The sequence below is a fragment of the Astatotilapia calliptera genome, chromosome 9, assembly GCF_964374335.1.
Source record: "Astatotilapia calliptera chromosome 9, fAstCal68.1, whole genome shotgun sequence".
In the NCBI taxonomy this organism is placed as follows: domain Eukaryota; kingdom Metazoa; phylum Chordata; class Actinopteri; order Cichliformes; family Cichlidae; genus Astatotilapia; species Astatotilapia calliptera.
Genome location: NC_137430.1, coordinates 4,772,016 through 4,916,194, shown reverse-complemented (window position 1 = coordinate 4,916,194; position 144,179 = coordinate 4,772,016). Strand labels below are relative to the sequence as shown.

Here is a 144,179-nt window from a genome sequence, read left to right as displayed (position 1 = left end):
TGGGCTGGATGTTTTTGTCACCGATGTGTTTGCTGCAGTAGGAGCGGAAGATGGCCAGCTTTTCCTTATAATCCGCTGAAAGTTGCTGCGCTACCGTAGTGCTGGTCCGGATGGAAAAATGGCACCGTTTCATAAAACGAAAGCACCAAGACGGACCTCCTTGGAAATGTTCAATGTTCATCTCTTCAGCTAGTGAAACTGCTTTTAGCCGAATGGTGACCATCGAAACGCTTCTCCCGCTCGTTCTTTGCTCGATGATCCACCGCTCGAGTCTTTCCTCCAACTCGGGCCACCTCGCCCGCGTCCGCGGAAACTCAGCTGCGTTTTCTTGACCTGCCGGAGTTTGTTTTCTAGCTTCCTCCATTTGCGAACCATCAATTCGTTAATCTTAAATTCTCTCGCCGCTGCTCGATTTCCATGTTCCTCCGCATAGCTGATGGCCTTCAGTTTAAACTGTGCTTCATAAGCGTGTCTCTTTGCCATTTTCAGGGTTGTTAAAACAACGATGTTCCACATAATGCACATACCTGTTCTTTTATACAGGTATGTGCGATTGTCCGGTATATACGATCAACGCCCACACTTCACCCTTTAGCGTTCTCATGGTATTCTCTACTACGTCCTCCTTACAACACACAGGGCGCACTGCGCTATAGGGCGCGCCGTACTTTTTGAAGAAAATCTAAGACTTTTAAGTGCGCCTTATGGTCGTGAAAATACGGTATGTGTTTCCTGCTTTACTTTGAAAGTCTGTCTTATCTCAGTGTGTTCAGTTTACGCTTCCTTGTCTCGTCAGTTCTGATTTGCCCCAGCTGTGTTTCCCTCCTGTGGTCCATTCCCTGATTGCTCCCTCTATGTATTTAAGCCTTGTGTTTCAGTTTGTCATCTCCCCCCCGCCCCGGTTGTAAATAGTTTGTTGTTTTGATGTAAATAGCTGTCGATACTTTCGTTTTGGGATATGTTTTTTGGAAAACCGTAGTGGTTGTTTTGTTTTTTTTTCCCTTATTTTTATTTTTCCTGTGTTGCATGCCGGTTGCCTAGGCCGGGGTGTAACAATAGGTAACTTCACATCTGAGCAGACAAGTATCACATGTGGAGTTCCCCAAGGTTCCATCTTGGGACCCCTTCTGTTTAACATTTACATGCTCCCACTGGCACAGATTATAAAGAACAACAAAATAAACTATCACAGCTATGCAGATGACACACAGATATATATCACAATGTCACCAGGAGACCAAGGCCCTGTACAGGCTCTTGGTAAATGCAGTGAGGAAATTAATGACTGGTTGTGCCACAATTTTCTCCAGCTAAACAAAAGCAATTCATCAACAACAAATCATGCTTTTTATTGTTTTTGTTTTTTAATGTCTCTGTAAAGCACTTTGAATCACCTTGTTGTTGAATTGTGCTATATAAATAAACTTGCCTTGCCTTTGTGCGGAATCTGTTTACATGCTCTCATTTGCACTTTTAGCTGTTTGGCGGTTGTTGAAATAGTTCCATAAGATTTAACCTGAGATTCTGGGGTTTCTTTCAAATGCATTTACATTTAAAGATCGATTCAGGATTTAATTAATCGATATTGCTTTATTCAAACTAAAATTGATTTGAATTGGAGAAATCAATTTTTTAAACTCACTCCTACCTGTAAAGCACAGTGGCTTTAAAGTAATGGCATTCTTTTAGTTGCATTGTTTTTTTTTGTTTTTGTTTTTTTTTAATATGCGACACCCATTTTATTGCTGTTGTTGCCATGTATTCTTTTGTTTGGGGCGGGGGATGTTGGTTAAAATATAGATTTGAACTTTGATGGGGAAAGCCTGCACCAATTGCGTTTGAATAGAAATTTTGTAATTCAACATATTTTCATTTTTTTCATACTCAGAGTGGAACAAGCATCCAGGAACATGCCATCAGCTCCACTATGCAACCCTATCTACCTGTTGGAACAAAGAGGAGTTCTAGACAAGCAGGCAAGTCAACCAGTTTACTTGGAGCTTTTTGATGAGCTTTTCAAGGCTCACTTTATATTTGGAAATGTTTATAATCAAACGCTCCACAACATGTATGTCTTCATACAAGCAGCTGTCTGCAACACAGATGTTGGCTCCACGTATTGCAGAGATACGAGCTAGGCTACTCAAGTAAGCAGTGAATGAATCAGCCTGGACTGGGCAACAAGTTTGACCATCAATCCAATCACTTTCTTACAGTGGAATATTTTTTGTTTTTACTCTGATAATGTTTTGATATTTTTCTATATCACTCAGTATATTTTGATATTATGGGGAGGATTTGTTTTGTTTGTCAGAGGCATTTTGTCAGTACCAACATGCATCTCTTAGAGAAACGGTTAATGTTCCAATAATTTCACCATGACATCTAAAAATATTGTCTTTGTTTTTCTCTTTGTAAGCACACGAAAATGCAGAGAGAAGCCTTTAAATCATTTCATTATAGTCATTATAGTCAGGAAAGCTTTGAGCCATCTGCTTCTTGCCTCCTCCACCCTCGGCCACAGACGTTTGCGGGCTTCTCTGTCTTCCTTGCAGTCTTCTCTAAACCAAATCTTCATCTCCTTGCAGAACGTCACCTCCTTGGACATCTTCCACATTAGGTCTCAAACAGTTCTCATGGGAAACTTTGTGACGATCAGCCTAGGTTTGTCGCCGACTCGTCCCTTCTGACCCAGCCAATGCACTATATCCACGGTGTTGCATAGCTGCTCGGCATTCGCAGGAACTGTCTTGGTCAGAATTCTGATTATTTCTTCTCTTGTGTTCTCCCCCTCCTTTTTGGAAACGCCAGTTAGCAGCAAAGACCATCTCCGCTTATATCTTGCGTGCTCCAGACACATTTCTCGTAGAGCCTCGTTCTCTTTTTTCAGCGTAGCCATCTGCATTTTAATACGTTTCACATCTTCCACCACAGATTTAACAGCTTCCATATTATCATCGACGGACTCCTTTACTTTTCTTACAGCATCTGTGTTTTCTTGCAGTTAGAATTTATAACTCTTTAAATGTTCATTTGGGTGTCGAATTTACATACCAGTTTTTGGATAGCATTGAGGAGAACTGTGTTTGAAACTTTGTTTTGCTTCTGCGATTCGTTAGCCTTCGTTTTTTTTAGGATTTGGACTTTTAGCCGGTGTGTGGTGACGATCAACTTGCGGTCTGTCTTGTGATAAGTCGTGCTGCTGCTCCATCCATTCAATATCTTCTTCGTCGCACGCCTGGCGAAGAGCCGCTAGGTGGTAGCCATGATCTTTGTTAATGTTGGCCATTTCGACGCTTCGGAGAAGGTGGCCGAGAATGACGGAGAGAAACACAGGGAGGAGGTTTTTGAGTTCTAGAGATCAAGTATAACTAGTCTGCCTCTAATTCCGGTTTACTTGACTGTGGTCTAGACATAAAAGAGGTTCTTTTTAGGATAAGCCTCGGAGCCCACTCAAGTTGAACCGCTCATTCCGCCATCTTCCCAGAATCCCCTCTCCTGCTCTGAGCTGCCTCACCTAAGACCAATTCATCACCAGCTGCTGCCAATCATCCGCCATCTTCTGCTGCCAATCATCCGCCATCTTAGGCTGGACAATTTAATGGTGTGGCTGAGCGACAGACAGCGCTGGAGTATTGGGACTAAGCCTGGTAGTGTTTACAAGCCATTCGCGTTGCAAAGTGTTGTCAGCTCTATCAAGTGATTTACCGTTTGCTGTCTGTGTGCGACTAGGAATTGGGACAGAGGAGATTCACGAGCATGAGAAGACACTTGGAGGAGGAACAGATACTCACTACCACGCACAGTCTGAGCATGGGAAGGAGGACATGACTAACCACTATTTGCACATTTGAACTATTGTCAACCCTTGTTTCACTGTAAATAAACACACTGCTTCCATTCAGAGCTCCGCGCCTGACACCTCCATCATTACCATAGCTTCTAAAATTGATCACAAACACTATGTGCATAATATTTAGACATTAATTCCGTCTCTAGGAGATCTTACTACCGGCATTCTTTAATCTGTAGCATTATTTGTATAATGCTACAGATTAAAGACTGGTAAGAAAGCTGTGGGCTAATCAATAATGACAGCACTGTTTAGTTGGAGTATTACTTGCCACTTTCATCTCTTTCCTGCACTCTTGCCTCATATATGATCAATTCTTGCTGATCGGGTTTTCGTACTATTCATTCATGTTTGAATCAAAACGATTAGCTGCAAATGGAAAGTCTCAGTGTATATCCTAAGGAGAAAAGGCAATGGAAATAGTTACCTCCATTCTATAGTGTGGCTCAGACATACAGAGAATACAGTCGGCAGGCACTGTGGCCTCGGTTTTATTTTTCTGTAAATTCTTCAGCGTCATTCTCTCCTGGTCTTTATTCCCTTTTCTTTTTTTGATGTATGTCTGCATTCACTGTATTAATATTTGTGGCATATGTGTCTATATTGACTTTAAACAGATGACTCTAGTGGTTGTGGATAAAAGTCAAAAACAGTAATAAAATACAATGCACTGTATGCTTTGCCAGCATGTTCTTATTCCCATATGTTAAAATACTGAATAAAAGATGGTTGTAGCTTTGAAAAGCACAGCCTGCATTAATTCTGGATTCGTTCTACTGGCCTGCAGGGAGTGTGGGTGGGGGGTCCTGTACTTAGCATCCAGCTGTGTAGCAGTCTATGTGCCTACTCCTTGCTCTATGACCTCAGTAAACACTTTCCTGATGAGTTTATAGTCTCTAGTTTCAAGTCTTATCCAATACAACACAACACCTATTTTGTAAATTATGGTGCCCATTCACCAAAAAGGAGGGTAAAGCAAGCTTTGCTTTATGGAAGGCCTACACGGTGATTGATAAATTGCTACTATGTAGACATCTGCTTTAAAAGCACTGAGATGGTAACAACAACAACTGCAACAAAAAAGGAACCTCCTTAACCAACGGGTGAGTTGATCGTGACTATGGCCACCATTTAAGCTCAGGTTTGAACTGTTTCCAGTGAACTTGGCTCTTTTTTGTAAGAAACTGGTTACTTTTACATTCATAATAATAGAACAAATTTTTAGACTGCTTGTATCCACACACCATTGTTTATATAACACAGATGTGTTCATTCAGCTCAGCTGGCTCAGCAGTGTTACTCCAACAATGCATTAAATGATGCAGAGCTGGAGTCATAGTTTCTCTACACTGAGTTACAGAGAATGTCTTCACTGCTTCCTCCTCACTAAACATTAATAACAATGGAGACAACAAAAAAAAACATGTACACATAAATCTTAAATAAAGACCAAGAATTATAATGCTGAGCATAAAGATTGTGGTAAAAGCTGACTTTGTAGTGCTAGAGCGTGTGCCAGGAGAGTCCTGTTATTTAATTTTGTATCACATCTGGGGAGATAAGCAGTGAGGCAACACTAAAGAGAATCTTCTATTAAAGTCAAGTTTTTTCCCCCTTTCAACCTATTTCATTTATAAGCAGTTTTCTTGTATGTAACATTAGTTTGTTACAAACTATAATGTAGTTTGTAGCAAATGTGTTTGAGGTGTTCTTATTTTTGTCATTTTGTAAAGTAAAATGCAACCGTTAGGCTATTAACAAACTAAGCCACAGTTGTATGATCACGTTGACACAACAACTAAACTTCTTTTGTTTGCTTTGAGGGGAGATGATGAATGTCTCTGGCAACTTCTGTAGTCTCATTTATCCACATGTCAGTAAACAACATCTATGGGAACAGCTGCTTAATAGCCAACATATTTATATTGTAGAGCAAAATATGAAACCGTCTAGCGCTTGGTCGAAAAACTCACTGACTTCTAGATGGAGGAAACAGACTGAAGTTGTCACTTCAGAGATGTAGCACTCATCCTAAGCAAGAATAGAAAGAAAACATTTTTGTCATCAATCTAGCACAGTGTAACACATCAGAAGAAAATCAGTTATTTTGCTTTTCCTGATGATGGACAGCTATTAGGGTCCATGAGTCAGTGACAATATGGTTTGTTTTGGTAGATTCATTATTGATTTTTGGGTTGTGCGAGTCCTTTAGTACTTTTTCTTTTTAGTGTAGTATTATTTTCCTGTGTCTCTGTAGGTTCTTAGTCATCCAGGTCATTGTAGTCTAAGGAGCTTTGAAAGAAAGCGACTGGACTTCTTTATGTTTTGTTAAGATGTTTCACCTCTCATCTAAGAAGCTTCTTCAGGTCCTAGAAGCTGAGGCTTTATTTGCTTTACTTCCTAATTAGTTGCAGCTGTGTGCGTTAGACCTCCCAGCGTATATGTATCTTGTCTTTCAATTCAATTCAGTTTTATTTATACAGCACCAAATCACAGCAACAGTCGCCTCAAGGCACTTTATATTTTAAGGTACACCCTACAATAATACATACAGAGAAAAACCCAACAATCATATGACCCCCTATGAGTAAACACTTTGGCGACAGTGGGAAGGAAAAACTCCCTTTTAACAGGAAGAAACCTCCGACAGAACCAGCCTCAGGGAGGGGCGGGGCCATCTGCCATGACCAGTTGGGGAGAGAGAAAGAAGACAGGACAAAAGACATGCAATTTAAATTTCACCTCCCACTTGTCAAACGGTCTCTGACCTCCTATGTATGAACACTGTTTCAGTTAAAACAATCCTCAAACTTAAACAATGTTAAATTGGGGCTTCTCTCACGAGATGGTTACAATTAAGAAGAATTCCTATCAAAATGATAACAAAACCAGTGTAGGTCACTGTAGAAGAATTTTCAATAAGTGTGACCTCCACAGTTATTACAGCTCACTAGAGCTCCCCAGATAATACTGGTCATATGAATGTAAGGTTTTAGGTGAGTATACGAGTTTGTGTCTGAGAAACCAAGAAGGTAGCAATGATGAGGACTGGAAGTAAAGTTTATAAGGTGCTCAGTGAAGATAAAACCAAGAAGAGGATACTGGGTTTGATTCTATGAGCTCACTGTGTCAGTGTGGGTTTTCTCCCCTTGTTCAAAGTTGGGGTGTGAGGAGTACTGAAAACTGCCTGTTGGCCTAAATATGCAACTGGTTATCTGTCGTAATGCAGTAAACCTGGTTCCCTAACCTGGTACAGGTACCTGAGTGAGGAGGCTTATGTGGATGCATTAACCACCTGAGGCTGCAATTAAAGATTTATTAAACATTAATAATTAAGTCATTAGGTAGCTGGCAGGTTGTAGATAAAACAAATGTTCATTTAGCGATTCACTGAGCTGGTGTCTCAAAGCCCCAGTATTACTATGGGGCGAGATTGGTAGCATGAACATTTTCTGTTTATGAGTGAACTGTGGCTTTAATGATAATTACAGCAAATGTTGAGGACTTTTGGATTTAGAATCATACGTCAAGCTGTGAGAAGTAGTTTGTAGAGCATGCCCTGTGCAGATCACATATATACAGGCTACATTTTCTGCTGAAGTAATTAAGCTGGAAACACGTAGGTCTCATAGCGCTGCAATGAGTCTGTGAGGAACTGATGTGTGGTGGAGCATAAATGGTGGTTTTTACATGGTGCACGGTGTCCACTGCAAGAAATCAAGCCGATTAATTGAATTAGAAAGATACCTGCTAATTAGTGCAAAGTAAACAGACTAATAAAATACTAGAATTTTCCTCCCCAAGCTGAAGCACAAAATTATTCACTCCATTTCACAGACATATCATTACATTTCTGAGTTAACTTCAGTAACCACTGTGTCCAAACAGTCAATGAGCTGATTCCTACAAGACTGCTCAAACAAATCCTACCATTAATTAATGCAGTCTTAAGCACTATACAAATACAGGCCATTTACCATTTATATATAATCAATGTATCTCTATTAATGGCATAGCACAGACCTTCAAGGTGGCACTAATTAAATCATTACTTAAAGAGCCATTGTTTGGCCCAGCTTTCTTAGCTAATTATAGGCCAATGTCCAAACACCCATTTTTCTAAAAAAAAATCTTCAAAGAGTAGTTGACTGGCTGATAATCTGGAGATGATTCGGAACTCACAGCACAGAAACAGTATTAGTATTAGACCTAAAGGCCTGGATGACCTCTAATTTCTTTCTAATAAACTGAGATAAAACAGAGGTTATTGTACTCAGTTCCAAAAATACTTTCATTCAATAATTCAATGCACATATTTAACAAGTATGCAGGGATAGTTTCTTGCATGTGAATAATACCTATAAAACGAAAAACAATCCCGTCTCAGAGTTACGTTTTTTTCTCTTAGAAGTCCATTTATTTTGAGCCATTGGACATGTAAAGTTGTGTCTCATGTCAAGCTCCACATCAAGTACTTCCACATCATGTTTGTTTCATAATGAATGGTTTGAAATCCATATTCAAAATGACTTCAATTTTCAAACATCTGGGTTTATTTTTAAATGTCAACTCAGTCTGCCTGCTGCGAAAACTACATGCTCTCCACTGTAACTAAAACATTTTGGCTTGCACACCGGGGAGGGTAATCCATTGAAATCTCTTTATTCTTCCTGAAGATGACATTTGTCAAAGTAGAATGTCACAGGGCAGCGGTAGAGAGACTAACACTGAATGTAATGAATCTTTCCCAGACATGGCTCCAAGGATGGCCCTGAGTTAAGAATATTTCGTGTTAATTAAAATGTTAATTAGACTACCCTTGTAACAAGAACTAGAGTTGCTGTGCTTTTTTTCCCACTACACTTCATCTGACCTACCTTGGACATCACGAATGTCAAGAAACAGCAGGGAGGAAGCTTTGAAGTCTCCTCATATCCAAGATTTGACACATGTCAGGAATGTGAGTTTAAAGCTCATTTTAATTAAGAAAAGCTGGTTCATAGGAAGATTTTCTTCATCGTCTATATACTGAAGGAGGGCTTTAGAAAGCTTATCACAGAACTGTGTATTTGAGCCCAAATTTTTAAAAAGTATCATCATTTTCCATTTTATCATAAAAAAGTTGCATTCAGTTATGATAAATGGCCTGTCACACATCATCTCACACACTCTTCTTGATATTTTCCTTGTTTCCATGCTTTGCTTGACATGTTTCCCATTTTATTTTGACATATTCAGCTCCCTTGTCTTTCCAGTTGTCACATCATGCCCTTGTGTGTTTCCCTCCGCTGTGACTGCCTGCAACACCCTGATTTGTGTCACCTGTGTCTTATTATCCGCCTCCCTCCAGTGTATTTAGTCTGTGTCTGCCCTTCACTCTTTGCCAGTTTCTGTATTGAAGGCATTTTAGGCTTTTCCTTGTAACATGTTTCATGGGACACCTGCTTCTTTGCTTGACTGTTATATTTTGCCTCAATTAGCTTATAGTGTGCTGCCTTAGCAATAGTGCTAACCACCATGCCACTATGATGTCTAGTGGAGTCAGGTTAAATTCCCATAGTTGTGAATGTGAGCGTGAATGGTTGTTTGTCTCTCTTACCCCATCTTCCCATGTCCCTCCTTTGGAGTTTAGTCTGTTACTGTTGCTATTTTTACCATTTCTTCTTGGAGCAACTGTAACTCACATAATATTCTGATTCTGATTGTTTCAGGATGAGCTGCCATTATCCAATGACACATCTGCTTACCTGCATCTTTTGCTCATTTCTCCTCCTCTTCTTTTTTCTTTTTTCTAAACTGAGGACCTGATGGCTTTGAACTTTTCTTGTCCATCTTCCATTGGTTTTAATTTTGCACTCCAGTATGAACACAAATCCCCCAACTCGAGGATCACCACAACTTAACCTACTAGACCTACACCTTAGTTCACAGATTCACTTTGTCTAAGGTGTATTTCTGAGATTTCACACAACCCAGGATTCAAATCATGAATACATAATGGGCTTGGATTTACAACATTATAAATGAAATGTGCTCTATTTGGAAGCAGGCCCCTCCCCTTTCGACGGCTTGTGTGAGACTTTAAATCATCAAACTGTAAATTTTAAATTGTTATTGATCCTTTACCCCGAGTCCTAAAGTGTCTATTTATTTTCTTACTCTTCTTATAAATATTGTTTGTTTACTTGCACTGCTGTAACTGGAGCCTCGTCGTCTCGTCTCTATATGCTGGACTGTAACGGAAATGACAATAACGTTTACTTTGACTTCAGCAGCGAGCAGGCGCACCGAGGGCTCTCGTGCTCACTTTTCATGTACAGAATTTCGAAAAAACATTGGTGCAAATTATAAGTCTGTATCATGATGTCTGGTGTTTTTGTGTTTGTTGGTTTGTTTTTATTTTGTTTTATTTTGTGAGTTGATTATTAGATGCTGCTCCAGCCAGCCAGAGAATCCCCCGCCGCCCCGCCCTCTCCTCTCTGCGCCGCAAGCAGCAGGCGCACCTCGCAAACGGAGGGCGCCCTTACTCCCAGCAAATGGGCGATAGAAAACCGATCGGTGCCTGTACCATTCCCAGTATGCGCTGGCTGAAAAAAAAAAAAAATCTACCAATGCTAAAATGCTAAAATAAACAATTTTCCACAAAGTGCAGACAATTTTTTTTGTTTCCTTGCCAGCTTTAGTCAGGCATTGGAAAATCAATAATTGTTTTTTTTTGCCGATGCCTGTGATGCCGCCCCCCACCACGATGCCGCCCCGGGCAACCGCCCGTGTCGCCTGTATCTAAAACCGCTACTGCCAACAGTCAATTCACACACGGGCCTGACACATAGCTACAAAGAAGCCTTTACTTGATTAGCAACAGTTCCCACTGCAATGCATGACTTGACCTATTGGGATTACATTTGAATGGACAGGGTAGTGTGTAAGTTTGAACATCCTGGGTAAACGATAGCCCTACTTTTGCACAGTGTAGTGGAAAAGCTCCCAAAATTTTGAGATACACTTATCAGAGGATGTGAAAATGCACAGTGTTTTCCATATTTCCAAAGCCCTCTCATTTTTGAAGTTGATTCTCGTATAAAACATTTTTACTACATTTACTTAACTAAATTACAATTTTTAATTTTGCTAAATGTGCTGCTACTCTGTCTGTCTATCTATGAGAACCACCCAAATTCTTCTTGACACAGACTCCTGAAGTAATGGAGGAATGGAAATATTCCTTTGAGGTTTTTGTCCATATTTAAATCATACCATCCTGTACTTGCTGCAGATTTGTCAGCCGCCCATTCCTGCTGCAAAAAGTGACATTTATAAGTCATTTTTGGACTTCCAATTTTGGTCCACTGAATGGGCTGTTTTGTAAAGCCAGGCTTTTTTTTTGGTCATCTGCTGAACGTCTAGTGTTGGTGGATTTCGACCTTTTTAATATTTCAACACATTCTAATAAATTACATTTTTAAACAGGTTACAAACAAATGAGTTGATTAACTAAAATAAATAAAGCAGTCAAAAATGAACAGGAAAATGTAAAATACCCCCCCCCCCCCCCCCCCCTTGTAAGCCGCCCTTACAAGACTCCTAAACGCCTGCTGGTCAACATCACATGTAGCCGATGATTGGACAAAAGGCACCATTATCAAACTTCCAAAAAAAGGTGATTTGGGTGACTGTAACAACTGGCGGGGCATCACGTTGCTGTCGGTACCCGGGAAAGTGTTTTGCCTCGCTCTTTTGAATCGGCTACGACACGCAGTGAACGAACGATTGCGAGAAGAGCAGGCTGGGTTTCGGAGTGGCCGGTCATGCGTCGAGCAAATCTTCACCCTCCGCATGATCATTGAACAAACATTGGAATACCAAAAGAAGATTTCTATTAATTTCATTGACTTCGAGAAGGCTTTTGACAGCGTCCACCGGCCGACTCTATGGGCTATCCTACGCCACTATGGAGTCCCTCAGCAGTTTGTAGATGCCTTTCGTTGTCTCTACTCCAACTCCCGTTGCTGCGTCCGGACGGATGACGGCTGCACAGCCTTCTTCAAGATCAATACTGGCGTCCGACAAGGATGCGTGCTATCCCCTTTCCTCTTCCTGTTGGTAATTGACTTCATCATGCGACGATCAGTTGACCAAGCTGGCATCGGTGTGCCCTGGCACGAAGCGCGTAATCTCACTGACTTGGACTTCGCAGATGACATCGCCCTGCTGGGCTCGACTCAGGAAGACCTCCAAAAGTTGACCGTGGCCCTGCAGAGGGAGGCAACGAAAGTTGGATTAAGAATCAGCGCCAAAAAAACCAAGGTACTCCGAGTTGGCTATGCACGTGCCCGCATTCCTGTCATGATCAACCAACAACGTGCTGAAGAGGTGGAGAATTTTACATATCTTGGCAGCATCATTTCGAATGACGGGGTCTCTGATCGGGATGTCGACGCCAGAGTAGGGAAGGCAGTTGGTGTCCTGCGACGTCTCCAACCTATTTGGAACTCGACTTCCCTGAATGTAAGGGTCGAGATCAGACTACTGAACTCTATCGTCTTCCCTACTGCACTTTACGCTAGTGAAACCTGGCGCTCAACAAGTGCAACTATTCAACACCTGAACGTGCTTCAACAACGTGGCTTGCGGCGAATCCTGAGAATTTCCTACCGGGACCGAATAACAAATGAGGAGGTCCTACGAAGAGCAGGCACCCGCCCATTAGCCGATGTTGTTGCAGAAAGACGCTTTCGCTTTGCGGGACATATTTTACGCCTACCGCCTCATCGCCCAGCTAAGATTGCCATGACATGGCATCCACGAACTGGCAAGCGAAAGCAAGGCCAACCAAAGACCACATGGCGTCGAACATTTATGGACGATCTGAGAACTGTCGACGAAGCTGAAGCAGTCGCTGCTGACCGACATCGATGGAGATCACTAGCTGCCCGATGCGCCGCTCGGCGTAGGAGGAACTAAGTACTAAGTAAGTACCCCCCCCCCCCCCCCAAAAAAAATATCCACTGTACTAAGTAAATAAATTGCCCTGCACATAGTAAAGATAAATACACAATCCATATTTATATGTATCATATTGATCACAATAGTGTTCATATAAAAAAAACATTACATGTATTAATCATGTAAATTTCCTGGACTTGTCCAAAAAAATACCCAGTCCAGATTTGAAATGTTGAACACCTCCAAGGTCACAGCTGGACGTCCAAATTGTGGATCTGATTTGGACGTTGTATAGATGCCCAGAATTGGTCATGGAACTGTACATCTGTACGTCTATCCAACATCCAATGTTTAGTGGGTTCATGATGTGAATCTCCTGTTCCACCACAGAGTGAGTCTATTGGATTTAAATTTGGTGATTCTGGAGGTCATGTAAGTTCAGTGAAAATATTTTCTTGTTAAAAAAAGCAGATGATATGAATTTTGTGACATGGTGGGTTAGCCTGCAGGAAAGAGCTATCACAAGATGGGCCCAGCGTGATCATAAAAGGATTGACATCCATTCAGATAGGCAGCCGTTTTGAAACAACACAGTGGGGTAACACAGGTGGTATTGTTGAAAGATCACTGTATAGCGTGCCATCAACACCGAAATCAAAAACCATTGATAGAAGCCAGGATGGATCCATGCTTTCATGTTGCTGAAATTCTGAGAACACCATATGTTACAGCCCTGGGCCTTGGAGGGAGTGAGACGGCCTTTTTTGGTTCATGCAAATCCAAGTGTGCTATGACTCGTGGATGACTGGTTACTTGGAGACCTGTGCCGGCCCTCTTCTATGCAGATTGCAGTGTGCCAGACCACGCAGGAGATCACATGACACTAAAGAGAAAATGACTGGCTGACTGTGTGCACCTGTGGGTATAAAAGGCTGAAGATCCTTCACACTATGGGGACTGCTGCTTAGAAGTGAACATGCAGTGTCCTTCTCATCTGCCCCGCTTTTAAACTTTGTTTGCCAAACCTGTTCGCAGTGTTGCATTTTGTGTTAAACTCGGTATACTGCCAAACTTAGTTTTATTAGAGCTTTGTGCCGCCAGCTTGCCTTAGTCAACCCTTAGCTTTTACTCTTGACTGTTTTTTCTTTATGTATTAATTGTTTGCCCAGTGGTCTGTTGAACAGCCCTGTCGGTTTTCTGTTTAAAGTTTGAAATAAAACCTTTCATTTTACTCAGTTTTCGCGTGGGGGCTTGTGTATGTTACTCCCCTCCTGTCGCCTAGCAGAAGGGGTCGTAACACCATTTAAATGTCACAGCAGAAATCAGGTCTTATCATATTAGGAACCTTCTACTCATTTTCCAACTGTGGCAAGCTGCTACTAATTTTAGCGTTAGTTTCTTGTTTTAACTCATAGCGTTGGCACCTGGCATGGTCTGCTGTGTTACAACCAAGGTAATGGCAGCATGTCGACCCTTGAACACCCTCCAGATCACCAGTCTCTGCCGAACTTTAGTGCCAGTATCAGACGTGCTATTGCCATTTGATTGTGTGATTAGATATTTGAAACATGTATGAACATGAGGACAACCAGAATAGACGAGCTTTATTTAGTACTAAATGCCTGTAGTTTCGATTCTCCAACTATAATTAGAATGTGAGTTCTGGAGTTATTCTGTTTGAAAGCAAAGAGGCAGAATACACAACAGAAAAACACTATTTTTATTATTTGAATGAATAAGCACTCAACTCACGATAGGATCAGGCTTTATTATATTTCTGTGTTAGATGGAGATGTTGGAAACCAAGATGCGATACCAACACAGTAAGTCATAGTTAGACACTCACGTACTCACACAGAGATGAATATAAATACTTAATTGTCTGGATCTGATGAAACTATTACTCACATCACTGTAATCAGTTCATTACAGTCATGATCAGATTGTTAAGCTGTGTCAAAAATGATGATCTCAAACCTAAAGTCAACTGTGAGGTAGACTGGTGCACACTATAACTCAGCTTCTAGACAGGGAAAGAAACATATTACTGTCCTTTTCAGCCAGACCTATTCAGCCTGTCCTCCATCCTGCCATATGACATCCATTACAATACTACTCAATGACATTCACAAAGTGGCAATAAAAGATTCTCCCAATGTCAGCCCTTCTATCGTTGCAATGAAGTGAATGATTAAAAGGCATAAAGACCGGGAGCAATAGGCCGTGCTTGAGGTGACGGGCGGCCTGAAAGTGAGGGGGAGTTCTTCAAGTAGCCATTTGTTGCCGGGCCACAAAATGACGGTGCCAATTATATTTCATCAGCCTGTGTGTAAAGCAGTGGCTTGGCAAAGCGCAGAAGAAAAACGAACCCTGCTCCTATCGCTTTAATTAAGTGTTACAAACAAATCACAAGATCTGGAATGGCTCTCACATGCGATATGAGCTTCATCTGTAAAAAGCTGCTTCTCATCTCTGCTCACTTTATAGAAATGACATGCTTCTCATTTCCACTTAGAAAATCTTCCACTCTTCTGTCTTTTTCAATTTAGTATGTTTACAAGGAATTTAACATCTCATAAATGCTTAAAAACTGCAAGCTGATATTTTGTGAATTGAAGCCTGAAGGCCTCCATTAGCTTTAAAAAAGTTAGGCTACTGTGCAACCGTTTCATAAAGCAAATATTTTAGATGATTAATTATATTTTTAAAGGTAAGTTTTTGGTTGTTAATGAGAGAATCGTAATTTTAGCCAATCCAAAAACAGTTATGCGCGTTTGGGATCTTTGTCCTGTTGGAACATTCAACCGAGTCCCATTTTCAACCATCTAGCTGTTGATTTGAGGTCATGTTGAAGAATTTGGAGGTAGTCCTCCTTCTTCATTATTTCATTCACGTTGTCTAATGTATCAAAATCACGGGCAACAAAACAGCCCCATGTGTGATGGTTAGTATAGTGATCTCAAGCCTCTGTGGCTCCTGGTTGTTCCTGAACATTTAAAAACATTTCTAATTTTAAGCCCACAGTTCTCCTTAAAGCTTCGCCCCATTGTTTTGAGAACTGTTCATTGCAACAAGTGCGGTCAAAGCAATCCTTTTTATTCTACTTAAAAGAAAAGAACAGTTATAAAAAGATCACTAATAAGTTGTAAATAGGAATTGTTCTTAAAAAGTTAAAAGGCACTATAAAATCCTCAGCACCATTTATGAAAATATTTGAGTGTATGTATATATTTTTGTCTGTAAGTATAGTTTTGATGCTGTGTGGATGATAGAATATCAAAAATAAATAAAAACATACTGATGCATGTAAACTTCAAACAAAAACCTATAAATCTTTTGTTGTTGTTCTGTCCTGTCTGGCACTTTTCTCTCACATATGAAGCTCTGATCTGTCACAGATGCTTTATTTGTATTGTCTGGATGTAAATCTCATAAAATATCTTGCAGACAGTTAAAATAACATGAAAATGATACAAGGTGAGCAAACCTGCAATAAACCCTTCCTGACCTAAAAGATGACATTTTATCAATACACATTTTAAACAGGCATAAACATCCACGTCTGCCTTTTATACAAAATTAATCAAAGCACAATACTTCTATGGTGAATTTTAGGAACAAACTGAAACCCAGAACAGGTGTTGTTTTTTGAGTTCATGGGCATATAGTCCATGTTCTCCCTGCTCTTGTTCAAAGTTTGTTTTATTTGCTGAAATTATTTGCTGTTAATTTCAGCCGAAACTCTGGAGGTCAAGGGATGGTATTAGGGACAGCCTTAGTCTCTAGGGATGCTTTTTATTTCCACTTGAGAGACTTAAATAGGTCACTTCTGAGGGTGTTTGTTTGTTAATCTGTAACACTTCATAAGAAACTGCCCCACACTTGTTTTTTTCCTTTCTCCTAAACTTTCATGAAGTTCTCCAGCTGACTTGTCAGTAAAAGGTTCAGGGTCTGTGATGTAAGCAGTTCAGGTCGATACCTTTCATCTCTCATTATATGGATATTCTGGCAAATGATGGCAGCCACTCAAGTAAACAGTAAAAAATACCTCAGGAGTGTGAGTTAAATGTCATGTTTGCTGTAACAGTTTCCTTTAGGAATTTGTTTTTTGAGTATTAGCTTTTTTCCCCCATGCTTTCATTTTTTGTTATTAAGTTAAGATTATTTGATTTGCAGTGAATGTTTGCCTGTCTTCTCTGCTGGTTTGTTAATTCAGGGTGAAGATAGTTCAATCAGTATTGAGTAACTCCAATAAGCTGTTCTGTAAGTGAACACTGAGTTGCCCAAGTTACAGCTGAACCTATTTGCTGGATGAGAAAGCACTTCTCCACCACTAGGAATGTATTTTCATATTGTAACTTCCATTTGTTAGGGGAAGTTCTTGAAAATTGTTTTATATGGAAGAAAATAAAATGAGCCTTATGAGACTGCAAAAAAAAGGACCTTAAACATGCCAATGCCTTCTGTTTTTTATCATCTCTTACTGGCACTGCACTAATTCTATTAGAACTATTTCTACCCACAACTTAATAATCACATGCATCTAGGAAGTCCTGCCAAACACTAGCAATAACAACACTAGCAATAACAAGGGCTCATTGAGACGGACTGAAGATATTCTACTGAGGATATAGATTATTAGGAGCTGGTGGGCATGTGTGTTGTGTTCTTGGGTTTTGTTTCCCCTTTTCGGCACAGGTGATGGCACACCTGCGGCGCATCAGACGTCATCAGAGGGAGCATTTAAAGAGCTGTGCGACAGACGTCTGGTGTCGGAGTATTGTCGCTTCCACAAGTGGTAACGTGATTTGCAGAACGAGTCTCCAGATTAACGCTACTGAACTCTATGTTCAAGATCCGTCTCCCTGCCTGTTTTTCCTCTGCACTAACCTCACCGCCTGCTCGCCTGCAATTCTCGGATCGGTGACGGAGATTTACCTCGCGCCTGCATGTGACCACTGCCGACACCGGTATTTTCTGTGTTTCAAGTAAGCTCTCCAACTCTTCCCATTTACCTAAATGTAACTCTCGACTTTCGGTGCTATCCCCTACCTCTGTTTGTCCCTCATCCTCAGGTCGCTCCGGTGCGCCACCTATCCTCCCGCATACCTCGGCTCTGTTCCATCCCCTCGGCTCCATCTCCTCACACGTTTATCCAATCACTGTACATAGCCTCGTTCCTTGTAAATATCCCCTATCACTGTAAATAAAACGGCATTCACCGCAATCCCGAGCCCGTGTGTGTTTCTGTTACTAAATCCACCTGTTAGAGACACCTAACAGCGTATAGTATTTACATTTTAGGGACTTAGCATGATTAGCATGACAGACAAACCAACACTGGCTCTGCTTTAACTGCTCTGAGATCAGTCATGAACTCTGTCTTGAAACAGAACTAGCATTAGCAAATCAATTTTTGGATTTTCTTCTGTGATTTATCATTGCAACTGATACGTTGTCTCTTACTGACCAACTCCACCAACATGTGATGTAGAGAAGGTGGGGTGAAAATGTTTTTAAGCCTCTCAGGCTCAAAATTAAGTTTTTGTTGCTAATGCACAAAAGAATACCTGCAGTGGTACTTCTGAGTAAAAAAAAACTCTTAAAATATGTATGTGGGGTTGCAAATCTGCAACGCCTGCCTTGAGAGGGCTAATTAAACCTTCGTTAGCAAGGAAACCATTCATGATGAAGCAGAGATAAGCACTCAAGTCAAATAGACAACAAGTTTAAAGTCAGTCCAGTAGAACAAGCGCAGGTTCAGCCAAAACTTTCAGGTTAGCAAATCACCTGGTGGACCAAATGTACGAACACATGGCCTTTGAAGAGATTTGACTTGAAGTAAATATTTAGTGCACAACTCATAATATTTTACAATTGTTCTTCAGGATCATTGCGTGCCTTTCTGTAAAAGTCACTGGTGGCTTAAGGTAGTGCAAAGCGCACATGCAAAAATCTTGGCTGAGTTTTCTTTCTGGGTTCAGATGGCAGTAGCTTGTGAACGCTTCATGCTATGCACCGAATATCCCCGTAAAGTGCAGCTTCTCTGCTTTTCGAAGCAGTTTGCATTTTCTCTCTAACATGAATGATGATGGTGTTACAGTCGTTTAAAGAGCTCCTGTAAAGACGAGCCCACCATCAATAAAGGGCTAATAGAGAGAGAGAGAGAGTGGATAATGATTCTCTGTTAAGGTGTTCCCACATGTCAAGGTCTTTCTTTTCAGTGTGAGAACAGAGATGTCAGAGAATTTGTTTGAGTTAACCTTTTGGTTCATTTGTGAGACGGTCTGTTTTACAAGTTGATTTGCTGATATCAAAACAGATTTTAGATGCTGTCTGACATAACCACACAACCAGTATTTTTAATTGACTTATGAGTCATCTACATCACAAGGACCCATCACTGATAAAGGCAAAAGCAGTGCCGCAAACTAAAAAGGTGAAGTTTTAAAATAACAAGCTTCACCTGCCTCTGCAAATTAGTTCACGATGCTGTGAATCTCATCATAGCTTGATATTATAGTTTCAGTGCACCTGTGCTGGAGTCACCTCTACTGATGGCCTCTGACAGATGCCAGTGGCTGTTCCACATCTGCATGTATCAGGTTTCTTTTTCAAATAACTTATTTATTAAAAAAAAAAAAAAAAGATAATTTCATGCTGGCACTAGAATAATGATGTTAGGAATTAGTTAAAGATCTACCTTATAATACTGCATCATTAAGGCAGAAGAGATATTATAATATCCAATAGGTCTGAATAGGAAATTGAATTTCCCTAACCAGTGGCGATCTGTAGCCTTAAATGCTCGCATATTTTTAGCTGTATCTTCCCAGGATGTGAGGAGGTTCATTTCTCATACATCTTAAATAAACTTTGAAGCAAGGCGCTCAAAGCAGAAGCCATTTCCAGCCTAAAAGAAAAGCCTTTATTTCTGTTTTTTTGTGTTTGTTGCTGCTGAATCCCAGCAGAAATATGCTTTTCATTTTAAATTTATGAAGCTGCAACCTAAGCAGAGCAGTGGAAAAACACTCTGACCCTTTTTGACCTACAATTACACTGAAAAACAAGCTTTTTCTTCAAAACAGTTTTCCCCAAACTGGAGTCTTGTTTCTCAGCGCTGTATTCTGTTGGTATTCTGCAGCTGCAGAAATTGTCAAGAGTATAATTTATTCCTCCTGTTTTCTAAAATATCAATGATTGTGTCATTTCACTGAAGTGCCATTGAAGTAACCAGTACATGTGTCATTAGAACCTGTTTTGTGCACTAAAAAAATTCACTCAGGTAATTAGAAGACTCCCTGTTTTGAATGGTGGAGCTCACACAGTATTCAAAGGTCCAAAGAGGTTTTTATAATTTTTTTATTGACATTACTCATCAAAATATCTTATCCCAATTATCTTTTAATTCCCGATGTAATTAAGTCTAATCAGCATGTTAGTGTGTATCACTGTTGAACAAGTTTGTTTGTTTGCTGCAGCCTGGTGTGGTGATGGCATACACATACAGGAAGAAGACACCCCACAGTCCGGTTAAACCCTCAACACACCCTTTGTTCTTCTTATTCCTGTGACATGTTCACGATACAGGTGTAAATAAAGTTGTGGTTAATGTAAGTGATGTACAAAAACTTTAAAACTTTGATCAAATTTGACATTATTTCACAATAATGTTATTTGATTGAATAATGTCTATTTAATTCATTTAAACTGTTAAATTCTAGTTTTATGCTGTAAATATTTATCTAAAAGTATATAACCACTACTAATATTACAAACCTTTAAAACCCAGTTGACAGCTTTAGTAGCTGTCATTTTACAGACGGTAAATTTTGTGCATATTTTAAAATTGTTGATCAAAAATGGTAAAATTACATAAAAGTGATCATAAAATTGATATCTTATATGGCTTATTCTTAAGGTATTCATACATTTAATGCATTTGCACAATAAATATTTGATCCCTGTGAAATTACAAGCTTACATCATTAAAATTACAATCAATATCACTTAACGTCATTTTCTGGAAAGAAAATATTAGCTTACAATATAAAAGACCATGAGGTGAGTTGTTGTGTTTAAGCACCGTATACATAAAACTGAGTGGCCAATCCCAGTTTGAACCAGGACAAAGAATGATGGACAGACCTTATAAGGCCAACCAGTATTAATGTTTACTTCCAGATAATCACAGTGGAGGTGGGAAAATTCAGAAAGAACAATACCTCATTTCGAGGAAGAACAAGGGCCAATCACAGTCAACATCAGGCACAACAGGGCGCATTGCATTTCCAAGGCAAGTATACAAAACTCAAGCTCAGTAGCATTAGTCTGATAATAAAAGGCATGCTGTTTGTTCTAGCTTGGCACTAAATCTCTGTGATCAATCACACTGCACAGTGCTTGTTATCTGCAGTAAGTTTTAACTATTAAGTTTTAGGACAAGGGTGGCTGTGGCTCAGATCGTAGAGCAGATCAGCTACTGATCGGAAGGTTGGTGGTTTGATTCCTGCTCCCCCAGTCTGCATGCCAAATGTCCTTGGGCAAGATACTTACCCCAAATTGCCCTCCAATGCGTTCATCGGAGTGTGAATGTGTGTGAATGTTTATTAATTGCACCTGAGTTTAGAAGTGCTTGTATGAGTGTGAATGGGTGAATGAGGATGAATGAATAGAGCGCTTTGAGTACTCCACTCCGGGAAAGTAGAAAAGCGCTATATAAGAATCAGTCCATTTACCATTCTCTCATGATGATAACCATCGAGTCAACTGTCCACTTTTGACCACTCTGGATTTTACCTGTGGTTACCCCTCAGCCTCCTAGTAGATGCACCTATGGCATCAGTTTCAAAATTCGACATTGTTCTCATGTTATCGCAAAACGTGACCTTGAGGTCGAGATCACTGAGATTTGAACTCATCCAAGATTTAGTACTTACAGCTGTAGTATCAATGTAAAACTGCTTTGTTCTTGTGTCACATTCATAAACGTGGGTGTCCATGTCGCCCACTCAACCAGCTGTACCTCATCCATCTTTTAAGGCTGCGGGTAAAAACAGTTTACCTTTCCTCTGTCACAAAGTGTTGTTTTAATATAAGTCAAACAAATGAAAACAGCCTGTGAAAAATAGTTGGAAATATTAAAGAAGGAAGATTTGAGGCCAGATTTACTTATGTCTAATACAAAAACAGTGGATTTGTGACAGAGGCATTTGTCATATGTTGTGACTAAAAGTATTTTTGTAATGTCGCATATGGATTTTTCAGTTTAACTTCCAGGAGAAAAATATTTAAATGAGTCACACATACAGTCCATGGAGCATAATTTACTGCAAATTCCACAAACTAACGTAAAAAGTGCGTATTGTTTTCAGGAGGGGAAGATGTTTTCAGAACGAGTGTGTAATCAGCACTTTCTGTCGATGTGCAAAGCTGGTATTGCACTTTGGTTATAAAACTCTTCAATCTGCACTCGTGGTCCTGATTAATACTGTTTTCATGAAACATACAGACGTGAATTGAAATGTGCTTATTTTTCTCACAGCCAGCGATCTCTCTCTGTTGAATCTGGAATTAATGGTGTTACTTTGCATCATTCAGGCATTAATCTAACAATGTTCCATTAAAACATAATGTTATAAAGTCCAATGTTATACATTTTTCCCCTCACTGCACTGCTACATGTGTCCTTGGGCAAGACACTTCAGCCGTTGCCTACTGGTGGTGGCGCCAGTGTCTGGCAGCCTCGCCGCTGTCAGTGCGCCCCAGGGTGGCTGTGGCTACAATGTAGCTGCCATCACCAGTGTGTGAATGGGTGGATGACTGAATGTGTAAAGAACTTTGGGGTCCTTAGGGACTAGTAAAGCACTATACAAATACAGGCCATTTACCATATTAAGGATTTCCCTCTTTATGTGTTCCTGTTATGAAGGTAGTTAGATGACACAGAGGTAGTGAGTGAGACTAGAAACACGACAGGGGTGCAGTGAAGCTGTGAGGCAGTTAGCTTTCTTGGTGACATGGCCCATTAAAGGAACCTGGTAAAGTAAGTTCATTTAAACTATACTATTATTATTATTATTAGTATTATTATTACAAAGGGTAACAATATGACAGACATTTACATATTATCCTATAAGAATGAAACCAACTCAGGATTAAATGTGTTATTTTTTCAAATGTTATGTTTCCTACCAGAGTGATTAAATTGACTGGATGTTTGGTAACTGCAAAACCCTTTGTCACAAAATTCAGTTTTTTCTTCAGAAAAAAAAATCTTGTTTTTAAGTCTCTTATCACTTTTCCCCCTTTAGCATGCATCTTGGCTCACAGACCATCGGGTACAAGAGGTAAATTACTTCTAGCCCCCGGCAGGGTTTTAAGTTACATTTTTATATTAGACTATTTTTCCTGTGACTGTTTATCATTATAAGCACTCGTCTGTATAACAATCTAATTAGCCGGCAGACCAGAATATTTTATCTTTGCTCATTGTTCTGTTGTGTCTGTTTCTGTGCAATAAACACATTCATTTTCTCTGCCAGTTTTTAGACTGTCAGATTTGGATCAATTAATCACAACACAATGATAAGAAAAAGGAATAAATGTAGGCACAAATAATTACAAGATTATCTTTAATGACAGTGCTGTTGGTTTGGTATAAACTATAAGGTAGGTATGTTATATATTCTAATATAGTTGTACACGGGCAGTGGTTTCTTATACATTTATAATATAGTTCCTCTTAGCCTGGAATAATAAGCTTTATCAACAAAAATCAATAATAATTTAATGCACTAAGTTTGTAAGTGTTTTGATGAATAGCCACACCAAAAGCCAGACATTACAGATTAACTGTGTTAAGTGTACTTACAAACGAAATGATTTTAATTTAAGCAGGTGTGTTCATGTGTGAATCTCTGAGAAACTACCCAAACAACAGCTGATTTAAGAAACACCATGCACAGCCAATTACAATTTTATTCTGTTGCCCTGTTTGTGCAGTCAATCACATTATCTGTGCAGACTCAGAGACAATAAGCTGCTTCACAGCAGTAAAGGCCAGGCCAGCTAGCTGAAGATCCAACTGTGCTACCGTCATTATGAGCTGACAATGCTTCAGAGGCGGATTAAACTACTGAGAGGTGAGGCTTACTGGTAGATACGAGGGAACTGAATGTGTCATAAGCTCAATAATGCACTGTTCACTAAATAAGGCTATTGTCTGCTTTAAGTGATTATCTTATAAAATAAATACCAAATTATCTAAGAGGCCAGGGTCAGGCTTGATCTAGAGAGAGGGGTTCTCTCCTGAATCAAATCTGAGAGATTTCCACATTTTAAATGCTCGGGATGGTGAGATTTGAGAAACCTTTTGTCGCGCCAGCAAAGAGGGCAGGACAAAAAAGGCTGACAGTGTCCGTTTATTGACTTATTGGTATCACTGCACCATTGTTCCAATGCCCAAAGCTCTGACTATAATTACAATTTCCATAAGGTTTAATATAAATGAACATGAACTGTCCATTTCTGTTTAAGACACTTTTACTCATATTGTGTTACCGGTATTAAATGGTACAACAGCAAGTGAAGACCAAATATAAAATCATAATTCAAACCTAAGTATGTATATCTGCACATTTTCATCTCAACAAGAGATCAGATTAATAGTTTTATATAACTCTTATATAAAATATAATTACTTTTTTTAAGACATTTTGGAAAAAACAATGAAGAGTTCCCTTAAAATCTACATTTCTTATTGATAGTCATGGTAGAAAAACAACAAAACCCTCTTATGTATGCATACTGCAGTCGGAGGAGTCTTTCAGAAGTTCTGACACTATTTCCAGTGAACTGATTGGTTATACATGGTGGCTTTTACCTCTTCTCTCAAACATAGCCTGCTCTGGAGCATGCTATGCATGCAGCTCACAATAAGTTACTATGGAGATGCAACCCAGTAAGAAGTGAACAAACTTCATACCTTTGAAAACCCAGGGTTACCTTGCTAAGCCTTCTTTGTACAACCGGTCTTTGTTTGCCACAGTCTTTGTTATTGTGGTGGTTTGCTGTTGTAATTCTCAGTTTGGGGTATTGTTGTTCTGCTCCACTGTGTTTTGATTTTCCATGTCTTTCCTCTGGTCTCTGTTGCCTGAGTTTGGTCTCGATCCCCTTTCAGGTTACATCATCTTTTTTTTTAATGTTAATTTCACAGTTTTTTAGATTTCCTTAGTAGTCGGTGTTTGTCCTCTCAGCCTTTGCCCGTCTGTTTTGCTCCCTCTCATTTCAGAATATTTGCTGTTACGTCTTTCTGCTTTGGAGTTTTGTATATATGGTGGCCATAAATGGGCCAATGGTGATTTTTCGTTTTATGGGCCGATGATTTTTTATTTTTGTTTTTTACATTCTCTCTTGTTTTTTCATCGCCCAATTTGCGCCAGAAAGAGGAAACCAGCGGACAAGCAACAGCAGCACGTTTAAGCTTGATCAGCTGTTGTTAGAATTTATTTAATATTACTTTCTAGTATCAGCTGATGTTTGCTGGAGCCACAGCTGTAAAAGCTGCTGGTCATGATGTCGGTTTGGATATCCAGGGAGCAGTGTTTGTCAAGTTACTTGAAAAAAGTAATCAGAAACTAATTACTAATTACTTCCCCCGCCCCCCCCAAAAGTAATCCTGTCACCTTACTGATTACCTATTTTCAAAAGTAATTACCTAAATAGGTAATAAAGCGATAGATCTTTCAGCCCAATGCTACTTTTTCTGCATAATCATATAAAATGTAATCAAATTAAAAAGTCTCTTTTTAAAACTTGCTTTATTAGTCTTTTATCTTTTAACTTTATGCATCAAGCAAAAGTTAAATTATATTTAACATTCTCTGACTGGAAGAAATTTGTTTAACATTTAAACCTATTTTCTGCACATTCCAGCACATAAAATAAAATAGTTTTTTGTGTTTACACTCACTCTTTCAAATAGATGCACATAAAGCACAGTACAAAATATACAAAATCAAAGACTCAGCAGTCCTGTTGCTCTATTCTCACCTGTATAGCAGGAGTGGGGCAGGTGGAGGTTTGCCCTGGTGCAGGTGTGTCGCAGCGGTCAGTGGAAGAATCCGGGAGTTTCTCTGAGTTTCACATTCCAGCGGCAGCGTATTTGGTGCTTGCTCAGAAGTTTAGGGGTTTTTTTTCGCTGTAAAAAGAAGTTTCGTTCCCACGCAGTGAGCAGCAGACACTAATGTTTTTGTCACTTTTTACAGAATCAAACTCAAAGTAAGGTCAGTACTTCCACGTTTTAAACGCTGCACGCTCATACTCTTTCCCGTACTCGATATATGATCCAAAAAATAATCATATTACGTGTTACTGCCCATCTCTGCTGGTGAGAGGGAAACATGAAGATGAAACCAGGAGATGTCCTTACTGAATCATCAGAGCTGAACAGGTGATGGAGAAACAGGTTTACCTTTTAGGTGACATGGATGAGTTGAAGGGAAGTTATGAACTGTTTCTGAGAGACAAATAACACCAGGATCCTTTTTTAGGCAGCTGACAGCTGGTAACTGTGCAGGGGCGGGTCTAGCAAAGTTTAAATAATTATCTGAATCGTACAACCAAAGTAGTCATGTGATGTCAAATGTATAGAAAATCTATTATTGTACACAGTAAAAAAATTTCAGGGTCCCATTGTAATTTCTTCAGAAGTAAGTATTGTATATGATGCCAGTATTTTCCCACATTTTCTAAATACTGTACCAGTATGGTGTAAAATGCCATCAAAAAGTCATTTAAGTTTTATTCTGTCTATGAAGTTTATGAAAATATCACTAAATCTGTCATTTATTATTTTTAATATTCAGTAATGATCATGTCTAACCTCTAGTCTTCTCTGTCTTAATGTCAGTTTTCCACCATGTGTTGTAGATAGTTCAGGAGGTTAAATCAACCAAGCAGTCTTTGGTTTCTGCTAAGTACTGTTTAGAATACCAGCATAGGGAGGATGATGTAGGTTGAAGTTTATTAGACTGATACAAATATACCAACAAGACGGTGTGCATCACTGTCACAACAGTGTTTGCTTTCATTCAAAGGCCGAGTTGAGAGTTGAGGCTCAGGGTTTTTATCGTTAACTCTGTTTCCCTGGGCCTTTTCCTGTGTTTTTGTGTGTCTTATTTTGAAAGAAATATTTACGTGTTACCATAGTGACCAGAGAGCATTAAGGGGCAGAGAGGAGGATGTTACTCTCAATGTTGTTGGCTCATTTTAGGAGGACGCTGCTCATAAAGTTACATAGTTACACAGTGAATTCAAGTTTATTATTATATCTACAAAATACCACAGTTTTTGTCTCGGTCGTATCATTTTATTTTTTTGTATTTATCTGCGACACCTTAAAGGCCGGTCCATGAAAAGGTTGTCTGGTATTAAACCGATCTGTGGCGCAAAAAGGGTTGGGGACCGCTCACCCAATCTGTATCAGGTTTACAAATGCATGACAAATGGACTGATTCTCATAAAGAACGTTTCTACTCTCCCAGAGCAGTACAATATATACAACGTGAATCACTCAGACATTTATAATAACCTTTTTTCCCTATACTTCATACCTAACATTTACACTCTTGAGGGTAGTATCTTGCCCAAGGATATATGCAGGATATTTGAACCAACCAAACATCCGATCAGCTCAAGGAAGAGTCTTCCATAGCATAACAATTGGTTTTGGAACAATAATACTGCATCACGTCTGTGTGATGTAGACAAAGCTTTATACCATAACTTATTCTCTCTTTCTCTTACACACACACACACACACACACACACACACACACACACACACACACACACACACACACACACACACACACACACACCTTTCAACGGCTGTGATTTATCATGAACTGAAACTAATTTGTTTGTTTACACATAAGGAAAATGCTTGGTACAATAGTAGCTGTCTGTCCATACTTCCATAGTTTAATGAGGCAAGCTTCATATTCTGTCAGCACATATTCAACATAGCACTCCCCTGGCTCTGTTTTCATAATCAACACACCCACTCACCCACTGGAGAATAATTCCATAACTGTCTTCAAAACCCTTCTTTCTGTCTCTCATGTTGGGTTAAACTCATAGCTTTTTATTTTCACTCTCTAAGGTGACACTGCCTTTGTTGTTGTATTTAGTCATTGACAGCCATTCTAAGCCTGACATAGTATATTTTTGGCCGATATGCCAGTATGATTTTCTTCCAAAGCCTCTGGGGTTGGTAAATCCCTCGGCATCGAGGGATCCTTCGTATTGACGGCTCTGCACAAAAAACATCTCCATTCCTTTTGGCCCCTCGTCGAACAGAAAAATCAAGTGGGGTCAGAAAGTCATGCGGTACATTACAGTGACGGATTCCTGAAAGCCCAATAAAGACCCTTACATCAATGTCAGTTTCAATTGATTACTTTTAATGAGTCCAAATAAATAATGCAAGACTATTCGTCCACACTCTCTCTCTCACAGACACACACACACACACACACACACACACTGACAGGTAACAGAAACTTTCGTAAAGTTTAATGCCCTTCAATTACTTTGAGTTTGTTAAAATGTCTTTGAGTAGAACTGATCTCATTAAAATATCAGAGGACCTTTTATCTTAAGGCAGGATTTGTGAAAGCATGTAGGAGATCTGTATTCCTTTTTGATATATCAAAATAAGACCAAACAGCAAAACCTTTTCATGGATTGCTGCGAGCTGAGAAACCGCTCTCATTCCCAATGCATAACATACCGACAATTTGTCACTTCCCGAGGCGTCTCATAGTAACGTGAAAGGTAACCTACCGAGTCCCTATGATACACGCTGGATTGTAGATAGAATCCAATAGAATGATGCTCCCGGTGGTAACACACATTCCAGCCATGTATGCCAGCCCTAACCTTAACCCTAAGCCTGACCATAACCGTATCCCTGACCTTAACCACAACCTTAATTGTATTAGATAGTGTTTTCCAAAGCGATTCATGATGAGAAACTAAAATAAATGTAGATGTCTAGATTCATTCCAAACGGTTCTCATGCTTCCAAACATGTAAGATACAGATGGGTTGTGTGGCGTGTTTCTCCGTATTGGATGTTTGGTAATAATTTTGGAGAAACACTGTCTTTCATTCTGCTTTATGTCTGTCAGTTTAACATTTTCCCTTGAACATCTCTCTATTTGCAGAGTCCCTAAATACTGCTGCTCAACTTCTTTATGTTTCTTGGGTTCTGGTATTGATTTGCAGTTTTATGTTCATCAAAGTGGTTATTACTATCTAACTAGTAATAACTGGTAACACTTTTACTATAAATTTCCTTATGCGGACATAATGAGTAAATTACTCAATACTTACACATTTATACTCATGCTCACCAGAGGAATCTTATTAACTTGAGACCATGCTACAAGGAAGAATAACACTGGTTCTTTGTTCAGAGTCTTCAAGGCTTTAGTGTCGTGACTATTGATCAAAAGAATATTGATTACTGTCTCTCAGGCCACCTTCAAATTCGGTACTGAGATTGTTATACTGGAGAGGGCATGAAAGAAATGTAATGAATTAGCAAAGCATGTGACTATTTCTGGAAGACTTCAATAGCAGATGGCATACTTTTCCAAATACACCCTGATCTTGATCATTATCTAACTAAGAAGTTTTAGTGAACAAAACCTTGGGGAGACCATGAGCACTTTACCTTTTTACTTGAGAGACCTGCCACAAAATTGGTTCTGAAGGTATCGAACTGTAGCACTAATTTTTAAAATATGACAAACAGTTGGGAAGTCGTTTGCTGTAAAGTGTAATGTATACTGTAAGCATTTACAACAGATGGAAAAAAATTACAATATTATATTTTTAGGAATATGAAGCTCTCTACAAAGTTCTCAAGAATGGGACAGCATGCTTTGTTTCCTTTTTTCTATTTTCTCCAACCTTTACACAATTCCATCCACGCAGTGTTCGTGGTTATTGAGGTGTGAGGAAGTTCCCGACAGCACATTGCCAAACACCACACAGTGCCACCAGTGGGGTACTTCACACTGAAGCTGGAATCAGAGCCGCTCTCATTCTCAGCACGGACCTTGTCTCTACAATGTATACGTGTATATTTTATGAGCATATGAAAATGTCTTTCTAACAGTATTATTTTTTCCTCCATGGAAACACATAAAAGGATGAACAGATCTTACCCATCTGTGATTCATCGTCTGCAGCAACACAACATATTTGAATATGCAAGGTGCAGAGAGGGCAATAATTTCCACGTACAATAATTCCCCCTACTTCTTTATGCAGCAGTACAAACAGTGTCCTGATTCGAGTGCCAGAGGCCGGTCGGTGGTTTGCTCTTTCTTTGCCTCCACATAAATAACTGTCATTGCTTGCTGAAATAACTAACACGGGCTGAGGGTTAATTTCATATTGCTGCTCATGTGTCTCTCTTGCTTTTGCTCTCTTTTGCTACTTTGCCTGTTTTGCATTCTGAATTCACTGATTAAGTAAACCTGATTAGCTGAGCTGCTGCTGCCAAATTCACTCCGCAGTTCGAAAGAGGATCTCGCTCTCTTAATTTGCTAGTGCTCTTTCTTACCTTTCAAACAGACAAGTGGATGATGAGATTTGACGGCTCATTTTTACCAGCTGGGATGTTGTTTTCTGTTACTAAGTTTTGCACTGATGAAGGCTGCCAAAAGCAAGCGACCAAATTGCAAACTGCCTAAATACTTGTTACTCTTTTTACCACCAGCATCACAGTGCCTCGATTACGACTTGTTAAAAAATTGTGTTCGAATCTTTATGTCCCTCAGTGTTCTTCATGTTGAAGAACTTTAGATTTAAGCACAGTGGTACCATTATTAATACCGCGACTCTATAAGGGCTTTGACAAAGAAGCAGAGCATCAACAACATCAACATTTCATTCCACTATAACAGCTATTTAAGTTTTTAAGTAAACTTTCAGTCTATAGATGACAACCCCCCCCTTTTATTCATTTTTGTAAGCAGAATATATCAGCACAATGACCTTTATCATTTCTGAATGATATATCATAATAGATCAAAACCTTTAATCCCTTCTTATATACTTGGATCAGCCACTTTTTTTATGATTATGAAGTAATTCAGTCAAGACTGTCAGTCTGCCCCAGGGCAGCTGTAGCTACAACTGTAGCTTGCCTCCACCAGTGTGTGAATGTGTGTGTGAATGGGTGGATGACTGGGTGTGTAAAGCGCTTTGGGGTCCCTAGGCGGGACTAGTAAAAGCGCTATACAAATACAGGCCATTTACCATTTAATTCAAAAATGATGCCAATCGCAAACATTTGTTTCTTTTTCTGTTTAGCTTTTTTCACATTTTTCAGTCTCTTGATGGTATATAAAGCAAGATTCTACGGTGCTATCAAACAAAAAGCTATTAATAATTCCAACATTTATTCCAAGTTGGAAACTGGGCCAGTGTTTAGCACTGTCAGCGCTCTCTAGCTCACTCACTAAAAAGCTCAGTATTTTAGCAACCAAACAGATGGGATTCCTCAGTGTTTGAATTTCATCTGTGAAAATGGTTTATTTAAATATTATTCTGGTATTGTCATTATAATACAAACTGTTGCAATGTTGCAGTACAGAAGCCTCACACAATAGCAAAGAAAAGAGAATTATAATTCATCAGAAGTTTTGACAGCTCAACAAACAGACAGGACCGCATTGAAATGAAATACATTAGAAGAAACAAATACATCTAGAGTGGGTGAAGAGTTGGCATATAAAACAGAACAAAAATGGCTGTGTGATGTTTCTGAAATAACATCCCTGGGTGTAGGAACTGCTGCTGTTACCATCACAGTGAACTGTTCTCCTCTTTGGTAATAGAGACCTTGCTGCTTGTAAGCAATTCAGCCTCTCCCAACACTCATACCAAGTATTAGTTATTATTTTTTTAACCACACCAATCAATCATTGCTCCCATCTCTCTTTCTTTGTTATTCAGTATGTTGCAAGGACCCACGATGAAGTGAGTCCCCTAGATTAAGATGAAGGCTTTATAAAGGAGATGTTTCTAATATATATAGATAGATAGATACTTTTTTTTTTGTCAAATACATTTTACCCATTTTCATTTTGAAGAGATGAAAACCCACTTTGGACTTGTTTACACTTGAATATGAGTACATGACACCATTGTTACAAGTACAGAACATCACTGGCCTCTGCCTTTTTAAATGGATTTAAAAAATGTTCTCATGCTGATTATTTCATTTACAAGTTGTACAATTCTGCATCTTTTTACATGAGGTTGGACACACCGTCCACTCTCTGGCACACATTCAAATCTCGTTCTCAATACACTGGAAAAGATTGTTTTCTCCTTGTAAACTAAATCATGTTACATAGCTTTTCAAAACAATCCGTCGAGTGGCATATATGTGACAGCGATGTTAGATTAACTGTCTAAATGTGCATTGAAGCTATTTGAAACTTGAGGCATTAGACAGGGTCGCCCTCCATCGCCCGCACATCTTGTACCCAGCCTTGATGCTTCTGATCAGAAGATGTCTCTGCTCTTATCCCAAAGCACGACACATTCTGTCAGCCTTTGAAGCTCCGAGCTGGATCAACAAGTTTTCACACAACTGTTATTGGAAATGCATCTATACAAGGGAGAATTTGATTTAGCTTTGACTGCAAAGCAGAATGAAAGCTCAAAGTGAAGTGAACATTTACCTTTTTTGGGACATACACAGTAATCATTTCAAAATGCTGTATGCGTGTGATCAAAACGCCCTGAGATCAGGTCCATAATAATTGAAAACCCTGCCTGATTTAAACATCTCTGATCTCTCATTCAACATCATCTTCTCAGTAATGTCCAGACAGCTTCCAGCATAGCTGCTATTTTTAGATCACTCCCTGGAAGTTTTTTCTTTTACCACATGACGTGTACATCCTGTGATTTCACCGTGGACCTCAAACTTGCACGGTGACCAAACAGCAACTTGACTCGGCCGTCGCTGGTGATGGGATCTGGGTTTCCAGCTGTGATCCAATAGTTTGAAGGCAGCAGATCAGATGAGGTGGGAAATAAGAAGCATGCTCATCATTTTTTTTTTGACATTCATGAGGTTGTGCACCATGACATGCTGTGTGTCTGGTCCTGCATTGGTGCGAGGTGCCTCAGGGAAATGCTATTGCTTTCCAGTTTTTCACCCACATCAACACAATCTTTGCTTTTTACGTGCATTATCTGCCTCCCTGTAACTTTTTCCTGAAACTGAAAATCCGATTTTAATAAAACTGAAGGACATCAGCACATATTGCAGAGGCAAGCCAGGGATAAATGTACAAGGTGATCTAAAAATACCACCTGTGCACAAGAAGATGATCTTGAACAAGAGGTTGGCCAATTTTAAATGATATGGCCAAGAGTTGATTTTTTTAGGGGGTGTGGGGTGGATTCCCAGAATTTTTTGATCACTCCTTATATACTATGCATGAAAGCCAGCTTACACCATATAATAAATTATGACTTCTATTATCATGCTTTATCTTTGACCACCTTAAAAGTTGGGCTAAGCAAGAAGAAAGATGGGAAATAAAGCACTGATCTCGTTGCAGGGTGATTGGTGCTCTCTGGCACTGAATTTTATGGTCGATAACATTCATTTACAGTATCCTTCTTGAGACATCTGTCAGCTATTCGCTTAATCATAAATATTTCACTTTAAATTGGAACATTGGTGCACAATGTCCTTTCAGCTCAAAAGTTAACAAGGAAAGAATCCGTTTTTCTTTTGGAGGTTATCCTCAGTCATGCTAATGATCTAAGCTATGTGTACTATGAAACCCCACCACGCCTTTGCCTCTGTTTGTGTCAGATTGTCAAAGCGGTATATTTTTAATAAATGCTATGCATGAATAAAAAACTCTGTGATATATCATCTGAAGATAAAGCTAAAAATATATTAATGTGAAATTAAGAGAGAAAAAATAAACGTATTTCACATAATGAGTATACTCTCTGTGTCACTGGATCTCATGTCACCACCCTGCCACTCAGACTTGTACCTGTATGTGTGTCACTGTATGCATTAGGAATCATAACCAATAAATGCTAGCTATCCTCATCATCCAAAGTGGGCAAATCCTCATTCATCCTCTGTAATTATAGCAGGGAGGTGCACAGCATCTGAAGCATGTCATTTAGCAAAGGTCCAGTTCAGTTAACATCAATCATCCAATGGTCACATATTACAATTTTGAATGACTCGTAACTTGTGACATCCTTTTTTATTCCTACCAAGGATGCGATACAAATTAAAATGACATAGGGACATTTTTTTCACATCAAAGTTAGCACATTAAAATAAAGCTAAATTCAAAATATCGTAACACTGAACTCCAAATGTTTGACTCATGTAGGTCAACTAATGTGTTATCCTCTCTTCTAAGCCTTCAGACCGATAAGCATGCATATCCCCGGATGGATCACTAACAAGATGTTAAATTATGCACAATGGAAAGCTGGGTGGCTGATACAGCTGAAAGAAAAATTGGAAAATTTAACCTTTCGTTAACCTGTTGGTTAATGGTAACAGTCTAAATTAACACATACTTGAATATAAATTATCTCTTCGAGAGGGCTAAGAGTGCCTATTCACATTGAAGTTCCATGGTCAATATGGTGAGTGGTAGCTATGTATACAGCACATACAGTAATTCTAGGTGCTTCAAATAAAACAGATATAGATACAGATCTAGAATTATATATATTACACAAATATAGACTCTCCTTTTTTTGTTCGCTTTTGAGCAATGAACGCATGAACTGGAACAGCGAAACCATAAGAAAGTCATTCTTCCATGAGATTTATCCAACAAGATACAGAGTCCAGTTGTCACATAGGAGCGTTGCACCTCAGGTGGTGTCAGGATGACGTCTGTACAAAAGGTAATCCGACAGCTTTAAATGTGACTGGTGTTTACATTGGCTAATAACAATGTGCTGGGTGCAAGAGCAGTAGTGGCTAGGACACGAGGGGGGGGGGGGGCAACTGTGCTGTCCGCAATATGGTGGAGAGATGTGTGTGGGGTAAGGGGGGGGGGGGCGGGGAGAGGGGCAGGGAGTAAAACAGGCATTTTTTTTCTCATTCGCTTTGAGAGCAAACAGAAAAAGAGAGAGTGAGTGAGAGAGAGAGAGAGAGACCTGGGTGCAAACCATGTCAGTTCCTCAAATTATAACAAGGCATTCCTCACCAAACCACACGCCACGAGGAGGACAGCCAGTCCATAGCTGGATGATATTCTTGTACCTGTAAAGATAAGAAACAGAAGCACAAAAACACTGTTACTATTCTATTTTCTTCCCCGTGACCAAAACTCTCTACAGGAACACAAATCCTTTCCTATGAGCTTGTTTAAGGCCTACAGCACATATGAAAAAATGACTTTTCATGTTTGGAAATACAAGAACTGGAGCATTAAAAAAAGGCTCTTAGTGAGAAAGAGTTTGTCCATAAACATGTAATAACAAATCAAATTAAATAATCACCATGTTCTTTCTCTTAAAGTTGAATCTGACATCAATGAAGCTCACGTATACTGTCAAGTATGGTGGTTCTTTCCTTGAGCTAAATACTTTTTGTTTTTACCATATCACACCATTCACTCTGTGAAGGTTTTCAGTCATCCAGGTCATCGTAGTCTAAGGAGCTTGGAAAGAAAAGCATCTGGACTTCTTTAAGTTTACTTGAAGACGTTTCATCTGAGAAGCTTCTTCAGTTCTAAGAGCAGCGAGTGGTGGAGAGTCCAAGAATTTAAGCCCTAGGGGAGTGTCCCCACAAGAGGGTCATGGACCCCTTATTGATTGTCTACCTAATCACAGGAGCCAAGGTGTGAAAATGGGTGTGGGTCACAATCAGCCAAGGTTTTGGGTGAATCCATTGTGAAGCCTGGCCCCACCCTACCATGTGACTTCTTGAGGTCAAATGGCCCAGGATGTGAGTGGGCATTAAGGCATCTTGGAAGGATCTCAGAACTGGATTATAGATGGTAGACAGTTGGTGTTGTAAGCCACCGCCTCTGTTCAAAGATGGTCGTTCAGAGTGGACATAGATGGCTTCTTTCACTCCTCTTTCAAACCATCTGTCTTCTCTCCACCAGTTGCTCTTAGAACTGAAGCTTTTCAGATGAAACATCTTCAAGAAATTTAAAGAAGTCCAGTCACCTTTCTTTCCAAGCTCCTTAGACATATCACAGATCTATTTTTTTTTTTTTAATTTGAGGTATTTCTCAATACAAGAAGAAAAAAATGCTGTAGTTTTACTTTAAGGCTCCTAATTATAATATTTGGTGCCTGACTTGGATAAGATAATGCTAAACCTTAGCTTAAGGTGAGGATTAAAGTTTTTTCAAATCTCTACAGTAAATGGTAAATGGCCTGTATTTATATAGCGCTTTTCTAGTCCCTAAGGACCCCAAAGTGCTGAGCCACCGGGCCCTCTGACCACCACCAGTAGGCAACGGGTGAAGTGTCTTGCCCAAGGACACAACGACCGAGACTGTCCAAGCCAGGGCTCGAACCGGCAACCTTCCGATTACAAGGCGAACTCCCAACTCTTGAGCCACGATCGCCCTGTATCAACAATGCAGTAATGCAGTAATTACAGTATCAACTTGGTAACTAAGAAAAATAGTTGTAAAGTGAAGTCGTAAAATTAGTTACTGTTGCAAATCTGCACATACATGTTTAGTAAATGCGGGCTGATGTCCTGTCATTAGTGTGTGCCATTAAGCTGAGGCGCACTTGGGTATATATAGTGTGTGACTATAGCTGCCGACATATAAGTCTAACACCGTTAGGCATTTGAAAAAGAAAAACAACACGATCTCTGCAGCAACAGCAGGTGCTTGTGGGTTGAAGGTGGTAAATGAAAGTGCTACTTCAAGACACTTTTTAGAAGAAAGATTCTGATTATTGCAAATACTCTCAGAAGCAATTTAACTTCTGATCTTTTTTTTCTATTTCAATGAAATCCTCGTGTTAGCTTTACTCAAGAACTATGACACTGTGTCATCCTGCTAGCTCTTTCTGTTTATTATTTTGTGCGAGTGTGTTCAAAATGAATGATATATATATACACAACTGGTTTATTTTGCTCGACATGTGGTTTCTTGTTGTTTTACACCCACATCTGTATTTCAGGTTCTGTCCAACATATGGTCTAGATGGAGTAGAGTCTAAATGTAGCCCATACAGCTCCTGCTACGTACAGTATATAGACAGTTGAGTAGGTTTTAGGAGCGATCGTGGCTCAAGAGTTGGGCGTTCATCTTGTAATCGGAAGGTTGCCGGTTCGAGCCCCGGCTCCGACAGTCTCGGTCGTTGTGTCCTTGGGCGAGACATTTCACCCGTTGCCTACTGGTGGTGGTCAGAGGGCCCGGTGGCGCCAGTGTCCGGCAGCCTCGCCTCTGTCAGTGCGCCCCAGGGCGACTGTGGCTACATGTAGCTTGCCATCACGTGTGTGTGAATGGGTGAATGGGTGGATGATTGTGTATAGTGTAAAGCGCTTTGGGGTCCTTAGGACCAAGTAAAGCGCTATACAAATACAGACCATTTACCGTTTTAAAAGCTTTTATGTTTTTATTTAGTCAAGCTAAAAAGACATTTAAAAAAAAAAATCTGCCAGAAAATTCAACATTAATGAATCAATGGTACGGAAGCAAGAAGAATGAGTTGGGGAAAGTTTGACATATCTGATCGCTTAATGTGCCTTATATTCAGGCACCTTATAATACGGTAGCTTCTATCTTCCTTTAGCATGTCCAGATGTCCAACTTTTTGTGTGATGGTAGCATCTTTCCCTTTTGGGTGCTACCGCAGGTGCCTTTGACCGTGTAAAACATTTGTCGACATTGTTGTGTTTGTTGGGGAGAAAACTTGCAGACATAAAGTACAGCACTTCAGAGTCACACTGCTAGCGATCGAAGATTTATGTAAATGTGACAAGCTGAAGGCATTCTGTTCTGTACGGGAGACACAGCACGGAGGAGAGTGACTGACAATGGTCTACAGCCGATCAGGAGGCAGAACACAATGCCCTGTAAAAAAACAAACAAACAAACACAAAAAAGCAAAATTGCACAAAAAAAATTTGTGAAACAGTGAGGCCGCGAAAGGTGAACCACGTTACAGCGAGGGACCACTGTACTTGAAATATGAGATTGACAAAAATGAAGCAAAATTGTAGAGATTCAGCTTGTAATGGTTGAAGGAAAAGAAAGTGTCTGCTGCACAGGCTGAGGGTTTCAAATACTCCACACACCTAATCCCAGAAAACCTGTTTCTAAACATGTGAATTTTAGAAAGAAATTCAAACGACCAAAAATAGACTTGAAATTGTCTACAAAGAAACACAAAGTGCTGTGATTAAACCAGGAGAGGCAGACAACTACAAAGAAAGTTAAAATGACCAGAAAGAGACCAAAACCAAACACTAAAAGGCAGAAAAAAGAAAAAAAATGCAAATTAGCCCAAAAAGCGATTGGAAAGAGTCAGAAAAAAGGTGTCACTGAGTCTAAACATGACCAAAAAGAGAAGAAAGTAGACCAGAGACAGAAATGTGTTAAAAGAAATGCAAATGAAACACATAAACAGAGAGACAAAGAGAAGAGAGAGACATATAAACTGACTGCAAAGAGATGCAAACCAAGTCGTCTTATGTGCCTTTACCTATATAAACAGGGGGAATGTTAATCTATGTGTGATTGATGTTATAAATACATTCATTTAATTCTAGCACCTTTACTGAAATCCTGGAAAACTGTAAATAAAGGCTTTTGGACTGCTCTGAAAACATTTTGCATGGGCAGTTAGCATTGCCTAAGACCTGACAAGCTGCTATCACCACTGCGGGCAACTCTGACTGTTTACTGAGCATCTGACATGACTAACAACTGCAAACTAGAACACAACCTCCTCAGCCTACAGTGTGATCCGCTTGCGTCTTGGAAACATTGAGCCAGAACTGATAAGAGCAAAGTAACAAATGACAGCTGTACAATCGGCCCAGCAGATGTCTGTGGACGTAATACTAGGACACTTTTAGTGTTGAATTCTTAGATAGGGAAAGAAATACCATGAAATAAAGCAGGATTTCAGTAATATTCATTAAAAAAAATCACATTATTCAGTAAACTATATTAACATTTACTAGATTCCTGTGTCATACTGGAATCATTCTTAGAACTGGTACAGTTCTAAGAAGAAACTGTACCAGGGGAGCCCACTGTTCCTCGCAGCTCTGGATTGTCAAGGCTGCTGAGGGTTAGGGGACGTAAGGAAGGGATGGTGGTGCAGAGATGGAGGGCTTTGACCCTTTATTCCTCCCCACCACATCTCATTTGGCTCGAGGTGATCTAGAGAACAGGAGTGCCACAGAGGAGCAGCAATCACTCTAGGCCAAAACATCCTTCACACAGAGAATAATTAATCAGCTTCCAGCTAGAAGCCGCAGAAAAGCACAGATGCAGTGATACAGGACAAAAAAATCTGCATATCTACTGAACTATTTTACAATAATCTACTCTGTATATAAAAGTACGCAGCTTTAACTGTGATTTCACTGTTGCAAACTGTTAATTACCTCAGGATGGAGGATGTGCCTTTGACTTCATTTTCTATTTTTCATCATTCTTTGTCAATAAAAGTAAAACCATGAAAGATTGTTTTTCTCAGGGCTTTGAGTTGCCATGCTGCACCACTGTGTTCATCCTACATCTACTGTTTTGCCAAAGTTTTCAAACTGCTCTAGTTTTTTCTGTTCTTGACTCTGTATGATGTCACTAAGAAACCGCCATCATTACATGGACCTCTCATGGACACTCAGCTCTGACTGCGATCACAAAAGCTCCGTCTGAAAGCTGGCTTAAAGGCAAGGGAAGGTAGATTGTTTCAAATACAGGATGAGAGGCTGTGCCAAGATCCTGTGTAAGAAAGAAAATATTTTAAACTATGAATGATGCAGTAGTGATGCTCTAGTAGAATCCAATAATTAGTAAACTATTCTGAGCGTGTCATGTCTGAAAAGGGCTGCAGACAGCACCTGTGTTCTGCTGTGGAAGAAAGACATCCTCATTAAAAATCTCGCTGTAGCTCTAACACTTCCCTCTTAAGTACCACAAAACACTGACTATCTAGCAGAGTGTGTTGTCATGTTTTAGTTGCATGTATCTTTTAACTCCTAATTTCAGCAGGGCAACTAAGGGTCTGAAACAAAGTCACTTGATATCTACCCCTTTAGAACTCTTTATAATGACTGTTAACAGGAGTTTAGCTTAAGCAGAGTTCAGCTAACAGGAAGGTTTAACTGACAGGTGAGATGCAATTCTCCATTTCACAGTGCAGTATTTATGGCTCAATGAGTGCAAAATAATAACACTTGAAGTTTGCAAAGCAAAAGTAGTTTTATAGGAGAAGTTGAGTGTTTTTCAGATGAAAATGGAGCAACAGTTGATTAAAAAACACTTGCCATCTGTCCAGAATAAAAATATTGTGCTTTGGGATTATGTTTCAATTCATAGAGTAGGGAAAATTGCACAACCTAAACTGAACAAAACTGAAAAACTCTGAGGATATCTAACATAGCTCATGTGTGCAATACAGCATTTATTTGTAACTCACAACCTGCGTTATATACACAACCTAAAGGAAAGGAAAAGTAGCAATAATAGAATTCAAAAGATTCAAATCCAAAGTAGTTGTTGGCCGAACTCCCTATTGAAGACCCAAGAAGCATTGATAAAAGACAGCCTGCTATTTTTACAACCAAATACAGCAGCAGTATAATGCAGTGAGGCAGGGCTGCTTGATTAGGTCATGATGACCTCCTTCTGGATATAACCCAACAATGATGGGTCACTGCACACCACCCTGCACAGCTGCGTAGGATCATTTCTTTAGTGTTAGTTGTGACGTCTTCCAGATGCACTTCAAAATCTGCTGAACTGACTCTGAATTATTACGCTCTAGTCCCCCCAGAATCTGGTGATCAAGCCACGTACAAAACAGCACAGAGATTGTTATTCATACATTATTGATTTGCTGTTGTGCTGCTTTCCATTGTTTCGTGTGGGATTTCCAAAGCCATTTTTCAGTTTGCTTATCTGAGAGAACACAAACAATAAGGGAAGGCACATGTACCATAGATATGATTCTATCAGGTAAAAGAAAAGATCAGCCACACTATCAGCACTGCACCATGTTCATATGAAATCTCTGAAGCAACATCTTGTAGTCATCATAGTCCTTCATAAGTTATAAAGACTGCCAGTTGTGTCCAGTAAATCGGAGGTTTGCCCAAAAGTTAATTTCATTTTTTTTTCTTTTACATGGAAACCACAATACAAGAAGAAGAAAAACAAAAACCTTTTTTTTTTATCTGCTGGTCAATTTGGAGAGTCTGGCAAAAAGAAAAAACTAGCAAAATACATATTTAGGGCTTAGTTTAATTAGACAGTTCACATGTATATTTACCGATTGAGTCCATGTTCTCCCTGTGTTTGTGTCCATTCTCTACCCATGCTCCAGTATATGTGCACAAAATCAAAGTAAGTGTTAAATTAAGCTTAAATTATGTTTTATTTTACTTGGAGGATGTTCATTCATTTATTTATTTATTGTAAGTAAGATTTAAATACTGTAGCAAAAGATGACGGTACTCCTAGTTGGCTGTGTCTAAAATTTAGAGCTAAATGGACTGATTCTTATATAGCGCTTTTCTACTCTCCCAGAGTACTCAAAGCGCTCTATACAACATGCCTCATTCACCCATTCACTTCTAAACACAAGTGCAAACTAATCTACATTCACCCACAGCCACACTCCGATGAACGCATCGGAGGGCAGTTTTGGGGTTAGTATCTTGCCCAAGGACACTTGACATGCAGATTGGGGAAGTCTAGGATCAAACCACCAACCCTCCGATCAGTAGCTGATCTGCTCTACCACCTGAGCCACAGCCACCACAGCCACAGCTAGTAAAAGTAAAATAGGAAACTTATAACTTATAACTTATAACACCATGAGACCGGACAGTGTGCGCACCACGGATGACGTCAGTGCGCACACTGTGTCTGAGGAGGATGTGCGGAGGTGCTTCAGGAAGGTGAACGCACGCAAAGCTACTGGTCCGGACGGGATTCCCGGCCGCGTCCTCAAGTCATGCGCGGCTCAGCTGGCTGGAGTGTTCACGCACATCTTCAACCTTTCCCTCTCTCTGTCTGTAGTCCCAGCCTGCTTCAAAATGGCCACCGTCATCCCTGTACCCAAATCCTCCACCATCTCCTCATTGAACGACTGGCGACCTGTAGCCCTGACCCCCATCGTAAGCAAATGCTTCGAGAAGCTGGTCAGGGACTTCATCTGCTCTGCACTACCCGACTCACTGGACCCTCTACAGTTCGCATACCGCCACAACAGGTCCACTGATGATGCCATAGCCCTGACACTACACACTGCCCTGTCACACCTGGAGAAGAGAGACACGTATGTGAGGATGCTGTTTGTAGATTACAGCTCAGCATTCAATACCATCGTTCCCTCGAAGCTGGACAGGAAACTGCAGGATCTAGGACTGAGCAGCTCCCTCTGCAGCTGGATCCTTAGCTTCCTGTCTGACAGACGCCAGGTGGTCAGACTGGGCAGCATCACCTCATCCCCCATCACACTGAACACTGGTGCTCCACAGGGGTGTGTACTGAGCCCTCTCCTGTACTCACTCTACACCTACGACTGCACGGCCACTAACAACTCCAACATCATTGTGAAGTTTGCGGACGACACTACAGTGGTGGGTCTTATCACTAACGGTGATGAGACGGCTTACAGGGAGGAGGTCAGCGCCCTGACCCACTGGTGTCAAGACAACCATCTCACCCTCAACATCGCAAAGACAAAGGAGTTGATAGTGGACTTCCGGAGGTGCAGAGAAGTACACACCCCCATCACCATCAAGGGCGCTGCTGTGGAGAGAGTGAGCAGCTTCCGGTTCCTTGGCGTACACCTGGCTGAGGATCTTACGTGGTCAGTACACACAAACAAAACAGTGAAGAAGGCGCAGCAGCGCCTCTTCTTTCTCAGGAGACTGAAAAGATTCGGCATGAGCCCCCGCATCCTCAGGACCTTCTATCACTGTGCCATTGAGAGCATCCTCACTGGATGCATCACCACCTGGTATGGCAACAGCACCGCCTACAACTGCAAAGCTCTCCAGCGAGTAGTGCGGTGCTCTGAACGGATAATTGGAGGTGAGCTTCCCTCCCTCCAAGACATCTACAGGAAGCGCTGCCTGAGGAAAGCGGGGAGGATCATCAAGGACTCCAGTCACCCCAGCCATAAACTGTTCAGACTGCTTCCATCAGGAAGGAGGTTCTGCAGCATCCGGTCCCGTACCAGCAGACTGAGAGACAGCTTTTTCCATCAGGCCATCAGACTGCTGAACACGTCATAGACACCTCAGCTTCACTACTGGAACTTTAACATTATGCACTCCATACTGTACAGTAACGCCACTGTTTTGCACATGTCTCACTCTGTATATTTTATTTTATATATTTTATTTATTGTTTACTCTATTTAATTTGTAAAATATGTGTACACACACACACACACACACACACACACACACACACACACACACACACACGTAGAAAAATATTTAGTATACACATCCAGAAATGCATATACTATTATATATTGTACATATATTTATTAGTTTCAGATGTAGCCATTCTTGTATTTTGCTTGTTTACATTATTGTATTTTGCACAACTCTGTTGCTTGTGAAGCTCGCACACAAGAATTTCACTCACATGTGCTGTACCAATGTACCTGCACATGTGATGTGACAATAAAAGTGATTTGATTTGATTATAAAAGGAAAACGTGGATGGATAGACTGAAGAAATCAAGCATCAGGACAGAAAACCCTGAGCAATATGGCTTAACAGTAAAAAAAAATACACAACACAGAGATATAAATAAGTCATTTTTTTGTGACAGAATCATAAGAAATGGGTGGAATGGAAAAGTCAAAAGAAAACCTGTAATAACACCCAAGCAAATATCCATCCATCCTTTTTTCCACTTATCTAGTAAAAGTCTATTTTTGTCCCTGTTGGCAGACAGGGACAAAATTATTAGAGCTAAATGTAATCATGTCATCCTTTGAGGGTCACAAAGGTACAAATGTGGCTCGCTGTAGCTCGTTAGATAGAGCAAGTTATCTAGTAGTTGGAAGGTTGGTAGTTAAATCTCTCACTGTTCCAGTCTGCAACCAACTGAAAGTTGCTCTCTGGTGTGTTCACTGGTGTGTGGACACATCAGATATGTGAGACCACTTTTTTATAAAATAACAGTGAAATTGGATAACACCTCCCACCCACTCCATGACATGTTGGTCAGTCACAGGAGCTCGTTCAGTGAGAGACTGAGATTACCAAAAAGCACCACTGAACGACACAGGAAATCATTCCTGCCTGTGGCCATCTCCCTGTACAACGCATCCACTTAACACACTGTTTGCTGCTACAACTACACGTTTCTTTTCCAAATATTTATTTATAAGTGACTTATGTATGTATGTATGTATATATATGTATATATTGTACTATTCTTAGTTAGCGTATTGTCTGTCTTGTCTTAATGTTGGTTTAAAATGGAGCACTGTAACAAAAAATAATTTCCCCCAGGGATCAATAAAGTATTCTGATTCTGATTCTGATTCTGATTCTGAAATAGGTAAAATCTTAACTGTAATTTTAGAACATGATTCTTGTTTTCTAAATGATGATGCTGATCGGAGTTAAAAATGATGTGGGCATACCTTGCCAAGGACAATTGCTATCATATGAGGATGTACTGTCCGTCCGTTATTCACGTGTAGCATTTAGTTTCTAAACACCAAGATAGTAGCACTTTGAGCCTTTACACTGGGATCTACTAACCGAGTGACATAACGTTAGTGCATTTATCTTTACATGGGTTTTATGGTCCAAAGAAGCTATACAAATTAACGTGTCTTGTTAATGTGCTTTTGATGATTTATTTTCTCACCCTCTTGTCCTCCATTTCATAATGGCATTGTATCCCCAGATAACAGTAATATGTGAGGGAATTGTATCTAAAGTACAACAGTTATCTCCTCCCAACAGTGCCAGTCACTTTGAAAGACTGTATAAATCTGCAGTACTTGCATATGAGTCTGTCACCTTCTTGCATGCACTGGGTGCAGGATTGTTTCCATTTGTTCCATTCCTAACCCTGAAATGATGTAAGCAATCCACATAGTACGGGAAAACAACACCGTCTGCAGCAATTATTCTCATAACCTCACAGATTCCTTCAGCTTTTTTGTGAGCTGTTTTTCACTTTCAAACTAACCTTGCCAGCAAGCATACTAAAGGTAAAGTCTGTGCTCCTGTGCTATTTTTAGAAAACAACAAAGGAAGAGCATTTGCGAATTATTATTGTTGTTGTTTTGTGTTCTGCTGTGCATTTTAATTGATGAGCAGAGGGGAAAATGTAAGAAGTCTCTAATAACACAACTGAACATACACATATATAGAGAGAATACACAAAAAGAGCTTTAGCTTATTATTTCATTTCACCATCGCTGTAGCTAAAAGCACTTTCTTCCACTTCCTGTGATCGTTTGCTTGACAAGGTCACTGTGTCTTTACATGTCATTTGGAATCATCTATCTAAAGAGGGAAGCTTTGGAGAAAAAGGTTTCCAGGGGAGATTTTGAGTCGTCTGAATTCTGTACATAGTGTTTAAAGCAATACATGATGCCACTTTGAGTTTTCCCTTTTTCCATCCTCCAAAGTCAAAGTAACTGCAGAATGAATCATGTGGAAACATAATGAGTGAAAGTATCTAAGCTTGCGGAGACCTTTTTGCTGGTTTCTTGGTGCATGCTGAGATAGAATAGACCCATATTGAATACTTTTCATTTTGTCCTACTTAACCTAACACAACACTTCTCATTTTGCCAAAATGTTTTTGGCTCGGTGAAACAGTGATGTGAAATATTGATTCCAGGCCAGTGAAGCAGCCAGGTTCAGTGAGGCAGGGAGGTGATTCACCACAGCACCTCCACAGGGAGCTCAAACTGGCTTCATGCCAGTTCTATCTATTGCTGCTGATCCCTTGCTGGCTGACCGTCTCTTTGACTCGCTTGCTTATTTGTCCGTGGGCTCCAGTATATAACTTGCTTTCTGATTTGCTTGTTGACTGATAGACTCTCTAACTGACTCATAGACTGCCCAAGCCATAGTTAGATTCTTAGCTAACATGACTGTGTAAATGCCATTAAAATGCAGCTTGATTGTTCAGCTGTGATGAGTCTAAATGTGGTAACACAGTCTAAGGAATAAAGCTTCTAAATGACCATCCACAACATCTAAAACGACCACACCAGGATGACCACACACTACAAGTGTTTCTTTAACCATTTAGCCACTGAAAAGGGGAATAAACAGCTAATGAGGGCGTGGGGATATTTTATTCTGATGGGTTCTTACCCAAACATACTTGGTCTAAGCTTCTAGCAGCATTGTTCCTGTTATATGCCTTGTGGAAATGACTAATCCACCTGGGTCTGGGTGCAATTCCCCCCTCCAGGGGCAAGGGTACCTAGACCCGGTTTGTAGAGTACGCTTGGGGAGTGTGATTGTGTGTACAGCGTCTCTTTATGTCTGTCTCCACGTTGGTTGAGTGTGGAGTGAGTGCATATGAGAGCATGAGGGTGGGAATGGATGTTTGTGTCTGTGTGTGCCTGTATGTCTGTGTCTATATGTCAGGTTGGGTATCAGACGCCACCTCTCTGGGGACACCTCAGGCCCTCCAAGGTTTGGAGGCCTATCTCCACCCACCACCACTTCCCCTGCCGGTGGCGGACTCTCTCAGGTGTCGGTGTGTTGGTGGTTCTTTGTGTCTGGGGGTGGGCGTCCGGGTACACACCGGCTCACTCCTTGGCGGCCGCTTGTCGGGGCCTGGGGCCTGGGGCTCGCTCGGGCCCCTTTGGAGGTGGGGTGCCCCCGGCCTCTCGGCCTAGGGCTCGGTCACTCAGGCGCAGCTGGGGGCCGGCGGAGCTCACGGGCGCGTCACTGCAACTCCCCCTGACTTCTGCTCCGCGGCTGCTGAGTGAGCCCTCATCTGGGACTCTCCTCAGCTCTTACTGGAACAGTGGCGCGGCTGCCCCTCTGTTGGTCTTCCATGGTCTCTTGTGTTCTGGGGGCCTCTGGATGTCTGGAGTTTTGATCTCCTCCATACCCGCTTCACACCCTGGAGGACGGGGCTGTGGCCCCCCCACACTCCCTAGCAGATCATTACATGGAGAAACCTTTGGAATACAAGCATGCTGATCCACACAGGTATGCACACATGGGTATTCACAGACGCGGACTAAAGCTTTCTTGGCTGCTGCCTCAAAGCACACTGTGCGCTGTCTATCTTGCGTGCTGCACAATATCGTTTATTACTTAGTAAATATTGATATCTATGACAAGCTAGTTTATTGTGATGGTGCTTTGTTTTCTCTATTATTATGTTGCTCTTTGTTGTTTGCTGTCTCCTCTGTTTGTTTTTTTGTTTGTTTTTTTTTTTTCTCCATACAGGTGACCCAGGAGTTCTTTTTTTTTTTTTCTCTCTCTTCCCCCCCCTTCTCACCGTCTCTTCTCCCCTTTGGTTTCCTTTCTTTCTCTCCCCCTCTTTCTCTCATTCATTCCCCCTGTCCTATTTATTAAAAAAAAAAAAAAAAATGACAAAGGATGAACTGAAGCTCTGCCATCACGTAATGTCGCATACTGCTGTTTCTGATGTCATTTAAAAAAAAAAAGGAAAAAAAAAAAAAAAAAAAGGAAATGACTAATCCAAATCTGATGCCCATCTAAATTTGACACCTTTCACAGTATTTGTCAGTGTTAATCGGTGTCTTGTCTAGTCTCGTGTTTTTTGTATTACTTTTCCCTGGAACACTCTCTCACAGTCTGTTCTCTAAAACCTAAAAGAAGAAATATGGATTGGATCAACTGGTCCCTAAATGCAATTGACACCCCTTTCTCAACGAGAAGTTTGGGCTCAGGTGAGCCTGAGTGCTGAAGATATCTACCTATTCATTCATTCTCATTCTTTATTTATTTGTCACATGTAGTTATAGCTAGTACAACATACAGTGAAATGTTTTTCCTGGCTAAAAAATACTCCCCCCGACTGTGAGAAACATACTAGAAAAACTTTTACCTAAACTAAGGAGTAAGAATCATATATAAAAATGTAAAAGTGTATAATATCCTGTATAATATATATAAAAAAGTGTAACAGGTGTAACAGCCATGTGTTTGTGATTATAAGTATATCCATAATCGTGCAAAGTATTGCACTGTAATGATTTGAAAAACTATAAAAATATACATATTTACATAAGTACAAATGTATATAATATGATAAGATAAGATAAGATAAGGTTCAGGAAAGAAGAAAGTAAAGTGCGAATTATGTACTATGTGTGAGATTGTCCAGCATATTATCCGGTTTGCGTTTTTGGTTGAGGAGTCTCACTGTTTGTGGGTAGAAACTCCTCCTGAACCTTTCTGTTCTTGTTTTCAGGCTACAGAGGCGTTTCCCTGACCTCAGCAGCCTGAACAGTTTATGGGCGGGATGGCTGGAGTCCCTAGTGATCCTGATGGCCCGGGATCTGCACCTTTCAGCGTAGATGTCCTGCAGTGCTGGTAGAGGTGTTCACATAGTGCGTTCAGCTGTGCGCACAACCCTCTGCAGGGCTTTCTGTTGCTGTACTGTGCAGTTCCCGTACCACACCATGATGTTGTTGCACAAAATGCTCTCAATGCCACCAGTGTAGAATCTCCTCTGTATATTCTTGGAGATCTTAAACCTCTTTAGACGCCTCAGGTGATAGAGGCGCTGTCTGCCTTTACTAATAAGGAATTCCGTATGTGTGCTCCAAGTGAGGTCCTCGTTGATGTGAACACCGAGGTATTTGAAGTTGGAGACTCTCTCCACGGGGGTTCCATTGATCTGAATTGGGGTGTGAGTTTTATCACCTCTCTGTCTTCTAAAGTCGATCACCATCTCCTTTGTTTTGCTGATGTTCAAGGAGAGGTGATTTGCCTCACACCACTTTGCTAGTCCATCCACCTCACTCCGGTAGGCCCTCTCGTCATTCCTGGAGATGAGTCCCACCACCACTGTGTCGTCAGCAAACTTCACAATGGAATTAGTGGGGTGTCTGGCCGTGCAGTCCGCGGTGTAGAGGGAGTAGAGAAGGGGGCTCAGTACACATCCCTGGGGAGCCCCTATGTTCAGTGAGAGTGTATGGGAGTACACATCCCCTATTCTCACTGACTGTGGCCTCGCGGTCAGGAAGCTATAAATCCACCTGCACAAAGATGTACTACATCCCAGATCTTGGAGGTTACCCGAGAGGGTGTGGGGCACTATGGTGTTGAAAGCTGAGCTGTAATCTATGAACAGCATTCTCACATAATTTCCACATCCCTCATCTAGATGGCTCAGTGTGGTATGCAGGACCTGTGCTACAGCGTCTCCGGTAGATCTATTTGTCCGATATGCAAACTGCAGTGAGTCGAAGTCAGGAGGGAGGAAGGAACTGATGAAGGGTTTCATGAGCCTCTCAAAACCCTTCATCACTACAGATGTTAGGGCTACTGGGCGATAATCATTTAGACTGGCTGGGCGAGTGTTCTTCGGGATCGGAACAATCACTGATGTTTTAAAGCAGGTGGGGACTACCTGCTGGGCCAGAGAGGCATTGAAGATGCTGGTGAAAACTGTGGTCAGCTGATCTGCACATACTCTTAGCACACGTCCCGGTATGCTATCTGGTCCCGCTGCCTTCCTGCAGTTTGTTGCCCTCAGAGCTTTCCTCACATCATGCTCAGAGAGTATCAGTGGTGCTGGTTCAGCAGCGGGAGCGAGTGCATTCGGAACCATGGTAACAGGAACCATGGTAACAGGGTTCTGGCTGATCGGAGCTGGCTTGGTCCTGACTTATTGAAGAATTAAGAAAGCAGAACCGGCTGTTCAAACCCCCACAAGGCTGCCCGCTGGGATTGGAATGATGGGAGAGGCGTGAGTTTCTCAAAATGGGCTCATTGAGTCAGCACGGATAAGATCTTGGAGAGGCTATGGCTGCTGTGAATACTCAGGATACATGGATACTGGATACATCTCGGAAGGGCTTGCTCGGAATAACATCTCTGGGCGCAAATTGGATGACATCTCGGGGAGGCACATTGCCGTGAGTTCTCAGAATCGGCTCCTTGAGCACAAGAAATGACAACATCACAGAACGCAAGTATGGCGAAGCTTGCGGCTATCCAACGGGAGATTGAGAGACCAGTGTTGGACTGTAGAACTGCTTTGAAATTCAAATGAACTGTTCGCACTAAAGTAAAAACCACCATCACTTATGCGGAGACCCCTTTGGTGCCAGCTGCGGTCGCAAGGCTGGAGCTGAACAACAACACCCTGATAACGACTGTGTTGAGTCTGTTCCTTCCCATTCCCTACAAGGCCACCTGGGTTGGCTGGAAGACTGTTTACTTAGCCTGGCAGGGTGAAGGACACTGTCTCAGCTGAACTCTGGACACACACACACATACATATACACTGATATGCACACACTCATCCCCCCCTCCCTTTCCAAACGCCTTCGACGCTTATTCCCTTCCGATGCTGACGGTGGATCAAGGAGACCAGCGCACGCACCCCCGGATGTACTGTCTAAATCAGCTGTCTCTCACCCTTTACTCACCCCTGTTGCTTGTCATGTGTTTCTTTGGTGTATTAAGAGTTTTTTCATGTGCAGAGGTGTTTTTTTCTGTTCTCAAACTGATCTCCCTGTTGGAGCTCAGTCTGGGAGGAGTTATTTTTTTCTCCTTATCCTTCCTCATGTGGTGCATGTTCCATTGTTATACCTCTCTGACCTGTCTCCCCAATGTGATGTTTGTGTAATGTATGTATGGTCGGAGGGTAAGATGGCGCCGCCATTGCGTGCAATAGGTCGGCAGCCTTATGAAATTTCCCCTTGTGGGACTAATAAAGGTATATCAAATCAAATCAAATCAAATCAATACAAATAAATACTTACAAATCATTTTTCATTCAAAATGTGTGGAATTTGCTAACAGGCGACCGTGGCTCAGGGGGTTGGGAATCGCATCTGTAACCGGAAGGTCGCCGGTTCGATCCCAGGGCTCTCTGTCCTGGTCGTTGTGTCCCTGGGCAAGACACTTTACCCTACTGGTCTTGGCCAGAGGGGCCGATGGCGTGATATGGCAGCCTCGCTTCTGTCAGTCTGCCCCAGGGCAGCTGTGGCTACAACTGTAGCTTGCCTCCACCAGTGTATGAATGTGAGAGTGAATGAATAGTGGCATTGTAAAGCGCTTTGGGTGCCTTGAAAAGCGCTATATAAATCCAATCCATTATTATTATTCCTTACGTCCAGTTTATCAAATGTTTTATTATTTCTTCTGGGCCTTGATGTAGCCTCTCAGTCAGTGGATGAAGAACCACTGTTCATCAAAAACAGTGGTTTTACAAATGTTACTTGTTTTACAAAGTAGTTTTATTTTCTAAAAGTTTGATGTTTTCTCATAACCGTAATATGGCTTTTGCTCAAATTGTGTCTTTACAATCATTCTAAACTATTTTTTGAAATCTTGTAATCTTTTAAATAAATTCAAAGAGTTGATTGGTTTATGGAGGGCTAAAAGTACAAAATTGATATGAATAAATACATCATCAAATAAGTAAAGAATTAAAGGTGTCATTAATTAAATAAAAGTGGAAATAATTTATTAAATGCATAATTAAGTAACACGTATCATTAACTCATAATTAACTTATTTAAAAAAGCATATTTATTTATATTCATGGTCCCTGTGCTTCAGTACATCATGAATAGTGATGTTGACCGACAGTCGGGTATCCCTGAATGTATTTTGAATTAAACCTCGTGCAGAAATGATGAAGCAAAGCAAGTAACATTTTGAAATCCGACTGTTTCAGTGTCACCAAACACACCTTTTTCTTTAAGGCATGAATGTAGTGGCATAATCTTCAAATATCTGGTTGTCAAGAGCCTAATGGCAAAACTACTCCAACATTTTTGGAGACGTCAGGTCCCAATAACAACCACTGGACCAGCATATCGATGTTGTTCTTGGACATCAGGAAGAATGATGTTAAGCCTACTCTAGAAATATTTAAATTATCAGTTTTCAATTCCATTCAAATACTTTATTGTCCCACAAAGGGAAATTAGTTTAGCAGCAGGGCAACAATAAGAGTAAACAAAACTATAATAAAAAGCCACAAGACAGTTATTTGCCATTAAGGAGACGGGTTGCAGCAGGGATGAATGGACTTTTGGACTTCCTCACAGGTACTCTAAAACGACGGCCAAAGGGCAACAAGTCAAACTCACTGCGAAGTGGATGGTTAAAACAATTACTAATAACACGAGCCTTCCTCAGCACACGTTTGTTATAAATGGACCAAAGTGCCGACGCCAACGGGATTTTGCTGGCAGTTTTTACCAAAAGTCCCAACTGATTCTGGAAATCTACTAAAATTCAATTAATTAATAAATAACACAATCTATGTGGGTTTTTTCTTCTGTGAGCAGTAAGACTAATATATACATCTATAATGTCTTTAAGAGACTTCTACTGAACAGTTGCTTAATCAGTGATATTTAAGTTAATATACTGGTGTACAGTTCTTTACCACCTTCTTCCACATCAATACAGGTTGTATAACCTTTGATGATAATTTGACAGTAATGGGCCTTTTATAGCTGAGCATCTTGCCAGAGAATTTTAAAGGAGCGTAGACTATTAGGTGTATTATGTGCTTTTTATTATTAAAAAAAGAAAAAACTGCCAACAACACCCAGGCCTGGATCAAACTTGGTACAGTTACACTTTGGAGTTTCAAAGAAAGCACGGATACAGTTATTTATTACTAACAATTTGGTACCACAAGAAATGCCTTAAGAACGTGTAACTTCAAAGAAACAATAGAATGTAAAGGCTTTTAATTGTAAACAGAAATGAAGATGAAAATTACCGGAAAGGTGAGGCAACAATTTACCTCAAAGGAAAGAATGGCCATATTCATATTCATTCGTATTCATGATCATATTTCTCTGGATGTAACAAGCAAATGTCTGGAAGGATTCGCCACTCTGTGCCATCTGTGACCATCCTTCACCCTCTGTTAATTCTGTAGTATAGTAAAGGCGCACCAGGTACCAAATAAAACCTTGAAAACTGATAAATTTTAAACCCTGTGATGATCATTATGAAATGTGTGAATATGTTAAGTTTGAGTTACACAGACAACAACGGCATTCGTTTGTGAACTATCCTCATCCATGCAGTTTCCATATACACTGTGTGCTGTTGATGCATTTCATTTATCTGGCTGTTCCAGTTGAGAGTGACATCACTCTTGGGGTGACTACTTTGTTGCACTGCACAAAAAAAGGAAGCAACCAAACTCATGAATAGAACCCAGTCATTGTTGTAGGTGTGGCTTGTTTAACGAGTCACATTGTAACAGTAGTAATACAGAATGAAAGTTTTAGTTTGCTAATGTTGTTGGTGCACTGTTACCATCTTGGACTGTTGTGTCACTGTGCTCCAACAGGAACAAGTGCTCCAGTTGAAAATCCTTCATTTCAAATTCAGATATAAGTCCATCCTCAGAAGACTGGGCTCCAGATTCAAGTAGGAACCAGCAAGTATGTGGAAACAAACTTGGTACTGAGGAACACACACTGCAAGAAACATTTCTGCACTGAAGCAACGGCTTTAACTAGAAAACTGGGCTGTGTGTAGTCCATCAGGTTTGATCCAGACTTGAGGCCAGTATAGCTGTCCTTTATGGACCACTTGCAATCCTAATATATGCATGTACGATCACATCCCACCCAGCACCCTTACTTTGGTTTTAACAAATCAGTAGATGTCAGTATAAGCCCTTTCAATGCAGAAAATAACAAAGCTGTAGCTGAAAATTGAAAATGCCACAGCTGAAGTATCATTTAAAACAAATACGTTTACATTCATCCACCGTGAATTTTCAGTGGTGCTCAGGACCGGGCTTTGCCTCCTGCTGAGCATTCACACATAGCAGACAGATTTAGATGCACCCACAAGACAAGTAAGGAAGAACCCACATTAGATTAATGAACCTGAAGCGACACACTGCCATTGCATGTGAGTGCCTGAGCAATAGAAATGCAGCCACGAACAGCAGTCGTGCTGTTCCCAACCACCTACTGGAATGATGACTCACTGGTGTTCTTTCCTTAGACATACGCAGTTGAGGCAGTTTAAAAAAATATGGTAGTTCTTTAAAACAAGGTCAGTGATTTTTTTTTCTCTTTTTTTTGGATGAATGCTTATGCAATCAAACTGAGTCCATATTTGTTTTTACCTCCGTGCGGGAACAAGGCTGGCCTCAGGGGCAGAGGGACAAGTCTGGCTTGGGGGACATTTTTCTTTCCTTTTTTCCCCTGCTCCGGTCACCTCTGAGCTTTGACAGAACAACACTGCCAGGAACGATGGAGGCCGAGTTGTGATCTAACAACAGCTGACACACTGGTGGGGAGTAGCTGTGAACAAACCACTCTGCTACTGCAGCCGCTCCACCAGCCTCAGTCCCATTCTCCCATCTGGAAAGCGCCTCATTGTTTACAGATGCAGCAATGCGGAAAAGGAAAATATCTGCACTCTCCCAGGTTTAATTTCATCTCAGCCCATTTGCCTATTGTGGCTCATCTGCCTCAAACCTGAGCGTGGCTGTAATAGAACTCTGTCGCCCTCAGCTGTACCACCTCTCTGCCGCTCAGAGAAGGGGGCTAAGGCTGCCTGAGCAGCCACAGAGAGGCATTTATCAGTGTCAGACACACCACACAGAGGACTCACTGCAACACAGTTGTCAGCATAATTTGGCTGCCTCATAATCTCAGGCTCTGCAGCCCTGGGGATTATTCAACTTTTTACCTCTATTCAGTGGCAAGTAATATCTTTCTGTGTTTCGCTACACGGTGCAGAGGGCTATCTGAGCCCAGAGCAGGGTCCACTTTGTGTTTGAAATGTCTGCCCAGTGGAGAAATGATTGGCATTTAGAGATGAGGAGCAGCGCAATTATAACATAGTCGGATAGTCAAAAAAAGAGAGAGAGAAAATTTATATAAAACCACATGAGGGAAAATTGAGAGGAGGTTACTACAGAGGCGCCTGCGGTTTCAATGGTGACGTATGAGTTTCCTCGATTGTACACACTGAAGTGAAAATGATAAATCAACACCCGTGCAAAATATGCTGATTTAATATCACAATCATTTTGTTAAAGCCTTTTTTAAGTAAACTCTACCAGAAAAAACCCTAAAAAGACACTCAAAGCAACTTAACAGGTAGGTTTGCTCAGGTAACCATCCTCTTTTGGTCAGCAACAAACAGGCAGACCACTATATAGGTGGTTATATATAGTGATACGCTATGAGAGACTGATTTTTGGGTCGCCTACCTTCTCTCCCTCTCACTAACATGTCATGGTTGGCGGCTGGTGTCCAGCTGATCGACAGAGCCAGAAATCTTCTTTTGATTAGGTTCACCCGTGGTTGGCATGTCTAATGGGATATGCTGGATGAAATATCTGGCTGACTTTTATCAACCCTTACTCAGAAGTGTAAATTATTTACAATCTATAAAATTTCAGCAACAGAGGTGACTGAAGAGAAATTCTATTGGCTGTGATTGGCTGCTGTGTGTTATCTCTTACTCTCACTTGGGTTTTCTTCACTTTTGTCTAACTGCTTCAGTGGAAACTCAGCTGACCTCAACATCACTATTCTCCGGGAGCTCAATGCAGATGTTTAGGCATGACATGGTACACAAAGATTTTCAGCGTCACTATACTTAAAGAAAAGAGGTAGAGTTGATATTCTTAGCCATAATATTATATTACACCTAAATGAAAGTAATTGTAATTTCGAGCTGGTTTATGTAGCATTATAATAACATTTAAGCGTCTTTTAAAATATCCAGCATTATGCAGTTCAATGGCGAATCTTTTTGTGGGTAAAAAATTAATTATGGTGAAACTATATGTTGTGAATTAGCCCTAATGTTGTCTCTGTGTTTGTGTTTTATATCGCTATGGGCTGGTGAGGATGTAAAAAAACATGAAATGCTATATGTTGGAATGATTATAACAATTAACTGATATTGCAGTGACTATAATAAATCTGTAAAAGAATTCAATACAGCTTTGGCTGGCCTGTGACACTAAGCTGTGTAGTCACAGAGCCTGCAGCTTGGAGCCTACAGCGAGGAGACACTCTGTAAGAAGGTGTGTGTGTGGGGAGGTGGAGACCCCCAAGGAGTCCTGCCTGGAGACTTTAGGCTGCTTATGAACATTTCTTAAACACAGCTGCGGGCTGGGTTATATAGTGCCTTAGACATTAACAGTAAAGTCTTTAAATGATTTTGAAAACTTACAGGTGTTCACTGAAAAGAATGCAAGAGTAGAAAGTGTTCTTATCTCCTAGAATTAGTTAAAAGCCTAAAGCAACATTTTGGGGATGTTAGAGGGAGGTGATTGACTTGTAGCTGGCTACTGAGAAAAGACAAATATAACATGCTACATGAGATTAAATAAATCACACTCTGCTTCAATACGTGCTTACTAAAAATATGAAAATTTAAAACACTGGTCTCCTGCAGTACAGTGAGTTTGTGTATGTTTTTCTCTTCTTCTTTTTACTTTGCCATGGCCTTTTGCACAATTTTGTGCATTAAAAACATTGGAGCTAGACAACTGACTGCTAACAAAGTTTTGCTAATAATTAGCTATCATGCTAGTCAATTCATTAGCTTAGTATCTACCAATTCAGTTCATTCAAACCAATCATGTCACTTTTGTGGAGCAAAAGAGAAGCTTTAATTGCTTCCTCTGAATTCACCAAAGTAGACACATAATGCTAAATATTTGCTTAGATGAATTTGGATTTCTCAAGCAGGCGTTAATGCTGCAAATGTTGTCAGTCTTTAGCCTTCAGGGGAAGCTAGCAGCTTTGTGAAAAGGCTCATAGTAATCAATGGTGTATTTTTAGTTGGCACACATACAGTATTTTAAGTCATGTAGTTTTAGTAGTCATGTTGAGCTATTACAGCTGTGCTGGTGTTTTTCCTACTTCACTGAGAGCACGTTAGTTCTTAAAACTGAAGTCGATTGTAAGCTCAGTTGCTGAATAACCTCATTCTAAGTTCTATCCTTGGTAATCTTGAATTTTAACCAAGCAGACTTTTTAAGCAAAGTAGGTGACTCACAAATGTGTCAAGAGCATTGCAAATCAGGATTTCATGGTGGTAGTGAAAACATAAGTGATGGGAGGGTTTTTTGTGTGTTCCACAGTTTTTTATGTAACGCTCCCTGTGGGCCTTACCTGAGCCGGGGTTGTGTTTAGCTGTATTGGAGGATGTGTGAGAGGTGGAAGTTGAGACCACCCTCTGGTCTGAACTCATGTCCTGCCCCAGTGATGAGCTGGACTTTCTTGGCTTCTTGTTTTTCAGGTGCCGTAGGGAGTTCTTCTCAGGAGGTGGCAGTGGTCGTTGGGGCCTGGACGTGGCGTTGACCTTCAACCAGGCTTGGGCCTTGTACTCCACAATCTCTCCGTAGTTAGCTCGTGTCACACGGCACTCGTATAGACCTTCATCGTTCTTGCTGACTCTGGAGATCTGCAGCTTGTGTGAGATGTCATTGCCCTGGACTTTCACAGTCTGTTAGAGTAATTAAAAAAGACTGTCACAACATTTGATGGCATGATGAATACCACAAGTTGCTTGCACAACACATAACTCTCACACTCTGGGTTTTCCCCAAAATTTGACATGAACATATCCTAATTTTACTTTTCGAATGTGGAAATAATAAGATTAAAAAAATAAAATCACAAATTCAGTGTCATTTATTCTAATAAACTGTACTTTTTTTATATAGTTTATTTTTGTACCCATTCTGTCAAACAAACTGATTTGTTTGACAGTACGCTTTATTTCACGACCATCCATTTTCCTAAGGTTGATGGTAAATAATTAAGCGCCAAGGACGAAAACATCTGTCAAGTCTACGAACCACTCTAAAACCCACAAATGTGCATTTGTTAATAAGGGGTGAAGGAGTGATTCTGTACGGCTCTGAGAGCAGGGCAGCAAAGTCAGCCAAGCGCCTTAATCACGGCAGTTCAACTAGTCGTATGGGTGGCACACATGACAGGCAGATTCTTGCTCGGCTCATTTCACAACCCTCTTTCTCCTTATACTGACGTATAATTTTTATATACTTTTAAAGGACAGACATATCGCTATGTTCTCTCAATCAAGACAAAAAAGCACTTCAGATTAGGATTAAGGTAAAAGCTTTTTTCTTGGTTAAATATTGAAAACATCAGTATACTGTGGTCCGTGTTTCAATTCATGGTTAACATGGACGAGTACACACACTTTCGGTATGAACATTTTGTGATTTTGCAGACTGAGTTTAATGAAAAACGTTTTTATGTTGATGAAAAACAATTTTGGTGGCATCTAAGAGAAGCGGTTTTATATGCTGGTAAAAGCGTAGAGCTTTGTGCAGGCACATGTAAATTTTCCATCTTCTGATTCACATGACATTATCACAAAGAAAAAAAAAAACACTGTCAAGTTCATTATGGGACTGGACATCATTTGTATAGATGGGATAGAGTATGTTTCTTTGTTGGCTTTAGGGAGAACGTCACAATGGAAAATAGCCTCTGGGAAAAAGATGACATTTTTACTTCAGTGCTAACAAAAAGGTAAATCAAAGACTAAATGCCATCCCTACAACCAATCTGTTCTAAAAGCACTGCAACAGAAAAAAGAACAACACTGCTACATCTGTTGCTACATTTCTATGCTTCAGTCCCAGTACAGGGATGAACAGGATGGTATCGCTGTATTTGTGTTGCTGTTTTATTTTAAGAATGACACAAACTCAGTCTTATGCTACAATCAGCTTAATTGGGTATTTTAGAAATGTTATTGTGGCAGTTTTGCTTCAGAAGCTGTGCCTGCGCTAAATATTAACAATCAAAATTGTCGGCCATGACACCTTTTCACAGGACGCAAATGTATACTTGCATGCAGTCAGCAGACATTAACAAAACTTCAAATATACTTACTAACACTGACACTGTATGGGGAAACATAACATGTTCGGGTCACAGATTCTCTGTGTAGTTATACTGGCTCAACCTTCTTGTTTGAGACTTTTTTTGTATTCCAGTTCTCAATTTGAGACTCATAATTTGAGTACCTTTTTCTCTGATTGGCTGCTTCTTAAACAGGCCACTTGGATGCCTGAGCTTTTGACTCACTTTCACATAAAATGACCCCATAATTTGACACTTTGCCAACTTCTACCATAAGTATTAACCACTACACATAAGAGCACACACATACTTCAGAGTATGTATATGACAGAATGTAAGAAGAGACATAATAAGTTCCCTTTAATAATAACACATTAATTACTGAAATGAAAGAATATTTAAATACTCGTCTTCTGCTAGAAGACTGTCATACAGGCAAGGACCGTGTATAACACAGAAAATCACTGACCCAATTTCTAAGAAACCAGCATCTACAAACTTCGCTTGATCGTAAATCTGTCACTTTCCATTACACATGCCTGCCTGAGTGTCTGAGGGCTCCAATGAGGTCATTTAGAGGAAGGCTGTGTGGTGCACTGGGCACAGAAGGCGCATACAGAGTGTCAGGAAAAGGGGCGGAATAGTTGGTGGAGCATGAGCGCAGGGAGGGAACCACTTTGACAGTAATAATACACTGCCACTGATTTCACTGATTAGCTCCTTTCTCTGGTTGAAGGTGTATTATTCGAGAAAATCAGCTGCTGTTGTGTTTGCTCGGAATGAAACACTGCCAACTTTGGTCACGGCGGCACATGGCCGAGAAGCAATGGCCTACGTGATGTGTTCTTGTACTTACACTTATTTTCGTCCCCTCGTCATCAGGATCGGGCTCTTGTATCATCTCCATCTGGAAATGCAGAGAAAGAGAAAGGGAGCATGAGCAAAGTATAGAAACCTGCCACTTTCAGGACATGTTTAGAGATACATTTTATGCGAGTCCAGTGTCAGAAACCCTAAAACCAACTCTGACAGTCCTACGACAACCTTGAGAGACGGCATGATCTATGCACCGAAGGCTATAAATCTTTCAAAACCACATCAACACACAGCGTACGGACTGAGTGACTGCATCGCTACTGTTCTGTCTTTAAAAGTAAATGCCACTCTTGCCACGGTTTCTGATTTATTTTTAGATTTTCTGAGTGCTTCTGTGGAGAAATTAAAGAGAGCTTCCAGATGCTGCTGTGAATTTAGTGGGAAAAGAAAAGAAAAGCGGTTCAAACGAGGATGCTGTGTAACAAATGAACAGCTTCCTGAGACAAATCACACCTCAAAACCTCTATCAGCTTCTGCAGTGAAAAGTAATACCGCCTAGGAAAACTTATGACGAATAATAAAATGTCAGACAGCCGAGAATAACTTTTCACAATGGCACAAAAAACAGTGAACAGCAGTGTGGCTCCTGGGCTTACAAAATGCCTCTGTTTGAGCATAATTCTAGCATGGTGGCAAGCACTAAGCCTACAGCCTACATCATGGACTGAGCATTGATTTTAGAGGCTATAATTTATTTATCCCACATCGGATGCCAAATGGATGCGTGCCTGGAAAAAAAAAGAAGCAAATAAAAAAAGAAAAGCCTGCTGACTACAAAGCTGAGGAGGAGCAAGAGCTGCACAATACAGAATGAGTTTCTCCAGAGGACATAGAAGCTATTGGCTCCACGGTTCAGACAAAAAATGAAGGGCAGGAGGACTGAGGGATAAGATGGCTACTTATAAGCATTTGCTGCAGAGAGCGTTCCTTCAAGTGCTGTAATTACCTCAGAGGAACCAGGGCGCTTTTCTCTAGAGGATGTGCAGTAGACAGGTGATTAATGAGAAGAATTAGGAGCCATAGCTTTCTCTGCCTGCATGTATGCACGGCTCCTACATTGTGACTTCACAGATAGACTTGGCATGCTCTATTGTAACAAGAAGATGTCTTTAACGACGAGGCACGATTAATTGTCCTCAGCCTCAATGTTGGGACTGGTTCAAGTCATCAATTTCAGCCCCTGCTTTTTACAAACCACTATAACGGTGGTTATATGGGCTGCGTGTGCAGTCTATATATGTCACCTGAGGAAGATCAAGTCAGACTGTGAGCAGAAGAAAAAGGCTCTGCTCTGCCATACCAGGGAGGCTGCTGTGTTCAGGAAACATGGTGGATGAAGAATGATTTAATGACTTCTCCAATATTTGATCGTGGAATCTCCTGTAGGGATAATAGACTCAAAGTTGAATTCTGTAACTATGTAATGTAAAATCACTTCTTCCTTGTTTTAATTTGTATCCCTTGTTGGGGATATCCATATTCTCATTGTTCCGCTTTCTAGAATTATTACTTAATGTCCAATATTAGCTACCAGCCTAACCACTCATCAGCAAATTTCCATGTCCTGTCTGTCTTGTCTCAGCCCTGTTTTTCATCATTCTGCCTTTGTCATCCACTCACCTCTGCTGAACACGTGGACACTGCATCCTTCAAACTAATAAGTACAGTGATCACCCAACTTTTTATCAGGGGTTCATTTAAGACTCTGCGTCTCTGATAGTATGGCACTATGGAATTGGCAACTTGCACATCGGGAAACGTATCAGTGCTGAAAGACTAGCTTCAATTAATTTCAAATAAACATGGGCTTTTAGCTCATCCATCTCTGCATAAAAATCTATGTCACAAAGTGTGGACATAAAATGATTGCTATGAAATTTTAGCTTCATATACTTCAAATAATTTTATGACGTTTCAAGCCATTTTTCACACACTGAAACCTGAAGCAGTGTTTAAACATGAATATCTCAAAAACTATTAAAGATAAAACCTGGAAATTTTCACTGGCCTTTCTTATGATCAAAATTAAAATATGTGAAATATGGGGGCCAGTAGATTAAAAATGTCTGATAACTGGCTACTTAAAATATGAAAAAGTCCAGCACTCCTGCAAAGTCCCATATTTGAGCACACACTAATAATAACACCACTTGCTTCTAGCAGAGCTATGTTTATAAAGTGACTTTTGACCTTTACACAGTTCTAAAAAAATGTTTACAATGCATTTCATATTCACCTGTTCTCATACACAGTAGATAAATCATGGCATGTTGTTACCAGCCATCCAGAGACACTTGAAATTCACAGCCAAGGACACTCTGGCATGTGGCAGGGCCAAGCATTAAACACCAACCCAGAAAATCAAGTTTTCAAAATGTAAAATTTTAACTCAAGCCACAGTCTTTTTTGAAACCTCACCTCTTTTGGTGCTCAGCTCTTTTTTGTTTAAACCAAACCAAACAGAAGCGATGGAACGAAAAATGAAAGGATAAACATTCACACAGCGTCTCGTGCGGCTTTTCTTCTGATGGTTTCTAAAGTTAAAGCTAATAAACTGTTCCTGACTGCCTTCATTCCTCTTGCCTCGTTTGAACTGTTTAACATCCACACACAGTATAATCATCAGATATAAATTAGCAATAAGTCTGACAGTGTGATCAGTCTTATCCTCTGTAAATAGGAAAGCCACAGATTAGGATGAGTAGATTTTGACAACTGTAAGGTTTTTACCCAGGCGCAGGAGTTGAAAAGACATACCATATGAAACATTTTCTTTTGGAGCTCAAGCTTTGCAGCACTGACATTAGGAAGACCTAAAAATTAGTATCTTTATCATCATTTGCAATATTCTGTTCTGATTGATCAAAGCTTTCTGCAATAACATCTTTAACTACTGATAATGAAGTCTATGAAATCAGCCTACTTCAGTTTTTTGATTTTGACATTATCTTTATCAATCTTTATTCTTCTTTGGCTAACTGAGGAAAACCACTAAGGGTGAAGCACTTTATAATCCAAATTAACTGTGAATTTACACATACTGAACAGTTCTTTAAAGTTCATATTTTCCCAATAAGATAAGAAACTATGCAGCTGTTTTCCCAGGCAAAGCCCACATATAACACAATCATGGTAAAATACATTACACACCTGCATGCTAGCAAAATTAGCTTCAGCTTTCAAGGCAACAGCTAAAGTTACCTATTAAATAGCCACAGAACTGAGTCAACAATTTAATCATGGTTCTGAATAGAGCTTTACATAAGGTTCCTTCTGTTCACATTATAACCTTCTTCTTCAGGTGTTGTCAATCAGTAGTTCAATGGTGACATTATAATTTACTTTGAGTCTATCCACCGTTAATTCTGTGTAGTCTCATCTTATCTTAAGTGCAGAGTCTTAGAGTCTCCCTGTTTGCTGGCAGACAGTGTTTGGGTTCGTCTTATCGCTCTCTGGTGATGATCTATTGAAAGCACTCCCTTGCTTGTGGATGTAAGAGGTCAACAGCATGTGTGACAAGCCACAACAGACTGAATGCTCAATTTCTGATCAGAAGCCACCATATGCCTTACAGCCATACTACTCTGAGCACGCCTCTATGTCAGATCTTGGAAGCCAAGTTTGGGGCTCTTTACTGCCTGAATGGGAGGTTGTTTGAGACTACAAGGTGCTGTAAACTTGGAGTGGCTGTGGCTCATTGGGTTGACCAATTGGAAGGTTGGTGATTTAACTCCCAGCTGCCCTAGTCTGTTTGCTGATTAGACCTTGAGCATCTTGGTTTGTGTAGCATGTTGAAGCCAAATTGCCAGAATCTGTTAAAGAATAATCTTGACAGAAAGTTTTTAAAAGAATTGAATAATGTGCCGTGAGAGCTCAGTTGGGATAGAAAAGCACCACTGAAGCATCAGTCTATCTAGATTAGACATCTGGTCAAATCAGACCAGTTCGATTCTGCGTCATCACAAGTCCGAATACTAATCACAGAAAGCAGAGCCACAGGTGTTTTTAAAAAGAGGAATTTTTTTACACAGCTTTTCCAAACATCCTAGTTTCTACATTACTGTACTTTGCACACAGAAACAAAGTTATTTACCCAAAACCAAACACTACCAAGGTCAAACTTACGAGCCCTTCTGAGGCTAATAGTCAATGGTGGACCCTTTTTGCTTCATTCTTCAGTCAGTTATTGTAATTTTAAAGGGTTTCACAGGTCTGCTGAGCAGTTCCACCCATAGTCCTTTGGTGAATCTCCCAAACTCCAAATTTGATGGGTCTTTGGTATTAATCTGCACCTTCAGTTCACAGAAAGTAAACTGAGGCCACTCGGTAACAATCACTTTGGTCTTCTAGAGGTAGTTCTTTACCAGTTATTCACATCCTCTCTCTTCCAAGCTTGTTCTGTACTCTGTGGCATTCTTTGAATTTATCAGTGATACTCATCACTTCAGTTCTTGACACTTGGAAATGCTGTGATAACTTTGTGTATCCATCTCCGTCTTAGCGCATATCAACGATTCTTTTTTTCTCATGTCTAAACTGATTTGTCTGGTTTTGGCATGAGGTTTTGTCACTTGACATGTCAAACCCTTGCCAACATTTTAAATTGAAAGTTAACTTACAGTTTTAACTTGACTTTACGAGCTTGAAGTATTACACAGTGAAAGCACAATTATACAGCAGGGGTTTCTGCTATGGCTAAATTCAAAAGGCCAGTGTTTCAGAGGACTAATAATACTGAACCATGTCATTTCTCTATTTTTTAAATAATTCTGTTATTGTTATGCTAAGAAAACTAGCATTTTTAGAAATATTATGTGGAAAATCACTTGCAAATGGAGACATTTTGACAAAAACGTAAAATTTCATAGTTAGCCTAATAATTTTGTCCTCATCTGTACATGAGTCAGTCTAGCTTGATTGGTAATACCAGTTCTTACAGACACCTTTCCCTCCACACTGAACTATGTAAAAATAAATAAATAATTTTAAAAGGATTTCAGATTTTGTGTTCTTGGCACATTGAGATATGATGAATAGCACCTTAATGTCTGCAGTTTCAATAATAAGATAAGATAAGATAAGATAGAACTTTATTAATCCCTCGGGTGGGTTCCTCTGGGAAATTCGATTTCCAAAAAAGCACAGCACCGACAGAAGTTACAGAGTTATACACACACACACATATATATAAATACAGAGACAATATAAATAAAATATACGAAGGGGATAAATAGAATAAATAGGAATAAAAATAATGTGCAAACAGCCACTTTAAACAGATATGTAAAAAAACGTTGTTATATGGCACTGACAAATCTCACAAGGTAAACATTGTGACTATTATAAATATATATATATATCACTAATGGTTATTTTGGCTTTCACTGCTACTTCTTGCAGAATACAAGGACTTCCCATGGTCTCTGGTATTGTAAATATGAGCTCATATATTATATTTATGTAGAACCAATAATGCATTTCAAAGGATTCTTTTTTTTAAATGTACAAAAACACTTTGAACAAAGCCACAGATGTGAACATGTACTGCTACAGAATTTCATCAGGATTAGAGAATTGCATGCATGTTTGGCTTTATATAAACTGTGTAACATCGTAAGAAGACAGCATCACAATCCAAAGACTGATCACAGAAAACAGAACCATCTTCTTTGACTTTGTTTGGGAGAATAAAAGAAATGACAAAAATCTTTTTATGCATCTTTTTTATTTGTTTTCAGGACAATACATCTCTGCACTGACTCTTGGTCAACTGAATGTGCTGTCCTTGTTCACATATTAAGAAAAATCTAGGTCTGGGTTCACCCCATCTTTCAGATATTTTGAAATATTTTATCCAAACTGACTTACTTTATGAGCGTGAACCCATTAGTCACCCAGTGCTGTACAAGTGCAATTAAGTAATTGTGACATAATTAATGTCCAATATCAATTCAGAATCCCTGCATTTATCACCTGCTGTAAAAAGACATTTGTCTGGCACTAAGATGTTGCTGTGCATGTCAAATAAAAGGAAACCTTTCAAAGAGATTAACTATCTGTGCTGCCTTTAACTGTTTCAACTTATCTGAATGTCTACCTGACAGATGTTCTCTGAAGTAAGTTTCCAGCCTGACAGCAATGCAAAAGTTTTCCCTGACACTGTCGGGATAAACCTCAATTATTTTCCCATTTATATTTCATTTCTTTCACATGGGTGCCTTCTGAGCCAAAGCCGCGGTCATTCACGAGTATCTCAATTTCAATCGCTTGTCTTTTTATTGCAAAACCCTTCCACCATGACACTCTGCCATTCTTCATGCAAATCTCAAATTGACTTCTTGTAAAATGTGCTCTGCAATTATTGTGCATCAAAGAAGCTTCATTGACTTTTTGAAACTAAATTAATGTCACATGAAGAAAAATGGTCATCATTTAAAGCGAAATACAGACTAGCCCACCCATTGCTGCGGCTGTGATTGCATTGCACCTCTTACTATGATGGGACAATATCTCATTTTAGAGCCCTGACCCTGCATGATAGACATGCACCCGCAAAGAAAACATATTCAGGCAACAAAATATTAAATGAGTTTACCCAGCAATCATAAGCTTTACAAACACAAACAATCTAAGAAGGTTAAACTCAGGTCGTGGACTTCATATGACATATTAAACCCTTTAATCTCAGGCTATACCACATGCTGTGGGGAAAAGCCTCTCATAACCAGTCTGCAATTTATAACTACAGCTTAGAAGTAGTATTGAAATACACAGAAAAATAGCCCTAAACCGATCTTTATATATGACATTAAAGTACAACATATCACCTAAATGCTTCTGTGATGTATATCCAGTCACTCTTATGAGTAAAGCCACTTTTCTTAATCAGCAGGGAATGTCACTCTTGCTAAGTCATTATGCTAATAATTACCTCATAATTACTTCAAGACTGTTCAAAACTAGTTAAACTTCATGTAAAACAACAGCTCTCCCCACCTGAAAAAGTAGTCAAGTATGCTGTTGGTGCAAGCTGAACTACAGTCCCAAGTTAAGCAACATTTAGCATTCTTGTTATTAAATGTGCACTGGTGATAAGTTCTGAATAGGCAGAACTTGTCACCACTGTAAGTGAAAATCAACAAAAAGTGAAACTAAATATGTGAAAGCATCTGTACATGCTAGCTCTCTGACATACCTAGCCTTAGCTAAATTGACACAGTGTGTGTGCTGTTGGTGCTTTTTGCACTTTTATTGGATTATGTAATAAATAATTTGTGGTATAGCTATTCCAAATAAGGCATGCTTAAGTTTTACTGTGTATAATTCTAGTATTTTGTTTTTTTCTGGGATGGATGTTGTGTGTGCTCAAAAGCACCTTTACAGTTTATTGATGCAGCTTACGAACTTCATTTTTCCTGCTTGCTTCTTCATCAGCAGACATTGTAAAAATGGTAAATAAATATTAATATAGCATTTTTTTTGTCACAAAGCATTTTCACAACACAAGCTGCATTCAAGACATTTTACTTTTACACCAGTGGATGCATCAGTACACATGTGGACTGGACTAGTAGAGGACCCGATCTACTTTCGAGCCACAGCTTCACTACTGCATACAACTGACTTCTTCCGACGCCTACGCGAACACCTTTAACGATCCCTTATGTGTCAGGAGTATTGGAACAACTGAGGTTGAAGCTCACTAAACACTGTGACTCTGTGGCTTTTCAACCCCAAAACATGCTACATCAAAGATTGGTCCACACTAATGATTGGGTCCCTGCCACAAACACAGTAATATAGTGTATATGGAAGTGCTAAGGTGACTGCTGTGAATTATACATCAGATAAAACATCCTCTGACTAAGTGGATGGCACAACACAGAAGAGTTACCTCACCAGTCCAGGACTGTGCGTCTACAGTCTCATGGCCACACTAACAGTGATGAGGATACGCAAATCCTGGACAGGAAGCAACACTGGTTTGAGCGAGGAATCACGTAATTTACTTGGAAGAGGAATATCTGAACTGTGTAAGGGTCCAAAGGATATATTGCTCACCATAATACTGTAACTGGAGCCACAGCACAACTCTCTGTGAATAGTCTTCATGGCTATTGATCAACAGTGATGATAATTTTTACATCAATGATCATTAAATGATTATAAAACCGACCTCACAGCTTTCAACATGCAAATGTAGTCTTTATAACGTCGAGGAAACCTGCAGTGGATTAGTGACACAAAACATTTCACCCATGGAAAACACGACATTCAGATGAACCAACTCAACTCTCTGGCATCTGAGCAATATTCCCACCAAGATAGGACGGAAAATCCGTAAGATACAATGACACATCCATTGTGTCATTGTATCTTACATGCCTGTCTTTTTGCTGTTTTGTGCTAATCACAAGTGCCTTGCAAAGTGACTAGTGGTCGACTGTATGTAAAATAAATAGGGGTGCATATGACTCATAAGCTCAGCATTTCTGATCTATCGATTGGTGTCTACAATAAGCACATTTTTCTTTCCTTCCTGGAAGAAGATACGATGATCTGGATTTGATTTATCTGGTCTTTTGTACATCTGTAAATACTGCCCCCCTCCCAAAAAACAAGCAAAAAATATATAATGATGGAAGAATTCTCAAACATGTTTGCTGTATTTCAAATATCCTCATGCTTTAAAAGCTATAATAACACTCTCTGACTGAGTTCGATCCATTCTGTTTGTGTTAAATGTGTCTTTCGTAATATGACTGACTAAATGTGCACAATGTGACATGATGTCAGGGTATTTCCTATGCTGCACCACTGGAGAAGGATAGAAAATGTATCAAAGACCCGAAAGAGCAAGGCTTTCTTTGTAGAGCCGCCATTTGCACTGACGTTCAATAATGATACAGGGAGAAATCCATCATGGACTGGAGATGATAGAAAAGTCTCTTCAATGACAGCGACAGGAAATACACAAGCATTCAATGGAGCAACATGAGGATATGTTTTGTGTAACACAAACAGAATTCACACTTTGGAACTAATAATATGCCCTTGCACTAGGGCTGTTCGATATAACGATATATATCAGGATATGAGATTTTGGTAACATGTAAGTAACATGTCTGGGGTTGTACATTTGCAAAATGCAGCTCAGCGTGAGAATATAGTAAAGGGCTTTTTGACTCGATGATTCTATTTCTTTTTGTCGCTTTAAAGAGATAGTAACTAACAAGACAAGCAGACTTGCTACAGAAATAGAGATAAACTAAAGACACGAATGGACCCAAATCTGCACATCACATTACAAATCTCCAAACTCAAGCTTGAACCGCAAGGCATGTGATTGTCTTGAAAGTAAATGCCTGTCTAAAAATACAATTCATCTGACAAAAGAATAAAAAGGAGTCTTGAATATGTATGACACCTTGTGATCGTTGTGTTGGATGGATTAGATGACATCGTTTGTATAACTGAATTCACACAGAAAACGTTGTGTAAAAAGTTGAACACATGATCATTTGTTTACAATGCATTTGGACTTTTTCAAACTCAGCAAAGAGACATGTTGTAGTAGGTATGATCGGATTTCTGGCATCTGAATAGTCATTAAAAAACCTATATATTTCTTATTTTTGCTTGAAGAGACCATCCCTGTAGCTACAGTCTCCATGTACAACGTAACATTTCATTCCTACAAAATGTTGGTAAGATATATCTGGAGTAAGTTCTTTATAAAGATTTATATTTTTCAGGGGCGAGTAATGTTTAAAACATAACACAGATTATATTATATTATGATATTTCACATAAAACGTAAATAGCAACGACCTGAACCACTGGGTAAACTCCATCTGCAGAAGAAGATTGCACAAATACAGTACAACAGCTTAGCAATTGTATCACACAAAGTACGAATGTGGTTCTAATTTTAACTGCAAGTTCAGTTCCCTGAATTGGCATGTTCTCTGAGTTTCCTCTATGCTTTCTTCCCACAGACATACATGTTAGGTTAACTAGTCATTGTAGCTTGGTCACTGATACAAAGGATGGATGTCATATTTAATGCTTCAAGATTAAAATGAGAAAGCCTTGAATTCTTCTCTTGACACTGCTGTCTTCTTGACATTTGTCTTGACCCTTGTCCCATCCGGAGCTCATTTCGTTTGAACACGCTCCATCATTCTCGTGCTCTGAATGAAGAAAGGATCTGATTCATGGATCCAGCACAGATATTTCCTTATTTAAAGTAACCTTTGTGTATGTGTTCAGCTGTAGAGCTGTTGTCATGAAGCCTCTTCCAGTATGAGGGAAATGATCCTCTGCACCAAATCTGTGACTTAGGTGCTGCGATGATCATTTTATTTTGAAAGCAAGCGAACGACTTAAAGACTGTCTTTGTATTTATCATCTGCATTCACACAATATATTTATTTATTTCCGACTTCGACCATGTAGCAGGATAACCTGTTAAAAACAAATTGTTTGAAGATTACCTTAGAGCTTAAGCCGCATAAACACTGGAAGTCATTCAATTCAGAGCACAGAGAGGGAAGGATATTTGGTGACTACGGGTGAAATACCTGCTGGCAAAGTTGATGGGACCCGCGAAGACCATTCATTGACCTTTGACCTATCACTTTGTCTTTGTCTATTATTCCTGTATTTTTGATTTTTTTATTTCTTTGACCAACCAGTCAAGAATTTCCTTCATCCATCATGTGTTCTTTTAATGCATCATCGTGGCTCAAAGAGTTGGCAGTTCGTCTTTTAACCGGAAGGTTGCCGGTTCGAGCCCCGGCTTGGACAGTCTCGGTCGTTGTGTCCTTGGGCAAGACACTTCACCTACTGGTGATGGTCAGAGGGGCCGATGGCGCAATATGGCAGCCTTGCTCCTGTCAGTCTGTCCCAGGGCAGCTGTGGCTACAACTGTAGCTGCCTCCACCAGTGTGTGAATGTGAGCTTTGAGTGCCTAGAAAAGTGCTATATAAATGCAATCCATCATTATTATCATCATCAAATCTCACGTCATATTATTAATATATTTCAGCCCAGCACGATCACAGCTCTGAACACACACTAAGGCACTTTACACACATAATGAGTAGTAATCCATTTCAAAATGTGTTTTCTTTGTTACTTTGGTATATGCCATATTTATTACTTAAATACATGTATTTAGTTTGATGCTATTTTTTTACTTCACCGCATTTATTTAGATTTCTGATTAGATTTTTTTGTTTGGTCATATTTTATTCTCTTGTATTGAGCTGCACAGCATTCTACATCATTAAAGGTTTTTTTTTTTATCATATGTTTGTTTGTTTTAACTGATCTAACAAAAATAAGCGGTAATTAAAAACTACTTCTTCAGCTCATGATGACAGATGGTTGAGAAACCATCAAAGGGTTCATGGCGAGTGAATGTTTCCTCGATTCTGAAGCTTTAGTATACAGAGAGATTTATGTTTGCTACACGTGTTCTGTCATTGAAAACCTGAACCTCCATAATCTCTTCAAAATAACAAGGACACCTTGCATGTAAAATAGCTTGAAAGTATAGAGGTTGTATTTAGTGTGCGTTTTCTTCAGCTTCTTTTTAAACACTTTCAGTTCAGCCAGAATCTCACACGTTTGTTTAACCACTTTAAAATAAGATTGTTCATCTTGTTAAATACATATCAACAAAACCTCAGGGCAATGCAATAGAGAAATGAATGCTGCATGTGTAAGGCCCTTACAAACTGACGGTGTATTGATACTCAATGACATATCTCCAATTATGATGGATGTGTTTGTTTGTTCTCTTCAAGATGCATTACAGCCAGGACAACTTAATCATATCTGATAATGAGTTTTGAATGTTGCACGCATTTCCAATCCAATGTCTCCTCTAGCCGCGGCCCTCGGGAGCAATATGGCTCCTCGTGAAGAACAAAGTGAGGCCACAGTGGGTGTAAAATACATAAAGCACAGTAGTGCACCCTATAAAGTGTTTCCTAATTACAAAGCTCACTGACTCCCACTTGAAGATGTTTTGGTTCTAAGCTTAGTTGTTAACTCTAATTACATCCCACAGCTGACAGGGGTCCCATTCAGATGCAAACGCTAATCCCCTTCACGGTCCATTGGTTTATGACAAGAGCTATGTTAATAACATGTAAAGTCTGCAATTGTGCGTGTAGAACACATGAAAGTGCTCAAATTGTCTACAATTTTTCGATTACTTTATCCAATGAAGGAAGGAACTGTAGAACTGTAAAATAGTTTCAAAGCACAAATACAGCATAAAAAAGATTTACACTATGCTTCACTAAGCTGAAATTAAAAGTGTCACTGCAGCGACATGCTTTACTATCATTGCTTTCAGCTCTCTTCATGACTTTTGTCACAACTATTGGAATAAGGACACAGTTCCTGTGTACAACATCCATCCGCTTCCGCTTATCCTTTCCAGGGTTGCGGGGGGCGCTGGAGCCTATCCCAGCTGTCATAGGGCGAGAGGCGGGGTACACCCTGGACAGGTCGCCAGTCTGTCGCAGGGCCAACACACAGGGACAGACAACCATTCGCACTCACATTCACACCTAGTGACAATTTAGATTATCCAATTAACCTATCCCCACAAGCTGCATGTCTTTGGACGGTGGGAGGAAGCCGGAGTACCCGGAGAGAACATACAAACTCCACACAGAAAGCCCCCGGCCTGATGGTGGAATTGAACTCAGAACCTTCTCGCTGTGCGGCAACAGTGCTAACCACCGTGCTGCCCCTGTGTACAACAGCAAGGTCAAAAATCAGAGATTCATCTCCTCGAGAGTGCCCATGCAGACATTCTCAGACACGCACTCGACTCTTTCCAAACCAGAATCCAGCAGCGCTGACATCTTCAATTAATTACAATTAGTAGGGCGGGCCAGAGAGGCTGCTGGATTACTTTTGGCTTTTTTCTTCAGATTTCAAAATCCCTGACACAAACAAATTATCAGTTTTATGCATGAAGAGCAATATGGCATGCATACATAAAAAAGACAAAGAACTAAATATTCTTCTTCTTACTTTGTTTAAAAAAACATTCAAATCAGTAATGTAAAAAACAAGCAGGCGATTGTAGTTTTACTTAAACATACAGTGGTGTAAAACGTGTTTGCTCCCTCCCTGATTTCCTATTTTTTTGGATGTTTGTCACACTTGTGTTTCAGAACATCAAACAAATTGAAATATTATACAGTATAAAGATTACACAAGTAAACACAAAACAGTTTCTAAATGAAGGTGTTTATTTTTAAGGGGAAAACAATTCAAACCTACATGAGCCTGTTTGAAAAAAATTTCCCCTGAAACATAATAACTGGTTGGGCCACCCTCACCAACAACAGCTGCACTCAAGCATTTGCAATAAGCAAGCCACAGCTCATCTTTGCAGAATTGTTGTAACTCAGTCACATTGGAGGGTTTTTGAACATGAGCTGCCTTTTTAAGGTCGTGCCACAGCATCTCAATCAGAATCAGGTCAGAACTTTGAGTTGGCCACTCCAGAGTCCTCATTTTGTTTTCATTAAGCCATTCAGAGGTGGACTTGGTGATGTGGTTTGGATCGTTGTCCTGTTACAGAACTCAAGTGCGTTTCAGCTTGAGGTCACGAACAGATGGCCAGACAGGTATATGGTATTGTAATTGTTTTAATTAATATAATTACCCTAAAAATAACAATTTCCAACAAAAATATTTACATAATTCATGTAAGCGTAACCTTTTGGACTAAAGTGGTTGAAAAGTAGGAATTCCGTTTTTACATTTAGGTTATTGTCCTGTAAATGCAATCTGAAACTATTTTACTGTAGTGATACGGTCACATTTGCTTTTCTGCCTGTGTATAACATATGCTTTAGTTTTCTTCTTCTTATTGTTTTATGACGTTTTCCTCCATTTTTTTATTTGATGTAAATAATTTGGCTTATTTATTTTTGCATATTTTATTCTAGTTTATGATAGTTCATCTTTCCTAACCTGCTTTATCCAGCAATACTTTAACATGTTCTTTGTCTGTTTGTCTCTTTTGAAAATTAAAATAGTACAAGACTGAAAGCGATGAGGTGCTTTTTGCTCATCCCAAACTGCATTCTTTCATTATCCACATGGTAACAATCACACAATAACAGGTCAAGAATATATTAATAAATAATGGCTCAGTGGTCTGTGCAGCTTTTTGCATTGAATGTGCATGCATTAAGTAGTCTGGCCCCCATACTGCTAACACAGAGGTAGGCAAATCCAGGCCTCGAGTGCCGGTGTCCTGGAGGTTTTAGATGTGTCCATGATCCATCACAGCTGATTTAAAGGGCTAAATGACTCCTCAGCGTTACTTGAAGTTCTCCAGAGGCCTGGTAATGAACTAATCATTTGATTCAGGTGTGTTAACCCAGGGTGCGATCTAAAACCTGCAGGACACCGGCACTCGAGGCCTGGAGTTGCCTACCCCTGTAAAGCGCAGGGAAGTCGCATCACCATAACTCAATGTTTAAAATACAGAGCTTGAAACATCTGGACCCTGATGAGGGGTTTGCAGCATGTTATTTACCCTTCTGCTCACACAAACTGCTTGCTTCCCTTCATTGTATAGTGCCGATAAAAACAATTAAAAGTCAGTCATATTAACAGTCAGAAAAAAAGGCAGAAACATTAAATATGTTTGTTCTCTTTTTCAAAAACGGTTACAAAGGTGTTTGCTTCATACAAGCTCGTGCAGTGATTACTTGGGGAGTAAACAGACATGTAGGCATAAAGACCTGTGATGTGCAATGGCTGAAGATCAGCTGCCAGCTGAATAATGCATATATTAGACTTATATAATGACACTTATGCGCAAGCTCAATACGGAAGATCGGTAATCACTCCTCTGGCTGCGTTCCTGGGTGTTTGACTCTTGTCTGTTCTTTACATCACTTCCACTTTCCCACACTGTCAAACTAAGTTCTGACATCATTGCTCTAGTCCAGTAATCTTCTCGCCCAACTTCTCCAAGTGAATCAGCCTTCACTTTGCAACTTTAAATCTCTGCGCTCTTCTGTCATTCTCCCTCTCACACTGTTATTTGTGCAACCCACCCTTCTCTTCATCTTCACCTAAACCTGGTATCTCTGGATTGAGGCATCTTCATCTTCACCGCCAGATTACGATTGCTAATCACCAATGCTTTGGACAGAGGTAGCACCATTCCAACCTGTCTCACTGAAATGTCAGATGTCTGGACTTGTGCTAACTCACATCTGATCTGAGGGTCTTGACATGTTTCTTTCTGAAACATCGCAAGACCTGGCATGTTGACTTGCTTCAAACTGTGGGTAACTGCAAGCAAAACCTTTTAAGATTTTTTTTTTTGTTCACCAGGGTAAAGTCTCTCTTACAGACAACACAGCGGTCTGAGATGAAAAGGTCAAAGATATATCCAAACAGGTTAAACTCTCGTGGCCTTGACCTTGTTGGTGCCTTGTACATGTCTACCACCATGCCGGAAAGATCAGTATCTCCTATTTGTTACATGGAGGCATGAATGAGTGGTGGGCACAGAACATTTATTATGATGTGCATGTATATGCTCCATTGTTTAACAGTCAGGCATGATTCCACAGGCATTAAATGGAGCATACTAATATATGCCAGTTAGTAATGTCTCCCTGTCCGATCCTATTGTGTCAACTCTCCTTGAAACTCCCATTTATTTATGTTTCTCACCTTCTGATAGCTGCTTGACGTTTGTATCTTGTGTTTAGCATTCCTTTCCCCTCCTCTCACAATGTCTTTGATAATTGTCACCTGTGTTTTGTTTCCCACAGCTCTGTCCACTTCCCCAGTTGCGCTCCTGTGTATTTATATTTCTGTCTTCCCGTCAGTCTCTGTTTTGGCATCGGTTAATGTTCCTTGTGATCTTGCTGCCAGTTTGGAATTACTTTGTTGTTTGTGCTCATGGGCTGTTTTTTACTCTGATCTTCTCATTGACCATAATAAAGGGATCTTTTGTATTGACCTCTGTCTTACTTTCAATCTGCATTTCAGGTCCACATTTTGCATTTCACGTCATTTCTTAAAACTACTGGCTGTCATATGATGGAGAGTTCTTTTTATTGGGTGCATATAGTTGCATATATACACTGGTGCACAAATGCTAACCAGTTAAACACTACTCATGGTGTGATGCAAAGAAAAAACCACTTTGCAATTGACACTCCTTACTAACCTCTATACAGCTGAGAGTGACAAGTTGTCATAAGCGTTGTAGATATTTGTTCAAAAATCAAAGTAATGGGCTACTTTTAAACAAACGAAGATGCTAGATGAAATATTTGTTGCAATAAATTAAGTAGTCATAGAAAAACAAATGTCAACTATAAGGAGATCACTAAAGGGGGTAATCAGAGAAGCTTGAGTGAATGTACCAAAATTTATTGCCAATCCATCCAATAGCTGTCACATCATTTCACTAAAAGCTAAAAATGTCAACTTTCTGTCATGCAAGATGATCATCAAAGCCCACACTTGCTCTATCCTCGGGGGACCAATAGTGTCTGCAGACATTTTCATGGAAGTCCAGATATCTGGGGCATCGCTTAAACATAACGAGATGCAAAATGTGCATGAAATGGTGACCATTTTATAACTGTCTGCACATCTACATGTAGATTCGGGACTAAAACTGTGTAGGAACGTGTGAACACAATTGTTTTGTCATATTTATAAAGCCTTGGGTAAGCGTGCTCCTTTTATTGAGGTGTTGACAGAAAATAAATGGATAGAGTGAAAGACCGTTGATTTAACTTGGACCTGCAGAGGGAGGAAAATGAAACTCAGGTTTGTTGTTCTGAAATCATAAACAGAAGAATAATTACTAAAGGAAAAAAGGAACAAAAAACTGACTCTAAGGGCAAAAAGGAAAGGTAAAATATAAAAAATCAACCACAAAAGCAAAAATTAAAAAGATGCCTAAAAAAATAAAACTGCAGTTCACACTAATGTATTTGCATCTCAGCTAATGAATGGGGAATTGTGCATATTTATACAGATGTGTGTTCAACAGCTTATACTGCATGTTCTCTGTGTACATGTTTATTTTACCAAGTACTTTTGCTATGAGTGGATTGTAGAAGTTTTAATTTGTTATACTGTATAAAAAATTTGCACTTCTACTTTTCATTTAGTGTCCCTCTGGATTCTTTCATTTATTTTCTGTAAACCTGCAGGGAAATTCTCTTCTTATTCAAAATCTCATTCCCCTTCTCCTAACTGTTTACCTTTGTAGGCTGGCACATGGAAGCCAATAATCCAAGGATGTAAACAGACAAGCATAGAAAAGGGCGTGATGAACAAGCATGAAAATGAATCGGCACCTTTGAGCAGCACTAATTGATTTGGCAGTTTAATTTTTGTAGTGGCTGGCTAATCCATTTCCAGAGAGACAAAAAGGTGAAATGGCACAGCTGGGGATGAGGGGACCAAGGCAAAGGCAGCCTCTGAAGCATACTGAATGGAGTAAGAGACACTGAGTGAAATGCCAATTCAAGTCGACGGCTAACAGAATGACAAAGTACTTACCACCCCCAATGGGAATCCTAATGAGAGCCGAGAGGTGACATTTCAGGACATCCCTAAATTGTAACGGCTTGAGACAATTTTTTAAAGCTCAGCTACAACAACGAGCGAAGCCTTTGGAGATTTATATTTATCAGTGTCCACACTGAGAATCACATTTAATTTTGAAAAAAAAAAGTCAGTCTATATAGGCTCAACTAATACGCAACCCCATCTTGTTCAAGCTCCAGCCCACCAGTGTTTAACCCAGAGATGTCAAAGCCATTTTACATCGTAAGCCAAACACCGGCCGCTTTGATCTTATTTGTGCCTTAAAGTTTTCGTTAACTCACAGAAAAAAAACTGTTATTTCTAGAGAAGGTAGCTGAAAAACTGGAAATTTCTGTAATTTAATTGTTTATATTTTATTTAATTTACTTAATTTAGCATGAATGGCAATGGGGGTTGGGGGGTGGGGGGCCTTATGTTTGACAACCTTGGGTTAATTCATTAAAGTTTGATGTCAATAGCAATGCAATCAACTTCTCTTTGGTCTTTGATGGACACATTATAATATGTCAACAGTCTTGGTAGAGATTACTTTTAAAGACTTGTTTTATTTCAGACCTACAGGTGACGGTAACACAATATGGTCAAAATGTATTGATGTGTTCAGGGTAGATTCATAATGAGTGCAAAAAAAGTTGAAAAGATTAGATCTGCACCCCATAAGACTTCAGGAGAACAGCAGTCTGGCTTCAAAGCACTACAGATGACTGTAGTCTGCTTACAGTAATGGTGCGAGACTGTTAAAGAAGCGCCATGAGGTTGGTACAATAATGGAGGCAGCACATGAAAAAGGTCTTTGAAATAAACTAGATCACAATTACAGGCGCAGCCCCGCAAGCCAAGTTGTATCAAAATGAATGACAATAAGCAGCACGCTGTGTCAGGAGAGAACAAATGTGGCAAAATTTGGCAGTCACTACTTCTACAGTCAACAAGTTAAAACATGTAAAGCCAGATTATCAACAGAGCTTTGTGAAGGCAAATTATCCTCAGTACCATGGAGGGGGAAAAACACATTGACAAGTTAACCCCTTTTTTGCTTGTTATATGTTATTATGACTCTCCCTGAAAGTTGAAATTTGCCTTACTGAAGGGAAAAACTACGGTGGCCCTGAGAGGCCAAACGGACTGAAACGCTGCAAAAGCACACAAAACACAATGGAAATAGGAAAAAACACAGGGGAAGTGTTTCTGGGGAGACAATAAAAAATCTCAAAACCATAAATAGTGAACTAGTTCACTATATTTATGTGGGTGAGAAAATTGCTAAACCTAATATGGGCAGAGCAGACTATTGGGTCACACTGAAAATAAATATGTTCGAGAGTTATGAGTAACCATTTTTATTTCAGGAAAGCAATCTTTCTACACCTCTTCAAAACTGCTGTTCACAAAGTAGTTTAGGGTCAACATCCCTGATGAAACACCTGATGTCTGACAGTAACCAGAGAGAAATGAGGATCAACTGCTGGCACATTTTAATCCAAATATTTATGTCTCTGAAAAGTAAAACCAAACCTTTCACCACAACTTCACAACGTAAGCTGCAAAAGGCAGTTTTCAGCACCCAAAAGAGCTAAGTGTTTCACTCTTCATTGAAAACCGCGGCACAGCACACACAGCATGCCCATGTGTAGCAGCCAGCCCAAAGTCTGGTGCTTCATAGCAAAAGGATTTCAAAGGGAAAAGAGAGTGAAAGCATGTATCATTTACCTAAAAAATATGGAAAAGGTAGTTTCTCACATTCATCCTGCTTTTGTGTATTTGTTTCTATTCGTTCTTCTATATTCACTCAAATACTTTCTGTTCTCTGAGGAGGCTTTCCAACAGTGGACGGAAACGCGTCTCACATTTATTGGATCATCTCTGTCACATGTGCAGTGTCATGCTTCAGTAATGTCAGTATTTGTATGGTCTGTTGTCAGTTTGAACTGCAGCAGCTTAAAGGTATCAGTTCAGAGGATTAAAACATAATTTAGTAGACAGTATTTGAAGATAATTCAGTTTTTGTATATGCAGACATGATTCACTGTCCTTTTGGGAAAATAAACAGCTGAATGACCCTGTGAATTTTAATCTTATACTTAATCTACGTGACCTGAGATCTAACTCAGACTAGGTCATATTGGTCTAATCAGATCAGGTGGATCCGACAGTATTGTTGCAGACATCCTGTCTGCATGTCAACATCTAATGTTTTAATGACAGAATTACTGTCTTTTTCTCTGTTTTTTTTTTACCTTTGGAGGCTTCAAGCTCTGGGCCTTTGGTCAAACAGTTTGTCAAACAGTTTGTCAGACCAATCAGTGTCCAATGAGGCACATGCCCATGGTTGTTTCAGCCTGTGATGATGATGACAGACAGATGGTTGATCCAGTCACCTATCAAAAAAAATTCTAAAAGTGCTCTTTTATCAGTTTCCAAAAATAAGTTCTCTGACAGTTCTGTGTAACAAACCATCTGTCGTGTTAGGCTAGACATGTTAGAGCTGTTCAGATTATATGAGGTTCCTTTTTTTTTCTTTTTTCTTCTTTTTTCTCTTTTTTTCTTTTTTTTTATGAGGTTCCTTTTTGATTCTGGCCTGCTTAAACTTGTCAGCTGCACAGACCGGTCTCATAGGTTCCCCATTTATTGTTTCATATAGTCACTTCTTTAAAATTGATACAATAATTGTTCTGCAGGTCCCCTGATGAACCACATGAAGATATTTACAATAAAGAACTTTGTTCCCATACTAACCTCTACAGCATGTAGAAGAACTGAAATGGAGCAGCACATCAAGAAAATTGTGGAAAAATAAAAAAACAAAATCAATAAAAACACAAAGGAGGAAACACTTCATCAAGGGTTTGTGTGAGGACCAGAGCTGTGATAAAAGTGTCGGCTTTAAATCTGAGAATGGCTCTCTGGGTGTTAACTGCATAGTTGCTCATTGTGAGCGACACAGAGGCATCTGAAGGTTTTTTTTTAATTTTGTTTCATTTCTTTTGGAACTGAGTTTAGATTTTCTCCCCAAGCCTTGAGCTTAGCATTGGAAAAAAAAATCAAAGTCTGAAAATCTGTGTTTAAGTGCACTCCAAAATCCATACAAACACATTTTGGCACCTCACAAAATAAAGCTATCAATCTACAGTCTACATCTTCAGTTTTACCTAACAGCAACCATCCACTATTAATGGACATAGCTTGACTAATGTGTTAACATCAGGGAACTGTAGCTGTGAAGTACCTCTCAATACTACCGCGTGTAAATAACAGCCAAACTAATAAAAAATAAAATAAAATACATATAATAAAGCCTGATTTAGCAAGGCAGATACGCAGATGTTTATGAGAGATGTGGTGAAGTTGGTTTTTGAAACTGGTTGTGATGAGCTGGGGTATCTGAGAGTTTCTGGAATAGTGCAACCCTATTGTGATTAACAATATAATGTAAGAGTTCAGCGTCCAACCCAAAAGACTGCATGCAGGTCCACCATGTCCATTCACACTTTGCCTCTCCAAAGTATGAATGGACAAGCATGCAGACGTTGCAGTACCAGCAGGGGGAGATAACATATTTAAAGCCAAGAAGTTTTGAAGGTTTGAAATGCATTCCAGGGTCATTAATCGCCAGAATTGATTAAACCCTCCAGTCTGTTTTAACAGCTCTTAAACATAACAAACATTTTTCACCACCAAATTCTGTTCAGTGGGTCATTCAGGCAGTCATTCAGAGGCCAAAGAGGGGGGTGGGGGTGGATTCCCATTCATTTCCTATGGCGTAAACACCACAGATGTAACAAAGTTGATTAAAAAACTCAAAATTCAATAAAAAGAGGTGATCACCACTTTTGTATGTTCGAGTGCTTAGTGTGGAGGATGTAAAACACAATATTTATGAGTGTCTTAACTTGTAAATAGGACAGATTTGCCCTGCATGCAACAGGAAGGTTAAGCTAGGCGGCTTTGAACGCTTTGCCGTGATTACTGTCATGTTGGCTTGAAATAAAATGTCTCCCTATATGGTACTCTAGCTTACTGCAACTTACTTCAACTTCTGCATGTGGAGAGAAAATGTGAAATGGTCGCAGTGGACTGACATATCTATTACACACTTTGCCGTGATAGTGGGTGCATTATGGGACAGGTGGAACTGTTGATACAGGACCCACGCTTTCCTATTGTTTGTGCCAAATTCTGACCGTACCATTTCAGTGTAGCAGAAATTCAAACTAATCAGACCAAACATAGTTTTCCCACTTTCACAGTTTCAGTTTCCCAACTTCGTTGACAGGAACAGCCCCCTCCTCCTGCTTAGCGCTCATTATTTGCTCGGATTTGTTCTCCTGGACTTCAAACCTTCAGCTACGATTCCCCCACATGGCTGCACTCATTGCCATGGCGTCAAAATGATGCCCTCTGTGGTCATAAGTTAAAAGATACTGGTTTTGTCCTTGTCAACATAGTTTCGGTCAGCCAAATTTGGGGAATCAAATCTTTCTATTTGTATTTGGGTTTGTGCTTGTGTTATGAATGTAGCTTTCTAGCATCAGCACTCCACCCTCTGTAACTAGAAGTGAACCGTTTTAGACTAAAGAGCTAATTTTTTTCTATAAAAATTGTGTGTGTTTCTGTTCTGGGTCCAGTTCTGTTTGTGTGCTTTTTTTTGCTGCTGTTACAACCAAAATTAAAGGATTATTCTATCTTCTAGTCTAAGGGGTGTGGCGGGTAAATATAAGCTACAAACTGATCCCAAACCTTCAGACATCCTGAACATCACTAAGTTGTATTGTGTCATTCCATTTCTGTAAAATAACAATATTTCAGGGCAGACAGTTGACACTTTTATCATGAAAAATTGTTATAATGATTAAATAGCTGTAACCCGTGCAGAGTATGCATGTAAGATATGATCTTACTTCACAGAAATGAATTGACCCATCAATCATACATGCTGTTATTTCCCCATCAGGAGTATTAATGGGTTCTCTATACAGTGACAAGGTTAATTATGATGCAACACAGAGTGACGAAAAACACAGGGGGATTGGGAAGTGGATAAAGGGGTGGTGTTTTTGTCAGTCAGAGCAGATATGAATTGAAAACACCAACGGTGTCTTAAATCAGCCTTATTTAACAACTGGCCTCAAGTTTAAAATCAAACTGTTTCACTTTTCTCCCAGTAAAACAGTCATGGAAAATGTGAGTCCTGCATTATTGAGATGCTGGGCTTCACCGGTGCTTTGATTTTATAAGCAATAGACCTCTTTACGCAGATAAAAAAGTTTGCAAGAGAGACTCTCTTCAGAATACTTTGCTATGAATCCATATCAGCTTTGAAGTTCAGATGTCTGGCTTCAGAAAGTAATGAAATAGTTATCAAAAAATTTCCCCAAAGTTAAAAGGAAGAAATGAAGGCACAGAAGGGGAGAAGTTTCACTTAGATGTCATGTTCCTTTAAAAGCGTGAAACAGCAAAAACTGGACTTGATTTCTCATGCAAGAAATTAATTCCCGGGATAAAGTATATCAAGCTTATATTACAATATTAAGACATTATTTGTAAAACATTTTCATAAATCAGAGGACACAGTCATGCTGCCAGTATTAAAGCTTTCACTCAGTCCTGCCTTTCCACTCTAGACCCACAAATCACACAGCCATCAAGCTGACATACGGCCATTCAATCTGTGAGGTTTAATTGCATGTTACTCATGGTTAATGGATGGGGTTTTAATCTGAGGAGCAACCTTTGACAATTTCTTCAAATCTCTCAGCAGCAGGCATTAGTATCTTCATCTGTTTCTTGAGGTAAGCGCACCAAGCAGCCAGCTGAGGCTTGTGGGCACTGATGGCGAGAGATAAATAACTGGACTTGCAGTTATGATTGGAAATGTGTGATTTTAATGATGCAACTGTACTGGAATATGACAATACCCCGTACTGAGTGTGAAAATGCTCGATTCAATTAGCAGCTTGTACAAAATTTGGTCCAGAGCAAAAAATCTTTCCATCTAGTCTGAATTCAGTAAATTCAAGTGCTGTGGCTTTTTATAGACCCCAGAAGATAAATCATAATCATTTTAGCGACCTCCCCTGGCAATCATTTTGACACCGCAATCAACCTGAATTCTCCTCTTAACTTTTTTGCCTCTGCTGAGGTAAAATAGTCAATGGAAAAAAATGATATTAGTTCACCATCTTGTCTTTACTACAGTGCCATCGATCAATCAAAATGTATGTAAGAAAAATACATTCTGACGCTTGTATGTTGGAGTTTGTGCCCATGAGCCACAGCTTTACATTCACACTGAGGCCATCTGTGTCTATAGTGTATGGTCTCCTAATGTACGTCTAATATACTTTACATTTGTAGCCTCTTCCTTTAACCAAGGACTTTGACAGTTGGACACAGTTTGGAAGTGTCTGAAATGTGTATCTTTTTCAGTGGTCAGCAACTGGCTACTCACTGGGTATAAAAATAAGTTTGATTGCATAGATATATATCAGTATACTCTCTGGTTTTTCCTGATAAGTTTGTGGGCTACATTTTTAAGGTCCTATTGAATAAAAATAATCAGTAAATTATGGTTTCACAGAGTGAGCTAAATTACAAAGCAGAAGGACGCTTTAAAACACAACTACTTTGTGATTAGCAAGGCACCATTGGCTGCATGTACTCTAGGTGCAGTGCTTATCGACGCTTTCCCAAAATCCACTGTCGTCTCATCTTACACAAAGGGCATCTTTTCGTGCCAATAGTTGTAACAGAAAGATGAAGTTACCCTTTTAAACAAAAAGGCGTAGTGGCAGTAGCATAGGTTGTGGGTTACAATCTAGCAGAGCAATGTTTGTATCTCTGCCTTTTTACTATCTCTGGGTTGCACTCAATTTTTAGTGTCTAATTCAGTGATTGGTTAGGTTAATCAACTATTAGGTCTAGGTTTCGGTTAAAATACACCCTTCACACCACTTCCCCTTTGGATTAAAAAATTTTAAATTATGAGTGATGACTATGTTCTTAACTTGATAACCTGATAACTAACACTCAAGTGAAAAAGGACAGAGGCAGCAGATTTTAATCTCAAACTTCTTTGAGGTGATTAACTTAAAACTTTGACACTCATAGTCATTTCTATTGTATACAGTGTGCCTTCAATTTTCAGACTATTTTACTGATTTTCTTTTATGCCTGATTTAAAGTGACCTTTATTCTCAAAATACAATGAATCCAAACAGAAGCATCGATAATGATTTATTTTATTAAAGAAATAATTCTGATTTATGTTTATTAGCTGGGCTGATGCTGTGCACTGATATCTTGAGAATTATAACATGGAACTTATTTACCATTATATTGGACTTCCCAAGCACATACACACATAATTATGTGGCTAATTACTCATTTGCTACCAGTATGTCAAGGCAGTGTCTGCTGTTGTCGGGACTGCTGATGTGAAGTAGAACAAATGTGGAAAATGTGAGAAATAATGAGGTAAATATTGGGCTTCTGGAAGCACGTAATTCCTTAAATGCAGCAGAGCGAAGCTTCACATAAGCACATTTCCCTTCTGTTCTAATAAAGGTATTAGATAAATGCCATAAGACTGATGCAAATTGTTATATACATTTAATTTATCACTTCCACTGTAGATTGTGTCGTTGAAGAAAATCATTTTGTTCAAATGTGACTAAACTGCCCAAAAAATTAAAGCTGTGCATTTTGTTATTCAGAGCAGCAAACAGTCTCACTCTACACAGCGTGGCTGACCCTGAGCTAAAAGGAGGTCATCCATCAGGCTGCGCAGCCAGCTTTAAAGCATGATCTCACTCAAAACATCCAAAACAAACACGTGTGAAGAAGGAAATTCTGCACTCACAGTGATCTAACTGTCCTTGAGTGTAGTGACTTGATTACTCCACTTGGAGCAGCTTTGCACATAAGTGACTTTACGTCTCTTCTCTTTCTTTTTTTCAATAAAACCCCAAAGTTACTCAGCTGTCCGGGCTCAGGCTTCGACTCCGCTGTAATGAAATCGTGTGACAAAAACCACATTTGCCTCTTTTCACACTGGCTTAAGGTGCTCTCAGGAGCCAATTGGAAGAGACGCTGATCAAGAACACAAACTACACTCACCGCGTGCCAGTTGTTTTCTGCTAATTTTATTAGTTGTAATTTGTTTAGGAATTGGGAAGCACAATATCCATGGGGTCCTGCATTATCCTGTAATCATTTATCCATGACTTACAGAGGGGTGTATGTTAAACACTGTTAAACAATTCATTTTTTCTCAATTTCACAATTAGATTAATAAGAAACTTTTTAAGCTAATCTTACAGCTCCGTTTTTCATTTTTGTTGGCCTGTCCAACATTTCATCAAGCTCATTATCTCAACAAAGACAAGTCAGCGATCCATGAATGTGCTGTGGATTTTCACAGCCTCTACATGAAGAATCAGAACACACACCATTCCCCTGGATATTTCAATATTCTGCAATATTCGTAACAACAATATTGCAGAAGTGGAAGCAGAGCAACTACGGATGAAAGTTCCGGCCTGTTTCAGCAATGCAAAGCCCCCAGCATCCAACATCACCATGGAGGAGAGGAAGGCACTCACATCACTTAGTGATGACAGCAACATTATCATCCTTCCGGCAGACAAGGGTAGGTGCACAGTATTGCTAAACCAGAAAGATTATCATGAGAAAATTTTGTCAGTACTCAGTGATGAAAATACTTATGAACCCCTGAAACGAGACCCAGGAAGTGGCTACAGGAAGTGGGTGATAGACTGTCTGAAGCAGTTAGAACAAGCCAAGGCTATTGACCGGACCTCATACCACAGGCTGTACCCAGGGGAGTCTACACCAAGTCTTTATGGTTTACCGAAAATACATAAACAGGGTGCACCTTTAAGACCGATTGTCTGTATGATCAACTCGATCACCTATAACATCTCCAAGTTTCTGGCTTCGATCCTCAACCCGCTGGTGGGCAGCTCTGAACACCACATCCAGAACACCCTGGATTTTGTTGAGAAGGTGAGAGATGTCATTATGGAGGCAGATGAAACCGAAAACGTTACATCTCTCTTCACATGCATCCCAGTCACAGAGGCGTTGGAGGTAGCTCGTAAGAGATTACAGGATGACCCCAACCTCAGCAACAGGACCACTCTCAGCATCGACCAAGTGTGTTTGCTTTTGGAACTGTGTCTTCATTCCACCTACTTCACATACAAGGGTCAGTTCTACAGGCAGAAACATGGGTGTGCCGTGGGTTCCCCAGTTTCACCCATCGTGGCCAATTTGTACATGGAAGAAGTGGAAAAGAGGGCTTTGCTATCCTACCCTGGAACACCACCAAGCCATTGGTTCAGGTATGTGGATGATACCTGGGTGAAAATCAAATCTCAGGACGTACCATAATTGGTCCACCCCAAGGATCGGCTCCCCCGACACAAACAGAGTAACATAGTGCACGCTGTTAAGTGCCAGGAGGAGTGCCAGGATTTATACTTCAGGTAAACCAAACAACCTCTGGCGAAGCGGATGGCACAACACAGAAGAGCCACCTCGTCAGGCCAGGACTCTGCAGTCTATTTACACCTACAGGCCAGTGGACACTCTTTCAAGGATGAGGATGTAACATCCTGGACAGGGAGGAACGTTGGTTTGAGGGCGGAGTCAAGGAGGCCATTTACGTGAAAAGGGAAAGACCATCTCTGAATCGAGTAGGGGGCCTAAGGGTACATCTGTCACCATCTTACAATGCTGTGATTGCAGCCATTCCCCAACTCTCTGTGAATGGTACTCATGGCCATTGATCAGTGGGTTTTGGTCAGTGGTTGTTGTTCAATGGTCATGAGAATTTGCATAATTAAGATTAAGGAACTGACCTCCCAGCCCATTGTTCCTTCAGTGGGCTGGTTTCAGTCATTATCCAAATGTACTTTTTCTACGATTGGGGAGACCTACAGTCAGCTGAGACTGAAGACGTCACTTGGATGAGTGACGAAAAGTTTCTCCCACAAACGCTACATTCCAGATGAACAGAATCAACTTTTGGAGATTCCCCTGGATACTGTACACTATATTACTTTTATTTAATTTATGGTTGTGTTTTTTGTTGTTGTTTTTTTTTTAGAAAATGCAGACTCTGCTTGTTCAGGGCCCTCAGAGGATGCACATATGGAAAAATATGTGTTCTTGGCAACTTGAAATTCTTGGTTGCCTAAAAAGAATAATTAACCTATGATCATAAGTCAACATTTGATTCTTTCACAAGCCTGCCAGTGAAAAAATCTATTCCCTTATATCTGATTTAAAATGGATTATCAAATATGGAAATAGACGGTAATTTATATAGTGCTTTATTGGTCTAAAGCAGTGGTGTCCAACTCCAGGCCTCAAGGGCTGGTGTCCTGCAGGTTTTAGATCTTACCCTGGGTCAACACACCTGACTCAAATGATTAGGTCATTACCAGGCCTCTGGAGAACTTCAAGACATGTTCAGGAGGTAATTTAGCCATTAACCCTTTACAGCCGATCGGAGCGGGCACGCTCTGTTTTGCGTAACTATTTTTAAATCCCGGTAGCTCTGCAACCACTTAAGCTAGCACAATAATTTTTTTTGCATATGAAACTGGAGGAGTTGTACTTACATCTTATGCCATCAGCTTGTCCTAGGTCACAGTTTCCTTCCACATATAGCTTTGCAAAAACTGCATAAAAATCACTTGCAGCAACAAAAACATGATATTCCAGAAACACGCTTCGCCGATCCATCAGCTGTTTGTAACACTTCCTACGTCCATCAGCGCGAACTATCACATGACCACATGACCTGCCCGAAACCGGAAGTGACGTCATTTTGCGGAAATGTAGTTTTTTACGATCGGGCCCTTATGAGCTTGTGTTTTACTTGTTATGTGTTTTAAAAAGTTATGTTTGCGTTTATGACTTTCTGTGTCGTTTCTGGGATGCTTAGGACTCATATTGCACTGCTGGAAATAGTTTATTTTGATGCATATGCTGTTATTTTGCAAATTTGCACTATAATATTTATTTTCGTTTTTCCTGCAGTATATAAAAATTGGTGTATTTCAAAAATAAAACTATGAAGACACTCAAAATAAATTTCCTGTGGTGGGAAACTAGTTTGTGTAACTTTTTTGTATTTACAGTTTTGAGGGATAAGCCTCTTAAATTTCTCTAACTAGAAATATATGTTAAAAAAACAAAAACGATTTTCAATTTTTTTGTAGTTTATTGCACTTTTTTGCAATTTATGTAATTACTATGCACCTAATGCAGACATATTATTAAAGTTTGGGCTATAATGGTTGTATTGATGTATAGCAACTTGAAATGCTCCCAAAAATGGCTCCACAGCATGTAAAAATACAATATAAGCTCTGGCGAACTTGGTTCTATGGTAGGTCTTAAAGGGTTAAAGCTGTGTTGGATCAAGGACACATCTAAAACCTGCAGGACATCCTGGTCTAAAGTGACCAATAGTGGTTTCTATGTTGTGCCTTTTTTCTCCCGTGTCTTCTCCTCTCTTTCTTTGTGTTTTGTGTGGCCTGATATCTCAGTGTTATTTGTATTTTTTGGGTTATTTTCTGTTTTACTTTGCAGTTTAGTTTTCTGTTGTGTTTTATTCTAATTTTACTCTCTATCATTGTTCCTAACTGTCTTTACCTTTTCTTGATTTTCTCACCTTTGACTCCCTGCTCTGTCTCATCTTGTAATCAGTTCCCAATGAATTCGTAGTCATTTCTTCATCAGTTTCTTTGTCAGACTGTCTGTTGTTCACGGTCACGTGTCTACATGTTTTCCTATAGCTCATATTCTGCTTCATTTTTCCTCTCCTCTCCTGTTTTCTGTCCTTCAGTCAGTTTAGTTTCTTCAGTTTCGGTGAGTTTCCTTTTGTGCATGATTCCCAGGTTCTCCTGCCAGTTTTGCGCAGAACCTCTGTGATTATTTTTATAGTCAATAAAGCTTTTTTTTCATTTGCATCACTTAACCCTGACACTTTCAGAAAGTTTGTGACATTAAAAGCTTCTGTTTAGATTCAACCAGTCCCACTGTTAAACTGATTAATTGAAAAGAAAAAGCATTAAAATCCACTGTGAGAGAATAAATGTGAAAGAGATGGACTCGCATTTATGTGTAACTTGGGAGAAAATACTAAGGCTCTCATGACCTTCTTAGAGATTAATCCACAGACAACACACATAGTTAGGCTCAGATTTTATGGCTGTGGCGTTAAGTTAAACTGCTGTGATACGATGACGCCGAGAAAAAGATGCATAGTGCAAAAAGTAGTATTTAAAACCTTAGTATTTTTCACTGAGGACACACTGCAATGCAATAGAACTGTCTAAGAGCAATAAATAATTTAGTGTTTGTTGTTTTTCTCAGTTTTGATGGCAACATCTGGATAACAAAAAGCAGGAACCACTTAAGCTCGTAGATGTAGCATCAGTTCCAGTCTGAAAACTTTAGAGCGATTTGGTTCAAAGTCTGCAACGAGCCTCAGTCACCATTCCCATAAGTTATCTGCTCTAACCAGTCCTTGGTTTGGGTCTAATGTCACTGCATTACCAAAATAAACGGTGGTGCACTCTCCATGATTGATACCTCCATCTTCAGGCAGATGTCAGTGATTCTCTTTGATTGACAGTTCGAAATGACTTTCTTTACTCTCCCAAAGTGCTTTCTGTCTGCTTCTACCTGAGAATATTGAATCAGTCTTTCCTGCAGCAGCCGCTTTCCACTCCAAGCACACATACACAAACACACACATGATTTGTGATGTAAAGAATCTCTTCCTTTCTGACTTCAAACTCTGTACTGGCCTTCAGACTGTCATTGACCCAAGACTGATAGAACCCTCTCAATAGAATATCTGCAGTGTGGGAGGATTCAATTTGTATAAGCAAGCCACGATTCATTCATTTTGAATAAACAAGGTCTGGAGGACATGATTGCATTAACTTATTGCGCTGAATTATTTCTTCAATTTTCTCTGCGTAGATGCAGAAAGCAGTGTCATGTAGTTTGTGCAATTTACCATGACATCCTGCTCTGCAGCAGCACCTTGGAAACACACATGTCAGTATTGTGGCATCACATCCACGGTTGTGCGAGTTAAGAACACAGATAATACTTAAAGCATCGTTGGAAATGTAATTTTTGGGCCCCGAATGTAAAAGTGCAGCTGCTTAATCATCTCGAGCACTCTGTGGAAAATTGCCTAAATGTTAATCCAACTGTTGTACAAGCTCGTGACAACTCCACTATACGCGTCCACACTGAGAGCAAGCCTGTTCTTTCTATTCTCTCTGTGTCTGCAGGCAGTTATTCCAGGTGCCATTGTAACATTACAGTTTCAGACAAAACAAAAAGGACAACAAGGACAAAAAGGAAAAAAAAAAAGAAAGAAATCAGACTTCGGAAGTAATTCACACAAAAACCCACAGGATGACTCAAGATTAAAGTGGCCATTTTAAATTAGCTGTAAGGAGTTAGAGTGGAATGAATGTGAAGTCTCAGGTGATGAAGCAGCTCCACAGGATGAGGTGGGTTTTAAATGAGCACATTCCTGTGGGCTGGAATTAAAACAGATATACAAAATGATGGAATTTTAACAAGAGAACTTCAGGTAACTTTGACCCACTGAGAAACATTTGTTTATTTTAAATTAAAGATTCATTAATTCTTTAATCCTGGCTTTAAAAAAAATTGGACTGGTGGTATTTTGAATTTGACGGCCAGCTGGCTCTGCAGGTCTGTGCAGCTTATACCGTAATTGTCGGGCTATAAGCCGCTACTTTTTGCACAAGCTTTGAACCCTGCGGCTTTTAGTCAGGTGCGGCTTTTCTATGGATTGTCCATGATTTTTGTGATCTCGTGATATCGTAAGACGATTTGTTTTGTGTGTTCCGCTGTTGTACAGCACTACGTTGCCTGGCGGAAGGATCGGGGTTCAAGAGTGGTATGTTAGTCACATGTCCGTCCGCCAGGCAACGTAGTGCCGTACGAAGTAGCGCGAAAAACAAACTTCAAAGTAGCGCTACGCGTTCAGCGGGAGGCGTGGATGATGAGCGGCGATAAACTTGCGAAAAGCATGTTATGCTCAACTCCACCGGTGGATTCTGACAGCGTGGAAAAGTGTGAAAGCATCCACGATCACCAACGGATTTTGAAGGGCTGGACTGCTGCATGATGGAGAGGAGGACACCGCCACGGCCCTTCAGAGGGTGTTCGACTCTGACACTGACAACGAGCATTTCTTTGGTTTTGAAAGTGACAACGAAGGAGAGAAGCGGAGAGTGGATGACGAAGCCATCCTGAGCCTGTTTGTATCCGACACTGGAGGAGAGGACTTTGGTGGTTTTAGTGCGCAGGAAGAAGAGAAAAATGGTGGTGAATGACTGACTTTTCTTCTTGTTAAAGCTGTGTCACTGCACCTGAGCCTAAAAGGTAGTCCGAATCTATTTTTCTGGTGTGCTGTAGGCTACTGTTATGTACTACATGTGCAAATATGTACCCATAACTTGTTTTTCAAAATATTAATAAAAGTGGTGTGTCTCCAAACAGCCATCTCTTTCCTGACAATTCCCTTTGTGCATATTCTCTTACATATGATAAGTCAACATTGAAACACCTGCGGCTTTTAGTCAGGTGCGGCTAATGTATGTACAAAACAGGATTTTCCCCTGATTTTAGCTTGTGCGGCTAATATTCAGGTGCGCTTTGTAGTCCGGGAAATACGGTATATAGTTTTGGCTCATTGTCTGGAATTTCATGCCAATATAAACCATATTCTTCATTCCTGAGGTCAGAGATAAGAAAACAAACTCACTACATGAACAGTACTCTAAAGAAAGAAATAAACCCAGAATTTATTTTTTGTCTACAGCTTAGTTTTGATGTGTTTGAGGTATATTGAGGCCACGTGCAAACCTGGGAACCAGACAATATATTGTTGAGCCCAGCTCTCTGCCACAGTTTTGGCAGGGGGATAAACTTTGTTTTTCATGCACTTTTCCCTTTCCCTTTCTGTTTTTTTTTTTTTTTTTTTACATTCCTGTGATATAGTGAAAAACATCTTCTGTTAGCTGCTTCCATCTCACCCTGTCTGTAGCATCCTCCCTGGCTGTACTAATGCTCTGCATGTCCTTCTTCATTACCTCCATGAGTCTTTTTTATATCCACTACCACCTCTGCACATCTCCAAAGCATCTCTTTGTTGCCCTTTAACTTTGTCTCAAACTCCTCAACAAGTTTCCTCTCTGATGTATCTTCTCCATTCTGAGCACTCCCAAAGAAAATCTAAACATTTTCAAGTCCCCCACCTCCAGCTTATCCTCCCACCTTTTTTTGTCACTGTCACTGTCTCCAAACCATACATCATAGTAGGTATTATCTGCCATCTTGTAAACCTTCCCTTTCACTCTTGCTGCTATCCTTCCAGCACAAATCACCTGACACTCATCTCCACCCACTCCACTCTGCCTGTACTCTCTTCTTCTTCACCTCTATTGTGCACTGTCCATTGCTTTGCATGGTCAAGCCCAGGTATTTAAACTCATCTACCTTTACTTCCTCCACTCCTCACTATTACACCTGTCTCCCTCTCATTCACACATGTATCCTGTCTTACTTTCACTTCTTCTCTCTAGCGCTTACCTCCTCCAGGGTCTGTTCCACCTGCTCCCAACTTTCACTATAGATACTAACGTCATCTACAAATGTCACAGTCCACAGGCAGGTCTATCTGTCATTTTGTCCATTGCAAACAACATTCTGGTAATATAGTTTATATTACCGGTCAAAAGTTTCAGAACACCTCAATTTTTCCATTTTTTTTTTACTGAAAATTATGCAGTTTAATGTCTCATTGCAATTGGAGTAAAAAAAAACAAAACAGAAATCATGGAATCAGTTTATAGCCCAAAATGTATTCTAAGCTTTTGACTGATCAAAGTAGCCACGTTTGGCAGATATAACAGCTGAAAACACCCGTGGCATTCTTTCTACAATAGAAATCAAATATTCTCCCATATCTGTTGCAGAAGTGTGGCACCTGTAGGTAGGGATGGGTACCGGTATCTGACATAAACGGTATTAACCAGACCGAAAAGCAGCGCACATTTCGGTGCTTTTTTTTTCTTGAGATGTCACACACTTTGGATTCTAGCCAATCATTTTACCTTTCCAAGGATAGTAGGCGGGCCCAGGTAAGTACGTTCTTTTAGAGCAGAGCTACAGATTAAAAAGTCAAAAGTCTGGCTGTACTTCACAGCAAAAGATGCAAACTCAGCAGTCTGCAACACGTGCTTTAAGGTGATACTGTGCAAAGGAGGTAGCACCTCGAATCTGATGAAACACCTGGCGACGTATAGCATTTTTTTAAAAATTTGATAGCTTGCTGCAAGACCTCACACCGTGCACATCTACTGTGGGTGTGGTACCTGTTATCGGACCCAGAGTTAGCAACATACCCCAAGAACCTGAAGAGGAGAGTCCTGGCCCCTAGCCCTGCCAGTGTAGCAGAAATGATGACGGATGATGATGATGCAGCAGCAGCCGTTCTTCTCTGCGTGAGTAGCTTAATGTTGTTCGTGTGCAATTTACGTTGAGTAGGCTAACCACGTTATTACATTAATGCATGTAAGGTGAACTAGCAAACACCGTCGTAGTTACATGTGGCTGTCTTCTTGTTTGATAGAGTGAGTTATTGAAGTGACAATAAAGCCAACTTGACTTGACTTGACTTGATACCATATATATGATATATATGATATATGATCCCTATAGCTGCAGAAAAGGCTAACATTGTTATCTTTTTACAAAAAAAGCAGCTAAACCTGAGAGGTTTTAGGACAAAGTTTGTGTTCTCCATTCTTTAAGCACCGGTTCGAGCACTGGTATCGGATAAAACCTAAACGATACCCATCCCTACCTGTAGGTTGCTTGGCTTTCACTCTTCTGTCCAGTTCATCCCAAACCAGCTCGTTGGGATTTAAGTCTGGAGACTGTGCTGGCCACTCCATGTATTCAAGCATCTTGTTCTTTTTTTCCCGAGGTGGATCTGACACAGCTTGGACTTTGGGTCATTAGCTTGTTGTAGGATGAACCCCTGACCAACTAAACACATATCAGAGGGTATTGCATGGTGCTGCAGACTGCTGTGGTAGTTGTTTTGGTTCAGGGTGACCCTCACTCTGTACAAGTCAGCGAACCTGGATCCAGCAAAACAGCCCCAGACCATCATATTTCTTCCTCCATGTTTGACAGTTGATGCCACACACTGTGGAACCATCTTTTCACTTACTCGACGGCATAAAAAGATCCTGTGTGATGAACCGAAGAGTTTCAGTTTTGATTCATCAGTCCATAATACCTTCTTCCAGTGTTCCATGGCCAAGGCCGTCAAGTCCAACTAGTCTATGAAGGAAGAGATGCTAGCAGCTGGTGATGTGCTGCTACCAGCCATGCATAGCTGGAGCATTCACCAGTTGAATAAGCTAGCTGCATTAAATATGACAGGAAGAGCAAACAGTGGATGGAAAAATACTCATGCAACCACAAAGAGGAAAAACAGGGATTTAAGCAGCTGATTAAAAAGCTCAATTAAAGTTATAACATCACAGGTAAAACATATTTTTCACTTTTACTACATTGCAATATTGTGCAGGCTCCTGAAGGGTTATAAGGTGACGTTATTTTAGTTATTATATTGTAAAGTTTCCAGAGAAAAACATTACCTAGGTTGTATTTGTAACTATTTGCCTCATGCTGTGTCATTACTATTGCATTGTAATGTGGCTGGCACCTCAATGCAATCATTCTCAAAATTAGGTAGTACGTCACTGTAAAAGAAAGATAAAAATGCCCTTTATTTACTTACACTCAATGCTGCAATTTTTAAGCCTCAATAAAATATTCTTAAATACGATTTTTTTTCTATATTATCAGATATGATTATCACACATTTTTTGGTAACCCTAAAATATAAACTAATAAATAGCTAAAACACACTATTCAATGGAAGTTATATAGAGCAGTCCAATCTAACAATCTGATTAAAGAGAGCAACTTCAAAAAAGAATCCCTCTCCAGCCTATCAATGGATTCAGGTAAACATAGGTAGCAGGAAATCATCGTCATAATAAACAACAGCTTCCATCTTGTGCAGTCAACATAAGAAAGCAAGCAAGAAAGAAGGCTGCTATAACAAATGTATCGAAATGTCAGATACTGAGCAAAAAAAGAAAGATGATGTCATTACTCATTGCATTTACATTCATTATTAAGACATCTGGCAACAATAGAGACCACTGTGAAATCAAAAAGAGCATTTATCTCTTCATTTTGGTCCTGAAAAGTACGACAACAACACAGAAAAAAGGGCTAGTCTTTAAAACCTAAAGTGTTCTAGCCCACCAGCTAGCACACAATGGATTTATCAGGAATAGATAAAATAAACTCTGGTGCCGCCGGACACTATATGAGAAAAGGACACTTAATAACCTCACAGCGGTTCTGGGAAATAAAATCCATCAGAACTTTTAAAACACCAGCTGCTATCTCCTGCTGTCATTTGGGGCCACTAAAATGAGGCATGGCTATAGTGCAGCTTTAAAATAAACAGTATGACATTTGGGGAAATGTGCATTGATTCCCATCTTACTCAGAGTCAGATGAGACGATCGATATCATTTTCATCTCTGTGCATCCTCTACAGAGATGTCTAAGCATGGAATCAGGGAGAAAATTGTCCCTTTTTTCTTCTTTTAACATCTTTTATCAGAAACATCTACACTAGCTACAGCACGCTGTGCTGCCAGGTTTTCCCACAATGGTGGTGATTGTATTAGGGTTATTGCAGCAAATCTTTCAAACTAATTGAGATGATATTATAGAAAATGTTTTATTTGACCATTTAATTATAAGTCACTGTCATAGTTAATAACTGCCTGGGTTTGCCCGCGATAAAAATGAAAGTTAGGGTGAGAGAAACACATTAGCTTAATAAAGTTATTTAATATAAAAAAGTGCTGTACTCATAAATGTACATCAATTAGTGTGTAATTATGTCCTGCAGAAAAATGATGCATTCTCATAACCTTAGAATTAATCCATTAAAAAAAAACACAGGCTTGGGCGCTGTGTTGGCCCGACATCAGTGACCCACCCTCCTCAGCTTAAAGCCTCATCTCCTGAACTGATTCTGGACTCTTAATGCAGGAAAATGTGAAAACATGAAACATTATTTATTCTCTATATTGTCACAATTACTTAAATTAATGTCTTTCCCTTTCACTCTTGCTGCCATCCTTCTGTCAGAAATCACTTGTCTCCACTCAAACCTACTGGATCTTCACGCTCCTTCACCTTGTGCATTTGCTTGCTCCTTTGGATGGTTGACCCTAGCTCACCAGTGTCACCAAATATCTTTTCCCTCTAATTCATACTCCTGTATTTAGTCTTGCTTACACAGACACTCCTCGTCTCTCCAGTGCATATCTCCACCTCTCTAGGCTCTCTTCCACCTGTTCACTACCAGTGTTGGGTAAGTTACTTTAAAATAGTAACTTAGTTACATTACTAGTTACTTCTCTCAAAAGTAACTCAGTTACTTCAAGTTACTCGTTACTTTCAAAGTAACTAGTTACTAGGGAAGTAACTTTGGTTTTACTCAGAATTCTCTTGTTAATGTGTTGCTTCCATAACTTTGCCAGTCTTCTAGCTTGCTTACTTGCCACAAGTGCACTGTGCCACCTACCAATAGAAAGGAAAAGATAATGTGCATATTTCCACGAGAGAAATCCCACGCCTGGACCGTCATTGACTGCTGCCATGATTCTAGCCTACGTCACAGCGCCATGTGCGCCTTTTACATCCAACACAAAAACTGCAGTCGTGGTGCTTTCGATGTACTCAGAACTCGGAAATTCTGCCTTATGAATAGGAAGATGTAGGTAACACCAGACTGCAGATGAGCTGCATACAGGGCTGGACTGGAACAAAAAAATCTAGAGACCGGCCCACCATTATAGGAAAAATCATAAAGCCTTTGAATGAAAACAAACACTGTTGTGACAGTGATGTACACTGTTCTGATGGTATATATGCATCAATCTATCAATCGTTTGTTGTAAGATTCAGATAATTATTTTTTAAAAGCTAGACATTTTAAATGAGAATAAGAAAGAAAAGTATTTCTTTGTGTCCCCCTCTCCCTGTTAATGCCCTACCTGGCCCCCTGGCAAAACTTTGCTAGACCCGCCCCTGCACAGTTACCAGCTGTCAGCTACCTAAAAAAGGATCCTGGGGTTATTTGTCTCTCAGAAACAGTTCATAACTTCCCTTCAACTCATTCATGTCACCTAAAAGGTAAACCTGTTTCTCCATCACCTGTTCAGCTCTGATGATTCAGTAAGGACATCTCCTGGTTTCATCTTCATGTTTCCCTCTCACCAGATAACCAAACCATATCATGACCAGCAGCTTTACAGCTGTGGCTCCAGCAAACATCAGCTGATACTAGAAATTAATACTAAATAAATTCTAACAACAGCTGATCAAGCTTAAACGTGCTGCTGTTGTTTAGCGCGACATCCGCTGGTTTCCTCTTTCGGCGCAAAGTGAGCGATAAACAAACGAGAGAAAAGCCGATCAGCTGATCACTGATCAGTTTTCATGATTGAAGTAGAAACGGGAGAGGGAGGGAGAGAGAATGAAAGAAGAAGAGGCAGCTGTGCAGCGAAGACACAGAGTAACTCCAGCTTTGTGCCTTTTTCATTGTAGCTGAATTACGGGACAAACTGTTCCTTTTCACCTCAATAAGAAACGCGTAATATTTTCTCTGAATACCAGACGGCACGGTTGGCAACTCTAATAACTTATGAACAAAATAAAGTTCAACATCATTAACTTCATAGCACCCACCCAGCTGTATAGAAACTCCGTCATGCTAGCTAGCAAGCAGTACGGAAAAAGTCAGAATAACGAAAATAAACTCCACCTAAACTTGGTTTATATCTGACCCAGAGAGACTGCAGGTCATAACTTCTTACCTGAAGTTCAGTTCACACTTGGACCGGCGGCCGCCTCGGGTCTCTTTTCCTTCTGCGTCCCTTTTCCTTCATCCACCTGCTGGCCTCCACCACTTGCTAATGTTACTGAATCTGTGGAAGCTCCGCGATAGCCACCACACGAAGTAACGAGTAACAACCCTATCTAAATCCCAGTAATGACTAACGTGTTCCTGATTTTGGCATAATAACTAGTTACCGTGCTCGTTACCACAATAATAACGTAGTTACTGTAACGCGTTACTTAATAACACGTTAGTCCCAAAACTGTTCACTACAGATCACAATGTTATTTGCAAACATTGTGATCCATGGAGACTTCTGCCTGATGTCATCAGTCAGCCTGTCTCTACAAATCAACGTCTAACTTAACTCCTTTTCCAAGTTTGTGCAACATTCTCCCTTCTTCAACTCCACCACTTAATATTTGCCGCTGCCTTCACTCGCTTCCTCTTCTCGATGCCCAGAGTCATCCCATGCTGCTTAGCTACAGCCTCCCATAACACCACCTTAGCTCTTCTTAAAGTATGTCCTTCTGTATTTCTCCATAAAACCTACCCACCACTTCCCGATCACCTTCACCTACATGTCCACTTAAGTCTCTTTTCCCCTGTGGACACTCCCTAGCATTTCATCCAACTTACTTCAGGATTCCTCCTTTCCTTTAAACTGACAACACGTGAGGTGCACACACTCACAACATTCAACATCGCCCCTTCGATTTCCATACTCTGTTCATTTCACAATATTGTCACATTTTCTTCCTTTGAGATAACCCCTACTCCATTGCTATTCCTATCTACACGATGGTAGAAGAGCTTTAATCCACTCCCAATGTCCTGCTTCCCTTCCATCGTGTCTCCTGCACATACAATACATCTACCTTCCTCCTCGCTATTGTATCAGCCAACTCTCTCCCTTTACCAGTCAAAGGTTTTGGGTTAAGCATGCCATGTCAAAACAGAATGAAGTTCTCGGCGTTTCTCTTCCTAAGAGAAGCCCAAACAAAAGCGATTTGAAACTGTGGAACACTTCTTTTAAAAAATAAATAAAAAACTGAGGAAATCATTAGTCTAACTCAATAAAATACCCATGCTGGATGGACACAGAGTGCTACCCCGCCTGAGTTATGCCACAACACAATCGCTGTAATTGTTTGGTGGCGGCCCCAATCGATAAAAGGATTATTGGCACTGACAACACATGAGTACATATCAGTGTGTGATCAGTGTCATAACTGTTCTAGTGCAACAATACATTGCATTTAATATCCTCAGACTGTTATCCTGCCAGTGGAGGCCTAAAGCAATTAAAGGCAGAATCAATGCCCTGAGTCAAAACACTGTGACAGCTCTATTATCCCTGGATATAGGAGGCCTAGTCGAGTCCCATTTCTCCGCTTCTCCCTCTTCCTGTTGCATGGTGCACAAACACACCCACACAGACATTTTCTCTCGCATCCATCTTTAACTATCTGCAGTGGAGTGGGTACAGTGGCGCGCTATCACACATAATACACCGACCTTTCCCATATTCAGCCATTTTACTCTTCTTTTCTCCAAAATTCTTTCCGTCTGAAATAATCCCTTCTCGTATTTTCTTACTTTTTCCATCATTACCTGCCTCTCCTTGTTCTGTCTCCCTGTCTGTCAGCAGCAGTCTTCTGCTGCTGGAATTCACCCCATCAATGTCAACCGAACATCAGGACTGACAGTGCTTTCATCTAATCACACTCTTTAATGTTCTCGGGCTCTTTTAATCCTCCGAGGTATCCCAGGTAAAATGATTTTTGGCTGCATTTGTTCTTTTTGACACATAATACTTTGCTTCATTGACCAGTGTAGCTACAGCGAGATTAAAATTATCCCAAATAAATCGTTTGAAATTGCATTCTCTCACTTTTTTTGCAGCACTTGGGGCTATGATACACTCAGCCAACCAACCAAAGAACTAACCTCTATTTAGGACATTCAGGTCATTCTTTCTGAGGATGTAGTGGTTTCGCATATTCTACTTTCCACAGTTAAAATCTGTCTCATTTTCAGGCTAATTACCAGTTTATAGGGCTCAGTTTTTTCCACCAAGATGTTGTTTCTAGCAGAGGGAGAGGGGTTGTCAGAAGACAATATGAAAACCCTTTTTTGAAGACCCATCATTCCCTACTAATTTCCTTAGAGATTTCATGTAGGAAATTAAGTTCAAACTATTAGTTCATTGTGCTGAATTTCTAAGCAGCTGTTCCAGTGCTGCTTAGAAATTCAAAGAAATTTTCTTTGAAAATCTTCCCTGGATAATCAGAATCATCTAACAGTGAACATTGTATATCACCACACGCAAACATATATGTCCATTTTCTTCCACTTATCCAGTTCAGGGTCAAAGATGCCCTGGAGCCTTCCCCAGCTGCCTCAGCGTGCAATGCAGTTTACAGGTCGCTAATCTGTCGCAGGGGTAGCATATAGAGCACAGCGGGCAACTCCAGGCCTCGAGGGCCGATGTCCTGCAGGTTTTAGATATTACCCTGGGTCAACACACCTGAATCACATGATTAGCTCATTACCAGGCCTCTAGAGAACTTCAGGTCATGTTGAGGAGGTTGTTTAGCTGTTTAAATCAGCTGTGTTGGATCAAGAACACATCTAAAACCTGCAGGACACCGGCCCTCGAGGCCTGGAGTTGCCCAACCCTGATATAGAGACACACAACCATTCAAACGCACGAGCAATTTAGAGTCACCAGTTACTTTAAACCCTATGAATGTATCTGGACTGTGGGATGAAGAGAAAACCCACAGAGACATGGGGATAATATGCAAAGTCCACCCAGGACCTTCTTGCTGAGAGAGGTGATGCATGTGTGTGTGTGTGTGTGTGTGTGTGTGTGTGTGTGTGTGTGTGTGTGTGTGTGTGTGTGTGTGTGTGTGTGTGTGAGAGAGAGAGAGAAATATATGACAACACAGCATATAAGGCTTGTATTTGTCATATCTTTTATGAAATTACTTCCATCTATACTGTGTTTTTAAACAAGACTAAAAACACCTTTTAGTCATTGAGTATAAGTCAAACAAATTTTGGTATAAGCTCACGTTTGACTATTTTTTATTATGTTATTTTTCCGAAAAAAAAAAATCATCTGAATATTAAACACTGCAGCACAAACGTGATGGTGATCATCAGAGAATCATGCCAAACACAAATGAGAAACCTCGTTTTTAAAAAAGGGTGCATTGCTTTAATACCACAAGCATATGCTGAAGAGTATATCTCTAGGCTTGATGATGCTCAAGCACACGACATGACTGTCAGAGTTTTGCATAAATCTTATGTTAGAGCCCTGAGATCTGTGATGAACATAGTTAAGTGTGTCCTGTGTCTCACTGTGCCTCTCGTGACTCAGAGTACTGTGACCAAGTTAAGTTGTTACACTGTGCATTATTGATCTTTTTCACAAGTCCATAAATTGACTTCAGTTTTGGCCATTAGTGGAGACATAAATCAGATATAAATGTCACGTCTCTCAGCTGTGGAATAGACTTGTGAAGATGTCTGGAAAGAGAATCACTAAAAAGATTTTTAATTGGGACATTTCACATGGTCATCAAAGGACTAATGAATCCTTATTTTATTTTAACAGCTGCACATTCATTTCGAATGGGTCACATTGTGAAAGCCAGGCAATTGCTGTATATATAGAGAAAATGGTCTGTGCACTGCTAGGACAAAAAAAGAGATACGGTTTATATTAATGCAATAATAAGCTACTGTTTCGTGATGTTTTCTATATTCTATATTTCTATACTGTGGTCTCAAACCTTATACTCTTTCTATATATGCATTTATAATATATCTGAAGTTTTTTTCCCTTTACAAAACATTTTAATAAATAAATATTACCTATGATACCGGGTAGCATGGTGGCATTGTGGTTAGGACTGTTGTGCCACAGCAAGTAGGTCCTGCATTTAAATCCACCACCTTTCTTACAGAGTCTACGTGCTGTGTCCAGTTCTCTCTGGGTTGCTTTAACAGTCCACAGACATGCCCTTAGAGGAGTTAGGTTAATTGGTGATTCTAACTTCTCTCTGTGTTAGCCCCGCCTCTGACCCTATGGGATCTGTGACTGAACCGGATAAGGGGAAGAAGATGGATGGATGGATACCCTTGATACCTGTAAAGTAATGCAATTAAATATTTCAGGACTGCAATTTTAATTTTGGTGTTTTGGAATATAGTGAGTGTTTAACTCAAAGAAATACAGGAAAGTCAACGTACTACTCTCTCTACTACTATGACTGTAGTGTATACAATCTCTGCCTTTGCACAAACATTGTCACACATACAGCAACAAAACATCTATATATATTTTTTAAATTTTATTATAAATCCCATTTATTTTGATTTTCATATTCATCATCCTCCACGAATGTGATGTTATGTTACTCATTTGCATTTGTTTCACATACCACATTCAGCAGTCACCAAAATTAGCATCCAGAATCCACTAAAGGCACTGCAGGCCTGGCACAAACCACCTCTATGATGGCTTTTTACTAGTATATGTAATGTTCTAAATCTTTATTTTATGAAGGAAGGAGATGTTCAAAAGGTCGGTATCTCAAAGGCTTTAACTGCAGCCTTGGAACCAACATTGTTGTGTCTTTTGTTAGAAGTTCCACTGGAACAGGCTACAAGAACAATTTTTTTTATCTGAACCTGAGTGGAGATAAAACAATCTACACTATGCCTAAAAAAGTAACTCCTTGTCTTGAGAGCATTATTTCATTTATAGTGACTTAAAAAGCCATCTACAGTAGTGTTCTTCTTACACTTTATTGCATAAATTTCTAACTGAAGTGGCTGTGCACAGCCACAACTGAAATAATCTGAGCTCATTTTACTCATAGATACATAATGATACATGCATGTGAGATAACTTAAAGCAAATAGATTATCCATTTGTCTCTCACCTTCTTTGGTGTTTTGGCCCTGCATGCTACCAGAGAAGAATACCTTCATACATTAGTCCCAAGATAGCAAAGTTATTCTTGTCCTGCACTGGCCCACATCTACTACTTTTGTTTGACCCACATGCAGCATGTAATCATGGTGGTGAGATGTGTTCCATTTGTAGTTGTCATATGTTGTCGGCATATGGGCCACAGTTTATCCTAAAACGAATCAAACGTTACAGTTAACCAGGGCATTATTAAGAAAGGTTAACCTTTATTTGACAAGACATCACCATAAGTAAGTGACACAAAAAAGAAATGCCAATGTAAGCACAGGTTATAAAATTTAATGTTGACTGTAGTTTATCAGCATACGTGGCATCCTACTCAAATTAAAATGATCTCTTAAAGAAGAGTGATAAGCCCCTGACATATTTCATGCTGGAAATGCCAGCCACATTGTAAAGGGAATCAAAAAGTCATTAGGATTCAATCTATTCAGTTTTTATACCTGTACCAAAGCGGCTTTGCCTCAGACCTCACTATGTAGTTCTGGCACAGCTAAAAAAAACTTAAATTGAAGTAAAGAAAAGCTCAGTGCTGTTGAACTCTACTAGGTGAGCTGGCGGTTGTTAAACAGAGCTCTGTGTAACATGTTGTTCACATTTTTCCTCTGAAATTTCACAAATCTGTAAACTGTCTGTGCTGAAAAGCCAGTAGGACAGCTGTTGCTGATTCAACATGATGGGTTGCCAAAATGACCACTGATGAGGGGTGACTACAGCCAACAGACAATGCCAAACATGCTGCCAAAGCCGAAGGCGGCAATCAGCCACAGATGCTCGACAAAGGCCCAGCAGTGCCTGAATATGTCGTAGAGCAGGTCAAATTTGACATACTAAGTCTGAGCATTTTTTTCTGCAGTTACTTTCCTAAATTGTTAATATCTCCTGTCGTATCTATTTTAAGAGGTATTTTATGTAAATGTTGGCGGAATATCCCATCGAATCCCTCTGCAAGTTCTACACCATTTATTCACTGAAATGAAGGCCAAACTCCAGTATCACTTCACCCACTGTGAAACAATATGCATAAATTCATGCTTCTTGATGGGAAAATAGCTATCTCAAACATGCGAACAAGTGTATCAAATGTAAAATTACCAATACCAGGCACACATGTTCATCTCGCCTCACCTGTGCTGCTTTGTCTCAGCAGTCCATCAACACAGTAAGGCGTCAGAGCTGTCGGTAAGCCTAATGCTTGCAGATCGACAGGAATGACTGATGAGGATGCTGCCTCAGGAAGGAATACTTAATGCAGAGTTCCTACATGTTTTTGTCACTCAGCTGTCACTTGGTTGTTCAAATGAAGTGTATCAGGTCCTGCAGCTGCCAGCATCACCGCACACGTGAGTATTGTGAGCTTAAAAAGCATCTCTGATGAAAGCTCCAGTTACGCCCTGCTTGACATTCAAAACGTTCCATCCTGCCACATTGATAGCATGATGGTCTATTGTCTCCTTTCTTCAAGAGACACCTCACACAAGTGACAACACAGAGTGATGTTGAGTGTTTACTGATGTGCAATCCTAAGAACCAATTTTGTTTTAGTCCTCATGCCATTCAAAGCTTGAGGAAGATGAGATCATTTAATTATGCAATGAGAATGTGCAGAAATTTCACAAGAACGTTTTTAAAACACATTGAATCTGATGGTTCCGTCTACATTTGGATACATTTTGAAAAGTTTAGTTTATCCTTTGGCAGAGAATGAAAAGTAATGTGGAATGGTTCATATAGCAGCTCCAGGGATGACAGAGTTCACAGCTTTAGTCCACACGGAAATATCTTAAAATGTGAAATTTGTCAGAGTTATTTGTGTAACCTTAAAGCTGTATTTAAATCACAGCTCTAGGGTTAAAGCTGTAATTTTCACCAGAATCAGAAGACTTTATTTATCCCCAAGGGGCAATTAACAAACAACAGAGCAGCATAACGTTGAAGATGAGGACAATAAGAACAGGCAATAAGAGTGAGATAATACATACACAGAATATACAGTATATACAGTTTTAAAATTACACAGCTTTAAAATTAAAGTGACTGAATAGGTGAATAAATAACTGTAAGTGACTAAAAGTGAATAAAGTGTCGGTAGTATAAGAAGAGTGTAGTTTATGTTTCTGGTGTGGGAAATGTTCTTATCGGCTGGAGTTAAAAAGCAGAGTGGCTTTGGGGACAAAGGTGGCTCTCCTCCTGTCAGTCCTGCAGCCCAGAGGGGAGCCATTGAAATGCAGGGTGAAGAATGTGAGAGGGGTCATTGATGCCTGTCTAAGGGCCTGTTGGCTGGAAACCTGTGCCAGAGTTCTGACAGGCAGGCCAATGATTTTAGAGCACATTGATGCAGTGTGCTGCAGTCTGTTCTTGTTCTTGAGGTGTAGCCGTTGGTGGCACCTCCTGAGAATCTCCTCTGTGTTGGCAGAGAATTTCAGGAGGTTGTCAAAGATGGTTCCCAGGTATTTGTACTCCTCAACTACCTCCACTGGCTTTCCGTGGATGGTGGTGGTGACTGAAGCAGCCAGATCCCCCAGCCTACTGGAGAAGGTCACCTTCTTTGGTTTTGCTCACGTTCAGTTCAAGTTTGGAGCTGTCACACCTCTCTACAAACTCCTGCAGAACGGGCCCGTGGTGTTGTGAGGGCCTGACAGCAGTGACAGGAGAACTGTGTCGTCAGCATATTTAACCAGGTGACAGTTGGGCTGTGTGGATCTGCAGTCATCGGTGTAGAGGATGAATAGCAGGGGGGAGAGCAAACAGCCCTGGGGGGAGCCAGTGGAGGTGGAACGGAGACCGGAAAGAGAGTTGTTGACCTGAACTTTCTGAGTCCTGTTGGTCAAAAAGTCCAATATCCACAGGATTAGCTGATCATCCAGGTGAAATTGGGAGGAAAGTTTAGTTGCCCGGATATGAGTCTGCAGAGTGTTGAACACTGATGAGAAATCAGCAAACAGAAGTCTGGCAGAGACAGGGAGTCCAAGATGAAGATTTTTGCATCATCGACACCTCTGCGTGCACGGTAAGCAAACTGGAGTGGGTCCATCAGGCGGTCAGTTGCTCTTACAATGTGCTGTTTTATGATCTTCTCCATGGCCTTCATCACCAGGTGTATAAAAGGCCCCAAAGTTCATAGAATAGTTTTACTGGTATTTATATATATGTCACTCTGGTGACAGTGGCAGAGAAAAGGACACTAAAGAAACTGATGGACATTATGGACAATGCCAGGCATCCTCTGCACACGGCCATTAACAACCAGAAGAGTCTGTTCAGTGACAGGTTGCTTCTCCCCAAGACAAGAACTAACAGACTTAAAAACTCCTTTGTCCCACACGCCATCAGACTGTTTAACTCCTCTCTGGAGGGGAGAGGGAGGGGAGACAGGAGGGCAAAGGAGGGGGGAACAACTAAGCTGTAGTGCCTCTTCACCTCACTGTGCAATACCTTTGTGCAATACTTTTGTAAATAGTCAATGGTGCAATAGACCTCAATACTTGAAATGTGCAATTCACTTGTATTTTTATTTTTATTCCTATTTATTCTATTTATCCCCTTTGTATATTTTATTTATACTTGTCTCTGTATTTATATGTGTGTGTGTGTGTGTGTATATATATATATATATATATATATATATATATATAATATTCTGTAACTGTAACTTCTGTCGGTGCTGTGCTTTTGGAAACCGAATTTCCCAGAGGACCCACCTGAGGGATTAATAAAGTTCTATCTTATCTTATCTTATAAGTTTATATAAGTTCATTTAATATTCAGTCTTCTGTCTGTTTGGGCCAGCCCACCTTCTAGTGACATCATCCGGTTAGTAAGGTATGCTGGCCTTTTTGAGATCAAATAGAAGAACATACATAACATTAAACATGTTAACAACACAAAAGCCATATTAAACGCAGACTACATTAGGCCCGGAAGTAGGATTCGTCGCGTCATCACTGAACAACCGGATTTAGTTGCATAGTGTGAGCAGTTTGAAGTGTATTATATTTTTCTGATCTTTATATGTCATTATGTTAACTATGTTGTATTATGTTTATATTTGAGTATTTGACTTGTCTATTCTCTTTATTTATCGTTATTTCCCTTGTTTATTTCCTTTGTAGGAAATCACACACACAGACACACACTTATGTACACCCGCTGTGTTTACAGCCCCAGACATTCAGTGGTGACAATAAAGTGCCTCAAACGGAACCTCAAGCTCCCTCCTTCTTTCGTACTCTGGGACAATTTGGCTTTAAGTGGTGTTCTGGCCGACACACCGGGGTGACCGTATTGCTCTAAGACTGAATCAGTGCCACAGCCGTGCCTATCTTTGATATCTCCACTACACCAGGGAGGTGAGGGCCACAGGACGAAGATCATTCAGAGACTTTGGGTTGTTTCTTTTGGGGATGGGGATGACTGCGGAGTGTTTCCACAGCTGGGGGACGGTGTGACTGTCAACTGAGTGTTGAAATAGAGTCTTGAACACACTTCCTAGTTTCCCTGCACAGTGTCTCAGAACTCGACTGCTGATGTTGTCAGGCCCGGGAGAGCTCCTCTCCCTGGTCCTCCTGAGCGCTCTCACCACGTCCTCAGTGCTGAAGGTGAGTGCAGAGCTACCAGGTTTGAGTGAGGATCTGGACTCCTCAAGCTGGATGATGTTGTCTGTCTCAAACCTGTTGTAGAAAGCGTTGAGGTCGTCAGGGAGGGAGGAGGGGTTGCTGCCCTCCATCTGGATGGTTCATGGACAACTGGATGCCAGATGTCCATGATTTCTGGGTTACATTTCGTCTAATTTGGCTGAAATGTGAAAGGTTGAAGGTTTTTTCAGCCAATTACAAAGACATGAATACGATCTAATTTCAGTTACTTAGTTATTCCTATTTACCAACTGAGCAAATTTTCATTTGGCAAAATGTCTAAAAGCTGTCTAAAATCATTGGTTTAAGTTGACCAGCTGTTGTTTAAAAAACTGTGACGCATGCTAACAAAAAGAAAGAAAGAATTGTGTCTTTGTTTTATTTTTTTTATTATAACATTTGATTGACATTTTATTTGGTTGTAAAGTGGTCTTGTTTAGATTTTCCAACGAACCTGAAAAGCTGCTGATTTCTGCTAAAATCATTGGCTGCTTTTGATTTGAGCCCAATTTGTAATTTTTAAATGATATTAAACCCTCAAAAAGTCAAATCCTTTATCAAATTTAAATTTGCAGAACATATCAGATTATTTAGTTAAGTTCAATGACACATGCACAGAAATATTGTAAAACTACGTGCACCATATAAAGATAAGTAATTGGATTAAAACAGTGACGTTTTTCATCAAAGATATGGCTTTATCCTTGCAGTTTACATGTGGCTTGTAAATCTTGTTCTCCTTCCTGGCAGAAATTTTCCAAATTCACTGATGTCACTGACATATTGCAAAAGGTGTTCTCTGGAGCTGTGAGGTACCAGACTTGGAAATATTAGACACAATATTGAATTGCAAATTCTCTTACTTGAAAGAGTGACAAAGCATGGATAAGGAAGTACTGTAGGTTGCAGACATGCCAATCACAAGCCTGCAGTTCATATTTATGTGAGGAGCTTTTGTGTTTTTCACATCACTTTGTTCTGTTTTTACACAATGTTTAGGTTTGTGTTTTGTAAAAAAATTATGCTAAGGGCTTCTCGTAGTTTCAGAAACTGGAAGAGTTTAACTCACGAAACAAGTTTTGCCCTCAAAGTTTTTTTTTCTGTTTTTCCGTCATAACATTTCCACCTGGGAACTTACACCTGAAATAGGAACAGTTAGGTGAATCAGTGATATATGATTACACACCCACCAACCACTACCAACTAAACATCGTGGCCCCTGACAAGAAACAAAAGACTGGAACAGTGAAAAATCTGGAAATCCCAGCCGACAGCTTCGTGAAGAATTAGCACAAGATAATAGTAAAGTAGATGTAGAATGTAAAGTCCAAAGTGGCGCCAATGGGAATAGAAGCAGCAATCCCAAAACAAGGAGAGTTGCTCCAGCAGAATTCAGGCACAACATCAGACATCTCTGTGTTTAATAGTGCAGTCCTAGGAACAGCTACGATACTGTGCAGAACCCTCAAACTCCCAGGCCTCTCCTCAAGGACCCAAGCTGGCAAAACACACACATACCACCCCCAAGAGCATGATGATAATAATAATAATAATAATAATAATAATAATAATAATAATGATAATGTGAACCTTTCGCTATATAAATACAGGCCATTTACCATTTCCCTACACAGGTTCATATATCAGGCAGAAAATTGAATGCTTTTCAGAACACATTATCTCAGTAATGTATTCCTGTTCAGTTACACTCCTACAATTCACACAGAGGGGAAGAAAACCAGATGATCAATTGAGGCCAAGAGTCCCAGCCCCCCCATTGGGTTAATCCAGCTCTACTTCTGTTAGTCATTAGAAATGACTTTGCACTATTTATGGTATCTCTAAAGGTTCCACTGAGTCACTGGGGCACATGTGGAGAAAAAAAAAGCGTCTTTGTGGTAGGTCTCTTTCTATGGCTCCACTGTCTCAAACTTGTCTAGACAAAGCCAAAGATAATTATGTAAATGTTTGCTTGGATTTGGCAAAAAATTTAAATCTTTATCCTGAAACCTTTAACAGCAGGCTTACTGCCAAGACTTTGTTTATACCTCTCTACTCATTGTAATTCAGATGACGTAGCCATTTTAGTTAAGATATATCATGTTCAAAAGGTATAGGTGGAATGTAAAGGGTTAAAAGTCATTCTTTCTACTAAATAAGGAACAATAGAGTAGGAGATCTAAAATCTGGCAGTTGGCATGTAATTATCTAAATCTCAGTGATGGTAGGTGAATAAGAGGACTCTGAGCCATTACAGAAATTAATCATGATGGCCAATAAATGTCCACTACATTAGATCTAAGCTCCTCAGGGAAAGCATTATGGGCCATGAGTCCTGTAAGCTGAAACAAATCATCCTCCTCTTTTCCTTTGGCAATACGCTGTTACCATTATGATCTAGAGTAAAACGTAAAGCAATACTGTCTTCCTCATACATACATACATATATATATATATATATATGTGTGTGTGTGTGTGTCCAGTGTTTCTGGACCAACTGGACAGGTTTCATCCTATCGCAGTACCACACTTGAATTTACTGTTTGTAGAAGCAGTGTGCATGCCTTAGATGCTCGATTAAAACCCACATGTGGCCATGGAAGTGTTTGGAACACCTTGATTTGGATAGGTGAGTGAATACTTTAGGCAAGACAGCATATGTGTCAAGAGGAACGGATGGCTGCGTTGCAAGGCTGTGTTGCTAATGTGAATCTTTAGATTCTCTGCTATGATGTTTCAAGATGGCGCCGGTGCGTGTGGCTTGCCATCTGTCACTGCCAGTGTTATGTTTGTTTGTTTTGATTTTATTGACTATTGTAATAAATGCCAACTCTCTCTTGGTGTATGATCGCCTAACCCTACTGGATCTCCGACCTTCTGCCAAAGGCTGGGCAAAGTGGAACCAAGCTGGACATAAAACTTTGCCCCCGCTAATGTCGGAGATCCCGGCTCACCTGTGCCGTGTTCCAGATCCACCACTCCGGCATAAGTGCTGTCGCCGGGGTCGCCGGGCTGGCTTCCTGGTGAAGCTGAAAGGTATTCGCTTAAGCCCTGATCCAGAAAACAAGGAGCGGTGCCAAACTTCTGTTTCTCTCGGCGATCGTTGGAACCTGTCTGTGCCTGGCTGGTACCCGTCATCGGCCTGGATGGGATGTTCCAGTCCCGAAAACCCTGCTCTCCTCCCCGCCGGCGTGGTGTGAATCTGCAGAACCTGCGGCCTCTGTGTCGGGCTTCTAGGACGGCTAGCGATGGGGATCCGCCACTTACCGCCAGGATTGGCCTGGCAAATGCTAGGTTCCTAGCGAACAAAACGTTTATCCTGAAGGATTTTTTCACATCCCGAGGACTGGATTTTCTCTGTGTGTGCGAGACGTGGCTGAGCGCCGGTGAGTGCAGCATCTTCTCAGATCTTCTACCTGGAGATTGCTGCTATTTTAATTCCCCGCGTATGTTGGGCCGAGGAGGAGGAATAGCTACGATCTTTAAAAGTCATTTTAAATGTAAGCAACTATCAACCCCGTCATTCACCAGCTTTGAACTGTCTGTGTTTGAGCTGGGCTGCTCTCACACAGTGTTGTGTGCGGTGGTTTATCGGCCTCCAAAATTTAATAAGGACTTTGTTGTGAGTGATTTTGCTGACTTCTTGGCTGAATTCATGCCAAAATATGATCGTGTTCTTATTGTTGGGGATTTTAAGATTCACGTGTGTTGTCCTGATATGCCGATGGGGGCTTTTTAAACCTTATTGATTTGTTTAATCTGGTGCAATGTGTGACAGGTCCCACACATGAACGTGGACACACACTTGATCTGGTTTTTATCTCATGGCTTTTCTGTTTTTAACATAGAAATTTGTGATGCTGTTTTCTGACCACAGTCCTGTGATGTTTGAAGTTCCTCTCGCCTGTGCCTCAGTTAAATCTCGCGCTGCTGCTCAGCGCTGTCGTGTTTTTAACTCGTCCACTGCTGAACACTTTTCAACAATCTTTGACCAGATCTGTAAGATCCCGGATTTTTTATGCAGCCAGACTGAGGAACTGAGCTCATGGTTTTATTCTACCTGTCGGACGACAGGTAGAATAAAACCATGAGCTCAGCTTTGGACACTGTGGCTCCATTAAAAAACAGACTGCCTAAAACTAAATCTGAGCTCTGGCTGAACGACATGACCCGAGCTGTCAGACGCGACTGCCGTCGAGCTGAGCGCAAGTGGAAAAAGGACAAACTACAAGTGTCGTTCCAGATGCTGAAGGACTGTTGACGTCGATATCAAAGAACTGTAAAAGATGCCAAAAGAAAACACTTATCTGACATTATTTTGTCAAACTGTCACAACCCGCGTGTTTTATTTAAAACTATTAACTCTGTTCTTAATGCACCATACACTGACTGTATCGAGCCCTCATCAGAAGCCTGTGAAAATTTTTTACACTTTTTTATTGAGAAGGTCTCCTCCACAAGGGCTCAAATCTGTCCTTGTGCTTATGACCTCTCAGTCTCTGTTTCCTGCTCTGCTGTCTTTGACAGGTTTGAGCCTGTGACTCTGTCCTTTTTAAAGGAGACTGTTGGTCATCTTAAGCCTGCAGGGTCTCCAAATGATGCTGTCCCTCCTCGACTTTTAAAAGAGGTGTTACCTACAGTTGGTCCTTTGGTTCTTGAGCTGGTAAACCATAGTCTGATGTCAGGTGTTGTCCCTAAAGATTTTAAACATGCAGTTGTCAAACCCCTGATTAAAAAACCTGCTCTTGATCCTACGGTTCTTGCAAATTACAGGCCTATCTCCAAACTACCTTTTCTTTCCAAAATTCTTGAAAAGGTAGTTTACAGCCAAATAACAGCCTTCCTGGAAAAGCAAAATGTGTTTGAGGTTTTCCAATCTGGTTTTAAACCCTTTCATAGCACTGAATCAGCCCTTTTAAAAGTTTTTAATGACATATTTTTAGCGACTGATGCTGGGGACTGTGTTGTTCTTGTGCTTTTAGATTTGACAGCTGCGTTTGATACAGTGGATCATGCCATTTTATTCTCTCGTTTGGAGCACTGGGTGGGCATTAGGGGCACAGCACTGGAGTGGTTCAGGTCCTACTTGGCAGGGTGAACTTTTTGTGTCAGCCTCGGTGACTATGTGTCGTCCTCCGCTCCCCTCTTGTGTGGTGTCCCACAGGGCTCAGTTCTAGGCCCCCTCCTCTTCTCTTTATATCTGCTTCCTCTTGGTTCTGTACTGAGAAAGCACGACATTGCTTTCCACTTTTATGCTGATGACTGTCAGATCTATGTCCCTCTAAAGAAAAAAGGTAGATACCTTACACAGCCATTACTTCAGTGTCTCGATGACATTAAGACTTAGATGTCTGTTAACTTTTTAAAATTCAATAATAAAAAGACCGAGGTGATGGTTTTTGGTAGCCCCACTGAGACCCCCAATGTGTATGTAGATTCCCTGGCCCAGTATGTTAAGCCAACTGTCGCAAACCTGGGGGTCAAAGTGGACTGTGAACTGAAGCTTGACAGTCAAATTAAGGCAGTGGTAAAATCTAGCTTCTTTCACCTCAGGCAGCTGCAAAAATAAAGCCAGTTCTTTCACGGCAGCACTTTGAGACAGTGATCCAGGCCTTTGTTAGCACTCGGCTGCATTACTGTAATGCACTTTATATTGGGGTCAGAGCATCATATATTAGTCATCTACAGAGGGTGCAAAATGCCGCAGCTCATCTTTTAACTGGCACTCGAAAGTTTGAGCACATTTCCCCTATTTTTGCTTCACTTCACTGGCTGCCCATTTCTTTTAGGATTCATTTTAAAATTCTTTTATTTGCTTTTAAAGCTCTCCATGGCCTAGCCCCATCTTATCTCTCTGAGCTGCTACACCCTTATACACCCACCCGCTCTCTCAGGTCAGCTGATCAGCTGCTCCTGAATGTACCCAGGACTGGGCGTAAACTTAGAGGAGATCGTGCTTTTGCTGTAGCAGCTCCAAAACTGTGGAACGAGCTTCGTTTAGAGATTCGACAGGCCAGTTCTTTACCTGTTTTTGAGTCACTCTTGAAAACCCACCTCTTTACCCTGGCCTTTGACACCACGTGAGATGTTGGTTTTTATTTTAGTTGTTTTTAGGTGTTTCTATGCTGTTTTATCTTGTTTTTGTTTTAATACAGGGCTGTTTTAATTTTATGTATTATGTGCTTTATTTATGTATTTTTGCAGTTTTCTGTTATTCTATTGTTTTAACTTATTTTCTGTACAGCACTTTGTTCCTGTGCTGGGTATTTTAAAGTGCTTTAAAAAATAAAATTGGATTGGATTGGATATTTAAATAAAACTGACTAATATTAACAGCCTTCTAGTTGTTAATGGTAGCTTTTTGGCTAGATAATTTGACCGGATAATGGTATAAAGTTAATGCCTAATACCACCAAGCTTTGTTAGAAAGTTGTATCCATAAGCTTTATGGGTAAAGACACAGATATCTGATAATTAATGCCAATAATGTCACAGACAATAAACCAACAATTAGATTTTCACTCACCTAAACTAAAGCACAATTTTCTGTAAATTGTGTCTACCACACAGGAAGCCAAACTTGTTGAGCAATTCCATTAAAAAAGCTACTAACATGAGCACTAAAAGCACAAACATGGATGAGACGTAGCTCATTGGTTCAAAATAGCAAAGGTGAAGCATCAGACAGCTGTCAAAATCAATCTTGACCTTAAATAGTAATAAATGTATAATTAGTTAATTATAAAGATTTGAAATTGGTTTATGGCTGTATGTTAAAATTAAAATGTTAATTCTATGACTTCAATCCTTTTAATATGAGAGACTGTAGGGACTGACTTGATTTTGAACTTACCCTCAAGTGTCTACTACACAAACTGTAGTTTTTGACTCTTCATTTTTGAACCAGGAAGTTGCTGCTTGAAAAGAAGAGTGAGAAACCTTACCATAGCTTTGTTGCATGTACTTAAGTGTTAATTAGAACCACCTACAAGATTAATATGATAGGGTGTATATTTGACGCTGTGTATATTTGTGGAAAAATGGCTGCAGCTAAGCTTTCCCACTATGTACAGCTGGAATTTCATTGTCAATAAAATATATACCGTATTTTCACGACCATAAGGCGCACTGTGCTAAAAGGCGCAGTCTCAGTTATGTGTGCCATTACTGTATTTAACACACACATAAGGCGCACTGGATTACAGGGCGCATACAAGTACCGTATGCGTATTTAAAAATAAAGCGGGAGCAAACCTGAGTTCGGTACCTTACTCACATTTCTATTGCCGGTAATCGTCATCATCAACAACACACAAGCATACAAGTGTGCGTATTTAAAAATAAAGCAGGAGCAAAACAAAGTTTGGTACTCACATTTTTATCATCAATCAAACCCATCGAAGTCCTCATCCTCTGTGTCTGAATTGAACAGCTGCGCTAAATCTCCATCAAACATGCCAAGTTCACTGTCTTCACCGTCAGAGTCACTTTCCGTGCCGTGCGGCTCCTCGGAAACGATGCCGGCTTTTGCGAAAGCTCGAACAACAGTGCCAGCAGACATGTTAGCCCAAGCATCTACAATCCATTGGCAAATTGTGGCGTAACTCGCCCGGCGCTGCCTTCCACTCTTAGTGAAACTGTGGTCCCCATCGGTCATCCATCGCTCCCAGGCCGCTCGCAGCCTTACTTTGAACGGGCGGTTCACACCGATGCCCAGCGGTTGTTGTTCCTTTGTCAGGCCTCCCGGAATGACAGCAAGCTCACAGTTCATTTGCTTCACAAGTTTTTTCACATCGGCTGTGAGATGGGCACGCATAGAGTCACAGATCAACAGCGATGGTGATGCGTGGAAAAAACCACCTGGTCTCCTTACATACACCTCCCTCAGCCACTCTTTCATCATTTCCTCATCCATCCAGCCCTTTTCATTTGCCTTAATGATGATTCCTGCTGGAAACTTCTCTTTAGGCAAAGTCTTTCTCTTAAAAATCACCATAGGCGGCAGTTTCTGTCCATTAGCATGGCAGCCAAGCACAACAGTGAAAGAAGACTTTTCGTGCCCCGTTGTGCGTATCGCTACCGTGCTGGTCCCCTTCTTCTCCACAGTGTGACTCACCGGGATGTCAAAAGTGAGCGGGACCTCGTCCATGTTTGTGATGTGGCTGGGCTGGATGTTTTTGTCGCCGATGTGTTTGCTGCAGTAGGAGCGGAAGATGGCCAGCTTTTCCTTATAATCCGCTGGAAGTTGCTGCGAAGTTGCTGCGAAGTTGCTCCCGTAGTCCTGGTCCGGATGGAAAAATGGCACCGTTTCATAAAACGAAAGCACCAAGACGGACCTCCTTGGAAATGTTCAATGTTCATCTCTTCAGCTAGTGAAACTGCTTTTAGCCGAATGGTGACCGTCGAAACGCTTCTCCCGCTCGCTCTTTGCTCGATGATCCACCGCTCGAGTCTTTCCTCCAACTCGGGCCACCTCGCCTTATGTCCGCGGAAACTCAGCTGCGTTTTCTTGACCTGCCGGAGTTTGTTTTCCAGCTTCCTCCATTTGCGAACCATCGATTCGTTAATCTTAAATTCTCTCGCCGCTGCTCGATTTCCATGTTCCTCCGCGTAGCTGATGGCTTTCAGTTTAAACTGTGCTTCGTAAGCGTGTCTCTTTGCCATTTTCAGGGTTGTTAAAACAACGATGTCCTGCATAATGCATATACCTGTTCTTTTATACAGGTATGTGCGATTGTCCCGGTATATACGATCAACGCCCACACTTCACCCTTTAACGTTCTCATGGTATTCTCTACTACGTCCTCCTTACAACACATAGGGCGCACCGCGCTATAGGGCGCGCCGCACTTTTTGAAGAAAATCTAAGACTTTTAAGTGCGCCTTATGGTCGTGAAAATACGGTACTGAAAACAAATCTTCACCATAAGACTGCATTATTATTAATAGGTCATATTCTTAACCAAATTGGCTGTGGCCATGTTGAAGAACACATTCTGCATATAAACATTTTCTGTTATATAGCAAAAATGGGGAGCCAGAGCAAATAAAGGCCTGCAATCTGGCAATGTTTCCAGCACAGCACTCCAATAGGGCTGAGATCAAAGGCATCATCTGACGGCTTTTAGAAAAACATCAGATTCAATTGGAAAAAGTACTTCTGTGTCTGACAACTGCTGTTGTGACACCAAATGAATTCAATATCCTTTTGGTGATAGTGGAACAGAGAGGTCAAGAAGACCAGTGACAGCAAAGGATCGCCTGATTGAATTATCAGGGGCTACTGTTAGAAAACGGCACATGCCATCTCCCACCACACACCGCCATCCCCATATCCCCCCTGACACAAAAAGCAATAAAGTCCGATTGCTATTGACGACCGTGTGTCTGACTCTGGATTCTCCACCCTTGTGTACGATAAGAACAAATGTAATGTCACCCTTCAGATGGAAAATAACAAGTCTGTGTCAGATCAAAAAGAACAGAATGTGTGTAGCTCTGCTCTGATTATGCACTAGCAACACGGGACAAGTACTTTTCAAACATTCTTCATAATTATTGCTATTGAAAAGGAAAAAGATCCAAAGGTTGTTAAGGTGGAGCTAAAACCAATGTAAGAGAGAAGCAATGATCTTTTGGAATGAATATGTGCATGTGATCAAGTAGCAGGAGCAGGTCCTATTTTCAATATAATCATGACTCCCATAGTGGCAATAAAAGACAGAAAGCGGAGCTCATGCATTCAGATCAACACTGAAAAAACGCCAGTGTATAAAAGCTGATTTCCATGATGTTAAAGTTACAGTCAACCTTAAAACCTCCATCATTAGGCATGTATTATAATCTGCCTCTCCTATCAAACAGCAAGGATAAACCATCCACCTAATCCATGTTTAATTTCCGGTCCCACTGTGATGTAGATAAGCCCTTTTTTCTGTCATCACTGGTCATTATCTGCTGCTGATTAAAGCACCAAAAGGAATATGGTGGATTAAGGGGAAGCTGTTGGTAAATACTCTGTATTAGCTGCAGTGAATGTACAGACATGGGGGAGTGGTGATTAATGTGCATTGCATAGACTTTTACTTTTTGTTTGTGAATCAATAAGAAGTAGCTAAATCAAAGGCTAAGTGGTTGGAATTAAGAGTTGCTGTTGTTTTTAAGACATAAATAACAACAATAAAAACAACAACAACAAAACAACCCAAAGAATCATCATTGTCATTTCCTTTCCTTTCCTCATTATTGCAGCAGCCTCACTTTTCCAAGAAACTCTTTCTTTTCTTTCTTTTTTTTTTTTTTTGGTGATGTCCGGAACTGTTATCTAGCAAATCTTCCCCAGGAAATTATGCATTTATATTGCTAATGTAGATGAGACAGACAAAAGATCCACTGGGTCATTAGACATTATTAGTGCCTATCAGTACATTTGGAAAATAAAATGCAGAAAAATCAGGATCCAATTTACCATGATTTACATAGTTTTACCTGATGGTAATTTGTGGACAAATGAACCAGCTGTTAATTGATGAGATGCACCCAGAATGGCTAACCAAAGAGTGGACAGTCCTGATCCCAAGGATCCCTACAAGGCACCAGACCGATCCAACTACCGATCATAGAAACTAAGATGAACAGGCACGTGGCTCAATACATGAGCAGGGCACACACAGGAATTGTAAGGAACACCAGAGGGCCAGAGAGCAGTTGCTTGAGATTGTAAGACCAGACTGACTGACCTATGCACCACCTGGATTGACTACAAGAAAGTCTATGACTCAGTGCCTTATACATGGATCCTGGAATGTCTACAGCCATAGAAGGTCAAAGGGACTCCTTCATCAAGAATTCATTGGGGATCTGGCGAACAACACTAGAGGACAATAGCACAGGTCCCCATCAAGAGCAGATTTGCCAAGGACATGCTTTGGTCCCACTGCTGTTCTGCATAGACCTCCTCAGTAAGATCATTGACAAGATTGGATATGGGTACCAACTGAATTCCAACGGAGTGGCACAATCGTTAGCCACCTTGTTGTATAGCTGCAGTCAATGAGAGACTAACTCACTGATCCACACCACTAGAATCTACAGGAATAACATCATTTGGACCGCAGAAGTGCAGTCAGGTGGTAAAAAAGAGAGGGAATGTAGTCTGAATTGACTGGACTGCACTCTTAGAAGGCAAAATTGCAGGTGCTGAGTTCAGCTACCTGGGAATCCCACAGGCAAATGGGAACCATAAAGAGTACTGTAAGACACAACTACAAGATACCTGCAGAGATGAAGGTAAATCCAGAGGAGTAAGTGAAATAGGAAGATCTGGGCAATCAACACCTGCAATTAGACACCCTGCTGGGAAAATAAGCTGGCCAAAGGAAAGGATAGAAGCTACTGACATCAAGACAAGGAAGCACCATACCATTCACCCAAAATTCAGTGGACAGAAGGGGGCTGTGGACCGGTGAGTGTCAGAAATTGGTAGCAACAATATGTTAAATGGCATACTAAAGCTATTACACCAGCTTAAGCTTCAAGTGTGCCAGTTTGCTTTTACATCACCACAGCAGTTTAAAAAAAAAAGATCAGAGGCAAAATAATAAAATGTGTCATTGTCCAAACATGTATGGACCTGTACATGCACCATACTGCAGCGGAACACTGCAACAATGAATGACTGAACGTTCAGACTCTTTTGTTACATGGAGAATAACCAAACAATTAAAATCACATTAATATTTGATAAATGATGAATACCATACAAAGCAAATACAGAATAAAAGCTAGGCCAAGGTTTTCTCCTTAGTGGGCATTTATTCTTTCATGATGGGATTGTGAGTGAGCGATAGGGAATATGACTGACTGTTCTGGTGTCAAAGAGAATGATAGGAGCTCTGTCAGCGACTCTGCAATATCTCCAAGGGAAAAAAAATCCACAGCTCTACTCCTCCATATCGATAAATCAGATTCAGATGCCTGCCTGCTTTTCTCTTCTTGGAAAATCAAAGGGATGGAGTGACTCATTGGACTGTCAGAATATAAACATGATGCGTTTTGAAATGTGAAGGTGACAGAGCAGATTTTTGCTCTTTTAAAGATTTTAACTGCTGTCCCTTATACTTTGGCCGTTTGAATTATTTGGGCATTTTTCCAGCCTTGCGGTTGTCTTATTAGGCTCTGGTCCCTCGTGAAGATGTGATTGTCTTTGCTTAGGAATGGCAAAATGAGTGATAACTATTCAGAAACTGCAGACGTATCACAGATTTGAACCAGTAAATAAGGTTAACCAGTAAAGTAGGGTTTTTCTGCTTCTGCCAGCTGTGTCACTCTCCTTTAAATTCTCCTTTCCAACGTGACAGGAAAACCCTGATGTGGAACTTTAAATGGCTCTGTTGTTACAGCCAGGGTGGCTTCAGCCATGTTGAGTCTATTCATTTGCTCCGCGGCAGTGAGATGATGGAGGGAGGGATAAAAGGGATGGGCAGATGGAAAAAACATATGGGAGGTGTGATGCAATAAGGATACAGGAAGCCTCCGGGGAAATATGTGGGCGAGATTCATACGTGCATGCAAAACAAATCCTCATTTACTGTCCCGTGTGTCTCTGAATGGCCCTGTATATTGGCCAGATTGTATGACATGAACAGCGTAGACTCGCAAAGCTGGGACTTAATGCTTCACTGATGCAAGCTGTTGCTGCTTCACCACCGTGATGTAGGAAGAGGAGCTAACAGTGTATATTTAGCTTAGTTTGGGGCTCTGCTGAATGTACACAAGTCTGTGTGTTTTCAGAATCGTACATCATAAAACTGCAACAGCCACGAGGTTTTCATTTCAAAGGCAGAGAATTACACTATTTGTTAAACCGGTGTGATTTAGGACTTGCATACTTAAGTTTGCTGAACTTACTATAAGGCATACACCCTGCAGCAAATGCCTTTTCCCATATTTCAAAGCTTCTGCTTTGAAAGTTTTTGCTCTCATTCATGAATTCTGGAATGTGTACTTTCACGATACAGCACAGTTTCTGCCACAGTTATACACTCCAGCACGTTCTTGAATAAATTAATATGCATTTTTGTGACAAAAAGTAATGATGCAATAGTCATCTCCATCTTCAGCAAGTCCCATGGAAGGACTCAAACATCATAATCTTGAACTGCGGCTGGTTGTAATTCTGCTGCTCTGCAGCCCCAGTGAGCACATGAGCCAGTTCACCATCTACAAAGTATTCTGGTTAGAGTGGTCCTCCAGCTCATAACCAGTCAGACAACTGTCACCAGCTGCAGCCAAAGATAGTCGAGCAGAAGCCTGTCCAACTGTGAGGCAAGACACTTTCAAGACATCTCAGCAGCTGGCCAGTAAGGAAACACAGGAAGGACCCAGGTTTTCTGGTTAGCAGAGACCGGGATTTCAAAATAAGAGTGAGAGAATGGTTTACTACTAAGTGGATCGCGATTGGCATTGTTTCCCCGACAGCTGAAATGAGTCCCAGTGGGTGGTCATGAACCTGAGTAACCCCTTCAAGTTAAGTCTATGTGTAGAAAACAGCAGTATATACATTATGTGTTGGGTAATGTTTCTTTTCAAAGTCGTTTGCTACATTACAAGATTACTACCATTAAAATGCAATCCATAATATAATGTAACACAAGGAGTCATGTGGACAACAGCTTGTTAGAGAACCAAAAATAAACTCCACTCTGCACTTAGCTTAGTCATATAAGTTTTACTGGCCAGAAGCATGTGTAGCCTGCTGTACAATTATTGTCCATTTGTAAGAATCCTGGCTTTTATCTCAAACTGGAGAAACAGTTTGAGGTAAAAGCCAGCGGTTTTGGAGCTGTAACACTGGCATCATTCTCTTCTTCAAAAGGCCTTAATGCAAGTGCTTTGGAGCCAAATGTAACCTGCAGGTGATAAAAACAGATATAATGAAGCAGCAACAGATATTTATCTCAACAGCTGGCCAGCATGACTTCCACCTGACTTTAACATGAGCACTGACACAGCTGTAGAATTGGATACATCCCACTATGCACCAAGGAATTGGACTTTCTTGCTTATTTGGAAAGTGGGTAACTAAATGAAATATATTTGGTATAAAATAGCTGAGCTCGTGCAGGATGGCAGATGCTGCGGTAAAGACATAGATGTCTGATTATTCTTCCCAATTACTTTTAAGAATTAACGTCAATTAATTAATAATTTTCACTCAATTTTGTAAAATTTAGCCACAAAAAATTTTGGTTAGAGTAAGGGGAAAAAAAACTAATTATTTTGGGTTTAAATGGAAAAAAAAGTGTGAGGAGTTCTACCCCATCCCAAACTGTAACAAGTATGATATGTGAGTCACTCTGTGTTGTGTATTAGAATTAAAAATGATGGAAAAACTTCACATAAACAGGAACAATCACATATACTTACATCTTAGGTGAGTTTAGACCCTTTTTGGGGGTGCTCAAGAGCCTTCAAATTTTATCAGAGCACGCCTAAAAATAGCTATTAATAGTATTAATAATTGTAGCATTATTTCATGGAATTATCTTCAAATGTTATTTTTTCCTAACCTTTCTATTGGCGACAGTACAGATTGAAAACAGGTTTTATGTCTTGTTGATGTCGCGTGCTCACACAGAGGCGTGGCTTGTCATCAATAATAGACTCCTGCTGCGGCGGCGGAAAGAAGACTCAGAAATAATTTTATGACAAACATCTTTGATGCAGATTAAAAACACGTTTTAACTGAAATACAGTAAAAGTTCTGAGTTTCAAACTGTTTCGATAATGCGGGGATATTGCTGTGACTTATAAAGTGTCTGCTTACTTTTAGTTGTTCTCTAAATACATCATGAGTTGTCAGCCAAGCAGCTGTTGTACTTTATTATTTTAGTTTGTTAAAAATTTCTATTCCTATTCTGATCAAACTTGGCTTCAGTTTTTGTTTGCCGTCCAGCTCCAGATCCAGGTGACAGGAAGTCAAAATGATGTTACCCGTCTATGTCCAGCAGCGCCTGTATTCAGTTGGAATATTGCAATAAACTGGCATGGATCAGTTTATTCCTTTTATTCACTGTAACATTTACATTTATCAAAAATGATAAAACTGTAGCTTCTGTTTTATCCACATTGATTGATGATGATTTCACATAATTAGACATTGTTGTCCTGTTGTCAATTGTGGATCCCCCACTTGCTGTTATAATAATTATTATAAAATTATACTTTAGTCATTTTCTAGTGTCTAGTTGAGTGAGGAGGATGGAGAGAGATGGAGAAATAGAGAGATTGTACAAGTAGTAAAGATAGTGAAGTTAGCTGGAAAAACAAAAGTTATTTTTTATGTAGTTCATGGATGCTTTGTATGCTTTCCAGTAGCAAACTTAAATAATGCCAGTGGACGAAATAGAGCATATTAATATGAAATGGCAGCACTGTACAGGGTTCATACCACTCTAAACAGGATGGCTGTCACTACCTTCATGTGACAGACTAAAAAATCTATTCTGCTGTCGAGAAACTGGTTGACATGATGCTCTGTGCTGAGTCTGCATAATAAAGGGAGGGTTGGTATGAATTCGAAAACTTTAATATAAAACAAATCCCTTACCAGTTTGCTTCATTTACAGGTCTATGGAGAACGATTAGAACATGCTGTAGGTATTACAGGTACTGCACTGCAGTGGTTTGTATCATATCTAACTAATAGACTCCAATTTGTTCATGTAAATGGAGAGTCCTCTTCACACACTGAGGTCAATTATGGAGTTCCACAGGGTTCAGTGCTAGGACCAATTCTGTTTACATTATACATGCTTCCCTTAGGCAGCATCATTAGAAGACATAGCATACATTTTCACTGCTATGCAGATGACACCCAGCTCTATCTGTCTATGAAGCCAGATAACACACACCAATGAGTTAAACTGCAGGAATGTCTTAAAGACATAAAGACCTGGATGGCCGCTAACTTTCTGCTTCTTAATTCAGATTAAACTGAGGTTATTGTATTCGGCCCTGAAAATCTTAGAAATATGGTATCTAACCAGATTCTTACTCTGGATGGCATTACCTTGGCCTCCAGTAACGCTGTGAGGAACCTTGGAGTCATTTTTGACCAGGATATGTCCTTCAATGCACATATTAAACAAATATGTAAGACTGCTTTCTTCCATTTGCGAAACAAAGAAATAACAAAGAAATATCCTGTCTCAGAGTGACGCTGAAAAACTAGTTCACGCATTTATTACTTCCAGGCTGGACTACTGTAATTCATTATTATCAGGATGTCCAAGAAACTCACTGAAAAGCCTTCAGCTAATCCAAAATGCTGCAGCAAGAGTCCTGACAGGTACTAGAAAGAGAGAGCATATTTCTCCTGTTTTGGCTTCCCTTCATTGGCTTCCTGTTAAATCCAGAATTGAATTCAAAATCCTGCTCCTCACATACAAGGTCTTAAATAATCAGGCCCCATCTTATCTTAATGACCTTGTAGTACCATATCACCCTATTAGAGCACTTCGCTCTCGCTCTGCAGGCCTACTTGTTGTTCCTAGAGTATTTAAAAGTAGAATGGGAGGGAGAGCCTTCAGTTTTCAGGCCCCTCTTCTGTGGAACCAGCTTCCAGTTTGGATTCAGGAGACAGACACTATCTCTACTTTCAAGATTAGGCTTCAAACTTTCCTTTTTGCTAAAGCATATAGTTAGGGCTGGACCAGGTGACCCTGAATCCTCCCTTAGTTATGCTACAATAGACGTAGGCTGCCGGGGGATTCCCATGATGCATTGAGTTTTTCCTTTCCAGTCACCTTTCTCACTCACTATGTGTTAACAGACCTCTCTGCATTGAATCATATCTGTTATTAATCTCTGTCTCTCTTCCACAGCATGTCTTTTATCCTGTCTTCCTTCTCTCACCCCAACCAATCACAGCCCCTCCCAGAGCCTGGCTCTGCCGGAGGTTTCTTCCTGTTAAAAGGGAGTGGCCAAAGTGCTTGCTCCTAGGGGGTCATATGATTGTTGGGTTTTTCTCTGTATGTATTATTGTACGATCAGTGTTGGGGAGTAACGGAATACATGTACCGCTGTTACATATTTAAAATACAAAATATGAGTAACTGTATTCCGTTACAGTTACCGTTTAAAAAGGTGGTATTCAGAATACAGTTACTTTGTTTAAATAAATGGATTACACTGCGGTACTTTCCTGTTTCATTTTGTCGCGGGACAGGACTGTTTGGGTTTTGTTTGACAGCTACGTTCTGTTGTTCCAGGCGGCAGCGTTACGGTTGCCATGGTTACAGGGCGACGCTCTCTCTCTCTCTGCGACTGTGTGTTTCCTGGGTGAGAGAGCGCCTTTTCGTTGTTGTTGTTGTTGTTGTTGTGCTAAGCTAACAGGCAGAATGCTACAAGCATAGCTCTAAAGAATGTAGCATCATGGGCAGTGTAGTCCGTGCTGCTGGGAGAATGGACTGCCATACACGTTATGGGTCTGTGAGCGCGAGGAGGGAGAAAAAGGGGAGTGGAAAGGTACGAGTTGTCATCGAGGAAAAACGGGAGCTGGAAGCATGTAAATATAATAATAACCACTTCAGCCAAGAAGAGTGCCTGACGAGCCCAGTTGTAAGTAAGCTATTAAGACTCGACTGTACGCTGTGTTTGTGTTTTCCTCCGAAACAATAAGTTCCGTTGGAGCAGTCTTTCAACTCCTCTCTCTGTCTCTCGTAAGAAAAGTTGACCCACACAACAAAGTAAAGCTATTTTTCGGCTACAAGACAACAGGGACCCCGCCGTATTAGTCAGAGGTCCCTTTACTACAGTTCGGAGTCGCGGACCTTCAGTAATACTAATAAATCACACAGCAATAGTACATTCACGTTGTTGTAAAAAGCATGATAATATATTAAGTAATCCAAAGTATTCAGAATACGTTACTGTCATTGAGTAACGTAACGGAATACGTTACAGAATACATTTTGGGGCATGTATTCTGTATTCTGTAATGGAATACATTTTAAAAGTAACCTTCCCAACACTGTGTACGATCTACCTTACAATATAAAGCACCTTGAGGCGAATGTTGTTGTGATTTGGCGTTGTTGTGATTAATGTCTGACACTTTGCCTCGGGTTTGATAACTAAAGGCTCCACCCTAAAACAGGTGGACTAGATTGAAATTATGATTATTCACTCTGAAATATTCTTAGACACTACAACAGGTCATGCAATTAATTAGGTTGCTTTTAAATGTATCCTTGTCATTTTTATCCAATTGTATTGAGGATTGCAAATGTGAGAAGCGTTGATTACATCTGCAAACAGCATATTCCATTAATATTAATTACAAGTCACTGGATGCATGACATTATGATTGGGAGCTGAGCCCCCCTGACTTACATGTACATCCGTGTACTCAGTGTGTGCTAACTCAAGTCCACTGTCTGTACCCTTTACATCAGAATTCATAAAAACAGATATTATAAAAACAGCTTAGAAATATTGAAGTTTGGAATAATGCTACAAATATATTAACCAGTTCACAGCAGTACCAAAAAACATATCCAGGTCTATACATGCGCTGACCGGAGATGAGTAAACATGAAAGAAACCATTATCATTACGTATAGTCTCACCATAGCAACACAGTATAAAAAGTACTCCCACACTCACATGGACATGCTTTCATACACTCACATAAAGGACTTGATCAATACACACAAATTCTGACTAAACAGTTTTTAATGTATTATTGAATTCCTCCAAATTAACTTGGTTTTTGTGTGTTACACATAGATGGTAACAACCATTTAAACCAGATTTGTGCATATTTGAAAGCACACATGCAGAACAGGCTTATAGAGCTTAAAATACATTTGCATAAAAACACCAGGATTAAAGCTCACACAGTATTTTGGGGAAAAAATTATTAATTCACTTTTAAATACCGTAAGCAAATATAATAAGCCCTGGAACCAAGAGCTCTGTGTGCATAAACTGAGCAGGACACAGTACGTGAAGAACTGGACTCATTCATGTTCTGTTGTAGGAAGACTGACAGACACGCTTGCCTTCAGATATCAGCACAAATCTGAACAACAGTCACAGAGTTTTAACAACAAGTTCTCAGGGGACTTGGCAAAAATACCACATTAGCAAATATGTTACCATGGCTAATTACCTGCTCTGTTGTAACAATCTTTATTTGCAGCTTAAACCAGTTGTCAGTTATCCTTCAGCCCTGCTGCTTACCTTGCTGGTGGAATTTCTCAGTGTAGCATCCTTCACACTGTCTCTCCATGCCCTTGTCAGCTGTCAGTCAAACAGATACACCTGAGCTTCAGACCCTAAAGGACTATTTTGGATCAATCTCTCATTTCAGATCTTATTTTTTTCATCCTTTCAGTTTTATAAAAAAACTCAAGAAAATGAATTTTGACTCCAAGAAGGAAGGACACCTGTCATTTCAGTTAAATGTTCAGATGTTTCTGTTTAGTAAAGCTGATGTTCAAGATGATGAAACAAATCGTATATGATTTGTCTTTTTTGAGAAATCACATTATTTCATTTCATAATTTTCATTTCATAATATCTAAGCAGAAATGCTTAAAATTGGCCTGACAGTAACAAAGATAAAGTTGAAGAAAACATGTCAATTGTATTAAGTCACTTGAATTTAATAATAATAATAATGGATTGGAGTTATATAGCGCTTTTCAAGGCACCCAAAGCGCTTTACAATGCCACTATTCATTCACTCGCACTTATACCCTGGTGGAGGCAAGCTACGGTTGTAGCCACAGCTGCCCTGGGGCAGACTGACAGAAGCGAGGCTGCCATTTCGCGCCATCGGCCCCTCTGGCCAACACCAGTAGGCAAGTAGGGTAAAGTGTCTTGCCCAAGGACACAACGACCAGGACAGAGAGCCCGGGGATCGAACCGGCAACCTTCCGGTTACAGATACGGTTCCCAAACCCCTGAGCCACGGTCGCCCCAATGGTGACTGTGGCTCAGGGGGCTTTTGTGGTAATTATAGATGCAAACAAATACACTCTCATGCTTTATATAGGTCTCAGTGATTTGGTTTACCATTTAACATCATTCTAAAATGAAATACATTTATTTGCCATCTCATTTTGTTGGCTCTCTTACCTCACATTTGATGCTTTAAACTATAAACTTGCCCAATGGTTTTGGACTTTACATCTTGAAGCCTTAGTATTAGCATTCTTGCTCACACCATGTTAGTTTTTCTGGACACAGAAATGGGAAGACGTTTACACACCAATTAAGTCAATTAAATTTTATTTATATAGCACCAAATCACAACAGCAGTCACCTCAAGGTGCTTTGTATATATAAGGTAGACCCTACAATAAAACAAGCCATTAGCTAACACTAGCTTGCTTAGCAAGCTGCATCCATAAATTTGGGCAAGTAAGAGACTAAAAATATGTTAGAAACTCACTCACCATAAATAAAGCAGAACATAAACTTCTTGGGTGTTCTTCATTCCCACTGTCACCAAGTGCCGGCTCATACTGTACCATCCATAGGAGCTTTGATGCAGTTTCCCTCCCCCCCAAACCTGACCATGGGCTGTTGACCCACACAAGTATAGTAAATTTCAAATTTTGGTCCCCACAAAGGTAGGAAAAACCGGTACACAAATAGACACACACAGACAGACACACACACACACACAGACACTCACCCCACCTTAAACAACCTCCTGCCACCCCCTTACCAATACTGGAAACAGCCCTCGGTCGTTTCTGCAGTGAATTCCAGTGATTTCAAAAGCCTGGTTTTCTTCCGCCGCTGCAGCTGAGCCTGTCAGTGGATCGCTTGACAGTCCACAGGTGGAATAACAAAGCAGCGAGCTCTTTCATGTGTTCGTGCATGCTCACACATACACAACAGGCTCCTGTGGAGAACTCATGTTCGCTGTTTACAAACCACTGCAGATCATTACAGGCGTGTGCGGGAATGGCAGGGGCCAGAATGGCTGAGGAGAGCAGTCAGCAGACTATACCTGGTGCATGGTATTGACTCCGGGTGCAGTTATCTCAGCTTGAGTGGAGGAGGAGGCTGCATAAGCTGCAGTCAGACTATGATGGAGAGGCAGGGAGGCAGACAGTAAGGTCACTCAAAGAGCATGGCTGCCAATGGATTTTATGCTTCCTTGCTGTTACACCCAGTGGATTTATAAACTCACTTGTTAAGAGAGGTAAAGCTCGCAGTGGTTTGAGTGTTATTTGGTCAAAGTGCGCAGGTGGATGCTTTATATAATGGTCGTTTGTATTCTTACCCCAGGCTTCAGCTGATCTCTATTTTCTCTGGCGGCTGAGGGTGACCTCGTATCATGTCCACCTCCTTTTTTTTTCTTAAAAAAAAAAAACATCTCGCTTTTAGAAAGACATGCCAGTGCTGTGATGTGTTTCATGGAGATCTAGGTTTGAATCCAGCAGCAGTCTCACCATTCATGCACTCCAGGCAGTATTTGAGTAATGAAATGCAGTATACATTTTTAAACAGCACACATCTGCGCCAGGTCTCCAGCATCATCTCCGATTTTTTCTCTAAACCTTTACTTCAGCTTAGAAATTCATACTGTCAAGGTGTGGCCTTTATGATATTCCAGATATACAAAGATGTTTGTCCCCCCCCCCACACACACAGAATTACATTGATTTTAAGCTGCTTTTATTTTTATGTATTTATTCCCAACGTCTGTGGGAATAATACATAACCGAGAGCTCACAGAGCAGTGGCTGAAATGATCGGAACAGTTACCTCCACAGATAAAACTCAGCTTTTCTCCCGTTCCCTCACTTTTATCCAAACATAATCCCACACCAAATAGAATTACCAGTGGACGGGGTGGTAAAGATTTACTCAATAAATTGATCTTATGGCAAACAACAGTGGGCGGATTAGCTGGATAAAAAGAAGAGATCAAAGCCTGAAAAGATTTATATCCACCTCTTCAGAATAAGAGGGATTTAGAGTTTAAAACTAAATAAAATCGTTAATGTATTTTTTAACATTCAAATGCATGGAAATGAGGCCCTGTCCGTCATGCGTGACATAACCTTCAGGTAGGCTTTGTACATCTATGAGGAAGGTCAAAGCAGCAGCCTTTCCAGCCAGTATTCAGACAAAGATCCAATATTCTAAATTTGCGCCTTCACAATGGACTTGAAATGAAGCAATCAAAATGTCATTTAAGTGTAGACCTTCAGCTTTAATTTAAGGGGTTTAACAAAATATTGCATTAACCATTTATACATAGTGCTTCCATTTCCAGAGGCTCAAAAGTAATTCTCAAACCAAAATAATTAGAAATACAAATATTGTTTTCAAATGTTTAATTCAAATCCTTTGTGAGCAATGACTGGCTGAAGTCAGAAATCTGAAAACAAAGCCTGCACGCTTATTCACATTTGTTGGAATGTTTTATAATGGTATGAATTATATTTAGGTATTAAATATTAATTGAAATATCCACTTTCATCAAAATGCTAGGTGTAATTTAAAAAACACTAAACAAGCTTTTGAGTCTTACAGATCTTGTCCAGGTGTGTTTGGCAGGCAGGAGATGGGACCCAATGCAGGACTCGGAGAAGGAAAGTTAAATGCAGCTTTTAGAAGAACTCTTCATGAATACAAAACACTAAGCTTTAGCAAGGAAACTGGAGAAACTAGAAAGCTAAGCTGTGAACGGAGAACTAGAAAACTACCATAACACGGAGGTCAAGACACAGCATGGAGAGGGTACGACACGACAACAAGCAGGGGATGACAGAGGACTGAAATACACAGCGGGGTAATCAGGAAATGGGAGACAGAAAGGAAACATGGCTGGGACTAATTGGGCAGGACGAGACAAGGGAAGCAACGCAGAATACCGACACGGACCTTAGTAAAACAGGAAGCACACCAACTGAACTTACAGATACAGACTGAGATCGCAATACTGACACAGTATAGAGAGAGCACAAGGAAAGGGATAACTTAGACAGGAGACGTGGGAGCAGGGCAGGCACAGAGACACAGACTAGACACTAAACAGAAACCAAAACCTAAGAACAAGCAAATCTTAGCAAGAATTAATCCAAAACACACAACAGTCTTAATCAAAACAAAAACACAGAGTCAACAGACTCAGGACCATGACAGGATTGTTCTAAGATTGGCAGATGGGTTAAAAATCAACATAAAGTGGTGGATATATATATATAAAAAAAACCTAGCCACAACCATAAGCATATTACTAACAACCTCTCAAATATCAAGAGGTTGAACTGATGCAGTGATGCTACATTTTGGTCATTAGAGGTGGGCAGATTGATCCAAATATCGATAGTATCGACATCAACACTGGTATTTAAACGATACTAATGCAATTAGTATTGGGGGGTTGGAGCCTATCCCAGCTGTCTTAGAGTGTGTATACCCTGACGCAGAGAATCACCAGTTAACTTAACCCCACTGCATCCCACTGAACTGTGTTATATACTTTTTTTATGAAAAATATCGTCATGTTAATTCTTTATAGCCCAAAGTACATTTAAACAACAGAAGCTGACCAACAGTCAGTTAAAGGGAGGCACATTTACATTCCATGTCTCTAAAAAAACCCACAGTATCCATGTCCTTAACTGTTGACTAAACTGTTTTAGTTAGTCTGTGTTGATACCAACATTTGCGTATCACACAGCAATATTGGTCATTTAGTTTAATGAACCAAATGAAGCGGATCTATCTCGCCAAAGTCAATAAGCTGTAAAAAAAATTGTGATGAAAAGGACTCGTCACAGGAGAGTCGTTTTTGTGCTCCAGTGCACACACTAAACCAACACACAGGAGTTTTTTCTTACATTGCCTCAATACCTTAAAAAATTAGAAGCATCCTGTCTCTGAGTGATTTTGATGCATTTATTACTTCTATCAGGATGTCCTAAAAACTCCCTAAAAACCTTCAGTTGATCCAAAATGCTGCAGCAAGAGTCCTGACGGGGACAACAAAGACAACATATTTCAAATATATCAAATTTATAGTATTCATAGTATTTCAATAAAGCGCTTCGGTCTTAGGCAGAGCCGATAGCGTACATGGCCCCTCTTCTGTGGAACGAGCTCCCAGTTTGGATTCAGAGGACTATCTCTACTTTCATGATTATGCTTATAGTTAGGGCTGGATCAGGTGATCCTGAATCCCCCTTTTGTTAGGCTGCTGGGGGGAGCTTCTATTGTTTCTAACCCTGTGTGGTTGCACACCACTCTGCATTTAATCATTAGGTATTATTAATCTCTGGCTACCTTTGACATGTACCACGATGTGAGCAACGACAGGATTTTTAGTCCTGTCTTTGCTCACATCGTGGTACATGGCTGCCTCTCTCTGAGTGTGGAGGTTTCTTCCTGCTTAAAGGCTTCCTTCTCACTGTCACCAAGTGCTTGCTCAAACAGGGTCGTGTGATTGTTGGGGGCTTCTCCCTATTACTGTAGGGTCTACATACGTAAAACACAAATAGGTTTAATGGCAATGTATGATTACACAGTAATAAATGGCCAGCCAACCAGACGTATTGATAATTAATAAAAAAACAGAAGACAGCAGATGTGGAAATCCCAGTGAAGAGCAAAAAACTCTAAAGTGGTCCCAGTGATAATGGATTAAAAATGGATGAGAAACAAGGTCCAGTACTTTTGTCCATATAGTGCATGTTTTCACGCCACAGTGACTTCTTCCTAAAATGTTTTAATCTTTCAACACTGTCAAACACAGTGGAACAGGGTTCCTTTATCCTCCAGGTCAGGGACACTCTAAGGGCACCTGTAGAACAAAGCGATGTGGTTTTAATGTCTTAATGAGGCTAACTGGTGGGAACTCAAGAACAGCCTCAGAGACTAAAAATAAAGCAGTTGTGGAAGTTAGTTCAACTGGATTCATGAAAAGCAGAGTAATGGAACTATGAAGAAAAATCTGCATGATGCACCACAACTCTCACGCCAGTCCTCTCCAGCTCATTATGGCCATCTTGGAGAGCTGATTTGGAAAATGTACCCTGCATTGGAAATTGAAATAAAAAATTCACTGGTGCGGCACTTTGGTCTTTTTAAATGGCAGAAGTGCTTCACAAGACCACCAGTAAACTACTTTCCTCTGCTCTTAGCTTAAAAGCTTGCATCCACATATCCATTCATATAAATGTGCAGCATATTATATTCTTTTAGAGGTACACTTTAGTCCTTTTGGATTATAACCCAACATTCTGAAAACAATGCTGCATAATTATAGATGAAATGACAGGCGAGACAGCCTCTGTTAGAGAACGGCAGCCAAAGTGTCGTATAGACTGATGACCCCGTGTTTCCACAGCAATCTGCTCCTGTTCCGTAACAGCAAATGTTTAGCTCCCACTCATGCTCTGCGATCGCTCTCCTCCTCTCTGTGTGTCTTTACTCTCTGACTTGAATCAACAAAATCACAAGTGTAGCGAATCCCGTCAGCGGCACGACTCCTCTTTGTCATGGAGGTGTGAATATTTTGTTTCTGTCTGTCTGTGTTTGTGCATAATTATGAACTGGCAGCTCGTCATTTATAATCTGAGAGGAGAATCATTTAGCACTTGTTGTGGAAGCTGAAGCCAAACAGCTCTCTCTATTGACATGTTTGTTTTCCTTTCTTTTACTCTAATCTGTGTCCAAGGTAGGCTCGGGGAATTTTGGAAAAGCAATGAGCACAGACGCTTCATGAATATTATTTTTTTGTTATTCCAAAAGCTGATAAGTGAAAACGGCAACAAATTGAGCATAGTTTATTTTTTCTTATCTTAATCACGGTGCTAAAAACCTGCAAGTAGATAAATGTTCTAACTGAGAAGTCTCTGTCAGAAATAACCATTGGAGCAGCAAATGCGGATTAATGCTGAAAATAGTCCCCATCAAATGCACCATTTCCTCCTGTTTTCATCTGACACTCAACACTGATCTCTTTTAACCCAAACCACAATCGTTCCTTGCTTTTCAAACAGTTAACTGTATGTAATAGTCTTTACTAAGCCCTAGTCAAACACGAATCTAAACAAACCTTAAGCAGAGCTTTAAAAATGATCAGATGTATTGATTTTTTATTCTTTGGATTTGATGATATTGTTATAGACTATATTACAACACAGTTTGCCCTCATGCAGAAATAATTATTTAGAAGATCCAAATGAATAGTCGAAAATATTATTACGCAGCATCAATTTAATATTAATGGGAAACAGTGGGGGGAAGCAGAAGTGGTTATCATCTTCTGAAGGGATTATCTCACCAAAGAATTCACATGCCCCCTACATCTACTCTTAGTCCACATGTTGGTCCTTTAACAAACAGAGAAAGCGCAGGAAGAAGCCCTGTGACAGATCATTATTTTATCGGCAGTGATCTAAGTGCAGTTGACACAATTGTACATTTTTTGCTACATGTTTATCGTCTGAGACTGTGTTCATGGAGTCAAAAATGTTTCAAATCCATTTAAAATATTAAAATAATCTCTCCATACTGCCACTTTCCCACCAACGAAATCAAGCGAAAGACCAGTTTCAAAACATGTAAAACTCCAAACAAGTCTTCAGTGCAATCAGAGCTCGCAGTTTATAAACCATTTCCCCCATAATAAACCATCATAACCCCTGGGCTATTTTCCTTTAAATTTTCACCTGAAAAAGCAGCCTCAGATGCACTCTGTCACAGCTCAGCGACTGCAAGGCCAAAATGAACAACCGTGGGCTCTGTGCTTCCGCGACACTTGGGAAAATTTGAAATACAATAAGACCCAGGTCCCCATCACAGGGTCAGGGAAAGATCAGAAAAAGTCAACGCACAAATATATATTTTTACCGCATATCAAAAATATACACGAGCCAATGAATAGCATCCTGATAAAGAGGAGTCACTCGGTTTGTGAACGTGTTCTAAAAATTCTCAGCCTGCAACTCTGCAAAATATGATGTTACACAAATGATGCACTTTAGTCCTAGTAGTACTAGGTGGTCTCTTCACTGAGTGCATCACTCTACTACCTTTTAAAATGGCAGCTGTTTGAGTTCTATTAACAGACACAGGCTGGCCTTGGTACAGGTATCTCCAGAAGACTAAATATTGCCAGGGCGCCTTGGTGTTCAGTGCTTTTGATGCATTATTTAATAACCACCTCAACAGTGACCATTCTGTGATTAGGGTTGGGTTTGGCATATACTACATGGATACATGAATTTTAATAAAACAAAAGTTATTTATCTATTTAAAATCAAGTGCTAAACACTGTGAGTGATAATGGGCTGAAAATTGCATCAAAAAGAGGCGGGCATTAATCAAACCCTGACCTTAGATGGGTCACTAATGACTCTTCAGTAGACTGCAGAATTCTAATAAAGGTGTTTCCTTCATGTGTGAGGCGCACATCTTGCTTTATCCCAGACCAGTTTGTCCTTGATGGTGTTTCAGAGCTGCTAAGGCCACATGTGCACTCTGTCCAGTGAAAAAGCTCCTCAAAATCACCACCAGACGTGGTGCAGCGGTTGGAGATCCTGCTGCTAGTCACTCATTCAATCGAACTGTCCAGTTTCTTGGACTCATACTGCAGTGCAGAGAAGCCACTATTGTGAGCACTGCTGAAAAAAACGAGGTCTGGCGATCGGTGGAGCAATGCACCACTTAGACAGAACTTGTGCATATAGAATTTCTGTATACACAAGTGCAATATATAGCACCTTGAGGTAACTGTTGTTATGGTTTTGGCACTAAAATAAAATAGAATTGAACTGAATAATGTGTTGGTTATAGATGGCACTGAGTTTAATACTGCTGACATGTTTAAGTTTAACTTATATTTCAACAACAGCAAAAATAGAGAAAACTGTGCTTATGTGGGTACACAAATGACCTGATTTAGCATTTTGTTAGAAGTTAATTCTAGTGCTTTACAAAAAATACCCATTACCAAATCCTGCTGCATATGGCAAACGTTAGATCTGATGCAGGCAGAAACTCCTTTCTTTACTGACTTGAGTGGACCTGGGAATGCTTCAGAAGAACTGAGTTTTACTATGAAATATTACATAAATTTGTGGATTTGTGTTACATTTTTCAGTGTCTACATGTCAGCCTGAATCCACTTTCTACTTATTCACTGAATGTATATTTGTAGGAATAGTCGATACTATCCCTCTGCAGTGTTGCCTCTGGGTAACACACCTACTTTCACACTCACAAAGTCATCTGATTTCGTCTTTCTTTTATTTCTACAATGGCTGAAGTATTATAAAAACTGATAATGTTAGTTGTTTTACATGATAGAGCATCTAGGAAGAGATGCATGTGCTAACTGAAACCACACATTTAAATATAACATAAAAGCTCAAACACTGAAATATGAGTCACTCTTATGAAGAGGGTTATAATGTTACGACTTGACAGACTGTTGCAGAGTAATATGAAAGTAATGTAACTAGCAGTGTAATGAGTTACCTATCCAATATGTAAGTTTAAAAAAATGCATTATTCATTTTTTCTATAAAGGAACCCAACACTGATCCTACAGGAAGCTCCACAATGTTACAATGATAGAAAATGACTTTCAAACAGCACTGCACCATGGTGGAACAACAACCAGCCCAGTCTCATATATTAACATGTAAAACAATCACAAAGAAGCAGTGCATTTGTTACATTCTGCACATGTTTTAAACTATGTATTTAGGATGCCTGTTCCCTACCTGGAACACATACATACTTCTAAGTTACATGGCCTGACACTTTTGACACTTTGTGGCTGAACTGCGTGTGAAACTGCGGAAACACTTACACTTTGCAACAATACCCTCAATTGTGGATCATTTAGGATGGAAGAAAATTTTACAGACTGAATTGTTACAATGGTGACAATCTACTACAGTCCCAGGCTTAAATTCAGTGCCTATACACAGGTCTGTATAATCCAGCACCTCAAAATGCAGTCTACATTTACAAACAGACGGACTTAGTTCAAAAAACAAGAAGTGTAGTTCATATAGTGTTTCTGTGTATATGTCCTTGCTTCTTTTATTTTTCCCATCCTTTACCACGATTGTAAAACTTGTCACACAATAAAAGCTACAGGCAATAACTGCATATTTGCATTAAAAAAATAAAAGCTCACAGTAGAATAATTGTGCGGGTAAGAATTAAACCTGGGTCGTTAAGAGTTGCAGATAAAGTGTCCGCCCACCTACCCTTCCTCTGCACTATTTCAGCACTGAGCTGCTGTCTGTCTTCTCAAGTCTTTTCATATCATCCTTTCAAACATCCGAGTCTTACTTTCCGTGCATGCAGCTTGGATTTCCATAAACATTTGCATTCTAAGACATTGTGTTCATTTCCTCTAAATTTCCAGGAGACCAAGTGACTTCGTTCTCTATTACTATCTCTCTCTCACACACACACGCACACACTCACTGCCATTCAAAGTGAAACACTGCAGGCCAAACACACACACACACACAGCAGCTTTCAGTCACACAGCCATCCCTGATAAGAAATATGGGTAACAATGTGATGTCTGCATCAATAGGCCACTTCAACCCAACATCCAAGAGTCATGTGGGATCAAACCCACATCAAAGCCTGGCCGACGCTGCTGTGAGAGCCGGGCAACAATGGAACAATAATTAAAGCCACATGGATATCCAGCTACCTCCCGTCACACACATCTCTCGCTTCCCCTTTGTCATAGAAATGTACAGATCACCATTTGATGTCTGTCATGACAACAGGCCTCGCACATCACGAAACGCAGCTCCTCACCACACAACATGGAAGCAAGTCATTTCCATTCATTTGAATGCAGTAAACACTCTCATTCACTAAGCAGCTGATCATTATTTGCTGTCATAACCAGCAGTAATGCAGCAGCAATACATAACAAAATGCCAAAGAGCCTCCAATGCACTGTTAAATGAGGCAGCGTGCAGGAATATGCTTTGGCTGTATTGATTCAGCCACTTTTTATCCATCCATGAATAGTTGGGCTCATTTACTTCATTTATCATGTAATTAATATCCAGAACGAGCTCATTTTTTCCCTTTCCCACCCTCCACTTTTTTCTTTGATTAATGCTCTTATTTTTCTTCTTGATGGGGCTGCGTCCTGCTTGGATTGCGGAGGGCTTTTTTTAAACTGTTTCAGGGAAAAGTTGGAAGCCCAAGTAGTCGAACTGAACTTAGAGCCACGGATTGAAAAGTTATGGAAATGAGAAATGAGAAGCAGCTGGGGGTGGGGGGATGAAGCTAACAAAAAGTTCCAGAAAAGAAAACAAATACCCAAAAACTTAGTGTTCTGTCGGCTACAGAGGGACGAGGTTTGATAGCATAAGGTGCTTGTGCGGAATAGCAGGGGATACAAACTGGATGCCCTTATTTCCTTCATGAGTGGGTGTGCTCCAAGCAAGCCTCGCACAACTCTTGACAGGGAAAGGGCACGCGCCGAGAGAGATGTAGAGAGAGAGAGGGAAAGATTCCCTTGTACCTCTTGAGCATCGATGTCCTCCTCGCTGTCACTCGGCTCCGGCGCTTTCACGAACCACCACTGGATCTCCAAATACACGGAGGCGGTTCCGCTTTGGAACGCGCACGCCATTTCTATGTTTTGACCCTCTTTGACGGTCATGTTGGAGGGCAGGTCCGTGAACCGACCTGCGGATGAGAGAAGGAGCGGGGGGAGGAGGGGGTGAGGTGGGGGTAATAATGATGAGGCTAGTTTGTGCGTCGTCTACACGCACAGAATCACTCGAGTCTCCTGCTCGCTGATGGCCGCAGCAGCTGCGTTACTGAGGCACACGTTTGACGAAAGGTGCCTTCTTGTTTTTAATTAGAGAGCACCCCCCCCCCCCCACACACACACACGCACACACACACACACACACACTCCCCACCACCACCATCACCACCGTCACATATAATGACGCGTCTTCATCTGGAATTTACGTAACGCACTCCTGCTACATTATTCACAAACTAAATTGGAGCAGCCATGCCCCCCTCCGCAAAAAACCTTTCCTATTATACATGCGTGTATCTTTGTAGCCACGGCGGAGCTGGTTGAAACCGCGTTAAAAATTCCAACTAAGCTTCGTGGTGTTTGCCTGAGTGTGATTCAGTCCACGGGTGTTTTTTTTTTTTTTTTAAAAAGCACAGATTGATAAAAGAGTTTGGTTTGAAGATAGCCTTCTGTGGAGCGGTGACGACATGACATTTGTAAACTTTTAAACCAAACCGTCGTTTACGTCCTTTTCGACAAACTCCCGGTTAAACTGTTTAGAGCTTTGTAGCTGCGATGCGGCCAAAGGCGAGCGTGAGAGAGCCCGCACCGACGCAGTTTGAAAGTGGCGAGCGACACCAAGCAGCCACACGGAATCCGGAGCGTCAGCTTTTCAGGAGCGCGGACAGACGCAGGCAGCTGCAGCTGTCCGCGGTGCTGAAAGCTTCTCATGAAAGGCAGCCTTTAAGACAAGTTTTATCTCCCCATCAAGCGTCGCCGTGAAAGAGGTGCAAAGGGGGGAAGAGGGGGAAGGAGCCCCCCCTTCTCTTCTGAGCGCGACGTGAAACGACTTGATCTGAAACAATCACCAGTTGCATTTTTTTTTCGTCATCAGCTTCAGGAGAAACATTCATTCTGAGATCGCTTTCCCTTTCTTTTTTCTCCAGTCACTTAAAAAAAAATCCCTTCACAACAGCCTCTTTTCCCCGTTTTCCGCCAGCAAAGCTGCGCACTTTTAACACTTTCTCCCACCAGTGCAGGGCAGCAAAGCCAGACACGATCGCGCTCGCACGCCAACATTGTTTTTTTCCCCCCTTTTGGTTAAGAAAATATGCCATCCTTACCTTCAAAAGAGAATCCGAATTGAACGCAAAATCCGGTTAAGAAAACAAATCCAACAGTATCGTGTGAGGTCCACATCATTCCAAGATCAAGGGGCTCGTTTTTCTTTTTACATCAGCCGGAGGAGGATAGAAAAAAGACGAATCTTTCCAAGGGGGCGAAGAGGGGGGAAAAATCCTGCACACCAGCAAAATCAAACAGTTGCTGGGCGAGTGTGTTTAAACGGAGATTTCAGAAGGCTGAACATGCTGGAAAGCTACAGCTTGTCGTTGCCGAAGTTCTTTTTTTCTCCTTCCTTCTCTTTCTCTGTGCCTCTCTGCGGGAGAGACTGTCGACTGCCTGGTTGCACTGAAGTCTGTGAAATAACCGTGTTGCGGTCTTCTTCTGCGCTACCAGAGAGACGTCAGTCTAGTGGATCACTGTGGCATCCACACTCTCCCCACACCTCTGCAAATCTAGTCCTCATCCGGCCCTTTTTTCCTGTCACCTTGACCGCTTAATTTAAACAAAAGCAGCACCGAGCGTTTGCTTTACAGTTACTACTTTTTAACGAGCTTATTTTATTTGGACATTTTTGCAAATGATGCCCAAATGATGCGAATACAGATTTTTAAAGGTCCTACTTATTCACAAAACTTCAGTTTTTTGAAAGAGAACCTTAAAGTTTGTCTAACATGCACAAGAGCGCGTATTAAATGTGGGTGTGTCAAAATCTGGTGCACTCACGCAGTCAGGAGTTCGTCTAAATATTGCAGCTTCACAAGTGAGCAAATAAGAAAGATGACAGTTTGGAGGTGGGTCATGGCAGGGCAAGCATAACATGTCCCGAGTCATTAAGCTAAAAGAGAGCCTGCTGGAATTTGCCATTAGTCTCCCGGAAAGAGTGAGAACATTTTGGCCTTTGATGCAGTGCTTACATATTGTAACGACCGTGGGTTAGTGGAGCTAAACTGGCTAAACTGCTCACTAGCTAAAACGGCTAGCGGGGCGCTAGCGGCTATCGCTACACTTCACAGCGAGTGGAGAGCACTCGTGCCTCATACACCGCACGACCCCGAGCGTCTCAGCAGCAGACTGATAATCCCCAAATGATCCAGCAGGAGGCAGTAGTGGTTCACACCAGTCATTTATTTGCCGTATTTTTCACCCCACGTAACACTGCTGACACCGAACCCCTATCACGCTCCCACCACATAGAGTCGCGGTGTCAGCCAACTATGCCAATTCACCCCCCTCCACAGAACACACATCAACTTCACTGTGGCTTACATTAACATAACACTAACACAACATGCAAATCAACACATATGAACTAGCAGAACGATAGAAACACAGAGACAACACAATACCCAGAATGCACCTGGCTAACAACCCCAGCCAGGTCATTACACAGCCCCCTCCCAAAAAGGTTTAGTGTCCCCACAACCTTAACTGTCCACAATGTAGTCCAGCAAATGTCCGGGCCGGCGTCGAGTACGCTTCGGCCTCGACTGGGAATCCATGGCGACCCCCTCCGGGCCGGGCGTAGGGGGCGAGGAGTCCCCAGGCTGCACACCAGCCTGCGGGTTGGGGGCAAGCGGATGGTATGGCGCCAGCCGGTCCTTGTGTAGCACCACCCGCCTTCCCCGCCCCGGCATCCGGACTCTGAAGACCACCTCCGACAGCTGCTCCAGGATTTCGCCCGGGCCTTGCCAGTGGCTCATGAGCTTGGGGGTCAGCCCCCGCTTCCTCTGGGGGCAGAACACCCAGACCCGATCTCCGGCCCCCAGCATAGGACCGTGCGCACGGGTATCATACGCCCGTTTCTGGCGGGCCCCGGCTCCCTCCAATGTCCGTCTTGCCAGTTGATGCACCGTGTGCAACCGCTCCCTGAGCCGCCGGAAGTAGTCCATCTCTGGTCCACCAGCAATCTCCGGCTCAGGGGGCGCTCCGAACACCAAGTCCACCGGGGTCCGGAGCTCCCTTCCGAACATCAACGCCGCAGGAGTACACTGACTTGACTCCTGCACTGCTGTTCGATATGCCCACAAAACAAGGGGCAGGTGTTGGTCCCAGTCCCTCTGATGTTGGCTGGTCAGGATGGCCAGCTGGGTGGCCAACGTGCGGTTGAACCGCTCAACCAGACCATCGCTCTGAGGATGAAGGGGGGTGGTCCTCGTTTTTCTCACCCCCAGCCTCCGACACACTTCTCCCAGCACCTGGCTCTCAAAGTTCCTCCCTTGGTCGCTATGGAGCTCCTCCGGTACACCAAACCGCGTGAACATCTCATCCACCAGAGTCCGCGCCGTCGTCACCGCACTCTGGTCCGGCACCGCGTACGCCTCTGGCCACTTTGAGAAATAATCCATCGCGACCAGGACATACCGGTTGCCGGCATCAGTCACAGGGAATGGACCCAGGATATCCACTCCAATCCGCTCCATTGGCGCCCCAACTAGGTATTGCTGCAATGGGGCATGGGAGCGCTGGCTGGGACCTTTCTGCGCCGTGCAGTCGTCACAGCAGTGGACGTGGATCTCCACGTCCTGACGACACCCCGGCCAGTAGAACCGCCGTCTCAGCCGTCGCAACGTCTTGCCATTCCCAAAATGGCCAGTACCTGCAGCCCCATGGACCCAGCGGAGGACCTCAGGCCGCAAGGCCCGGGGAACCAGGAGCTGGAGTATGTCGCCTCCCCCGTCTGGCGCTCGCCACCGCCGGTAGATTACACCGCCATGGAGCTCCAGGCTGTTCCACTGGGAGTACAGCGACTTTGTCTCGGGCCCTTGGGAAGACACGGCGGACCAGTCTGGCCGTGTCCCTGCCTCCATCCAGTCCCTCACCATCTCCAGCGCTGGATCGCTCACCTGGTGCTGCTGTAGCTCCGCCGCGGTGAAAGGTTCCTGCCCTTCACCCACACCCTCAGGTTCTGCTGCTGCCGATGTCGGACCCCGGTCCAGCTCCTCCATGCGCCTGCAGTACCGGCACTCATCCGCAGAACAGGGGCGCCTGGACAGGGCGTCAGCGTTGGCGTGTTGCCGCCCTGGTCGGTGCTGGGCCTCAAAGTCGTACTCTTGTAGTATTTCCAGCCACCGGGCCACCTGACCCTCTGGCTGGCGAAAGTTCAGCATCCAGGTTAGGCTGGCGTGGTCTGTCCTGAGCAGGAACTTAGTGCCCAGGAGGTAAGGTCGGAAGTGACGAACCGCCAGGACCACAGCCAACAGCTCACGCCGGGTAACACAGTAATTCCTCTCGGCCCGGCTGAGGCTGCAGCTGTAGTATGCCACCACTCGCTCCTCAGCCTCTCCCCTCTGGGAGAGCACCGCTCCGACCCCCACGTTGCTGGCGTCGGTGTCCAAAATGAAAGGCTGGCTGGGGTCAGGATACGCCAAGACCAGGGCACTCACAAGGGCAGTTTTCAGCTGCTCGAAAGCCGTTGCACAGCCCTCCGTCCAACCAAACCGCTGACCCTTGTTTGTCAACTGATGCAAGGGGCTAGCGACGGTGGCAAAGTCTTTTACAAACCTCCTGTAATAGGAGGCCAGCCCCAGGAAGCTTCGTAGCTCGGCGACGTTCGATGGGGTAGGCCAGTCCCCCACAGCAACCACCTTCTCGGGGTCAGTAGCCACCCCCTGTTCGCTCACCACATGTCCCAGGAACTTCACCTGGCGAGCAAGAAGGTTGCACTTGGCCGGGTTCAGCTTTAGTCCGGCCCCGCGGATGGCAGTCAGAACCTCTCGTAGGTTGGCCACGGCCTGTTCAAAGTCCTTAGCATGAGTCAGCAAGTCATCCAAATAGACCACGCAGCGGGCACGGGGAATGTCTTTGAGGACCCTTTCCATTAACCTTTCGAACGTGGCTGGTGCATTGCATAGTCCAAAAGGCATCACCTTAAACT

General features: G+C 40.8%; 1 protein-coding gene across 2 annotated transcripts; it reads right to left on the bottom strand.

Annotated features, from left to right (window-relative positions):
* Positions 1–31,388: 31,388 nt before the first annotated feature.
* On the bottom strand, positions 31,389–140,917 carry vstm2a (V-set and transmembrane domain containing 2A). 2 transcript variants are annotated; one of them, XM_080305870.1, is made up of 6 exons: positions 140,305–140,917; positions 138,950–139,116; positions 59,992–60,042; positions 57,408–57,741; positions 35,101–35,156; positions 31,389–34,784 (listed from the first exon to the last, which is right to left on the bottom strand). In XM_080305870.1, exons 1-6 carry the CDS (start codon positions 140,381–140,383, stop codon positions 34,773–34,775), a joined length of 699 nt encoding a protein of 232 aa, XP_080161996.1. In that variant the 5' UTR covers positions 140,384–140,917; the 3' UTR covers positions 31,389–34,772. The 2 variants fall into 2 exon arrangements, with proteins under 2 accessions (XP_080161996.1, XP_026036504.1); XM_026180719.2 differs by having other exon boundaries at positions 31,389–35,156; positions 140,305–140,908.
* Positions 140,918–144,179: the final 3,262 nt, after the last annotated feature.

Coding starts and splice junctions, on each gene's coding strand:
- vstm2a (XM_026180719.2), bottom strand. CDS start 140,383: ATGATGTGGACCTCACACGATACTGTTGGATTTGTTTTCTTAACCGGA. Junction 60,043..138,949: donor AGGACATCGATGCTCAAGAG/GTACAAGGGAAT, acceptor CTGCATTTCCAG/ATGGAGATGATACAAGAGCC. Junction 35,157..57,407: donor TAAACACAACCCCGGCTCAG/GTAAGGCCCACA, acceptor TTATCTTTACAG/GTACAAGAATATCATCCAGC.